Genomic DNA, 140117 nt, shown 5'->3' with positions numbered 1-140117 from the left:
TAATGGAGGTGGTCGACATGCTATTAAGCAGCTATAAAAATAAAGTTCCACTTTCACACGAATGCATCAATATCAATAATAAAATCTATTTTTTTAACAAAGTAAGGCATTCTTTTGTTTAGTCGTTTACTTCAGTAAAGGATCTAAATAATTCTTACACCACATATTTTGTGTAAATAAATATTGTTCCGCATGCCCTGCAGCTCGTCTTGATGGTCCAGAGGCATGTTATCTGTTTTTATTATTTTTTATTATGTTCTTTCTCCTCTGATATGAACACACATGTCAATCTCTAAAACGCCATCACATGATCAGAGTTCTATAAAGGATTGGAATACATTGTGCATTATTCTCATTAGGTTTCAAATGTATGACAAATGGGAAATTGATCTCAACTTTATGTTGTGTAAAAGCAACGGGTCAGCTATTTTTTTGTTTTGTTGGTGTGCCTTTGGATTGTAAAATGGTTTCTGTGAAAACACGCCCTGAGTCTGAGAGCAAAGTAGAAAAAGAGAGTAGGACGAAATCCATTAATGCCTTTTGTCCTCCTCCCGAGTTCTGAGTGAGAGTTGTTGTGGCAACAGGAATATGAGCCTTCTCCACCCCCCCCCCCCCCCCCCTCTCTCTGTCGCCCCTTCATGCATACCTGGGGAACTCCCTCTCCTCACGCCTCCCATCCCGGTCAGGGATCTGAGGTGTCATCTTCACTGTGCATTAGATATGAGCGCATGCACGCTGTAGACGATGCGCATCAGGTGAACCCTTCAGATGAGCATTCTATTGCTGTAATGCATGATTATTTGTATTGTGAAGGAATCGGTTTTACGGTTTAAACCATCTGAAAATCGGCAACAATAAATGCATCACTAGGACGGTTGCTGCTGTCTTCCTCACCCGCAGCCTGCATGGAGATCAAATCTGCTTTCCTGTCTACAAACCAGAGATAGTCTCTCTGAAACTTTACCACCACCTTCAACCACGCCAGCTCAGGAAAACCCTCGCGCTGTGACGTAGGTCTCATTGAACATGTTCCAGTTATGACGGAGGGATTTCCTGTGGGTGAAATCTGAACATTTGCCCATTGAGACTGAGAGGTATGTGTAGAATGCGCGCGGAAAAAGGGATGACGGTGGCGCATGGAGAAGAGGGCGTGCTGGGAACCGCACGGTTGAAGTGTCCCTGACCAAAACACCCAAACCCTAATTGCCCCCCGGGCAAAGTTGTGAAAACCATGGGATACAGATGCAAAGTTAGTAGTTCAGGATTAAAGCGCCAGCTAAATGACATGTAATGTAGCCAAGTGACACAAGGGGATACTCTTAACCTTACCCCATCCTTTCATGTTACAGTGATTTTCTTTATTCCAAACTTAATCAATAGTTAATAATTAGTCAATTACAAAGACGTTTGGACTCTCAAGTCTTAAAAAAATATTATTTTATATCAATTGCATGGGGTAAAATGCTCACTTTTATTTACTGTTATTGACCCTGATACATATAACTGATATAAATAGCTGCCAGCCTGGAGACCAAACTACGCATGCTGGCATCACGCATTTGCCCCGTAACTAAGCCACTGGGACGTGACAAACCTGAACACATCACCGTCACTGTGCAGCGTGGAACAACAGGTTGAGCCGTGGCACGCCGGCCACGGGGAAGGGGAGCATGGAAGGCAGCCAGTTGGACTGGTAGAGTCGGCTCACCGGTGACCTGTCAAAGGAAGTGAGCCTGCTACTGTATCTAATGAAAGCAGCACGCACTGAGCTGGCTCCCTGACAGCAGTTTCGGCGCATTTCATTGTGCGCTCCGTCTGAGGGTTGCATCGCTCGGCCGGTTTTCCGCAGGGCCTTTTTTTTTTGATGTGATCAAACAGCGAGTGGACCGTGGGATACTCACCCGAGCTTCACCCCTGACACTGGAAATGAAACCCGTCAGGGATAAAGGAAGGAATCCGGACTCATAAGTACAGTTGTTAACATGCAGCTATCCACACACTATTATTTGGGTGAATAAAGTGGACACTGATTACAAAACCAATGAGCTACGTTTTCTGTTGCTTCCGCTCAACGTGTGACTGTGACTGTGGGTTGTGAGTGCGGGTTGTGAGTGTAGTTGCATTAGTCACTTATGTTCAAAGAATTACAGACTCACAACATTTCCCCCGTACACAAAGCTGCTCCTCACAAAACAATCTCTGGTATTTGACCACCAGCAGGCGCCAAACTAGAACATTGAGCATCTGGGTACATGGCGTATTTTTTCTCCACGGAATGTATATACTGTACATATTAATGCTTTAATCTAAAATAAACCCTTAAAGTTTACTTTGACCAAGAGCTGACAGTTGAGTGAGCTTACCAAATCCATAAATGCATTTGACAGCCGCATTTCATTTTAAGATGAAGCCAAATAAACAACCAAATATAGTATTTTATTTGTAAATAAAAGCGAACAACAAATTAGTGCATAGATAAATGTATCATATCCAAATCCAAGGAGCAGTCTCCTAGTTTCGCCAAGTTTCAAGACTCCATTTTTGTGTGAGTTTGTGTGTGTGTGTGTGCCTGTGTGTGCATGTTGCAGCCCGCCAGAGGAGGGCGCTACCTCGATACATTGAATGCAAATTGCTCCACTTCGTAGAAGAAGACGTTAGCCGCAGTACAGATCTAAGAGGAAAAAACACCCGTCGAGTTATGTCACGTCAAACGTGATGACCGAGTTTACTCCGAAGACCCTGGGCAGAAATATGAACATCAGCTGACAAAAACACACGTTCATTTTTATCTCGGTAAGAAAAGGAGCTCGCTGTAAGTGTTAAATGACCAACCGGCGTTGATTAGCCGTTAGCTTTAGCTAACGTTAGCTAACGCTCGTTACCTAACGCGAGCATTACTAAAACGGACGTCTTGAGTCACGTTGATGACGTAAATGTTGAATTACTGACGTCACTGTACGGTTGCATGTAATCTATAACCGATATGGACGACGCTCCCACGTCTCTGGGACTTTTAAGTCACTCTAGAACATTCGATTCGCTGTATAGGGTGTCATCTTCTTCGGAAAGGTCACGGTTCAGCCCAACACACATTGTTGTTGAGGGGCCCCGCTGTTGATTCGTCAGCTCTGGCGCGTGTCCCCGTGACACGTGACTGTTGTCCCTCTTAACGTCTCTGCTCTCCTGTCTGTTGTCGGCCCAGGTCGCGATGAGCGTCCGCTGTCTCTTCTCCCCCGCTGCCCGGAGCTTCATCCAGCTGAGCCCCGCCGCGGGTCTCCTCTGCGGGCGGCTTCCAGGTCGCAGCTCGGCGACGAGGTGGGTTTCTGATCTGTAAAGAACCGGCTCTGATCGTTTGTGTTTTCCGCTGTCCGAGCTGCTCCCTCCCGAAGCTCCGTGGAGCCGGACAGCGTGACTGTGGTTTGACATTGTCCCGGGGTAATGCTGGTCAGGCACCCTCAGCACTGTAATAGCCACGCTATAGTCTAGATTGTATGTGTACTCGTGGTGTTCTCCATGGCTGGACCAACTTGGTTCTGATTTACGTGAACGGGCCCTTTAAGGTTGTGTCGATGCTTGCTGATAATGAGAGCAAAGTCCACTTGTAGTTTTAAAAAAAAAACATTTTCACCACTTTACAGAATGTTGAACACGCAAAGCACGTTACAGAAACCACCTTCTTGTATTTCAGAAGAAGCATGTCCTCCCAAAGGCAAATGGACCATTTAGAGAGAACATTGAGCAACTTCAGACAAAATGTAAGTGGGCGATCTCTAGTTCAACGCGTTCACCTCGTCTGAATATCCACGGCCTGTGCCACTTGGAAACATCGTTAACCTGGCCGTGTCCTTGTGTGTGTTGCCGCACACAGGCTCTGTATCCAGCTCAAGTTTGTGGCATTGTGGACGAGTCGGAGACGGTGAAACGCTTGAGGATTGCCGTCCACCCGGATTTCAGCTTTAAAGCGGGACAGTGGTGAGTAGACACTCGGGTTCATTTTTCACCCACTCATGAAACATATTTTTGTGTATCAGTTTATTAAGGGACACCGTCTTGTTATTTTGACACAAGAGGGGTTACATTTTCGATTAACCCTATTGTCGAGGGGCTCAGCAGTTTACAGATTTATTAATCGCAACAAAACCTAAAACCAAAAGGCAAATGCATTTAGTGATATTCTCATATGTGACGTGTGATGTGACTGTGATATGCGCCCAGATCATAATGGCTAATGATCCTTAATCTCTCACCAGTTGGGCTCAAAGCAGAAGTTACTATTGTAGCACTGTAATAATCACGAAACAGAAATAAGCCCGACCTGACAAACAAGCTCTGGGCTACTGTCTGATTCAGCTTCATGTAACAGCCCTCTGGTGCCCTTGGGAGTGTCGTAATACTAATAGTAACCACACGGTGGTGGTATTGCGTCATCTCTGTGCGCCCAATGGCCTTTTTTCATCAGAAAAATAAGTAAAAAAATGTACAAACGGCGCAAGATTCATGTTGATGAAAAGGAAACACAGATTGCTCAGGAAAGTATCACATCAGTTGAAAGACAATCATGAGCCCTTTTCTTAAGTAAGGAAGAGCCAAAAGTCGGAGCATTGATACGCTCAAGTTGTCTTATATTTGTGGAGGTGCTTCCGCTCTGGAATGCCTGCCCTCTTCCAGCGTTTTCTTGAGCGGCGCTTGAGACTGTTGCTTGTTTTTGAAAGGTTGCATTGGGAAATATTTGACCTCGCATGTTGACCTTCAGTTACTTCCTTCTAGTCCTAATAGCAAGTTAATTACTCCAACCATGCACGCTGAGCTTTTTCCCCCCTTCGTTAATTAGCAGCCTGCACATGCAGTTTATGTACATGAGCCCATACTGTGAGTGGGCGGTAGCGGTGAGACATGAAACCCAGCAGCCACTTGCCCCACAGCAACCGATAATGAATGTAAATAGATAGAAATCCTTGACTTTTAGTATTTTAGAGAAACAGCTGTTTAGTTGTTCTTCTCCAGGTGGGAGGAGAGGAAGAGGAGGAGGTGGGTGGAACATATGTGTGCATCCTCACAGCAGATCTATATTTATGATGCCTCCGAGGGTGGGGAAGTGTGTTTGTCTCTGGTGGGTCATTGTGTGCATGAAACATCAGCCCAACTGTTGAGTATTGCTGTTTTTTTTTCTTCTGCTTGTCGATCCCACAATGGGACAATTAACATTTTGTTAAAAAAACTAGCTAGCAAGCAGCTTTGCATCTGGTTTTAGTTTGTTCTACTCTGATTCTGGAACAAGCTGCCACCTCATATGAGGTCAAAGGTCGTGCCCTCTGTTAAGCATGGGTTTTGCTCTTGAATTAACTGTTGTTTAGGAATCTGATGAGTAAGCTACATTTTCATTATGTCTTTTGTATGAAGACACAAACATTAATGTTATGGTGTTTTAAATAATATGTATGTCAAGCAATACAAATAGGAATATAATAATGTAAAAGTAACCGTTCGTTTTTCATCTTAGAGTGACGTAGGGGAACCAATTTCAACCACTGGAATACCTGTTTTTATAACTAGGACAAGAATAATTTGAGTCCTTAAGGTGTCAACGTTTTGGAACAGTGAGAACCTACCTGTACTAAAAGGCCAAAGGATATATTTGATATTAGGATGTATAATAAATGAGTGGAGCGCTTCATTAAACGATGGACTGTGTGTGCAGGGTGGATTTCTTCATCCCTGGTGTGGAGACGGTGGGAGGTTTCTCCATGTGCTCCAGCCCGGGTTTGCTGCAGAAGGAGGGCGTTGTTGAATTGGCCGTCAAATACACCAAACACCCTCCGGCCCACTGGATCCACTCAGCGGTGAGTCGACCTCAGAGGAACGCTCGGGGGCGTGGGGGAGGGGGTCCTCTCCCTGGGAACAGTATTGAACCTTCGTTTTTAAAGACGTCTGCTATTAAACTGGAATTCGAGGAAAGTGTATCAGGTCATCCGCGAGGCCGCGTAATGCGTCAGATGATTGCGTTGCAGCTGAGGGCAAAAGAAGGGATCGTGGGTTTTTAGGACCTGCAGAAGCGGTGAGCACTTACCTCGCCATACTCCATTTGGTTTACTACCATGTGACCCCCTCCCTAATGTTTTTCAATAATGTGTAGTCGCTGTCAAGGGACAGTTAGTGTGACTCAGCAAATTTGAAGTTTGCCAGCTCAGTAGTTGTGAAGTACTATTGGGATAATGAAGCTAAAAAACTAAAAGTTAGTGTTTTTTAACTGTGTAGAGCAAGCCGATGTTTGTTAAGGTTGTGTAATTGCCTAAATAAAGGTAATATAAACTGTAATAATAGCATAAAGTTGTTTTTTGTCTGCGAGGATTTGCTCCAGAACATCCTTTTGAATCCAGCAGTAGCGGTGCGCAGTGACGTTTTAAATGTGTGTGTGTGTGTGTACTCACTGCCTTCCCCGTGTCTCTCCTCGGCGTGTTTGTTTGAAGCTCATGCGCTTGATGATGGGCCCTAATAAACAGCTTTGAGCTACCGTGCCGTGTGTAAATACGAATCAGAAAGCGCTGTGATGTGTTTGAGCATCCTGAGACTTACAGCTCTCTGCGCTGCCATCGTTTGATGATCCGTTTGTTTGATATTGCGCTCTGACTCCTCTCTGTGAGCAGAGGAACAGTGTAGGGACCACGACGGCAGATTAACGCCAGCATCACTACGCGTGTGTGTGTGTGTGTTTGTGTACTCGCGAGTGTACAAAAGCAGACAAGGGTGTATTTATCTGCATTTTTTTTCTTCTTTTTAACTTCAAAAGACTCTCTTTGCAACTTGAAATTGCTTTCACCCGTTCCACAGCTGAGATCTCTTGTGTTTTTGCATCGTTATCTCAAAGTCTTTGTTGCCTGAGACCCGTCTTCGACGCACACGAAGCTTTACTGGAATCGCTTCTTGGTGTGTAATAGTCGAAGTGTGTTGCCGTCTCTCAGTGCACGGTTGGCTCCCGAGTGGCCCTGCGTGTGGGCGGGGACTTCTTCTTCAACCCGTCGCCCTCCGACCCCTCCGTGGACCTGCTGCTGGTGGCCGGCGGCGTGGGGATCAACCCCTTGTACTCCATCCTGTTGCACACGAGCGGCCTGCTGCATCTCAACCACGCCTCCGGTGGGCGGGACTACAAGATAGGCTCCGCCCACCTCTTCTACAGCGCCAAGAATACCAACGAACTGCTCTTTAAGGTGTTTTTTTTTACTCCTTTTCACAGATATCGTGCAACAGTGTCTGGAATGTATGTCTGAAATATTTTGGAGGGGGGTGGGGGTTGCAGTTTGTAAGGAACCTAACCTAGCCGCCGCCTTCTTTCCCAGAGCTCCATCATCGAGGCGTGTCGCGAGTTCCCCGACAAGCTCTCCTGCGACCTCCACGTCACGCAGCAGGGCGCAGATGTCGAATCGCACCTCCAGCCATTCGTCAGCCGTAAGTGACCCTCTGAGCAGGCCTCTGATTTGGTAACCGTCACATTCGGTCTTTGTTGATTTATCTGCATCGTGGTCGGAGCGGGTTCTACCAAACGCTGCGCGTGGGACTCGAAGCAGGGAGTCTCTCGGTGGATCCACTGACTTCTGTTGTGTCTCCGCAGGCGGGAGGATCACAGAAGAGGAGTTGCGGCGTCACGTGGACCCACAGAGGACTTTGTGTTACCTGTGCGGGCCCCGGCCCATGATCGAAGCGATTTCGGACTCCCTCCTGGACTTTGGCCTCCCGAAAAACCGAATCCTCTTCGAGAAGTGGTGGTAGAACGTTTTGCTGCGAGATGGGAGACGGGGGGGGGGTGAAATATTCCAGCGATGAGGAAGTTCTCCGTCCCACCTCTGCAGCCCGCGGTTGACCTGCGATGCAAGCAGCTGACTCGCAGCAGACAGGAGATGACTTTAATCCCTTATCGTCGGACTGTAAAATCTCAATTTAAGCAACACAGCCGCCAGCTCTCTGCTGAGTATTACAATACTGCAACTATGTGTGTGTGACATCATTTCACATCTGTTGCACATCTTCATGTCTAATCTCATTTGCAGCCTTTATTTGCGCGACTGAGGTTTTGCTGAAACGAATGTTGATGATGTTAAGTCTTAGCTGAGAAGCTATGGCACTAATACACCCAAGCAAGTCCTGAAGGAACAACGTGTACTTCCTTGCCAAGAGTAAGACGCTTGGTGTAGTGTCGGGCTGACGGGTCGTGGATTAATGGGGTGGTTTATGTGCTAAACTATATTCAGGAAGTCTGTGCACCCATATGGGAAATAGTCTGTCAGAGAACTCCCTGGAAAACTGCAGCACGGTATTGTTTTTTTTCTAATAATGAGCTGTTGGTGGGTTTTGTGATCTCCGAGCAGTCAGCTCGAACTTCCCATTTAGCGACAGATGTGAGAGTGGTATTGATCCGCTCATCCGACTCTCGGCAGGAGAATTAGGGCAATTCCAAACTAAAATTTGAAGTCACCAGTAAACCAGATCAGTGCTATTATTTTTACACAACTGGTTCATTTTCTTTCATCAAATGTAATACTGTGTATATTTATTTGCAGAACTGACTGTTTTAGACTTGGTTACATTGGAGCGATTTATTTCTCATGCAAACTTCACACCAAGTGTATTTTCAGAGTCCAAAACCGAACAATCTCCCACATAATGGCATGCGTCCCGGCGTCTTTCTCCCACTTCCACACACAGTGCTTATCTCCCGTACGCGCTTACTCAATCGCACGCGGCTCATACCGGGGGCGGGACGAGTGTCCCATGGTGCGCTGTAATGGAACCTCCAGGTGGTCTCTGATTGGCTTAGATCACCTTACATCCCTCTGAGATGGCTACGAACTCCTCGTTGTCTTCTCCCAGTGGGGGCTACACGCTGGAGTTTCATTTGAGTTGTTTTCACATTTCCTCCTTGAACGAGGAGAACAGTTTGTACTGATGTGAGATAAAGGAAATGAAATAAATTGAATCGGTTTTGAAACATTTTATTGACCTGTGCTTTTATATGAAGACTCACATGTTACACGAAGACACGACACAGGCGGTCCAGGAAATAAGTAATGAACAGTAGATTCCTATTATGCAGGTTTTTTCCCCCCAAAAGAAACCTTTTAAAAGGTCAATTCTCCCAAATTACAAAAATTGTTTCTCTGCAGACATTTTGGGTTTACAGTATACTTCCGCTACCATTACTCATTAGGTAAAAGCCTCTTACACATCCCAACTAGAGCGAATGATTCAACGGTTATTTAGTCATTTACATGAATGTAGCCTTTAATGCTTAATGACAATACATTGTAACGTGGTTTAGAACCCAGCTAATAAAAGATCGAACTTCCAAATATGAGGAATCTTCTTTGAAAATGATTTTCGTGATAAAGATGCATTCAAATAGATGTTAAAATGGGGAAAATGAACAGTACAAAAAAACGCATTTATGAGTTCATGACTCAAGCTGAAGTGTGAGCTATAGTAGCCGGATGCACGTGTCCGTCAGGCTCTAATACAAACATTTATCACCTCGCCCCTTGTCAAAAAAATAAAATACAGTGAGCCCCTTGAAATCAGTGCTCCCTTTTTAACCGTCCTATTCCTAGAGAAGTCAAATACAACCATCGCATGCTCAGACCTGGAGACGTTCTCCATCGGCCTTGAGCCGTTTCATTTTGTAGAAGAGACATCAGAGAGCAACAACCAAGACACCGAAGCCATGGTAACGGTACGGGAATACTAGTGACGCCGTGTCCGACCACATCTGGGTTGGAACTTTAAAACTAAAAGTTATTTCAAAAGGCTTTTTTTTGTAAACTCCTCAGCTTTGTGCCCAATGTGTCAACAGACGCCGGAAAACAGCTGCTGCTTGATGCGCTCCTCCGTCTTCAGCTCCTCCTTGACCCCTCCGTCGACTCTCTGACACACATCTGTCCACCTCTGCGGCTTCCCTAGCCGAGGCGGAGGGATGTTATCAATGTCCGTCTCCTCTTCCTCCTCTTCAAGAGAGGCCCCGCTCCCCGAGAGGGGCGAGAAGCCCCTTTGAAGGCCCGCTCCTTCGCTCCTTTCGCTGTCCCTGCTCTTCCTCCCCTCAGCCTCTTTTTCTTGCTCTTGCTCTTCCTCCTCCTCCTCCTCATCTTTTGAGTTTCTTCTCAGCCTGTCCATCAGCGGGTACATGTTCTCTCTGTCTTCCGGAGTGTCTCTCTTTGCCTTGCTGCGACCCCTGAGGTTCCGCATCTGAAAGACAAACAGATGTGCAGTGAGAGGCAGGTTTGGCGCTTGGCGCCGTGTCTCTTTCCTTCCATCTCTCCAGACACCTGCCAAACCACAACAAAGCGCCTCTCGATTGACGCCTCTTTCCCTGTACAGTGCACGCTCGAGTCTTCGCCTATTCTTAGACTTCTTCCTGAGCGGTTTGAATTTTTTTTTTTGTTGCTGTACGTCCCATTTTTAGTAGCACAACTTTTTTTTCTTTTTTTTCTTAATCAATGACACCTTCTGTGACATAAAGCACGGATCCTAAAGGCACAACAGACACAAGTGACAGGTTTGGAAGACGGAGGGGGGGGGGGCAAACCTTGAAGTCTTTTCTCTTGCGCTGCAGGACGGGCCTCTGGAGGAAGAGGATCTGCTTGGTCGACAAACTCCCGTCGCTGCAGGAGGGAAGAGAGCGGCACTTTAACCACCGGCGCCTCTAATGTCACAATCTGAAGGCGGATTCTTTTTTTGTTCAAAAGCGGTTTCATGTAGAGATGAGCATGTGACGGTGATTTGTCAGATCTCCCAAACCAGCTGTCCTGTTTTTTTTATTTTTATTTATTTATTTTCTTCTTTTTTCGCTCTGCCGTCAGCCTTAATCCCGAAAAGAACAAAAACAGTTTAAGACAAGAGAACAATGTCTCTGTAATCAATAAAGCAGCACGTAGGAGGACGCTGTCCAAAGTGATGGCATGTGAAGCGAAAGCAGAGGACAGGTGAGTCCAAGCTGCGACGGCGGCGTCTCTGTACCCGTTCGTCTTGACGATGGGTGTGGGCAACACGCACATCAGCCTCCACCCATACGGAGCCAGGGACTGGAGCAAGGGGATGTAGTCCGTCTTCACCACCACGCCCTGGACATGAGACGGAGAAGCGCTCAGACAGAGACACACAGGGAGGGGACCATGTTTGGCAGAATTAAAAAAAAAGCTCAGGACTTCAGTCACAAAAGATTAGTACTCAAAAACATAAAAAGACCCACGTCCACAACGGTCCACTGCTCAACCACGATGGCGTCGTAGGAGGCGCTCGTGGTCTCCTCCGCGGCGCTCTGGAAGATGAACACACTGTCCACGGATGAAACGCCATTGTCTGGAGGAGAGGGACAAGTTAGGGACAGAGGAGGTTGTGTGTGTGTGTGTGTGTGTGTGTGTGAGAGAGTGAGTGAGAGACAAACAGGAGTTACGAGCTCTTTTCCACCCTCCAATCTCTCACTATTGATCCCCCTTCTTGAGCCAAGTTACTGCGCGGAACGGACGTGCCGTAAATCGGCGGCTTATTCTATACGCCAGCGCTCGGTCGATGCATATCACACGTCACCCTGCAGCAGAGCTCCGCAGCCCGGGAAACCGTTTCCTCTTGTTAACAAACTGGTGGAACCAGTAAAAGGGGAGGAGGACTCTTCGGTTTATGGAACATTTTCATTTCCCCGATTTACCCATTTCCTCCCTGAGGTGGAAGAACCCGTCGACGAGGTGCGCGCCGCTCGTGAAATGCTGAGTCATGTGGTCGAGCCAGTGCGTGTCGACGTCCGTGATGAGCCCGGCTTCCCTCTGCACCAGCAGCGGCACCCGCAGGGAGTAGAACCTCAGAGAGGCGTTCATCTCCCCCGTGTGGTTGTACAAGGCGAAGAGCTGCATCCCTACACGCAAATCCACAAATGAAGACACCGGGTAGAACTTTGCGTGGCGGCGATTTGTCCCCGAATCGGGTCGCTTACCTCCCTGCGCTGGTGGTGAGGCGGCGTTCTCGTCCTTCTCGGAACTCTTGACCCGGACGTGGTTGTTGTTGTCGTGCGCCGTCGGTCGGCTCTTCCCGTTTGTGTTGCAGAACCCCTTTTCGCGGTTTCCATCCAGCTCGGGGGAGCTGGGCCAGCTGCCCGAGCTTGAACTTTGTCCGTCTCTCTGGTTGGAAAGGTTCAAGCGGTTCTCCGTGGACTGCTTGAGGTCCGGCAGGTGGCTCCTCTTCTGTGCCGACTCTTCTCGTTTGGGCTTCAGGGGGCCGGCGTTAGTTTCTGCGCCTGCAAGGCCCATCTCCTGAGGTTCAGGTTCTGAAGGGTCCGTTGGGCTGTTGCTGGCGCTGAGGGGGTGTCGGTGTATGGGCGAAGGGCTTGAATGCAAGGAGGACAGCTCCTCAGGATCCCAGTGACCCACGAAGCAGGGTCCTCCCCCCGGCTGCTGCAGAAACCCCACGAACATCACGCCTTGCTCCGCTACATCCTGGATCTGTGGGCGAACCCCCCCCCCCCCCACACACACACACACACACACACACACAACACACACTCACATTACACGCTGTTCAAAATACTATTGACACATAAATATAAAAGGACGTCATTCACATCGCCACAAACACATTTACACACAAACAAAGGCTGCAAACGCAGAGTAGAGATTCTGCAAAATAACAACCTACCTAATCATCTGCAAAGATCAAATATTCAAATGACAAAAAGGACCTCATTATCTCGACGCAGGCGTGTGTGCGCGCCTCTGCCGCTCCTTCCCCGCGGAGCGGTGGCGGTTAATTGTCAGTTGATATTTGGGATGACAGTTTTAGACAGGCTCAACGGGAGAGAAATCAGATTGTACAATACCACCAAACAATAATGAGACGCATCTTCCCCCATTACCCCGCGACTTTTGACACTTCACTCATCCACCAACACACACACAGACACACACACACACACACCACATATATTAACAGTCTCTCTATTACCACCCGACACACTCACAATTACACAAAGTCACGGCGTTTTATCTGATGAGTGTGTCCGGAGACAGATTGAGAGTGGGTGAGATAGCAGGAGCTGGAGCTGAAATTGAAGTGGAGAATTTAAAAACTGAGCGTGCACGTGCACACACACACACACACACACACACACACACACACACACACGGCCAGGCTGTCACTCCGTCTTCCCGGTACTGCTCCTGGGTTCTTATCTTGAACCCTCTCTGGCAGCTTGTGATCCGATTGGTTATTCATCTCACGGTGCAGAGGCCTATCACATTATATTCTGTGATGTGCATTTCCATCCAATCAGGTTTCCCTTTGTGCTCCATGTGTGTTCAGATGCAAATCTATTCAATAGAGCACATTTTCATTTCCCATTGTGGGGCTGTTGCAGAATTCATGAGCGCAGAGACTAAAAGTGAGTTTTACAGCTGATAAATGCCAGTAATGACGCGGTGGTTGGCAGGGCATCTTGGGGTCAAGTCTCATTACGGTTTACCATGACTTCTGTGACCGTCCATTTGTTATAGGGCTCCTCCTTTTGTTTCGTTGTTACAGGAGAGCGTGCAGAGGCACAGGAGCCGCAACTGGTGGGAATCCAGTTACTTTCCTCCTGCATTCATTTTTAAGAGGCAGGGTTACCATATGGCAAAGACAGGCAATTAAAGGCTGCTGCCTGTAGCCATTTAGGCCCCATTATGTTCCCTTATTAAGGGAACGTTGTTTAATTTTTCCAAAGAGTCCACTGACTTGGCATCACACAATTTTAACAGACAACCTTTTTGAATATATATATATATATTTAAATCACACAGCTAACCTCGCTCTGCAAATCTTCAGCAAAGCCGTTTCAGGGGGAAGATCCGGTTTGTTCTATTACTTCAGTAGCGGGCTACAAAAGGTCTGCAGAGGTCACATCTTTTTAATGCCACAACTGCATATTCCAAAAACACTAAATCACACCAACGTTGTTGTCAGTATACACAGCAATCCCATGCTTTATACCTTATTATAACGCGTGCATTCTTCAGCGATAAGGTAGCATTCCGTGTCAATGCTGTTTACATGCACGTACAGGGACTATTTCTCCTCTACACTGATGCAATGTGATACTGATCGAGGGTTGCATACGCGTCGGGCCTAACTAGCGTTACACCCTCGAACTGTTACATTATTGTAATTTGTTGCTTTAGAAAACTGAGGTCATTATTTAACACCCTGTGTAGTTTGAATGGTTGCAAAATACTGAACTCACCCTCTTGACATAGCTCTGGATCAACTCCGGGTCAGCCACCTGATGACCTGCGACGCACACGTCCGTCTCCAGACGATGTCTCCCCCACCTCAGCTGGTTTTTCTCAGAACTGTAGGGTGAGGAAATAAAAGTATTTCCTTAGATTACTCGGCGTTAAGCATCCGTCATTCAGTTCAGTTCAATTCTGCTCTCGTGAACCATGACACGTCAAATGTGGTCGTACAGTTCCAACGTTACATTTCCTTTAGGCGTTTTTTTTTTCCCCATCATCACCTGTGCAGTTCCATTACCCAGAAACATTACAGTCTCAATGAGGCTCATGTTCACGAGCGCTCATTGACTCACGGCAGAAACATAATGTCGATTCTGGGGCAGGCTGAATTTCCCATTTAAAAAAAGGAAGCACATGTTCACCACCACCACAATAGACTTATTAGAAAGAGAGAGGGACTGAATTTCCTTTGGCTCCCACTGAGAGACACCATCATGAAAGGAGTATTCAGATACGCCTCTTCAGATTTGGATTGAGGTCAGAGGGAAGGCCGTGGTAATATCTTGTGCACTGAGGCGCGAGTGACATTCTCAGCTGGATTTGAAACAGTACATCTGTCACATTTGGTTTCTTTCATTTTTAGGGTTTTTGATGAAAGGGGATGGCGGTGATGGGGAGATAAAAGGCGGAGTTAAAGGGGGGCGGAGAGGGTGTGTGTGTGTGTGTGTGTGTGTGTGTGTGTGGGGGGGGAGGACAAAAGAAGAAAAAAAGGGGGGGACGGCCATCACTGAGGAAAGCAGATGAAAGGATGGAGAGATGGATTTTCTCTTTCAGCGTGCCGTTCCACTCTGGCGAGTGCTGATGATGCAATCAGTCGTCTCCACGGTGACAGGTGCCAGGAAGCAGCAGGACCACTTGGCAGCAGGGGCATCAAAGGAGCAGCCCGGGACCCGCCTGTGCACTAGAGGGAGTGTGTCGGCGCTGGTGTGTAAGTTACAGGGAGTATGATAAGCTAATTCTTGAATTCACATTAGAGACTGAACACAGGAGAATGCCCCAAAAACTGCAGACTCAAAGTAATACCTTTAATTGAAAGGATAAAGTGGATGTGACCATGGTTGTCCTAGTAAAAATAGACTGATCCCCGGGGTTCCCATCTCCATACAATACAAACATTTCATTAAGATGATTTTGGAGAGAGCGCGGATAATTTCATGTACGTTACCTCACTCGTGTAGTGATTGGTTTCTTTGAGCCAAATGCTATGCTAACATGCTCACAATGATAACATGTTCTCAATGTTACTATGCTAAGGTTTACTAGCGATAGCATTTACACTAGCGATGCAAACAAAATACAGCTGAGGCTGATGAAAACATGAAGTAAACAGTATTAAGTCATGAAGCAAATTATTGAAATAATATCATGTTCACCAAAATATGGAGTAAAATGAAAAGCTCATGGATCAATAAAGTAATATCAATAACTAATATCTGTACTAAATGTTGTGTTAATGAGGATTTATTTAATTAGTCAAAACTGACCTGCTGGTAGTTTGAGATGTAAAGTCAGGGGATTGCTAAAGTGCTAATGATTCCTCTGGTGAACATGAATGAGGAAATCCATCCCATAGTTAGAGATATTTAGCATTGGTTCACACTATGAGAAATTGTGGGAAAATAAGTATGCATGACTTTCGATAAAGGCCGATATCTGTACTGGGCTATGGGAAGAATCAGTTAAGACCCAATGGAACAACAAATTAAATCAACCAACCAGGAGACACAAGAGGTCTCTGCATGTAGGGTGGGGATCCTGTTTTGAGCAAATATGTCAGTAACTGCCGCGGTGAGATGCTGAGATGAAGCTCTGCTTGCTTGCTTCCCCAGACTTAGTAGTGGGGGGGGAAAAAAAAGAAGCAAAACGTGCTTTTCACCAGAGAATAACTGGGTTAAAGAAGAGATGCACCGTGTGCCTTGTAGTCAGACGCTATGGTATAATGTCAAGTACAGTCAAAAGGGAAAGAATTGGGACGGTGAGCTAAAATTAGATGTTTTTTGTCGTTGACTCATCTGCAATTAAATTGACATCAAGAGGAGGAGGTGAGGTGCAGGATTGTGCTCGTGGTAATGGGTCTCAGTTGGCTTCCACGTCAAAACAACCACGTTGCAAAAGGCGGCTTTACCTTCTAAATCCGGATGCAAATGAACCATCTCAGTCATTTGAAATCAATCCGCTACACAAACCCCCCCGTCTCGCTCTACGAAAAGGGGGCGCCACTCGCGCTTCCCGAGTGTGCTCACCTCGGCGTCTCTCGGACCAGCACGGCCCGGTGCAGCTGGCGCTGGATGCGCGCGTGGCTCGGGCCGCAGGGATGGACGAACGGGTGGACGGCGACCAGCACGAAGCCCTGCGCGTAGAGCTCCCGGACCTGAACCGGGAGCTCCCGGACCGAGGAGAGGCAGAGCACCGACGACACGGGCACCTCTGCAGGAAGGAGAACAGGTGAGAGCAGAGGGGGAGGAGGGGGGGGGGGGGGGGGGGGGGAAACCCACTGGAGATGTTCAAGACATGGACATGACGGGTTGCAAAAGAGGCCCGAGGGAAAATAGTAGAGAGGAGTTAAGAAGGGGAGGAAAAAACTGGAACAGGGAGGGGGAAAGAAGAAAGGGACAAAGGGTGTGAGGAAACAAAGACGGATCATGTTCCATTATGATAATTCCCCCCTTGAACAACAACACATGGCATCTTCACGCTAAATCTGAAACTAATTACACCACAACTATTAACCACAATGTCACCAGCGGTCTGGCTGCTTGGGAAACACATGCAAGGAGATGGATGCACACGCATGCTGCACAGGGCGCTTTCAAAAACACACACACACACTCATCCATATCACAGACACAGACAAACACATTTTCTCTTGCGCTTTTAAATGCAGTCAAAAATGCACGCACACACATCAAAGGGATGCAAAGACAATGCTATCACATTGCCTGCTTGGCTGTGTGGTATTACCAGGAATCACTAACACCGAGCCGCTTCTCCTTATTACCAAACACAATGGGCACATAAAAAAAAAGGAAAATGGTTTGAGGAGCTTATCGTCCGTGAGCACCGCCACGGGTAAACCCTGGAAGGGACAGCGCAGTGTTTGAGTGAAGCGCCCTCTCGGGGGGGGGGGGGGGTGGGTGCATTGTGGTAAAGCTCACCGCTCGTTTCCCGAGCTTTAAGGGGAACACGTGCATGTATGGCCGTGTGTTTCTCAATCTCTGAGTGGAGCCAGGTGTGTGTTAGCGAGAGAGAGAGAGAGAGAGAGAGAGCGCGTGGAAAATGAGATGAGAAAAGTGAAGAAAGGAGAGAAAGAGAGAGGCAGTAAGCAGAGAGACAGAGAGAGAGAGAGAGATGAGGCAGTCGGTTTGTGCCTGAGTGCTTGTCATCCTCTCCCATTCAATCTCATTTGCATCGGTCTGGAGAAGAGGAAATAACCTGAATAAATTAACTAGACCGACACAAACAAGGGAGGGGGCATCTCATTTTCAATTTGTTCTCCATCACCCGGCGTATTGACACACACACACACACATATACGAGATGCTGGCCATCATGTGAGGGGTACAAGCACATGAACAGTCAATCCATCCCAACAAAAAGCCTCCTTGACACAAGCCGACCATCTCATCATTTTTTGGCGTAACCAGGAGAGCCTTAAACTGGTGTCTGTAGTGGCTTATCAAAAGCAGTACACTGAGGATGATGACAAATCGATCCCGTCACCCTAAACAGCCATTGGCCGTCATCAGCTGGCACTCACGCAGCACCGAGAAGCTTCAGCCGGGTCAGGCCAGGCGTACAGAAGTTATTCGGGAAGCCCACTTTGTTCACCCCGTCGGGACAAAGCACGGAGGCCGCGATTACAAAAGCGTCTCAGGGGAAACGGCTCAGGGGGGGGCAGAGAAGCCCGGGTGGAGTTTTACGGTGTGGTGAGGGCATACAAGTCCAAAAGGGAGATGTGTGATGGAAGTTTTGTTGACGCTGGCCTGCAAGTGGCCGGACTAAAAGGTCGCGCGAGTCCTCTCCCTTCTGCTCCAACGGCTTTGTTGGTTCCTTGTACTTTAATCCCAGAATTTCTCACTTTAAAAGCGCATTCCGCGGCGTATGCGTGTCACAGCGTCTCGGCGAGCGCGTGTGGGCCGTCTTTCTCTTTGCCTGTGAGCGAGAGAGAGCGAGAAGGAGAGAAGGAGAGGGAGAAAGAGTTGTTGCACTAAGCCTGCTAGGTGATGCATGGGGATTACTCACAGCCGCCCCGCAGGCTTATCCCTATGCTTGCTGGAGGTTCACGTTTATTTAAATAGCCTTCTAATGACTACCAGAGTTTTCTAGGCGAGGCCATGTGCCAAAACAGTGACTATAAAATAATCAGCTTCCTGGCGCTCCAGGAGCTCCTCGCTGCTTTTGGGAATGCACCCAGGGGCCTGTGAGGGTTGTTGGTCAGCATCGGAGTTTTGTCCAAAAAAGGGGGGGTGGGGGGGTGGGGGCTTCTGATCAGAAGGCTCGTACAGCTGGAGACAGCGAGGCACTTCAGGCACCTGCGAATCTCTCTGCCACCTTTGCTTCTTCCAGAGAGAGACAATAAGATGGAAACTGCGTTGAGGAATCGTTAGGAGAGACGGTTTGAAGTGGCATCGACAGTCTCAACAATCTATGAGCACCGCCTGGAAAAAGGGTGTCAGGCAGGAAAGATCTCTCAAACTGATGGATCTGCGCCTCGCCCGCCCTCCAAGCCAAATACTTCAGACGGAATCCGACAGCAAAGATTAACCACGTGAAGCGGTGGTGGGGGGGGGGGGGGGTAATGTATATCGGTCTGTGTCAGCAGAGGAGCCATTTATCAAAGCATTCAGGTGTTGATGCACACGAGCGCAGACCTTCTGCACACCTCCAGTCGCAATAACCTCACCCGCCGGTATATACAGAAGCAAAGAGTCACACACACACACACACACACACACACACGCTGCTGAGCATCAGGCACATGTTGTAAGTTTTAATGAGCCGAGCGGGCCTCCGTCTCTGCGGGGCGGCAGAAAGTCATCAGCGGCGTTTCGGAGGCCCGGCGTTAGTCACGCAGTATCACACCCGAGTTGCTTCCTCACACATCCTCGAGGCTCCCGACTCCCGCTCCTTCTCACACCCCTCCGCCCGCCTTCCGGAGACGCTCCGCTCTCCCGCCTCGTTCCAGACCCGACTGACTGACTGACTGACTGACTGCTCGCCTCTGGTTCTTCGGCTCGGCTCGTTCCTTCTGTTCTGCGTTTCAACTCCTCGACTTTCTTCTCCCCCCCCCCCCCCCCCACGTTGCGCTACCCCTTTTCGGTTCACGCTATGCTAGCTCGTTATCCGAGCACAGCTCCGGCACAAAGGGGGAGGAGGGGTGGGGGGGGGGGGGTTCAAATGTCACACCTGGCTGTTTCTTTGCGTTCACGTCGAGGTAACCAATTAGTTTTGAAACGGGAGTGATGACGATTGTGGCATTTACTGTAAAGGTGTCACGGCGCAGGAGATTAGAGAATAATTAGACAAATCCGTGGAATAAGATGTTGGTTTGGAGGCGAATATCAAAAAGAGACGCAAAGGCCAAATGGGAATGACTGACTACCTCTGAGTAAGTTGGGCCTACTCCCATGGAAATATTTCTGAGCTAAAAGCTCTCCTGGAGTCAGAGAAAAAGCCTATAAAAAAACACAGCTTTGTTATCAGCAACACTGTTTCTGGGAAATGTCATGACTGGAAAGTTCACATGGTGACACACCAACCTGTTCTCCTCTGCACTCTCAACCAAGTTGTGCTCACAATTGAGTTTATTAAACAGCCACCCAGTCGCACACATCTCTCCGAGGGGCACCATATTTGTTTTTCACGCTGGCGGGGAACCACTAATGGAAGCCAAATTGAATTAAAGCGTGAATTTGACCGTGGGTTTCTTCAATGTCATGGACTGACGTACGGATCCCTCTATCTGCCTCCTACATACACACGTGCACGGACACGGGGACGTACACACAAACACAAATAAATCCCTTTGCTTTGGAATGAGGTCTCCCAATCGCTACGAACAATCAGATAATCCTCCAGGAATCCTTCACTTCTCTTGGTCTCTCAATCACACATGGAGAGAGAGGGGAGAGAGACATGCATATACGCCCACACACACACACACACACACACACACACACACACACACACACACACACACACACACACACACAATCCATTCACAGTAGCTGTGTTTAGAGCAAACCCGTCTTTAGCAGCTCAGGTGGCGTCAGTGAGTTTTACCATATAAATGACCTGCCTGTCGGTTGAAAGATAACACTAACTCTGTTGACTACGAGCTATAAAGTGTTTCATGTGATTGTGAATGAACCGTGCGTGTGTGTGTGTGTGCTGCCCACGCGATCAGACCATTGATCGGCTCCCGCTCTGTGCACACGAGCAATCCTCGTGTCTATTGTGGGTTTTGGTCGCCAGCCCCGTTCTGACAGCCAGCACCACGGCCGAACCAATTTGCCAAACATAATACGGCTGGCGGAAAATGAAGCCGACTGGCAAGCAGGCCGCTGCCACTTGGCTGTGGCACCGTGCCGGCTGTCTGCGGTAACAGTGTTGCATGCGGAAACGCCTCCATGGAAAAAAAAAAAAAAAAAAAGGCCTTCATTGAGCTGCTCGCACCTGCTTCAGCTGGTTGGGTGATGGAGAGCAGGGAGCCGGCTCGTGGAGACGTTAAGCCACGAGGGGAAAAAGAGGGGATTTTTTTTATCTGCGCTTTTGACACCATCGGTTTCTCTTCCTCGTCTCCCTTTCTATCTCCTCGCAGTGCACACCAACACAATGGCAGAATTAGTATTTATAGGCACCAGATGCCTCTGGAGGATTCTCATCAAACATTCTCAAGACGTTGCGCACACACACACACGCACACACACACACAGAGACAAACACAAACAGACTCACATGGTATAAGAAAAACTACTTTTCATAATCATAAAAACATGAGTCAAAGTAACAGAAATCAGCTTTAGTGTATTGTCATTGGGCGAGCGAGAGGCAGGGGGAAGTTGGAGGGCACAATATAGCTGAATCTGAGATTTTGTGAACTCTTTCAACTGTGCAACAGGAGCCACACAACTTCAGCTTATGAGACACTTACGGTAGGAAAAACACACAGTTGCTGACCAAAACATTTCATTCTAACTGGTTATTGTTGGAACAGCAAGTGAGGCTGTTTCATGAGTGCAAGAGGAAAAACACTCAGAGTTCACTATGACAACACAGAGCGGGACCGAAGTGGACAACCGCTCTTAAAAAAAAAAAAAAAAGAACAAGGTGCTCAGTAAAAACAATTCCTTTGAATTACGGCCAAACGTGAAGTTCCTTGGAGCCTGTTTCCCTCCAAATGGAAGTGGGGAAAAAATGTGAATCAGATCTGCTGCATCTAATGAGATGTTTTTCTTCTTTTCATTTCAGCCATCTCTGGAAATCGCTTCCTCCGTCTGTCCCCCATTCACTCGCTGTGCACTCCTGCACATAGTAAAACCTCAGAAAGGTACAGTGAGGACCTTCAGAGCCTAACTTATCATGGGCATTTTGTTGTCTGCTTCGTGGGATTCTTTTACATAAAATGGCATTTCAGATGCGGATGCTACAATGTTGGTTAAAATACGTAAGTTTGGGAGAAGTCCACGTCTCAGTGGGTTTCAAGAGCCCGGCCCAGAAAGGACAAAGGATTAAACGTATCCGTACCTTCTTTCCCCAAAAGGAAATCCAGGAAGTGGTAGGTGTATGCCACGCCCACTTTAGTCTCCACCTGTGGCCGTCGGAGGGTGGAGTAGATGTTACCCGGGCTTCGCCTCTCTTCTGCCTTCCGCAACTTAGGAAGCCTACACCCCATGTCTCTGTGAGGAAGGAGGAGAGGAAAAGTGTTAAAATAAAAAATGGAAATGAAAAGACAGAAACATGGGATGGTGCTAACAAAGACTGGAGTGGGAGACGTGGAATGGGTCGTTTCTAAATACAAAATGCACATTAGCACTCGAGTGTGCCTGATAAATCACACGCGAGTCTGAATTCTATTGCTTATGTCTGAGAAATAATATGTGAATCTGACGCACACATTGCAATTAAAGGGAAATACGGAAGTGTCGGCCATTACCTGCTTGGTGGGCCATGATTTGGGCATCTCCTAATCAAATGTGGCTGATTGGGAGCGACATGTTTGATCAGAATGAATTAAAGCAGAAATGAGACTGATTTTCTGCCCTCTCAAGCGAAGCGGCGCAGGACCAGATAGACGGGGAGAGGAGGGGAGAGACACTAAACATGTTTTACCGCTAACCCATTTATATGTTGATCCGAGCGTGGCCTCGAAGCCCAAATAAATCAATGTTAAGAGTTTCCCCCGCTGCGTAAGGACCAGTAGATACCCTCAAGGGTAGCTGATTGGAAACACAATTTGGGAGGGAGCTTTCACATTTCCTTTTAAGCAGGGGTGGTGATTTTGGGGACAAACGAGTTGGGTTGGATCGACACACAAAGGGGCTGCAGGGTAGAACGAGAGAGAGAGAGAGAGAGGAGAGAGCCACAAAAGGACCAGAGAGAAAGAGGGCGGGCCCAGATATTGTCACTTCTGATCAGACGTGACAGCGTCGGTACCCTCAAACCATCACAGCGCCCGACATCCCCGTCTGACACGGCGTGTCTCTGAGTGTGTGTGTGTGTGCGTGTCCCCTCCCCGAGGCGGGTCTTCATCTGCATCTCTGTAGATCTGTGTAGGGAGCACGCAGACAGTCCTGTAACTCCCAAGTGCACAGACATTAACTCGGCTAACGATCCTATCAGACAGACATTGAGCCGGATGGGTGTGTGCAAGTTGACCCCCCCCCCCCCCCCCCCTGAACTCTCACACCATTAGCTCTTCAATGTGTCATCACTCGATTCTCTGCTCTTGCATGACTCGTGCCTTAATACAGCTCTTTGTCTTTGGCCTCTGCCGCCGTCCTTGATTAGGACAGCGTCCTTCTCTCTACCGTCACAATGGCCTTGATTAGACGAGACTCCCGTGATCCTGACTTTATTGTATTTCATCTGGCCCCTTCAATCCCCCCCCCCCCCCACCAATCAAACTGTGCTCTCCTGATTCAATCATTTAATTGATCACATCAATGTCGCTTAAAACTACTACAGCGTCTCCCAGGCAGACAGCCGGCCAGTCCTGTGGGACTTTGGGTTACGAGACCCGGTAGATCCAAACGTTCCCCCTCCAGGCCGGTGCTTTAGTACGCTCCGTCTGCAGGAGGACAAGGCGCCGGTTGATGTGGCGATGTTTAGCGGGCTGAATCATGGGTGGGGCATAGGATGGAGGAGAAACCTTTGGATAGGATAATGATGGCTATTTGACAACCGGGGGTGCGAAGAGTAGCATGTAGGGAAGGAGTCATGTGCATCCTCTTTCCTTTCATCCTCTACCGTTTCTCAGCCTTTGCTTTAGCTCTCGTACTTTAAACACACTTTCTGCCAGACTCCAATGCAAATTATCGCAATTTTCAAAAATGTCTTCATGCATATTGCAGTGCTTAAAATCATGACAATTTGGAGTAACTCGCTTGCTATTTTGCTCGTGGCAGTTGGTTTTATTGCTCTCAAATAAGAGCGGATTGGTTCTGGTCAGGGTCTTGACTCGCCTACAGCTTAACTGTGTTATACGGCATCTCATCATCCTTTTCAGTGTGCGTCTGACGGTTCCGTTTCCAAACAAAAGGCCTCGTTTAACCGCTGAACTCTGAAGTCTGTTCGGTTTGGAAGCAGATCTCTGTAATTGGACACAACATAGAATATTTTTTGAAAAAAAAAGGTGGTTGTAGGTGAATTCGAGACTCGAGGCCTTTTTCTCAACACACGAGGCCCTTTTCTCTACATGTCGACTTCAAGCGGCGTCTCTCACTTGCTCCGACACAAACACACAGACAGAAAAAGGGCCTTGACAGCAGAAACATCACATTTAACGGGGAGCGACTGCAGGGAGGGAGACGGATAAAGAGAAGTGACGGAGAGAGTGGAGTGAAGAGGAAGATAGACGGGGAGACGCAGAGGGCTTCTCATTAGAGAATCTCTTGTAACCGAGCGGTTTTGAAATGACAGCGGATTTACGCAAGAGCATAATCCGTCTGCTACGTGCCACTGCTCTGCTACCTCCCGTGCCACTCGGGGGGGGGGGGGGGGGAGGAGGAGGGGAGGGGGGGGGGGGAGGGGGTGTTCTAAGGGGCAGCGTTCATCCGCTGCACAAGGAGACCTACAGACAAGCTTGGGGAAATTAAAAGTAATTACGGGATTCCCCTTTTAAGTCTCTTCTGTCTGAAAGCGCTCTACTAGACATTGTTTTCAGTGCACTGTATAAATATATATTTGAAAACCACTTATTATAATCCACTATGCTGACTAGCTACAGAAAGCAACAGCTGTTATGAGGATTAAGTAAGCGCATGGTTTCTAAATGACCCAAAACATCTCAATGTTTTTGTACTGCCACTATATGAGAACATATTGAAAATCTGCATTAAGCCTATAATAGGCTAATATTCCAGCCGATTTAAGAGCGTCGCTAGTCCCAACATAATATCTTTAGCTGCCAGCCAATCAGTATTTTCTGTGGGCACGGTATAAATGTGGTAATGCACTTTGAAGCATCCCAATAACGAGGGGGCTTAGCAGAGAAAATTCTACCCTGCTTTTACTGAAAAAGACTCCGAACCACTGCCTCCAAATGATGTTCTTAACAAATGTGCATTAGCATTACCAAAAGGGGGCAGCGGTCAGGAATGTGTGGTGAGAATAAGAAAGGTTGAAGCACTAGCCTTTCTGATTTCCTCACACAGACACCAGGGATAATGTATATATTTTACTATTTCAGAGGTTGCGATTAACTAAAAACCCCCGCGTGCCCCCAGAGGAAGCGTAATGTTTGTCACGCTGCAAATAACAGTCGTTGCCGATTGTGTTTCCATTTCTCACCTGATGCACCCAACGGATTTCTAGCCAGCAAAATAAAACTTCACTGGCTTCCAGTCTCCTTTCTTACGGGACTTTACGGGTCTGCTTGGAAGCCGGAATGCCTGCTGCTTACGTCGTCTATGCAAAAAAGACATTTTTTTTAGGGCCTTTCAGCCATTTGACTGAATGAAATCACTTTTTAGAGCTGAATGATTGCTTGACAGCAAAGAGGGGAGTGGGCTCCCCTCCCGCTGGGTCGGAGCTCCACTCGGTTTCTACCCAAGGATGCGATTGAAGGGGGAAAGGGAAGGACACTGAGAAACAGAACGAGCAGAGGGAGTGAAGGGGGCGTCAGAGACATAAAGAGGCGACTGGGAGCACGTCAAAAATGCCTGCAGGGAGGTGTGATTCTCGCAAGCAACAAAGTAGTCACCTCAAACAGTGTTTTAATGAGGCGGCATGGGGAGGATAAAAACAAATTATGACATTGATGTATTGGTCTGCGGCGCTGCTCCTCGCACACCCTGTTTTACTCCAAACAGAACAGCTTATCAACAAAGGAAGACTATAGGGCATCAATTTACTCATCCCCCCCGCGGTGGGCTCTTGAGGTACTCGAACCCATAATTTATCATCTTGCACACTTAGTCGGAGGGGCAACAACTTACAGAATATGCCCTGCATAATAAACTGGATGTCGCTCATCGCTAATGAGCGCCTTCTTTTTTTTCTTTAAGTGCTTTCCAAATACATAACCATGTAACTAACTGATGCCCATTGCATTTGGTGGGTGCAGCGTAGCTTGAAATTACATGTTTCACCCCCCCCCCCCCCCCCCCCCAAAGTCTCGTGACAACACGCCCGTTAACGGCGGTAGTTTAGTGAACTGGATACGATACACGGCGCGTCGCTCGCGCACCAAAACCGTCCTCGTTCTGACGCACGCGCGGATCCACGCACGCTCCACTTCCTCCTCCTTCTTCTTCTTCCATCTGCGCTCGACACATGTACTCCGTCACACACATGTACTCCGTCACGCACATATCTTGAGCTCCCTGCAGGTTGTGACAGCGCGCGGAGGGCTTATTCATTTCGTTCCGCCGGGGATAACAAACGGCACACAAAGTCAAACAAATCGAACGAGGGGATCGCTCTCCGTCACAGGTGTTTTATTGTGAAAGGTTCTGCTGAGGCGATAGTACTCTTTCATTTTGCGGGGGGGGGGGGGGGGGGGTGTACATATAGGCGGCTATAGGACACGCAGTTAAATTCTTTTTTTAAGTTGTTTGTCAAAGCGGTGCTTTGCGGACCGGGAGATTTGAAAGAATTTCAGATTTAAACAAAATGTATATGGGAATAGTAAATCTAGGTCTGGTCACTCATGTTGCCAAATCATCACAATCAATTTCTGTAAGTACATTTTTAGGTTATTTTTTTTTTAATCAAAAAGTGTACTCACCAATCAAGTCGTTCCCAGTTGGTGCGAAGTGTGTTGCGGAACGAAAGCTCACACTCCGGGAGATGTGCGCGTGCCTCCTCTCGCTTTTAAAGTCTTGCCAGTGTTTTTCCCCCTTTATCACCGTCGCTGCTGCTCACGAGACGCACATCAGGCCAGGTACCGCGATCCGAGGGGAACAAGACACGGATCCTCCATTTAGAAACTACCGCCGATCCTCGCGGTGCAGCTCGTGATAAACACTCCGTCCTGCCTCTCTGTCACCGGAGGTGTGAGGAGGAGGAGGGAGAGGGCGCTTTGCACTCATTCGCTCTCCTCCCAGTGGTGTCTCACCCGCTGCTCTCCGGTTTGGAATCTAGTATCCAACCCACTTTGGGGAAAAAAAATGTTATTGTGGAGTTTAAAATGAATAATAAGAAAAAAAAAACACTGAAAAGTAAGGAAGAAAATGGACAAAGTACCTTTTAAAGATAAGCTCCCTGTTAGTCCCACGAGGACATCGGTCTCCCATCAGGGTTGGCTGTGTTTTTCCAAAAGGTCTCCTTCGGATTTCATAGCGATCCAGACATATTCATAATTCAGAAACGTCTGACTGGGGGAGGGGGGGGGGGGTGTTCAGGTGGGTGGAGCTGATGGGTGGTCACAGGCTGGACAGGACACTCCGGGGAGCTCAGTCACACCACCAGACCGTGACAAAAACAAAACGCTCCGTGACCAAAAGATGATGGGCTTGTTGCCAGGGAAGATCCGCACACCAGCAGCCGCTGACAGGCTTATTGAGGCTGGGTGGGGGCACACTGAAAGCTCCACGCTTCAGCATCACCTCCAAACAAGTCTTCAAATTAATAGACCTTTTAAAAAAAAGATATGTACACATATGTACAAAAACCAAACTTCAACTTTTATTGTTTTGTCAAACAACACACATCCAAAACATGCAAACATAAAACCCAAACCAAAACAGTGCAGCGCCCAGGTTCTCTGAACAGAAACAAGTCTACGGACCCGACGTCGGATTAGGAGACCCGTTGGGTCAATGCCACTACGAAAACAAGGCAGAACTGGGTCAAGTAAAATAAAGCGTGTGACATGCACCAAATACCAAATGTTCACCTTCAACCATACAAAGATACTCTTTCAGTGTATAAATTTCACAGAAAACAAATGCAGTGCACTTACAGAATACACATATATACATTTATAAAAGCCTCATTGTTCGCTCTTACAATGACAGCAAAGTACTTTGTGCAAATTCCCCCGCGAGTGGATTAAAACCCACCTGGAGAAACCAAAAGTATAAAGTGAACCATGTACAGTAAATGATTTCCCCCAAAGAAGCAAGCAGAGAGCACTTTTCAATCCCGCCCTTCATTTTCAAAGTGGATTAAAACAGCCTTACTCTGTATTTCCTTCCGAATGAGAGTTGATTGACTAGTAAAGGGGGAAAATAAAGGAACGATGGCGGATTGTACTTGTGGTGCGACCCGTTTGGGAGAACCACCCGGTCACAGGACGAGCCGGCTTAGAGACGCAACACACGGACCATGGGTCCTACGCTGCTACGTGCAAAGTCTGCACGCCGCCGAAATGAGACAAAACTGCTGTTCATTTACAGCCTCAATTGACAACCAATTAAATAGAATAGGGAACAAAATGAATGAGTGCTTGAAATTTATGGAATGACCATGTGCCCTTATACTGTACCAGACAAGTTAATTAAATCTCGTAATCAAAAGGGAGCACTGAATTGGAATTAGTCACATTTTGCGCCAACTTCTCAAACTACAAGATTGTTGCAATACACATATATATATTTATAAATGTACCTTTGACATACACAGAGCCTTTGCAGAGGCTAAAAAAGCCCCAACTAACCAAACGTATAATATAATTCCAAAAAATAAATATAACATAAATAGGCACAAAAGGGTGAGCTTAAAAGTCTTTTTTTTCTTTTGTATATAAAAAACAAACAAAATCCAGCTGGTATGGCGAGGGTTTTTTTTTTCTCTTCCTGTGTGACTGTCACTGTGATCCGTGTGGGTTAAAAGCGGTCTGACCACACGACAGCGGTCCACACCAGTCGCGGTCAAAGTGTTAAAGTGGAGAGCTCCTGCAGCCTGGTGTTAAAATTGGTATCAAAAATTGAGGGAGGGGAAAAAGAGGGAAGCGCATCATTCAGGAAACAGTGAGAGAAGCTAGTTTGCCTCCAGCCACCCGGAACATCAAGATGTCATCGCGTCTGCATTGTGACTCACTGTAGCGTGCATCTGAAGAAGGGATGGGGGGACAGAACACACTCACTTAAGAACAATTCTCTCTTTAATTACATACTCAAGCAATATTAGTCGATTTTAAAAGGCGCGTTGGCCAGGTGAAAACTACCTGCGGGAGTAAAAGCAGGGAACGGGCAACCGTGAGCGAAGGAGCCGCAACAGTGGACATAAAGTATCTGCACTGATGGCGAGGCACATTGCTGCCTGGACCCTTCCCGACTGAAGAACAAAATCACTAATACCCACTAACATCAGTTTTGTCTTCAGAAGGAACGGTTCTATTGGCTCCAGCAAAGAGGAGAACAAGACAAGCTGATTTTCTAACCTTTTTGGGGCGCTTTTTGATTTGCTCTAATCATTGTTCAGAATTCTTTTTTTTCTTTTTTTTTTAAATCACCCTGTTTTGCCATGACGAACCAGAAAATAAATCAGGCATAAATTGTATAATATGAGTGCAATGAGATATGGGTCCAATGTCCCATTTTGAGCAGGATTCAAACACATGGTGGAAAGACGATACTTCTGTCTCCCTGTATGAGGGCACTTTGTGTGAAGTAATGCTTACCTGGCAGGGGGCTCAGTGGCTACAATACAGTCATCATAGTCTGGACTCCACAGTCAACAAAGCTCTGGAAGAACACATTAACGTAACAAAAAGATGATTGAAAACATTTTTTTAAGACGTCAAAAAGCTGTCATAAAACAGGCTCTCAAAAAAGTTGTTCATTTTAAGAACTCTTCGTTGGTGCACAATCCATTTTTCAGGATATAAATGGTGGCTATCCGACACCCTCCAGTGGCCTGCATGAACATTGCAGTTTAAGCACATTTCGCAGCGCCCCAACAGTAATCAAAAGCAAGTAAAATATACAGTTGTAAAATTCCTTGGATTTGTTAAGTCTACATGAGCATTTCACCCCACTGGCCTCACAAAAATTTCAAATGAGAAGTGATTTGCTGCATGACTTTATAACATTTACATCTACTCCCATTCCTATTAAATGTAGTCACTTGATTGACAGGCTGTGTACTCTGGTCCGCTATCTAGTGAGGGGGAGTGTTCTCTTGGTGTGTGTGTGTGTGTGTAGGAGTGGGGGGGGGAGGTCAACGGTAAAACAGATGGCGACAGACAAAGCGAGATACACCTATATGGGAGCTCGGGGGGGGGGGGGGGTGAAGTGTGGGGCAAGCAAGGACAGGTCTCAGCATGGCTGAACCCTTCATCTCACATTCAGCAGAATATATGCCAAGCCTCTGAGACCTCGCACGGGATGCTGTTAACTAATTAGCATACTGTGTGAGTGTACCTGGTAGGCGTAAGCATTCTGTGCGTAGTTTAACGGCATCTGTGGGATCATGACCCCTCCGAAGTTTGAGTAAGAGTACGGCTGGAAAACAGAGACAGAAGGAACACATTAAACCTCAGTACAAAGAAGTACATTTATGAAGAAAGCAGTGCTAAGAGAGGTTGAAACATATACATATGTATATGATATTTCATATCATGCAATCGATTGAGAGCCGGCTGCAATAAGCGTTTCTCATGCAAGTGTCCTCGCAAGGATTACAATTCCTCTGCTAATAGTTCTGACAGATGCTATTTTCTGAATAATTCACCAAGTAGGATATTATTAGCAGTTACATTGATCATGGTGGAGCCAACTTTATGTTGCGATATCTTTTCTATTAATTGAAACTAAATTGACAGATCGTTCTCCACCTTGCACTTCTATTCTTGGCTGTGATAATGACCTAAGTTACCGTAAGAAAATTTCAATTTTACAGTAGCAAAGTGTGTGTGTGTGTGTGTGTCTGTGTGTAGTGGGGCAGCATTACAATATGCCACACACACAGAGCATAAACTTGGCTCAACAACTGTAGATTTTTTTCTTCCTGCATGCTAAAATGCCTGATTGTAATACCTGATTGTAAGGGCTTCCCCCATTGAGGACAGCCGAAGGTTGTGGCATACCCCCTCCCATGGGTGAACAGCAGCCGCAGTAGAAGTACTGAGTGGGGCTTATCCAGGGAGCAGGGCCAACCAGACGGGACGGCATGGAACCTGGATGAAAAACATGAACCACACTTGACATTACGATTGGAAAATAGATTTAGTGGCGAGATCTTATATTCTCGCTGGCAGCCAATCAAGTTAGTGCATTAGAATACATACGGGAGGTCCTTTCTTTCATGATGGCAGGACCCAGCTTGAGCTTCCGACCCTTAAAACTGATCTGTTGCTATGGTAAAAATGAGAACAGAAAATATTACTCCCAGTTGGAGAAAACAAAAAAACAATAGATCGGCAGTCGCACATCCACTTACCTCAATGATTGACTGAATGTTGACGTCTTCGTTGAAGTACACAAACCCGTACCTTCAAAAGACAAAGAAAAATACTGAATACCAATAGCCAAAAGGAATATATGTATGAAAAAAGTTCATGAATATTCATAAACCTGAAATGCAAATCAACAGCCACCCCAGTTCACACCCCCACACTGTCACACAAGCTAAAACGAGTTTTACACAAGTTAACAGAAATATTCATGTTTCGTTGCATTGTTTTTCCATTTTCTCACCCTTTGCAGATCCCTCCACGATATGTGATAATTTTTACTTCCTTAACGGCTCCATATCTTGCAAAGAAGTCCCGCATTTCATTTTCATCCACCTGAAATTGGATGAAATGAATGGCAAAAGTGAAAATCTGGATTTTAGTTGCTATACTGGACCACTTCCCTTAGTATACGCTGAAAAGGAAACGCACAGCAGTGCACTCAACAACGAGCAGTTCAACTAAGAACCAAGAATACGTTGAAACATTCAATGGCGCAACGGAATTGCAATTCTAATTTATAGTGAAATAAAGAGTTTCAAATGGATTATACTTTTTAGGATTCGGATATATTTTACACGAATCAAATTGCACCCGATCTTACCTTCATGTCGATCCCACCAACAAAGAGGGCGTTGGGGGTCAGTTTGCCTTCGGGAAGAATGAAGCCATTCGACAACTTCACGGACGGGGACGTCTGGTTGCTGCTCCGGGGCTTTTGGGCATCCTAACGACATTATTTTTTGATTAACGAGTCGCGTGGCAGGAAAACGTCACAACAAACTTTCAAAATGTTCCAAGGACTGCCATTCAAATAATACACGGAGGGGGGGGGGGGAGGGGGATTAATCCCTATCGAATGTAGCATTGCGCCATGAGGAGCCCCCTATTGGCCGGGGAGCAATAGCATGAATGCTAGGTGATCATGCTAAGTTACATTTTAGGCGGACTTCAACGAGCTAACCTCTTATGTTTGACGATGGAGCAGAAAAACTGTTCAGGAAACAGCAAGTTGTCGACAGACAGTCAATATTAGTTAGTGATAGGTAATATTAAATGTAGCTTCCCCAACCGATTTTAGCTACTAGCAGCTAGTGCGCCATTTTCTGATCTCAAGGCGAAGGTTGCTAGTTAGCTGACGTTAGCTAGCGAACACTAATGTTAGCATCGTAATTTAGCTACTCAGCAAATGGCTTCAATTAAACAAAGCAATATATGGCTTTTCGTATAACGGTGTATTACAGTCGGTATTTAAAGTTTCGCTGAAACTTACCATTTCTAAAATAGTTTAAAAATAACGAGTTAGCCGGATACACTTCAGTGCAAGCTACTGCGCTTCTTCTGCACAACAACAACCGCCGCCGCCTCTCAATGGCCGGAACCACGCCTAGTGCACATGACTAAGCTAACTTCCTATCAAACAATAGAAGTCGGATTTAAGTTAAAATGAGCCGTTATTTCTGTCGTTACATTTTTTTTTCTCAGCTACATTAATATTTATTCCAAAAGATGTAATAGAAAGTATTTCAAGGCAAGTCATTGTCCTGAACAATGCATGCATAATTCCCATCACAATTGCCCCGTCGCAAATGAAACATTACACCGGACTATACATATATACCTCCAATCAAACTATATCCTTGCTCCTCAACTATGATATATTGATAAATTGTGATCCAAAACACCGGAGAGTACATTTATGATTGAAATGTTAGCTGAAGGTGAACCCACAAAAACCAAGACGACTTCAATCACTGTTTTAATCGAGTACCTCGTGATTATTTGTGTAAATTCTACAATACGTGGCATTCTTGCGGCCAAAGGAATAGGCTAAACACCAACTAGAGGCAGTATTGTACATATTTTGAATTTTCTTTATTTTCGTATTGTATTGTATTTTCTGGTTGGGCGAGGCCCCGCCCACTCCACGGTTCGACTTCTCAGAAGACGACACGGCGGTAGTGTTACCATGGAGATCCCGCTGGGCGAGATCAACCGTCTTTAGGTTTTTCAAAACGTTGAGCCGGTCGGACTCACCTGCCCACAAGGACAACGTTTGCTTCTAGCGGACACCGCAAACCTTTGAGCTACGGTTTAACGCTAAGCAGGTAACGGCAACTTAACGTTAGCTCATACAAAGCTTGTATAAAATGTAAATTAAATGTAATTTGGAAATCAAAGTCAGTGGTTACACAGGTGGCAACGTTAGAAGGGTTGTTTATTGTCATTATACAACACAGTGTTTGTTTGTTGTAACCCTCACTATACCTTTGGCTGAACTACAGAAGGAGGATGACCCGATCTTCAATATGAGTCAGAGCAGAGCACATCCTTTCCCCCCACCCCTGCCCTTGGATTGTAGTGCAGAAGCATTAAAAGTGTATCATGTAAGAATATCTTTCGCTGTATTATTAGGCTTTACAGAAACCAGCTAAACACATTGACCTGCATGGTACGGTACGTCACCTTAACATTCAAGTTGTTGTTTTTCCCCCAGACCCTCCAGAAGCACAGGCATCACCCACCCATTCTCCAGGACAATTCTCAGACACTAGCAGCTCCCTTTAAGGAGCTAAGTCACCACCGTACTCCCAGTGAATCTATTGGAAATAACTACAGTCCCCGGGCTCAGGGGCTAAAGATTAACAAACTCCAGCACATCCCTATTAGTAAATCCTTGGCAAAACCAGTAGGGCCTTCATGTTCCTCTAATATCAAGCCCAGGTCTGTTTGACATTGTCTACATTTGCAATGTTCTTTCCTTAAAAAAAAATATTGCTTTTTAATCAAAAATCTGCCCTGCAAATGTATTTTGGATCTTAATCAGGCTTTTAGCATCAATCCCATCTGGAAGGAGCCAATCAATAACACCAAGTACAAGGTCATTATGCCCTCAAAGCAACACACTTCAGCAATAGCTTCTCTCTCGTGTTCTTTTTCCTGAAGCACTTTATCTGATTTGTTTACGCTTTCACACGGATACATCTTCTCTTGCTTCACTCTCACAAAGGCGAAAGTCTAAATCAAGGAACATTTTTACTTCCAGGTGCCGACCCATGAGTCCTCAGGAGCAGTTGGACATCTTACACAGGGAAGAGGAGACGATGAGGGCCATGCAGACAGAACCCACGGAGAGAGACCTCGAAGCAAGTAGCAATTCATTCTGTAATGAACTGGTTAGGTGCTGATTAGAGTCTTTCGATTCACCTTTTTTGACACATAATTAATTTTAACTTTTCTCCCACAGAGGTACACATACTATATCGCTAATGGTGTCCCCAGCTCTTTGCTGGCAACCCAGCCACTTCAGCAGATGATGAACATCATGCGCCAGCTGCCTCCTGAAACTGAGGATAGTAATATACAAGTCAAGATTATGAGGGAAAACATGAAAGAAGAGGTCACAAGAGACTATTGCTTCACTCTCAGGAAGAGCATAGGTAGAAAACAATATGTATAACTATGAATATTTAATGACATGATAACTTCATTTGGACAACAAACTTAGAACTCGGCTTCAGCTGTTATAACACAACACGAACAATAAGGATTCCTTAAATTTCTTTAATCATGATGATCATGTGGGTTTGAAAAATCCATCTCTCTAGTTGGTGCTCGTGTTGATTGCACTTGCCTTGAAAATGACACGCGACCATTCTGTTCATTCTATCTGTCTTTGACGTGGTTCCATCATAGTGGACTACATTCTAATGGACCCATCCGAGTGCCAGAGGCTGTCCATATGCAGCATCCCCAAGCCTTTTCCCAGGAGGGTGATCCGCGGGCCAGTGCCTTGGCACACTAGTTACAGGAAGGTCTACACGTGGCAAAACCAACATCTGTTTACTGTCAGTCAAATAATGATCCTATTACAGGATATCTGGCTGAGCAGGTAATAGAAGTGTGCCTTAGACATTCTGTGAAAGCTAGATTATATCTACCATATTCATTCAAATCCTACTGAATAATCTGATCATCAGCTTCCTTAATGTTCTGGTGATGTGGCAATATTATATATAACGAAATGAGGATTAAAAATATGTGATTTATAATATCACAAAAAACAATAATTCTGCCTTTTTAGCAGAACTCTTTGTATGTATTTATGTGTCTTTTTGTATGCATCAAATATTCTTTATTACATTTTTGTTTATGTAGAAGCAAATCGAATAGACACAAGCTAAAATCGACATGCACAATTTTTTTTCAGCTTCTCCTCTTTGAGATTTGTTGGACTGGAAGACCTTTTCTCCACCGGCCTCCCCCTCCTGCCATCTGAGTTTGAAGAGTTTGTCCAGAGACAGTGCCAAACCACAAGAGATGAACTGGTCCAAAAGTGAGTACTGCCAACATGCCAGATTGTCTCAAATCAGTGAGACCACGTCGTGGTGTCCAGACTTAATTATGTGGCATGTCCTTTCTGCAGTATACACAACCGAGAGAGCTAATCCTGTTGTAGGTGCAGTCTCACGTTACCGCTGTGTCCACTTTGTCTGACCCGGACAGGCTTTAAGGGGATTGCTTTACACACGGCCTCACTTAAGGATTCTATTGCATCCTCTTGTTGAATAGCTGGTGTAACCACACAGCATCCCTGTAGGACGACTGGCTGCATGACAAAAATATGAGCCACTGTAACGCATAGGAGCTCGCTTCTGTTTGTTAATTTCCGTTTTAGCAATTCTCACCTACTTGCATACTATTGCTCTGGTATGTCAGTCTCCAATGCCATGCCTCTGTGTCTCTACGGGGTTGGGTTAACGGTAATGAGAACTAGGGCATGAATAAAGCAAAAAATAACTGCAGAAACTTGTGCAGTCAGTGAAGCTTTTATTGAGTGGCCACCAGGGATTTGAAAAAGAAAACTGTGCAGAAAGCACTTTAGGTATTTTATTGTCACCCATGCTCTTGAAAGCAGATCATGATTACAGCCGAAAGACCATTTATGTGTTAAATGAAATGAGATAAAAACAAATAAACAGCTCAAACTGAACTCCCAATCCTCTTCTTTCAGTTGGCTGCCTCACTGTGCTTCAATCATTGACACTTCCCAGGCCCTGTGGTTGCCCCTCACACACGAGGGGGAGCAGGAGGCTCTGGTTATTGTCAAGGAGTTCTTCAGCTGTGTGGCTGCTCTCATGTCAATGCAGCTCCGAAGCTTGGTTGTAGAATCACTACAGGACCTGTTGTATATCTTCACTAAACATGAGGTTTGGTCCACATTTGTGGTGGATACATTCTCTTCTTAACTCGCCACGATGGTCTTAGAAATGGTTAGAGAGCCAAAATCTGCTCTTACCTTCGGTCTGTGTTCTTCAGGACGGCAATGACTTTGGCGAGGTGTTTGATGAGATGAAGTACATTCAGTCTGAGGTGCTGCAGGTTGAGCTGCAGGTGAAGGAGCCTCACATTGACTTCAGTCCAAGCCTTCAGGAATGTTGGGAGTTCATCCACAGAGGATTCATGCAAATCATCAAAAGTGCCGAGAAGATCCCAAGGGTACAGTATTCCCTAAGCATTTGATTAACTATATTTTATCACACATTACACAGTGCTGTTTCAGTTTTTGAGCAACAACCAATATGAAACCAACTGAAATACTTTGGCCAGGTGGAATTCAACCTCTTTCTTGATATAACAAACCTTTACATACGGACTGTCAGCGTTGATGAGCCGCTGGTTACAAACATTATCAACAAAGCCAAAGACATTTTCCACAAGAACGTCGTGGGACCTAAGAAGTAATGACACACGTTGTATTCATGCCTTTCATCCATTCAGGTGTTGAGGCGCTGCTAACACCTCATCTCTTCCTTCAGGTATTTGAGCGTGTATCAGAAATACAGCAATCTACTGGACCATACAGCAATACAGGAAATCTCATCTTTTCTCAATGACAGACAGTCGTTAGAAGGATTTAGAGATGTAATTGAACCTTTCCATCTCAAATCTTTTGTTTTCGATTGGTCTTTGCTGTCTAAGTCCTCTCTCCCTTTTCAATCCTCAGAAAATTGAGAGCTTTAATCACTTACGGCAGGAGATTGCCTCACTGCATGTCACGGTGCCCTTGTCCATGTTCTGTCTGCATGCTGGCAAGCTGAATGATGACCTGTGTGGCCGTGCTGAGAGACTGAAAGACAAGATCATCATGTTTGAAATGAAGGAACACCGAGAGCTTAATGAGGGGTGAGGTGAAACTCTCCGCATCCTTAAACTTTTCAATGAATTCAACATTTTTTTCGTTTAAACAGCCAATTGCTAAAATTTTAAGAGAGAATGTCAACCATTATTTTCCAGGATATGTCGGAAGTATGAGGAAATTACCGAGACCATCAGAAGCACTCCAGAAACCACAGAGGAGTTGGTGTCTCTAAACCAGTATATCAACATAACCAGTAATGTGACCACTCGCAAGCTGATGGATGAGATTGATGAGGCAAGATTCCACCTGAGCTTCCTCCTGGACTACGCCACTCTACCCCGTATGAGAAACCTCTCATGTCATTAACAATTACAGTTCAAATAAAACCACCAAATGCAATTTTCACCAATTCAGGAGATACAATACACTATCTCAATGGGGCTATTTATTTAATCTTATTCTAGCTGATGACTTGAAGCTGAATGCCTGTGTTTACCATTGGCCCAATAACATCCTGACTGAGCTGGAAGACAGCAGGATTCATCTGGCCACCATGAAAGAACAGGCTCAGGACTTTCTGCAAAACAGGTTTATGAACACTTTTCACGCTCTGTCTCACACGACTGTTGACACCCACAGCTGAAAGTGATGTCTCCCAAAGGTTGGTCCCTCCTCTTTACATGAGATTCAAAGAGCACCCACCATTGCAGCACATTCAAACTATTATTTTGAATTGGAAACTGTTTGATTATCTCAGGGTATTAGAATTTAACCGGAGGCTGAAGTATTTGGACAAGGAGATACGGGCCTTTGAGAAGAAGGATGTGATGAACATGGAGGAGATAAAGACCAACGTGAGAAATCTCACTCAAATCACTGCCAACCTGGAGGCTGCTGTCACCGAACAAGAGGTAAAAGATACGCATATGGTTATGCTTTCGGTTTCAAAGCTAAGATATCTGAGCCATATGGAATATTGTCATACCCCTGGTATTCTACAGAGTATCAACAATGAGCAGAATTTGTTGGAGATGGAACAGAGACAGTACCCTTTGCTCCAAACTCTGATAGATGGCAAACTGCCATATGAACGGCTCTGGACCACAGCACTAAACTTTCAGACCATGTCAGAAGAGTGGATGAATGGTAAGAGAAGCACGCTGCCAAAATAACACCCATTTTTTTTCAGTTCCTCATAACGACCGTGTGACTATTTTTCAACAAAGTGCAAGGCTAGGAGGCCCAGCTGGTTTCATATTGTGGTCCTCTGTATCATTAACTCCTTAAAGGTCCTTTCCTTTACCTGGATGCTGAGAAGATCTCCGATGACCTTGACATGATGTGGAGAACCATGCTTGAACTGACTGAGTCTTTCCTGGATCGTCTTGGGCCATATCGGGTGGCCAAAATCTTCAAAGGAAAAATGGAGGAGTTCAAGCAGCACCTCCCCATCCTGAGGACCATCTGTAACCCCGCCATCAGAGACCGCCACTGGGAGGCGGTCAGCTGAATTTTTTCACGTTTTTGTCTCATTAGATTGTCTGATTGAAATGCTGTGTCAGATTCACTTCGGGGGGGGGGGACCGGGTAATGTCAATAATGCACGACACCTTTCGTCCGTGTACAGATTAGCGACGTCGTGGGCTTTGCGGTCAAATCGGATGCGAGCCGCTCGCTGCTGGACATGTTGGACCTGGGGCTTTCCAAATTCTCTGATAAGTAGGACACTGACGTTACACTGTGTAGGGATACATGCAGGGAGTAAAAGTGACCTTGGAAATGTTTACCGATATCAGAAGGTGATGTTGCCATGCCTCCAGAGGCCTCAAGGTTGTTTGGAATCGATTACAATTAGATTTTTCAATGGTCAAAATCACAAGATCACAAAATAATTAATTTATCAATTATGAAAATATCCCACAAATGTCTAACAGGATTAAATTGTTGACATCTTGTCCAGTTGTGGATTTAGCCCGCAACATGACTGGAAGGGCGGAGGCAAACGACCTCCAGGCGGTCATTCTAGTTTGACCTCTGTCCTAGGTTGGAAGAGATCGGAGCGTCTGCTAGTAATGAGGACTCTCTGGAAAAATCCATGGAGAAGATGATGAGTGAATGGGCCGAGCTCCGGCTCTCCTTCATCCCTCACGGAGATACAGTACGAGAACCACATATGTGATCACAGACTCTCACAGTGGACAGACCTACAAGTGGGCTGTCTTTGTAACTGTTGTAAATGTTACAAGAAAATTGACATCCACTTGTGTTAAATGCATTTTATACTTCATCACAGGGTACACATATTCTGTCGGAGGTGGATGACATCCAAGTGCTTCTTGATGACCACGTTATTAAGACACAGACTATGAGAAGTTCGCCTTTCATCAAGCCAATAGAGACCGATTGTAAGGTAGGACACGACAACGCAAGTCACTGATGTTGGCTTCTATTGGATTGTTGACGCATTTTGCAAACTACACTTACAATACTCTACTTTTATCCATGAGACACAACACAGAGCTTGTTGTTGCAATATTTCCGATACTCTCCCCATTACGTCTCTACCCAGCATTGGGAAGAGAAGTTGCTGAGTATGCAGGCCATTCTAGACTCCATGTTGAAGTGTCAAGCTGCTTGGCTCCGCCTTGAGCCCATCTTCAGCTCCGAGGACATTGTGGCCCAGATGCCTGAGGAGGGACGCAAGTTTTCCGTTGTGGACAGCTACTGGAAGCACGTCATCGCCACGGCGGTAAGATTCACTTGAAGCAGAACTTGACTTGTTGAGTCTCACACACAATGCTTCACCATGGTGCCTTTGTGATGCCCACTGGTCCAGGTTAAGGATACACATGTGCTGGTGGCTACAGGTCAACCTAACATGCTGCAACGGCTACAGGAGTCCAACGTGTTTCTAGATGACATCCAAAAAGGCCTCCATACCTACCAGGAGAAGGAGAGGCTCTAATGCCACTGGTGCTATCCCTAATACTCATATTTATATTTGTTTTGACGTGCAGTAAGTCCGGACACTAAATTACTCCCTATGGAGGTTAAAAAATTGACTCGTGTTGTGGATTCTTTACGCTGATTTAACTTCTGGTTGACTGACAAGTGTCATGATGGTTGGATTCTATACATCTGTATATGTTGTCTTTGCTATGAAAAAACATGTTTTCTATTTGGCTCTTTTATTTCAAAATGGGTGATTTTTCATTTGATAATACGGTCAAAATGAGATCATAACAACTGTGTCATTATTTGCTCTCTCAACCAGCAGTGGGTTCTGGTGGCAAACACTAGGTGGCAGTCAAGGCAAACCAGTATTCTACTGGTCTCGGCCAAAATGGTTGTGATAAGTGTAGCTCTGCATCCCTGATTGCTGGGTGTGTGATTTAATGCCCTTCTCCCCATACGGGCCAGGCTGCAAATCCCCAAGGAGCCTTTTCACGACAGACCTAATTACACAACACTTAAGTAAAGGGAATGTGTTTACTTTAAAAACCCCAGCGGTAGTTTCACATACTCAACCCCACCACTTTGGATCAGAGGGTTTGGGAGTCTTAATGTCAGCGCTGCTCGAAGCACTCTGCAGTCGGCCCTTGTGGGTTCAAACTTAATTCGTCAGTCGTCGGAATCCAGCTGCTGCATGAACGGCCTAACTAGACCAGGCCAGACAATAGTGCAACATTAAAACTATATTGTTGGATGCAGCTGATGGAAGCTCATGTCCCAGATGGTTCTATACGTTCAATGGTGTGTTGAAGTTGCACAAAGTCAACATCCCGAGGATCAACAGTAAGTAAGGGACCCTCCAAAGTCTCCTCTAGTTATAGTGTTCTCAAAACAGTGTGTCCTTCTCTGTCCTCAAGCCAAATCTTAAACTCCCCCAGAGAGAGCTTGTGATCATTTCCATATAAAGACAATGAGAAAACGGAAGTAGCAGGGGAAGCAGAACCCTGACATGTTCTCGTTCACGGCTCTGTTTACTCTCTATCACAAATAATTACTTTAGTTCTCTGAGCGAGGACGCCCGGGCTGCAGCTTTTATTGGACTCACTGGATTTATGTTAGTGTTGAGCTGATAATGAAACGGAAGAACCTTCTGTGTTTTCGGATAAGGTTTCTCTAAATCAGTGTCTCTCAAACTGGGGGGCGCGACCCACTAGTGGGTTGCAGTGGTACTACAGGTGAGATGTTTATAATTCTTTGATTTCAAGAACTATATTGAGAACTTTCCATATTACCAAAGTGAATAAAAAGTACACGGGATTCTGTTGCCTCTCTCAAAACTAAATACCATCCAAGAATGAATGAGATTTGCCCTGTCAAGTGTCCAATGATGTTTTTAAAAGCTTTATAGTGGAAAGTAAGCTCATCACGGAAAACAATACACATAAAACTTGTTTTATCAGTATGAGATGACTCATTTTGTTCTGGGTTTCACAGCTTGCACACAGCAACCTGATGTTTTCAAGATAAAACATAAATCAAACAACCCATTTATTTTACATTTAAAAGTAAATGTTTCTCTAATCTGAATAAGTATTGGTATAACTGTGTGTCGTCGAGCAAAATCATTGCAGCTATTTAGAGCGTGATGTTTTTCTTGCAGAGTGTCCCTGCAGTTTGGGGAATATGGACACCAGTCTACATGCAGGACCAGGATGCACTGCAGAAATTGTGTTCTGGTAATCACATCTCAGGCCACAAAAAAATGAGCTGATTTATTTTATTCAGCACTTATCCTTGAGAGAGGCATGTTGACATATATCTTTAAACCAGGCATCATTATGGCCCCTTGAATCCTTGAGGAAAATCCATGACCTTGATTTCCATTGAATTTTAGAGGTGCAGTTGACCGTGCATTCTCGTTCTTCATGTATGCATTTTTAAAGAATATCAATTCGAAAGCAAGTCTAAACTGCAACCTCGATCATCACGTATACTTTCTCAACACGTACAGAACGATGACAGTCTGCAGTTGTGCATCTCAATGTCAATACAATCCATTGGGTTAACCATATCTACGCGGTTATAAATATTTAAATAGTTAGTGTGATTAAATGGATACGGGTCGAAACAATCTTGAACCATTTTCTTCAAATATCAAACCAGTAACAGTGATCTCAGAACCTGCCAACTCAAAGGTTGTTCCTTTTAATGTATTACAACCGACCTATGAAGCGCACAACAAGTTCTCCAGGCGATGAAACCACCACCGTCCCGTCCCCCCCCCCGGAGGGACTGGAGCGCGAACCCCCCCTCCTCCCCCCTCCTCCTCCACCGACACCCGGCCGGCTGCCCTCACACTCCCAGTGGCAGCTGACGGACAGCAGGGGCCGACTCAAACGCGCAAGCTCGAGGAAAATGATCGCGATGTGCGCCGTCCTCTGGCACGGAGCGAGGAGGGTTTAAGTCGTAGCCGGAGGCGGAGGAGGAGCAGCAGCAGCAGCAGCAGCAGCAGCAGCACAGAGCCTCCGCGGTGGGAGCATTTCCTGAACGCAAAGCGCACGTCCAGAGCCGAGCCGAGCCGAGCCGAGCCGCCCGAGATGTGTGGAGCGCTGGCGGTGGACGTCTAGCAGGGTGTCGGTCACCGCTGTCTCCCCTACGCCTCCCCCCCCACCCCCCACCGCCCCCTCCTGGGTGAGTGTGTGTGTGTGTGTGTGTGTGTTGGAGGAAGACACTACGAGAGAGAGAGAGAGAGAGAGAAGTTTTCCTCTCCGCATGGTCGCCTGTCCTTCACTTCACGCGATGGCGCGCGTGAATCCGCGTGCAGCGTTGTCGGTGCGTTCGGAACCGCGTCGGTTTCAAGAGATCTGAGGATCCTCCCGACACCCACCCGACCTCCCCTTTTTGTTGTTGTTTTTGTTTTTATAATAAAGTGTCACCATGGCTGAATTTGGAGGTAACAAGGGTGGCGTCGGCCCACCGGTTGCCGGCCGGAAAGCTGCGTCAGGAGGGGCCGGAGTGAGCCCCGAGGCGCGCCGAGGGGAGCCGGTGTCCAACGGAAACTGCGGCGTGTCGGACACCGTGAAGAGGGTCCAGAACGAATCCGGCTGCGAGTCCCCGACGTGGGAGAGCGCGGGCTCGGGTCCGCCGTCCAGAGCGATCCCTCGACGCAGCAGTTTGATCAAGGTAGGCCACCCTTTCTACCGAGGTGGGAAAACGGCTCGTAATGCTTTGAAATACGAGTGGAAACACTGTGGAAGAGCAGTGTGCGCACACAAATGTGCGTGCACACTGCTTCCACACTTAGACCAGACCAGAATGAATGAGCGCTGACTATAAAAGTCACTACCAAAACCCTGCTGAATGATGTGAATGAACACACTCGTATGAGTAAGTACTACACCTACAACTGGAAAACAAACAGTTAATACTGTGACTGCTTGCTGTCAGCTTCCACTGCATCTGTTAAGAAGCTGTCACTCTCGGTCACAGTCCAGTGCTGTTGACGAAAATGTGCATAAAAGATGGACATCATGACACATTTCAGATGGTAGTGAGTGTTCAGGTGCCGCCTCGGGTACGACCTCACGGGGAAAAAGCTTTTCACTCATGTGTCGTAAAAGGTTGATTTAAGAAGGGCCGGCTTTGTTTCAGCCACAGACTGCAGCAGGAAATGTCACTTATTAGCCCCCCCATGTGAGCCGGAGAGGAGGAGGAACTGAAATCACCTCCTGTAGTCTTTGATTAAATGAGAAATGCCCCCCCCCCCCTCCCCCTCTCTCTGTGTGGCTCACAGTTGAATACCCCCGTCCAATTAACCCCGCTGCCATGGCAAGTTTGTTTACATTAAGCCCTTGACACACACAGCTGTTTAGGATGTTGTTATTATTCATTACATAACTTCTGCATTGTGCTTTTATGGCTTCGGCCTGCGAGGCATTCGGGGGGGTAATGTATTGATCTGTTGATTACTGGCCTGTAGACACATGGATATTCAAAGATGGCATCGTCTGTATCTGATTGGCTCCCACGGAAGTCGGCCGGTTGCCTAATTTCCTCACACGGTTTATGTTGCAATGTTGCTATTAAGTCATGAGCAGTTGGTGGTGACACATAACTTTCTACCGCTCCTTCACTGTAACACGCGCGCGCACACACACACACACACACACACACACACACAATCAAATGTTCCTTCACCCCCTTGCACACAAACAGGCCTGCTTTTGTCGTTCCTCTGTGTGTGTTACGACACTCCCGAACACACAGAGGAAATTAAAAACACTCTGCTTGGGCGAAGTCCTGGCATCTCATTCTGGGTGAGAAATGGTGTTGGTTGAGGTCATGTCTCTGCATCCAGAACATTGGCCGCACATGGTATAGTTGCACACATACAACCCGTGTGTTTTTGAAGCATGCATGTGTGGTGTGGTGATGTTATCTAGTTGTCGATATACTCGTTGGGCACGCTTAATGCTGAGAATTAACAGACATTCTGTTCTTTCACCATAAACGTGTTGGCATTTCGAGTCCCGGACACCTGCCGCTTGTGGAGGCACTTGTCGTCGCAACAGTCCGTACTAGTGTTTCCCCAAACTACCCTCATGCCTCCACTCAGGATTCCACGCAATAAGTGGAGTGCGGGGTGGTATGTAGGCAGATAAACAGGAAACTTTACATTCCAGAACTGCTTTTCATGTGATTTATGTCCAGCGTGTGTGTGTGTGTGTGTGTGTGTCTGTCTGTTTTCAAGTTAATCTTGATGTGTAGATAACCATCAGACACTCTCTTTGTTTGCCTTTTGAAGCACACGCCCTTTGCACAGACTTGACATCTCGTAAAACACATCCAGGCAAAATAAATATCTGCTTTCCAACTCCCATATTACTCATGCCAAAGGTGAAAGAAAAACACTAACACAACCCATCCACAAACTTAAGGAATAGTCCAAACATGTTTAGATACATGCATGACTTAGATTTCTTGCTCGAGTTTAGAAGGCCAAACCCTCTTGGGAAAGGTTAGCTTAGCTTATCATGAATACTAAAAGGAAAGAGAAACAAATCTGCACAACAGCACTCGTAATACACCCTTTGTTAACATGTTATATCTTCTTTGTTCGATTTGCACAAAACAAACGTGTACAAAGGGCTGGGTTATTTCCCTGCCGGGACCTTATGCTAAACTAAGCTAATCCTCTCTTGACTGCAGCATTCTTTCGGCCGACATACTTTTCTTCGACAGATGATTAACTTTCATCGCATTTTGAGAGATGTGTTTTACTGGACAGCCTATTTTGGTGTTGGTGCCGTCTTCTGTATTCATGTTTAATGGCGTGGCGTGTTCATGTCTTGGCAGCAAAAGGAGCCGCAGGACATGCCACTGCTTTCCATGATGGATTCATAGTATACACATGCAGCCATGATTGTGTGTGTCTGAGTTTGTGCCTGTTTTTGAGCCACGCCTCAGTCATCACTGAGGCGTGTGAAAACCCCGCTCGGTGATCTTTGATGCCTGACTCGAGGCCCTAACCGCCTTTCCATGGTCTTATTGCCCCCTCCCCCCCCCCCCCCCTTATCTCCAGGAAATGCACCTGTGATGTTTCTCGGCTGAAGTGGTGGTTAAGCGCTCTGACGGGACGGCCTTTTTCAAGTCAACCTTCACCTTCGTTTCGTTTTTGCTTTCGACTTCAAAGGTTTGAGGCGCGAAAGAGCATCTGCAGCTCTGCTCACCACAAGGGCCGCGGGTTTATAATCAGGCCGAGCAGTCGAGTTACTGGGAACGCTCACCACGTTTCTATTTACTACCAGTAGTCCCACACGTCAGGCCACTTCCTGGCTCAAATGTCTTGTCCTTTACTGCGTTCACACGCGTCTGCAGCTGTGTGTAAGTTCTCACCCGTTTCAACCTGCGTTTTGTTGGAGATAACTGGTGCACGGGGGTGAAGCCTCGTTATTGTTGCCATGGTTACCGGCACCATAATGGCCTCGTACAGTGGTTGAAAGCGGTGTAGTTGATTGGAACTATGCACTTCTAATGGACACCTGCCAGCCAATCAGGGGAAATGATTCCTCAGCCCTGGTGAAAGGGTGATGAACAGAACAACACGCACACACACGCACTGCTGTCTGCTGGCTCTCTGAAGCGAGAAATGCTTCTGCAGCGTACACAAACCCTGAAACAAAACTTTGCAAGTTCCATACATAATCACCCCTAAACTGCCCCAATCCCCCGCCACCAGGGTAAGAGACACTGGAATACACCACGTCATTAATCATCCTTCATCTGCCGTCAAACACACCAGGCCACCAATTCTTACTGCCCCACTCTTTACGTTCTGTCATAACAAACGTTTCTCCGATTTTCTTGATTAATGGATTAAAAACAGGACCTTCATCTTCCTTGTGTTGACTGATATACTTTAATTAGAGATTCAGGCGTGTTGCATCCATTTAAACAAACAATGTAAAAAAGAAAAAAGGGCTCTGTAAGCATAGAGACATAGACCGCAATCTACCAAAGAGCTCCTATAGCTCCTCCTCTTTTGTTTTTTTTTGTTTTTGTTCAATCTGTGTTCTTTCCGATTGTCATCTTGTGGGTCCCTCCCTGTGATCTGCATGGAATATGCTCTGCCACACAGTCTTACTCATTGCTCTCACACTTTACCCATCCATCTGCCTCGACAGTTCAATCAGTCAACATGTTCTCGGGGACAGCAGCAATTTTCCAAACGTATTCACAGTACTCTTAGCCTTTGTGGTTAGAGTCTAAGGTAATGAATACATCCCTCACCTCAAAATAATAATGGAAAATTAGAATTAGGAGTAATGAGGCTTTTAGTGACTTCTGCCGTTACTGAATAAAGAATTCTTCAGTCACTGTTTCTTTGGTCTTTTGTGTTCTCGCTTCACTCGGCCCTCGGCGACGCCACAGGACGCTTTGTGACAAGCTGACGGGCGGCTTCCTGTTTTGAAGCACAGTTGTGGTTTTGGAAACTCATCATTCTCTCAGTCGAAAAAAAAAAGAACTAGGCGGAGGCACACATTCGTACAACATTCTGACATTATCAGAGCGCACACACAGGCTGCGCTTATTTGGTTTGGTTACGCACGTGTCCCTGCGTCCAATCTGTTTAGACCGCGTGTGCCTCTTTTGCAATGAAAAATCAATACATTTACCTTTTGTGGTTAGTCATGCGTTTGGCCTCTTGCAGGTTAATCCGCGCCCTGCAGTTAAATCCTGTCAGGGTAATGCATCCAGAGCCCACAGTGACGTCAGCACTGTTCGGTTATGTCTCTCTTTAGCGGTAAATTTAGGTCGTGGGCTTAACAGGAAGAGAGGGGGGGGGGGGGGGGCACTTGCAGGACAGCCTCCACACATGATAATTGAATCTCAGCTATTGAACCGGCCCCCTGGGAGAGATTCTGGTGTTCACCCGGGCTGCAAACACGGCAGGCGCACACATACACACACACACACACACACACACACACTGTGAGGTTCATTACATTTTTTAGAGGAAGGCACATTAGTCCCTCACCTGTTACTTAGTGACACGTTAACAACGTTGGACATGAATGTTGGTGGAGACCATGTTAAGATTTGGGTCTCTAAATATGTACCGTGTGCATCGCGGGAAGAGAGGCAGACTGAGACCACCAGCACACAGTATGAAGGGACGAGACAGTGTGACTGGTTGGAATGGTGTATCCTGTGGAAGGTGCACACGTCTGTATTTGTGTGTTGGGTTAATATGTGTTTGCGCCTCATTCCACTTTCCCATGAGCTTTAAAATGTAAATTTGGTGCTCTGGCGTCTGGGTCTTCCTTTTTTAGAGGTGCTGCTGATGCTCTCTAAAGAGCGGAGTGTTTTAATGAGAACACGGAATCATTTTATTTTGTTCCCTTTTATGGGAAAAAGAACATCACAGGTTTTCCTTTTGGAAAGGAAAGACTTACTGTCTCTCTGTCCAGAGCCCTATCACACCCCAAGGCACCATGTGTATTTTAAGAGAACCACCCCCCATTAACACGCGGGGCTCAGAAAAAGAAAAAAAAACTGTCGCCATTGGTAACACTTCCCATTCTAATGAGCTAATTCTATGAGGATTTGTGATGCTTAGCCGCCTTCTGAGGGGGAACCTTTTCATCCTCTGTGAGTTATGCTTCCCCTCTCTCACATGTTCATTCATATTCTTTAGATGCGACAAAAGATCTTTTCTTTCTTTTATCTCTTTTTGACTTTCATATGAAGAGGTTTCCTCCTCTCATCTCTCAGAAGAGATCTAAGTGCTCTCATGTGAACGCTTATTTCAATGAAATCAGAGCAATAGTGATTGGTAGATATTAATCTGCTGCTGATCACAGACACTCTCTATAAAATGGAAAAGTGTGGATAGGCCTACGGGGATCTATTTGGACTTCGTAAAACCTACAAACCATTTTAGCTTTATCTATTTCAATCAGGAGAGACTGACGGCTGTTGATCCTGTTGATCCTACTTGATGAGGCCTGAAGAACCGAGGAAACGATGAAGCTGAGGACTTTGTGAAAGGAAGTGATCCACATGTGTGGCAGAAATGGATTTTGATTTGGAATTTTTTATAGAATTATTTTATTTTGATTACACACGGTGACTTTTGGCCTACAGTATACAAGTAAGACACCAGTGAACTGAGTGTGTAGGTGTCCTCAGTCACTCTTAGGATTGAATCAACGACAGTTATGTCATCCTTCTTAGACCTTAAAATTAGCTCCAATTAAGTCTTTGATTGGATTTGATCAGGGCTCTAATATATCCATAATTAAATAATTACGCCCACATATATGCTCTAATTTGTTCTCTGTGGGGGTGAAATCTGATCGGTCAATAAATCATGCGGATGAGATGCGATGGTGAGCTCACATACACTGATTGGGTCTGCCGGCGTCGTTGCGGAGGGTTACATTTGGAATGCTGTTGTCTGCTGTCTCTGTCTGGTCAGGTATGATTAATGGATTTACGGTGAAAGCCAAGGGCAAAAGCTTTTTAGCATCAGTAAAAGATTGGGAGGAGGAGGAGGAGGCGCTATGTCGTAAGACCAATGATGATGCCTTTTAATCCTCTGAAATCCATTTTGGATTAAAACAAAAAAAGATTTTCATGGCCAAGCAAATAAAAAGGTTTGAAGAGATAACCGTCTGTCTCTTTCTACTCAATTGCCTCCTTGTCATTGACCCCCCGCCGCCTCCCCCCCCCCCCCACCCCCTTCCTCGCTCCTCCTCTTTTTCTCTGCGGTGTCCTTTCATGTCATTTCCTTCCCTCCTCACCAGGACGGGTCACGTGCCGGTCGGGTGAGGAAGAAGACGGTGTCCTTCAGCAGCAGCTTGTCAGAAAAGAAGATCAGCAGCGCTGCAGACTGCATCCACTCCATGGTGGGTCCGTCACATTGAATAAGGGATCAAATGAGAGAATCCTTTAACAGTCCCACAGCGGGGAAATGTGCAGGACCACAGAGGTCACGAGTAGAAAAACAAGATCAAAAAGTATACAGCAACGGTATAATTAGAAAACATCAACCCATTATATTTATCATATGAATATCATATAAAGATATAGATATGGGGACTGAATGGTTGTGAATATTGCAGAGTGTCTTGCACAGATTATTTAAATAGCATTGCATACACATTTATCTGTACATGGAATATTTAATGTTCATCAAGGGTTTCTGTTGACTTTTGCGCCTTAGTCAGGACACTAAAGAAAATGGAACGAGCTCTACACTGAAAGTCAGCGGGTGAAAACCTTCTTCATCCTTTCCTTTCAGGTTGAGGGCATCGAGCTGAAGAAAATCCGAACCAACTCCCGCGTTTACCAGCGTTACTACTTGCTGGACGCAGGCCTGCAGGCTCTATGCTGGGAGCCTTCCAAGAAGGAGTCGGACAAAGCGCGCATCTCTCTGGCCTCCATAAGAGAGGTCAGTGTCAGTGGAGTCTGAGAGACTCCCAGACAAAGCACAGCTCTTCTGATTATGTTATTTGAGCCCGGAGACACTTCACACCTCACTTGACCATTCACATAATTAAGAGTCAGAATACCTCAATCAAATAAAAAGTTATTTTCTAGTTTATAAATCTCTGTAGAATTCCCTCCAAACTCTCCCATCTTCCAATTATTTGTTTAACCAACTCTTGTGTTTGTTGTTGCATCGCTCGTGGTCTCACACTGTAGGTAAGGACGGGCCGTAACACAGAAACCTTCCGCACCAGTGGAGTCTATGAGCAGATTTCGGGGGACTGTGCGTTCTCCATCGTCTATGGAGAGATGTATGAAAGCTTGGACCTGGTGGCCAACTCTGCTGAAGTGGCTAACATTTGGGTAACGGGCCTGAGGTATGACGCAGCAACATCTGGGAGCAGACCCTGTGTAGTTTTTGCTGAACTAATCAAATGCGATGTATGAAAAGGCTGTTTTTGTCACATGAGCATCGTCAGTTTTATTTTCAAATTGTAGGCTCAGTGTTTTTTTGTTTTCGTTTCGAAAGCCTCGGTTTCATTGGTTGTTGTGTGTTTTGTGGACACACGTTCTGCACTGCTGTTCTGACTGACATGAAAATGAGCACATGATTTAATCAAAAGATTTAATTTGTGGTTTAGCTAAAGTTGATTCATGTAGAGTAGGAGCTAATCTAGCTAATTTAATTAGGACCTTGATGTCATTCCAACATGATAAGCTCCTTCTTGGTTTTCCTCCTTCATTGATTACATTGTGGGGAATAGAGATATCTGAGTGAGCTGATATTCTTCTCGTGGTCCTTTTACATTTGCAATAGTGGAGGGCTATTCTACTACTGCAGAAATTGTGTCTTGTGTCTGTAGAAATACCTGAGATGTCTATCTGTGATGCATTACATAGTAAGGAAGACCTTGTGACCAACTGCATCTGCCTTGTCCGTTGTTCCTCCAGGTACCTGATGCAGTATGGGAAACATGCCCTGGACATGCTCTCCAGCAGTCAGGACAGCCTTCGCCTCGGCTGGCTGGAGCAGATGTTCCTGTCCGCCGCTGACTCGGACGGACAGGACGACGCGGAGGAAGGGATCCGCTTGCAGCTGGCTGTTAAGCTGATACAGAGCGTGAACCCCGGGGTCGGTGCCCGCAAAGTGGAGCACAGGTTCAAAGAGCTCCAGAGGGTCCGGGAGAAGATGTGTGGGCTCACGCTAGATAATGAGCCTGGAGTTAAAGACCACGTGGAGAGCAAAAGGCTAGTAGGAAGAAACGAGCGAGTCACCAGGCAGCAGTTCATCGAGGTCTTCCATGACTTCTGCACACGTCCCGAGATCTACTTTCTGTTGGTGCAGTTCTCTAGCAACAAGGAGTTCCTGGACACCCAAGACCTGATGAGGTTCCTCGAGGCTGAGCAAGGCATGACTCAAGTGGGTAACGTGAATTTATCGAATAGCGGAACAGAAGTCATACATCTCTTTCCGATTTTTTTTCCATTTATCTGTCAATTCCCTTCTCTCGCTGTGACCTCAAGGTGAGCGAGGAGGCCAGCTTGAAGCTCATCCGGTCCCAGGAGCCATCGGAGGAGGGCCAGCAGGAGGGCTACCTGTCGCTGGACGGATTCACCAGCTACCTCACCTCGGCAGAGTGCCACCTCTTCGACACGGAGCACCACGCCGTGTGCCAGGACATGTCCCAGCCTTTGTCCCACTACTACATCAGCTCCTCCCACAACACCTACCTCATCGAGGACCAGGTCCGCGGCCCCTCCGACATCTCCGGCTACATCCGCGCGCTGAAGATGGGCTGCCGGTGTGTGGAGGTGGACGTGTGGGACGGCCCCGACGAGGAGCCCGTGGTGTGCACCGGACACTCGCTCTCGCCACCGCTGGCCCTGCGCTGCGTGCTCGAAGCTATCGGAAGATTCGCGTTCGTGGCCTCGCCGTACCCGTTGATCATTTGCCTGGAGAACCACTGCTCCCTCCGTCAGCAGAAGGTGACGTGTCAGCACCTCGTGAGGATACTCGGGGAGAAGCTGTACAGCGATCCGCCGTGCGAAGGCGAGTCGTACTTGCCGTCGCCGCACGCTCTACGGCACCGAATCCTGCTCAAGGGTCAAATGTTGCCGCCGCCGGGTCCGGGCGGGGACGAAGGGGAGGTGAGCGAGGAGGATGAAGGGGCGGAGGTGGGTCAAAGGGTGAAAGCTGGCCACAGTGGAGTGGCTGCGCCTGAAGCCAATGAGAAGGACGCGGCGCCGAAAGGCGCCTCTGTGGCTCCGTCCGATCCTCCTCACGTCCTCCCCAAACGTTTCCAGCTCCTGAAGGAGCTCTCCGACCTCGTGGCTCTTTGCAGCTCGGTCCACTTCGTCGATTTCCCCACGTCGTCCAAAAGCCAAAACCCCTGGGAGATGTGCTCCTTTCACGAGTCCCTGGCTGTGCGTCTCGCCGGCGAGAGCCCCGGAGACTTTGTCAACCACAACAAGCACTTCCTGTCACGGGTGTACCCCAGCCCGGCGCGCATCGACTCCAGCAACATGAACCCTCAGGACCTGTGGAAGTGCGGCTGCCAGATCGTGTCCATGAACTTTCAGACGGCCGGGCTGATGATGGACCTGAACACTGCCTGGTTCCGGCAGAACGGGAACTGTGGTTACGTTCTGCGGCCGGCCATCATGCGGCAGGAGGTGTCCTATTTCAGCGCGGACACCCGGGACACGGTGCCCGGCGTGTCTCCGCAGCTGCTCCACGTGAAGGTGCGCCAGAGCGGGGCTTTCGACCACCACCAGATGTTTTCCGAGTCGTACCAAACTGGAATAATCCTCTAAAACTCTCCCGATAATGTTTCCGGCCTCCCAGGTGATCAGCGGGCAGAACCTGCCCAAGCCGCGGGGCTCGGGGACCAAAGGAGACGTCGTGGACCCCTACGTGTACGTCGAGATCCACGGTATCCCCGCCGACTGCACGGAGCGCCGCACCAGGACGGTGACGCACAACGGCGACAACCCCGTCTTCGATGAGAGCTTCGAGTTCCAGATCAACCTGCCGGAGCTCGTCATGGTCCGCTTCGTGGTCCTGGACGACGATTTCATCGGGGACGAGTTCATAGGTTGGTCTCAGGGTCCGAAGGGGGAGCCGTCAAAACGCAACAATGCCATAGTTTACGTTTGCAAGATGCTTTTACCGTTCATTTTTCCGTGTTTGAATTGGGACATCCCCTCTACCACAGGCCAGTACACCATCCCCCTGGAGTGTCTTCAACCGGGCTACCGACATGTGCCCCTCCAGTCTCTGACGGGGGAGGAGCTCCCCCACGCCAAGCTGTTTGTGCACGTGGCCCTCACCAATCGGAGGGGAGGCGGGAAGCCTCACAAAAGGGGGCTGTCCGTGCGGAAGGCCCGCAAGGGGAGGGACTACACCGCTCTGAGGGACTCGGGGGTCCGGGCTGTGGATGAGGTTTTCAAGATGGCCGCCCCTCCGCTGAGAGAAGCCACCGACCTGAGGGGAAATATGCAGGCGAGTACGAGAAGATCAACAACAATTCAAAAGGAAAAAATGAGGAGGAAAAATGCCAAACTAATACCAGTTCCAGCTTTAAATGTGATCATTTGCTGCATTGCTTGTGGGCTAAATCTCAGACAACAACAACCATCACAATGTTTTACACCTTATAGACTAGCCCGAGGAAAACGCCACTCATCAATATAACAAAAAAACACAAAAAGAGGAAGGAGGATCTCCACTGGTGTCAAATATGGGTCCATAGTAAATATTGATCATTATGATTGATATAGTCTATTTTTTATCTTGTTTATCTTTTGTCATTGTTGTCGTGTCACTGCTGCTGGTTGGCTGTGGGCTTCAGTCAGTGTGGTAAGACCGTTGGCATCGGCCTCTTTATTGATTTATTCTGTCTCGGCCCGTGCTAATACAACGGCACAGCCGCAGGAGAGAACAACAGGGGAGCAAATTTATTTCTCAAGGGAAAAGACACATAGGTCTCTGCTGGCAAGGGACTTTTGACAATAAACAAATCAGGTGGGAGACTTGATGTGTTTTTTTTTTTCATCAAGGTCGGAAAACAAGGAGGAAGATTTCGAAACTTTGCGTGCGTTTCAATCTGCAGGTTGTTTCATCTGTCGGTCCTCTCCCTTCCCCCCCCCCCACCAGAACGCGGTAGCGGTGTTCAAGGAGCTGTGCGGCGTGTCGGCGGTGGCCAACCTCATGCAGTGCGTCCTAGCTCTGGGCTCCAGGGTGTCAGGACCGGACGAGGCGCCTTTACTGCTGTTCAACCTCCTCGACCTCTACCCCGCGCTGGAGCCCCAGGGAGCCCTGCCGGACGTCCTGCGCCGGGTGGTCTCCAACTACGAAATGGTGAGGAAGGAAGAGACGGTTCGGTCTCTGCGAGTTTGTCATTTCTAAAATACATTTAAAAAAATAAAAAAAAGGAACGCACAAACAAAAGCAACAAAGATCACAGACCCGTGAACCGCCTCCTGTATCCTGTGTGATTGACCTTACAATGACCCCCCCTCCCCCACCCCTCCCCTTACAGACAAAAGCTTCTTTTTTAACTAATATATTCTCATGCACAAAGTGGGCTCTCATTGTTTTGCAGCACACAACAGCGCCATTTGTTCTGAGGAACAAGGCCCGGGAAACTCGTTGGCGACATCCTCCCGTTGAGTCATTCCACCCAGATGGACTTTCATTCAACCAGTAGAAAGTTATTCAACAGCCTCAATTTATTTAATGATGTCTTTTAAATAATACTTACAAAAAGAGATGGAGGTCAGTTGGTCTGTTTGTCAACTCATCACGTGGTGAATTTTCGCTCGGCTGCAACGATAGAATCACTTTCTTTCTTTTGTCTCTTTCATAACTCACATATGAACATATTTCCCTTGGGTCGCTACCGCCGTCTTTTCAGCCTCCCACTTCATCTCTTCTTTCACTCATTGATCCGTCTTAGTCACGGCCCTCTCTTGTTCCCCCTGGGTCACGTTAGACTCTGACACGCCACCTTTATGTGGTCCGGTACTGCAGCTCGTTGTGTCATTTCAAAGTGTTGCTTTTAAAATGCACGGTGGATTGAAAGCGCAATTCCCCGAGTGACACTTGGGTGGTGTGAATTGGCAATATGGAAATACCGTCAAGAAAGGCCCAATGTGAAGCGTCTGCACTGTGTGTGTGTGTGTGTGTGTGTGTGTGTGTTTGTGAGTGTGCATTGTGAGAGAGGGAGGCTTTGCAGCCAGGAACAGGGTGAAGTACAGACAAATAGATCTGTCTCTAGTCTTATTAGGTTATGATTAAGGCGCTGGTGAATAAAGCGCGATTGAACTGGGGTGATTTCTCACCGCTATGCAGCGAGCAACTGCACAGACCCCCGTGACTGTCCATTTGCGTTATGGTGTTAAAACGTGCGCCTGTGCGGGCCTCTTTGTGTGTGCTCCGATTTACTTCCAGCCAAGAGGATCAGAGTTGCAAAAGCTTCCTGAATGCCTTCAGCGTGGATTTGAATGTCGCTCAGCTGAACGAATTGCACACCTCGACCCTAAAGTAGAGAGAGAGAGAAAGAGAGAGAGAGAGAGAGGGGCAAACAACAAAGACAGGAAATAAGGATGACCATGTGTGTGTGTGTGTGTGAGAGTGTCTTTGTGTGTCCCTTGGATCTGGTCAAATTGATGTACTGTAGTTAATCCCTTATTTGTCGAACAGTGTTCTTTTTTCCCCCCACAAGGGATCACGTCCCAGCAGGGTGAGAGGAAGTGCAGAATTAATCAGGCAGAAACTACTCATGCCATTCTAGTGTGTGTGTGTGCGCGCGTGAGAGTGAGTGTGTGAGGGGGGTCGGCCGCGCTCATTCATTTGAGAGAGATGTCACTTCTTTAGGTGCCTTCACATTCTCACGTGTGGAGTTTATGTCTATTGTGCAATTTGTGGTAAAAACACAGCGTGAACCCCTTTTTGCTCATTCAGTCATTTTACACACACTGTGCTTCAGTGTGAGATTTACACACAGAAAACCAGGCGGATAATTGGCAGTTGGTACTAGTTCATGCTGCATTACAGCAGTGCAGGTTTCATGCTAACAGATGTTTTGTCTGTCTGCAGATGGTCCAGGCGAGCAGAGCAGTGATGGAGCTCTCCGATGGAATCCACGACAGGATCCTACAGATACAGTCGAGGGGTGTGTAGCTCTGTGTGTGTGTGTGTGTGTGTGTGTGTTTCTAGGAACACTGCGTGCTGTGATGTGTGTGTGTGTGTGTAGAAAGCGCCGCAGGTACCCACCCTGCAACCACTACTTCTGAAACTAATTAAGTCTTCGGTGTGCAATAGACAAATTAACATAATTTATATGATTCTGTAGATGCTGGATTCCTTTATTATTATTATTATTACATTATTATTGTTTCATCATCATTATATTTAAACATCTAGGGGGTCTTAAGAGTTTGTTTTACATTTGGTAGGGACACATAGAACATGCACAGATAATAATGATGTATCACAGCGTTTTATTCATTTCCATAGATCCCTAAGAGGACCTTTTAAAAAAAAACAGAAAAATGTTCCCAGACTACAAAGTAAAACGAGGTTGTACATTTTGCTGGCCCTTTGACACAGCAGCGCGTTCTGATCCCCTCTCGTTGTGTTCTCCCCCCCGTGCCCCCCCCCCACCCGGCTCTGCCTCCACGTTCTCCGTCTCTGCCCCCCCCCTCCCCCCCTCCGTTCCAACCCTCTCTGCTCTGACGTAACGGCGCAGGCATCCGTCTCTGCCACCAGCCGTCCCGTGGCTCCCTCCGTGTGACCTGTTTATAGCGCTCTAGTTGTGAGATGACTCCCTTCTGTACACACACTGGAAGAGCTTTGTTCACCAAATCAAACCTCCGGCTATGCAGCAGCTCTTTTTCAGATAAACCTACTGCTACTGTATATATCTATGTAAATATAGATACACACACAACATACACACACACACATGAGATGCTGAGGTCCCAGAAAACCTAAAATGAGCCTCTGTTGTGGATGTTCTCTGGCAGCAAAGTGCAGGGAGAATTGTAAACAACATTAATCTCTGTCTCTATTTCTCCACCATTGCCAAAATGAAACCATGATCTTCTTCTCAAAATATGAATCCCCCCCCCCCCGCCCCCCAGGTTTACCTCAATTTCCTCTCGTCTTTTCTATCTGCGGCAGGATTGAAAGCTTACGAGCTTCAAGTGGGGATTGAGGTTTTGAGACGTCTGTCTCTTTATCACTTAAACACTTTATAAAAATTAACTTCAAGCTGAAACATTTAGAGTTGTTGCTACAGCTCACTGTTCCACATCCACGTTGGAGGCATCACTGCATAGACGCATTTTCATTCAAAACAAAACTGAACAAATTACACTATTTTTCGTCTACTTAATTCTCAAATTTAATCTAATATGTTTTTCTCTACTCGATACATTTACTCACTAGTTACTGGTTCCCATGAAACTGATCAGGAAGCAAAGAAACCAAGCTAAGACATTGTTAGAGCTACCTGTGCAAAACTGTGCAAGGGTTATGTCATTTTGACAACCCTTTAACATGCATTAGCTTTAGGACTCAGGGAATAGTCTGATGAGTAAGAACAACTATTGAACCACCAGATCCTCACATCCAAATCGCCGATCAAGGGGATGTCTTTTGGAGGAACATTCTTTGTGTTATTTGGGGAACTGACCCTTTAAGAAACCTCAGTTGAGAAGCTGCTTCCCCCTTTTCCTCCAGGGAGCCGTGTCCTGCTCAGTGTCACAGGTGGATTTATACTTCATGAGATCCATACATACGAGTGTGTGTGTTTATACGAACATGCCTGGTTGTTTCCTTATGAAATTAAGATGGAATTTAGATTGGAGTCATCACAAAATTCTCACATTTGGGATGGAGGACAGGAAGTGCAGGTGGTCCGTTTGGCTCTGGATTTGGGGCCATTTCTCGGTGTGTTTGTCTGTCTACGCTCCCTGTCCACGTATTGGCTTGGAAATAATGTTCCCTCCATCGGCTTCACTCTGTTTCACGGGGAAATAGACGCACACGTACACACGCATCACATTGGCACGTAGGCGCTGAGTTGCCTAGCAACCGCACAATAAAGGTTATTTTTCAAGTAACTTCTGTAAGTGTGTGTGTGAACACAGAGCAGTAACAAACGTGTGTGTGTGTGTGTGTGTGTCAGTGTTTGCAGACATTTAGTGACAGGGGGATTTAGTGTGAGGAATGTTGAATTCCACATGAAAATCTATTTACTCTTTTCTCAGTGTGTGTGTGCGTGCGTGTGTGTGTGTGTGTGTGCGTGGTCCCCAGCTTGGCATGTTTAACATCTGGGCTCTCGCTGATGGCTCGCAGTGATGTGTGCCCTGTGTTAACCCACTTCCGGGTTTCCATGGCAACAGTGGGACAGTGGCCCGGGGCGGTCAGAGCAAGCCAGACGCGCGCGCACGCACGCACGCACGCACGCACGCACGCACAGGCACACACACCAAAACTCATTGCACAAACTCTTTACTAGATCTGTCTCCGTATTTTTGATTTTCCATCTGCTTTGCATCATCCGTCAAGGCTCTTCCTGCTTCTCCTTCTCTCACCCCGGAGTAGAGACTGATATTGAATATTGACTCGTCTGTTTCTTGTGGACACGGACTAAGAGCAACAAAAAAAAAAATCTCAAAGTATGCGAAACATCCTGAGCATGTTTTCACCACCTCGGCGCAGTGTTACAGATACGTCCACAGCTTCTCACGTGCACCCGGTTAAAGATGCTACTTAGTTCAGCAATAGATGGCTGGAAGGGAAATTCATTTGTAGTATAAATATATGTAGTATTCTTGACTTTCACCTGGAAGGGAGGTTTAATTTATTTTTACACTAATAAACACGAGTTTTTAGTGTTTTATACAGTTACCTGTTATCCAAGGTACATGTATTCACTGGTTGATCTGTGAATTTCTCTCAAACAAAGTTGCCTAAAACGCCATCTTCCTGTAACCTGCTTTGGTTGTTTTCGGCTCTAGCCATGGAGTTTCACGAAAAGCTGCCAAGTCTGGCAGCGAAAGAGGGGCTGAGGGGTCGCAAGGTCAGTCGTGCCCTGGAGAGCTTCAGCTGGAACATCACCATCCTTAAGGTGAGCAACGCAGCAACAAACCAGCGGGCCCCTCGGGTCACAACACCACCGCGCCGTGCTTTTTGAGCAGGTTACTCATCGGCCTGCTCTCCCTCTCTCTCAGGGTCAGGCTGACCTGCTGAAGCACGCCAAAGCCGAAGTGCAGGAGAACATGAAGCAGGTCCACGATGCTGCTCTAACTGGAAATCTGACCAAGGCGAGCGTGGGGGTGAAAAGAGTCCGCTCCCAAACCCGGCGAATCCTCGAGGACTAACCAGCAGCAAGAGGCCCCTCGACGCGGCAAGCAAGTGAAAGAGGAAATAAGCAAATCGCTATCCAAGCTGCTCTCACAAACACTTTTCATGTTCTGTGCTCCTACTTTGCCTTAGTGTCAGACTTTTAAAATGCTATGGCGGAGCTGTAGCTAACGCTGTGTTTTGTTTTTGTTTTTGTTTGTTTTTTAAAGGGAAGAACCTAAAAGTCCTTTAAACCTCTTTAAAATGCAGCCGCGGGCCTCAGAGGACACTGGACAGCAGCAAAGTCAGACAGGACTCAGGGGATAAGTGACGCCGGGAATATGAATGTAGTCAAGACATGAGGCCAAGGTTCATTTCTGTTCGCTGCAGTCGGCTGTAAATACAGCACCGTTACACCGACCTCTTGTTGTGGCGTCTCAAAGGACACACACACACACACACACACACACACACACACACACACACACACACACACACACACACACACACACACACACACACACACACACACACACACACACACACACACACACACACACACACACACACACACACACACACACACACACACACACACACACACACACACAAGGCTCCGTGTAATAAGCAAAAACTGCCGCATTCACACGCAAGCAGCAACCATTATAAGCAATGACAAGCAAGGGTCCCAATCAGAACTGTGTTTAAACTGGACATTCTGTTGATTATAGAAGTGGAGGTTTGTTACTTTGACTTATTCCTGTCATGCATTTGTAAGTCCTGGATTCCTGCTCGTCATCCAGTCACTTTATCTTATCCACAAAAGCCCTTTAACCTCTAAATATCACAGACAATTCTATATTTTTATATTTTCCTTCATCCCTTGTGCTAATTAAACCAGTTACCATGACGATCAACTCCAGATCTGTAGATGTCTGCCTCCAAGGAACAAATACTGTTATGTTGAAAGTCCTGTGTGTGTGCGCACAAAACACTGTACAGTATTTTACTATGTAGTATCAATCCTTTTGCTGTGAAGATTATTTAAGATAAGTTATTGATCCTGGAGGAAATCATTGCAGGCGGCAGACGAGACTCGACCTGTTCGGCTCCGTGAAAAAAAAAAAGAGAAAAGGTTGCGGTTCACCGCTAGCGTCCTTCAACGTCGGAATGGAAATAAAGTAAGTTTAAAAAAAAAAAAAAAAAACGAGCCACGCTGTGATTGTTTTCACTGTGACCCGTGTTCAGGGCGAAGTGCACACTTCCTGTCGCCGTTTGTCATTCCACACTTTCCCGTTGACAAACGTACTGTAAACGGTGCAAACGGATATGTTCACACAAACGAGTTCACGTTGACAAGTTCAGAGCAGCATTCCCAAAACAGGTTTGTATTAAGAGATATTGAGTTTTATTGGTCTCGAGTAAATTATGCATGGTGAGCAGCTGCAGGGGACATTCTTTGCGGTTTTCCACAGGACACAAAAACAACTCAGTTATAACATTAAAATGTCCACATGGGAGTCAATTTAAAAAACCCAAAAAGGGAACAAAGACACGGCATCATTTAATCATTTTCATCAAGGATATTAAACTAAAGGGTTAAAAGGCTGTCCTAGAAATAATATAAAAAAGGAACCTAACAAAAAGAATAAGATCACAGACTTAGGTTTTGTTTGGTTGGTTGAGAGACAAATAACGGTCAGAGGCACTGGTTTGGGGAGAGGAGGAGCTTTGAGTAGCAGAGGAGACAGCGTCCTCTGTCAGGATAGAGACGTACACAGAGACAGGCAGAGGTATGGCCAGACCTCCACATTCAGAAGAATCGGAAGCATCACCCTCCCAATGATTACAGTAATGTCAGGGAGGAGAGAGAGAGAGAGAGAAATTGCAGGTTTGAGGTCCAACAGAGCGTTCATTTGACATTCGATGCAGCTCGTTGCCCCCCCCGGTAGTGCAGGGCGCTACAGTTACACACCACGAGGGACTGGACGCGACACAAATCAAAGTGAGGGGAATTCGCTGGATGGGACAGCGTACGGCACCAGCTGGGACAGGGCTGGAGTGGCACAGAAGACGGGTTAAAAGGGACAGAGCGCGGAAGGTGTTCACGGGAGTGGAAGCGCCACGGGTTCAAATGTGCAATTTTTACTTTAAGCCTAAAAACGGCAGATCCCACCCTCTAAGCCCCCCCCTCCCTCCCCCCATGTCAGTTCATTTGAAGTCACGTCCTGGGGACGGGATTCACAGGTCATTCGGGTTCACGATGGTGAAGTCGGAGTCCTTGCTGTGGGTGGAGCCCTCGTCCGGGCTGGAAGAGCCCGAGGCGGCGCCGGCCATCAGGGGGTCGCGGAAGGTCGCGGCCGCGCCCTCGGGCGCCGTCCGCACCAGGCCGAGCCCTCGTCCGATTGGAGCGGTGCGCTCGGCCTTCCCTCCCGCGTCTCCGTCCTGACACACGAGGATGTAGTCGTTCCAGCTCTTTCCCTCGGAGCCGAGGCAAGACGCCACCTGCACATGAGACATGGTAAGGGTCCTCGGCGTCTTTTTCTGGTCTTTTGCAGAAACTCTTGCCCCCCCCCCCCCCCCCTCTTGAAACTCTCACTTGAAATTATTGCCGATGCTTTTAGCCCCCCGGGGTTCTCCTGCCTAAACATAGACTTGACTGACTTGTTTGGTTAAAATCGATGTCTCACATGAAACAAACACCGCTCTGCAGTTTCACCTTTCCATCAATCACAATGGCTGCCGTGTGACTATTGTCACCTGGCTGCACAAAGACACCGTTTAAATATTTACAGAACTTGATCTCGAGCAGTAAGTAGGTGAAGTCGAACCGTGGCTGTATGACCAGTCTGCTGCGTCTTCGGCCCTGAAGCTCAATGTGTTCAAATGCATCGATGTGGTTGATGTGAGAATAATTGATGAAGTGATTCATTCTGGGCATGTTTTTTTTTTTTGGCACAAAAATGGCTGGAAATAAAAGATGCTGAACACGGGATCAAAAGGTCAAATAATTAGGGGAAACAAGGGAGAGCGCATCCTGTCTGAACTGAGTGATAGATGGCGCCAGTGCAGAGCTCCATCACCAGCAGCCGATAAGATGAATTATCGTAAAGCAACCTGTTGCTCAGGTGGAGCCATCTCCTCCTGCTGCTGCTGCTCCTCCTCATCCTCCTCCTCCTGCTCCTGCTCCTCCTCCTGCTGCTGCTGCTCCTCCCCCTGCTGATGCTCATCTTGCTTCTCATCTGTGCTCCCAATCCTCCCGTCCAGATCGGAGTCCCGGCTCCGCCTGCTGTTTGCTTGCTGCAGGCGGAGCCGGTGGTCACGGCGGAGGTTGCTGGCGCTCAGAGCGGACTCAGCGGCTGCTGTGGAGGTGTAGTGATCTTCAGCGATGGCGATCGCCTCGTTCTCCTCGGCCTCCAGCTGGCTTTGGTTGAAGCGAAGCGCTCCCTTGAGGATGTCTTTGATCTGACACGAATAAAAGGAGATAAGAGACAGGAGACGCGTTAAGATGGTACAAAAAAAACATGTCAAACAACGTACGCTTCCTGAGACCCACCTGTTTGAGTCCAGCCAGGGACACCAGGACCTCGTCCTCTTTCTGCAGGTGTTCTTGGAGAATCACTTCTTGGATATTACCTGTGGACGTGTAATATGCAGTCACACACTGAGCTTGAAATGTTTTGTACAAGTACATACATGTCCCATATTTGAGAAAAACATTTCTAGTCCCTGAACTCACAGATGTGAGCGTTCATCATCCTGGCACAGTATTTGCTCATTGCCTCCAGGTCGTTGATCTGGCCCTGCAGGAATGACACCTGGCCTTCCAGGTCCTCCTCCTGTCGCAAAAGCAGAGGGTGAAGAAACCAAGGGAGGAGTTAGGATCGTAACTGGAAGAAAAGACAAAGAGAAGAGACACACACAACACGTTGGACGGCTCACCGGCTCCTTCTTGCCCATGCTCTTGCTGTGGGAGCGAGAGCGAGTGATGTTGAAGAAGGACTCTTTCTTGGTGGCGGAGAGGGGTGGAGATGAAGTGCTCGCATCACTCCCTCTCAAGGGGGGGAGAGGCGGAGAAGCGGCGGATGGAGGCCGCCCACCAGAGAGGCTTTCTATGCTGGGAGAGGAGCTAACCGCCCTGGAGCTTTGACCTGAGAAAGATGGACAGAACATTAATACGGTACAATGTGTGTATGCTTTGTAATAAAGAAAATATAAATATATAATCAGAACGAAGGGTACAGTACCGCTTAAGCATGAATGTTTATTTGTGAATTTAAGATTAATGGGTCATAAAGAGGATTTGAAATTAATTAGAAGGTTATAACAATATGAAGCCTCAATTTTGAAATAATGAAAGGAATTCTAACAGAGCAAGAATAATTTGATTTAATAATTTACACTCAAATGAGGCATGAACGACAAAAGCTTTTTTTTGTAACGTTGGTCCTCACTGTGAACAATCAGTGCTTCTGCATTCGTTCTGTGAGTTTGTTAATTAATTATATTTATTTGAAGATATATAAATCATTTGTTTACATTTGGTAATTGTAAAAAAACAAAACATGATTTGAAGCCTCTATAGCAGACAGATAATAGGAAACCATCTAAAAAAGGTAAAATGTTCTCAGTTTAATGTCCATGTGGGGCGCGTTGTTCGCCCTCTGCTGGTCAACATGCATCATTACATGCTGTGGACACCTACACGGGCAGAACCAGCCGCCTGTAAAGCCGCAGGATCCGTGAACGACAGACTGTGTGTCGGAGACACGCAATAACGGAGGAGCGCGTTTGTCACACAAGCCGTTGCCTTGTGTGTCAGTGCCAGTCTGGGTTGGGAGAGAGTAGAGAGGGAGACTCCACCTGAAACTACATCTAATAGGTCGGGAGTCAAAACTGAAGGAAAAAAAATGGATGCAGGTGTGTAGATAATCTGCAGGTGTGTAGATAATCTGCACGCGCAGGTGACCCACGGACACAAGGACAAAAGTGAAAGGGCGCTTGTCCCGCCACTGACCTTTACTCAGGTGGACGGGCATGCTCTCTGACTTGAGCAGGCGGTAGTGCTGAGTCTGGGCGTGGCTCTGGCTCTGGGTCTGGGTCTGCGGGGGGGCCTGCCCCGACGGGGCCTCAGCCAGCGGGTGGGACGGGGCGGGCGCCGGCGCCGATGCGGGGGAGGTCGACGAGGAGGAGGAAGAGGAGGAGTGCACCTCGCTGTTGATCGGCGAAACGCCGCCGGAGCCGCCCGATATGGCCGGAGCGATGAGCTTCCTGCCGAAGTTCAGCAGGCTGCTGGAGACCTTGTTGATGTTGAGCGGGGCCACTTTGGTACTGGGACCAGAGCTGGAAAGACAAGTATGTAAGTCAGCTCCTCTGCTCTCCAGCTTTGTGCTGCACACACACCCACACACACACACACAGACACACACACACGTTGACCAAAGGCCTGCGTGGTGCTCACTGCCATGCACTGAAAATCTCATGCAAATGTTAAGCTTCAGGCAGCAGGATTTTCAAACTGGAATTCAACAATTTCTTTCCTTTAAAAAAAAAAAAAACACTTGAATGACATGATTGGAAAAGTATGAGCAGTTTGTTAAGAAATTGAGTGCTTATTCAAATGTAAAAAGTGATGATCTATTATGAACCCTTTGTTCTCCGCAAAGGATAAAATTAAACTTTTTTTTTTAAAAGTCAACAAGATGATTAGTCCTTTATTACTACTAGTATGATATATTTTTTATCCATTGGCTGTGTGTGTCTTACCGTGTCTTGTTCATCAAGTCCGCTCCCCTTGTTTTGTAGTAATCCAGGTTCTGCTGGAACTGGTAGTTGACGGGTCGCGGATAGTTCTACAAGAAAGGGAACAGAATAAACACGTCGGACTTGTTCTGCGTGCGGCGATAAACAGTAAACACGTCAACACGGACCGGTTCACACGCATGAAAACATCAAAACAAGCAAACACGAGTCGCCTTGACGTTTCTGAGTCAGCGCGTATGAGCAACCAGCGTCTCTCCTGCGCCCCCTCTGTCATCAGCCATGAGGCCCACTAACCCCAGGTGCAACGTGACGTGGACCTGCTGTGACATGGTCTTTAACCTCGGGGGGGGGGTGTCTGTCGCGTTGGATCAGCACCTTGCTTGATTCCTGCTCCCAGGAAGGTAGTGAGTGGGGTTTGTATGCGGTGCGGGTCAGCGGGTTCACGTATATACACACACACACACACACACACACACACACACGCACACGCACACACGCACACACGCACACACGCACACACGCACACACGCACGCACGGAAAAAGGGTAACGGGGAGACTGTGATGCTCGTGTGTGATTTAGATGTGACAGAAATGCCCTTTTTAATCCGCTGCATCCTGATTAAAAATGTTTGCAGTTCTTGTTTTCACCATCAATCTCTTGCGTCCCCTCCGTGTTACATCACACATAACAATTAGTGTAATGATTGTAATAGGAGGCGGTCACAGTGAAGAGGATCATTTCATGTTTTTGGGAGAGATTTCAGGTTGTTTATTCCATTTTCAAAGTTCAAGATTGGGGACTAAACAAGTACCTGAGAGCAAAAAGGCTCAAATAAAAAAAGTTTTTTTTTATGAAGCTAGAAAATGGCACATACAATTTGTGGCAATAAGTGATTCTTTAAGCCAACGCCATTAAGCAAACCTTGAGTAAGAAGAAATATTATTCAGTCAAATGTATCTGTTGAAACCACCTTCAGTCTTTTATTGGTCCAAGTCATGGTTGGCATTAAATAAACTCCAGCATTTATTGTATATTCCAGGAGTCTAGACATTGTTGATTGTCTCCACGAGGCGCTGCGACAGAAGCGACCTTTTCAGCACTCGCAGCATCGCATACCAATAAGGGCTGAACTGAGTGTCCTGTTTTTAACATGCAATGATTGAGGGCCTTGGGATCCAGCTTTAAAAAGGTTTGTTGACATATTTAATCATGCCACCACCCCAAAAAAAAAAATTAAATATGATTTGGTTTTACTATGGTTATAAAAATGTAATTTACGGCGCTGCAAGAATGCTGCTGGACCGGCTTGTTATCGCAAGTTGGCGCCTCCCTTGGTGTTGGTCAAGACAGAGCGCATGTTTGCACTCTATGTTGCTGCAAGATACGAACAACCCTTCAAAATGTAAACATATTGAGTGAAGGATGGAGGTTTATGTGCAGCCCTAATGTCAATGTTTACAGGCAATCCTTTCAACAAGAGTGTGAGGGAATTTATATGTATATAAATACGTGCGGATAAAAGTAGTGAAGTATGTCTCTACCTGGATTTATGAGATTTAAATATTGCAGGTTTCGAATGGGATTAAGCTTTATTGTGTTACACAAAGTATATAGTCAACATGTACATATGTGTGCAACTTCCCTTTCTTAACCAAATGAGCCGGTACATTGACTGCACCTGTGCTTTACGTGATCGCAGTAGCTGCCTTGAAATCCCTGATATCTAACCACTGAAGTGTGTGTGTGGCATTCATTCATGCGTGCGTGCATTTTTTTCACAGTGCAATGACACTGGCGGGTGTACACTATACATGCGTTCAAGGACTTCAGCCCTGTGCTTTGTGGGTGAGTCAAGTGTTCACTTTTGTAAATACTTTCCCAACTAGAACCATAGAAAGCCTTTTGAAACAACATCACCTCTTGTGAAAGAACTGAATAATCCTCGCTTTCTCTTCTCCATTTAAACTTGTGACCACCCGGGCATATTGAAAGCGGTTATTGTCCCACAATGTGACTTTCGGAGAAAATTGAAGAGGAACAGACACTGAACCTGACAGCTGCTGTTCTTGGGAAACAAAAATCAGTGTGTACATAGAAAACCGTACAAACCATTTTGTACTACTACTACTTATTCTGCTGCTGTGGTTTTCTTACTTTGGGATCTCGAAGGAAAAGAGCCTTTTGAAGCAGAGAGTTGATGTCTCCTAATGGAGGGTAGTGCATTAGCAGGCCCAGGCAGGTCTGGAAGTTACTAGCAATGACTGAAACAGACAATAAACGCAGTATTAGTGATGCTGTAAACGGACCATGAATCTAACATCAGGACTCATTTAAATATTGCATATTGTTGCCATTTGCACTGTGGCAAAAGTGTGAATTAGTTATAAAAAACTAATCAGAGCACAGTCTCAAAACACACAAAATGGGCTCAGGCTTCCTTAATACGGAGTGCGCTCGATTTGATGGTAAAACTATACTTGAGCCTAACGTTTGCCGTACATTGAAACTTGGCAAGCACTGAAGGACTGGTCAAAAATCATTTTCTCCAAGCGATTCCATCAATTCCAGCATTTCTTCTACCTTCTGTGTACAGAAAGCACAGACTGATGGGAAGGTCTGCTGTAGGCATGTAGTTTGTTGGCACGTGATCTATAGCCTCAGGGGTTCAATGGCTTACTGGAAGACACTCACAGTATGTAGCGACAATATCAGGGCCCAAAACCTCATCCTGCAAGGTGGCAAATATCTACTGTGTTCTATCTAAAGCAATACGACTCCATCTACATTAACTGAGACAAAGTGAATCACATCCTTCCAGTTAAGTGTTCCTCATGAAATGACATGCTACAAAGACAACACGCTGAGCTACTGGATTATTTTTGGAAATAAATGTAGCGTACGAGCGTCTCGGATGTAGAGCAGCATAGCCACAAAGCAGTAGTCGACCAGGTCCAGGGTGATGCTGTCGGCGAAGAGGGCGTCCCACACCACCAGCAGGTCCTGGAGCGGGAACTCGCGGCCGAACAACAGTCGCACCCACCGGCTGCAGGACGGAAATGGGGGGGGGTTTACAGGTGTTTGTGTACAGCCTAAGGGTCAAAGGGTCACACGCCCTGCGGTACAGGAGTGAATACTGACATGCCATAAATCTGCGGGGCTATCTCCAGTCGGTTGAGGTGCATGTGCAGTTCGATGTCGTTCTTCTTCACCAGCTGGTCCTGGATGCGGTTCACCTTGGTCACTATGGCAACAGATGGCCCCGAGTCCTGGGGCCGTGCGAACGGGATGCTGGTCAGCATCTCGTCCTTACCCTGGAGCAGCAGATCGTTGTTTAAATAGCTTATAGTTATATAATGATACGTGTCCACATAATCACCACTGAATATGTTTAGAAAGAAAGCCCATTTCTTTCAGCAACGGCCCCTAACTTTATTTCCAGTCTGTAATTGCCTCGCTGAATAGAGGTTTAGATTGTTAGTGTCAGCTCTTTCCCATTCTGGATTTAAATTGCCTTCCTGGGTTTGAATGATTGACAGTAAATCAGCGTTTACTATTCACTCTCCTGCTGGCATATCTGAGCGGTTACAGCCAATATAAAACCCAACATCTCCTTCCGCTGCAAGTTAAAATAAAAGCGTGCGACTGGAAAACAGGGCACGGCAAATCACGTGAAACATTTAAAATTGAAATCGGTGTCTTTTGCCTTTTTTGGTCGGTGAATCAGTTTAAAATATCGCAGGGAATAATGGCTCAAAGGGCTCGGGTCCAGATGAGCGATTAAAAACCAGTCACTGTGAGCTGCTGTTGCGTGGAGAGCTACTTGCATTGTGTGCGTGCAGAAAAAAATTCAAGTCACTCTGGAAATTACTATTGACCGCCTTCTTCATATAGAAATCACGAGTCAGTTTGGCCGCACTAAGCACACACGTGGCCGTGGCGTTACGTCACACCTGTTGTTTCTATGGTTACCACGGGTGTCTTCAGATCAACAAGGACTGAAATCCTCTGAATTTTAACTTAAAAAAAAAAAAGGTTTGATCGTCTGCATTCCAAGTCTAACGTCATGTCTTCTGCGCGGTCATCGGATCACACTGACCTTCCTCACTTCCCTCTCGTAGCTGGAGAACCACGGCTCTGCTGTCTCCATCAGGTGAGAGAACAAGGCGCTACAGGCGTGCGTGTGGCGAGGGGAGACGGAGAGAAAGAAAACACGAGCAACTTAAAGGAGGATGTATTGGAAACAAGACATGCAAGTCAACTCCAAGTATTTGGATTAATAAAGTGATACGACTTGTGAACACGGTTGGTCCGATATGAGGAGAGGACTCACTAGGCGTCGTGCTCAAGATACTCCGGGTTCAACAGACACTTCATCTCCTCACTGCGGAAGAAACAAACCGATCACAACCCAAACTAGACGGTGGGACCACTGCCGACCACAGTTCATGTGCAGGCAGGTCTTAAAAAAAAGTGTTTAGGTCAACTGAAAGGTTGACCGGTGTCGTGGTCACGAGGAAGTGACCTGGGGCTCGCCGTCTCGCTGGCGTGCTGGAAGGCTTGATGGTCACAGTGCAGCACAAACACTATGGGAGCTAGCAACTCGTGCATCCCCTACAGACAGAAGAAGAAGAGCGTGTAAGACGTGACAAAAGGGCGGGGGGGGGGAGAGAAACGACGGTTCATTCGTGGTCAGTCTCTCTTTAATAGTGATGCACGAGGTTTCTAATCTGTGGTGACAGGTTTAATTTGGATATTGTTAGCCACTGCCCGGCCGTGTGTCACTTCCAGTTTGCAGAAAAGATGCTTTACTGAGCATCTATTTATGCGCTGGCACCCGTTACAGACACTGATAATGATTAGGTTAACACACGCACACACACACACACACGATTTTTCAAGGACCTTTTATTGAAAACGAAGGTGTCTGACTGCTACATTTCCTTCAATTACTCACAACGTGTTGCCTCCGATCTCGTACCTGCTTATACAGCAACTGTTCATTTTCTCTGGCATAACAGAAGAGAATGTCCGTCAGCTTTGTCCTCACATCGTCGTCCTGGAAGTAACGGATCTCTGGGAACCTTAAATAAGATGGAAGTAGATTCAGAATATAAAAGGACAGAAACGAGGGGTTCACTTCATCTGGCGGTCACAAAGCTGTCCGGTGTTACTTACGTTCTCAACACGTCCTGCTTGATCATCCCCTTCAGCTCTTTGTCTTGAAAAAACCTGTTCCACAGGCTCTGGACAGGAGAGGAAAAGGACATTTTTTTCAAGATTCCTCAAAAATAACTATTCTTCATATAATGAGCAGCTTGTACTACTACTGGTTGTTATTTGCATTTAGACACTTGTGCTTAGACTTTAATTATTGGATGAATGTTATTCTTGTCTGTATTGCTAACCTGCTGTGTCCGTTTGAATGAAACAGGAAGTCTAAAAATTGAACACTCTCCATAATTAGTACTAAAATCACATATTCCTTTTCAGGAAACTTCTGAAGAAGTTCGCTAGAAGGCCAATGACAGCTCATTTAGTCTGTTTTATCAGTGGGGCAAGTGTGTGTCAACAGTTTAGATTAATTGTGAGATGAAATTAAAAGAAAACTAATTCGGTTTCAATATTTTAAACACCATTAATTGCACATTCCAATATATATATATATATATATATATATATATATATATATATATATATATATATTACATATATATAAATACATGTAAATGAATCAACAATAATTAATTACTGAAATGGTTTATAATTATTGCAACTAAAGTCTGGAGGGAATGCATTAGTGTCACATTTTGCATGCAAATTCAAAGCAACCGACTGGCAACGAGAAGGAAACAGACTCACTGTCACACAGACACACACTCACCCCCTCATCCTGTGACAGCGGGTTGTTGACAACTAGGTCCTGCTGGCCTGCTTTGCGAGGGTTAGTGATGTGCTGTGACAAAAAAAAATAATTAAAAAATTAACTTCACTGTGATAAAGGCAGAAACATTTTGTAAAGCAGCCTAAACTGTAAGGAATTACAAGCTCCGTTTGGTTTTAAATGGTGGTGTCAGTTGAAACCGAAGAGTAATTCCTCACAGTAATACAGAATTATTTCAGACCACTATATCTAGAAAAAAAGAAAAAAAAACTTCTCAGATTATTTACGAGGCCATAATGCAGAAACCGAGAGAAACGGCCACATGGAGGCGCTCTCACCGTCTCTTTGATCTTCTCATAATGGGCCCGGTGCTCTTTGGTCTTGTTGATCCACTGGCTCCTTTCTTCTGGAAGAGCCTCGAGGTACAACTGCAGGAAGCCAGCACACAGGTCAGTGTGTTAGCTCTTTTTTTAAAAAGTGTCACACGCACGCAGGCGAGTGACAAAAATTAAAAGCCCGCTGTTTTCAACCAAAGGAGGTCTGCAATCAGCCATAAGGGCCGCTTCTCATGAGCCGGGGACGTTTGCCAAAGCCGCCGTGATCAAACCCGGATCCGGAGGGGACCGCTTGCCGGCGGCGGGGGGGGGGGGGGGGGGGGGGGGGGGGGGGTTTTACCTTCCAGCACACGCTCCGAAAGCGGCTGCTCCGCAGTCGACCGTTGATGCCCGCCTGCCGGACCCTGGCCAGGTAATTACTGTTGAGGAACAGGTCGTCCCATTCTTTCCTGCGCAGAGGAAGGGAGGCAGAGGACGGGAGATTTATGAGCTCATCAACCCACATTGGGCACAGTGTTCCATCTGATGTGTCATCCAGCCAGTAAACCAGGTGAGCCGGGCCAACAGTTTATGATGGTTCACCCACAAGGGGGACGCACGGGAAACACTCACCTGTACGAGAGGAAGGTCGACTGAGACTGTGAGTAAGTGCTGCTGTCAAGAGAGCCTCCTGTTAAAAGACAGACAGACACAACCACAAGGGGGCGATGTAAACAACCAGTGAAAGCAAAACTAGAATCATTTTCTAAAGCTAATTGAATAAACAAAAATATAACATTTGACTACTGCCATAACATGGTGCTGGCCTCTTGGCGGCTATGAAAGGACCAAATAGTTATTTGAAATGGGCCAGAAGCCGGTAAAGCGGCGACAGAGAGAGAAGCGCCGTGCTCCCCTTCCGCTTTATTGGCAGTAATAAGTCTAATTTGGCCTGCAGGTGAACATGCATTCAAGTCGGAGAGCTGTCTATCAACATTAGTTACAGGAGCAGATCGTTCCACGGGGACACTCAGCATGAATATTCATCAGTTCCGCAACACGCCAGCCCCCGACATCTTTTACTCGCACGTAAACATAAAAACACAAAAACAGTCTCAGCACCGGGGGCGTCCATGTCCGTGACTCACACTCCACAATGAGCTCCTTTTCTTTCTTCATATCTCATATCATAAAAAGTCATTTTGTGTCTGTCGTCTACTCTTTGACTCGTCAAAGCCTCAGCAGCCATCAGTAGTCCGTGTGTAAGGTGTTAGAGAACATGAGAAACCGAAGCACGTTTTAAGGCTCCGAAGGGTTGTGATCTGTGGTCTGCTGTGTGGAGTTGACCTACTGCTGCGGTTCCTGTTGAAGTTATTGAGCGGGTCAAAGCCCGTCTCCTGGTGCTCGTCCGTCTGGAGCGGGTGGCGGGTCTCAAAATTGGGATGCTGCATGGCCGCGAGCCAGCTGGATCTGTAGAACGTAACGGGCGACCGGAGAGGAACTAGAATCAAATCACAGGTTAACGGACGGCGGATCAGCTAGTGGAAAGGCTCTGAGCCCCCACACCCCCCCCCCCCCCCCTCCTCCTCACCCCTGTACTTTACTTGCTTAGTCTCATTTTATAGGCTACATGTACCATTCACAGAGATTGAATGTCCCCATAAAAATATGCAGAATTTACCATTTAGTCTTTGTGAGCAGAAATGTTATTCTGACCTCTGATCTCTTCACAAAGGTTTGCTTACAAAATCCATCTAGTGCAATCAATACAGTTCTGCCCCACTGCTAATACTGTTAAATGTCTTAACTTACTGTCACAACCTCTTCTTCTCTGCCAAGACTCAGAAAAAAATAATGACTCTGCAGGAAGAGGAATAAACATTAAGGAAATTAAACAGTCAGTCCCACAGGGTAATGAAGAAAATGGTTCTTTAAAAGAAGGACAAATTCTTTGGGGATATAAAAAAGGAAAATGTTTGTTGGTTAAGAGCAACGTGAATATTTTGGGGGGGTAGATGAAAACAAAACATTTGAAGACATCGCCACAGATATAATAATTTCAGAACCTTTCACTAATTTTACAGAGAAATAAATGAAAATAAAAAAAGATTAACTCATTACTATCAATGAAATTGTTATTTCATCCCAATATCTATATTAAAGCAAGGGTTGTTAATCATCTTGCATTTGTTTAAATTTTCATTAAACACCAACTGCAGTCCATGAATCAAATGCTGGGAGAAGAGAATACCAATAAAATTCTGGTATCTGTTGCTAGATTGCAACAATCCAATTGTTCAATTCGGACCAGAAAGTAAAACCTGGACAAGCTACGGTTGCATCATTTCTAAATCTTGCTCCTTGGGCTATTTTGGGCTACCAGGGATGGAACAATGAGTCCAATCACTATTTCGTCATCTTCAACTCTTCTAATCATAATTGTTTGAATCATTCATCAAGCAATTAAAAAAAAAAATCAAATGTGTGGATGGTTTGTCTGAAAGTATCTTTGGAGTGTGGGTGTGCCACCAACGTCTCTGGGAAGTCATCATGGGAATTTATTTACATTTTTTCCCGACACTTCAGATTGATAAAACTATTAATCTTTAAATCAAGACAATTGGCAGTATGTTCATCGTCAGAGGTAAATGTTTAAATGGGTTTATAATGATTTTAGCTCAAATCGTCCAGCAGACAAAAATAAATCCACATTGTACGAGTTTCTAGCAGGTTAACCCTGATTCAATTCACTCTGTCACAAACACAGCTTTTTGAACTTCCTCCGTGCGACATCTCTATCTGGGTTAAACAATTCTTCCTCCACTCTTTATCCGGCTGGGGATTATTCCACGTTCATGAATGCGGTTAGCCTAGTACACAGGCCGGCAGAACAGCACGCTTCCACCGAGCATTACGTTTGCTTTCGCTTTATTAATTGTGGAAATAACACAACAAAGGCATCTCATAAACCTATTAACCGTGTGAATGGGACTCCGCTCGATAAATCAGCTACACACGGCATGGAAATAGCAATAATTGTATATGCATAATGTATGCGTCTGTTTTCTTAGGAAACATCTGTTCTCCTCCAAGACTAATGCTCACTTTAAGTCAGAGGGGCTTTTTCTCCCTTCCCTCATAAAAAGGATATTATCAAATTAAATAATGGTAACTGATCCACATATGGTGGGAGAGAAAGAGGAATGAAGGTGGAAAGTGTTTCCAATAATAGCCCGTTTTCTTTGTTTTACTTTAAAAGAGGGCCATGAAAGATTTGTCAAACTCTCCTGAGGAACTACAGATATAACCGCACTCCCCTCACACAGAATATCAATTCATATCTTCACGGCTTGACTAAAAAATGGCATTGCACAAAGTGTCAAGATATTTCGAGGAACATTTTTCCCTAAAGGCCCTAAAAGACCACATCTACAATTTGTCCCTTCATTCCAAAAATAAAAAAGTAATTCCAAACTTTCTAAAGAGGCCTCCTCAGATCTCTCCCTGTGCTTCTGAGGAGGGGTGTGTGTGTGTGTGTGTGTGTGTGTGTGTGTGTAAGACTTTGTGAGTGAATCAAAGACGGCCAACGCAGACGAGGCCTCGCCGTGTTTGCACCGTCTCGCCTACAGCGAGTCGTCTCTTCTGCTGCCTTCATTACTTCTTCTCGGAGTCAAACGAAATCCTAACTTTACTACATAATAATCTAGCCAAATTAGCCTCTGCATAATTTAATGCGCAGCACCTGCAGACACCTCAATAATTCAAAACACGTATCAGTCATGAAATAATGAAATCAATACATAATGAAATGCATAAATAAATCAAGAGACAAATAACACTGCGTCCATCTGTTCTGAGGTTGAAGATGTGTTTCGGGATTTGCAACAGCATCATGTGAGGCGCAATACAAACTGCAGCATTGAGTTATGTTGTTACCAACATTAGGATTTCTCAAACATTTTCTTGTTCCAAAGTTGTCGCCTCAAACAGGATTTGAAAGCAGCGAAAAGTTTTTGGCCTGTCAAGTCAAAAAAGCCTCGAACCGAACCCTCGCCTTCGATAAACCTCATTGTGGGATCTAGAAAATGTTTCACTTCCCTTTACTTTAACGCGCACTCAATCGGAAAGCAACCACACACACCCTCCTCCTCCTCCTCCTCCTCCCCCCACCCGGTGTTCACGCTTCATCAAAGCCAGGCAAGCATCACATTCTTTTGGGCCCTGAGAATATATCAGTGTCTCGGATCAGCTGATCGGGTTCGCCTCCACCCAGCAGCCAAGACAAAGTTATTATATGAAGCTTTCTGTACGATGCAGAGGAGGGGATTTGTCCGCACAGGCACATTCTGCAGAGGCCACATCCAAGCTGAGCTGACTCAAAAGAAAAAAAAAAAAAAAAGCTTCAGCCCACTAGAAGGGTCAATGTTTTACTGAAGTGCCTGAAGAATATCCATACTGGGACATCTGAATAAATTACTGTAGCTTCACCAAAAATCAACAGGACAGAGCAGTTTTCAACTCTGCAAAGTACTTTTTTGGGGTATTTATTTAATTAAATGAACCAGAACTCTCGTCTCAGTTTCCACACGCCATTGTCAGAGCAGTCTTATGTAAAATAGATTCAGAGAAATAAACCAGTGCACGGTGGCTCTTAAAAAGGATGAATATTCAAACAGGATTCTGCAGTTCATTCAAAGTGAAACGACTCGACTGAACCAACTCACATGCCTCGACTTGAGCACGCAGCCAGAGCCCGGCGGCGGCCTCCACGGTCACATGCACTGCACAACAGGCTGGGAACCTTGCTGGGTCTCGGCTGATTACATTACCAAATACACGACCAAAGATTAAACCTGACAAATACACGTCTGTGTACAAAAAGCAGAGGAATGTTTGCTAACCTGAGGGGCTTCATGTCTTGATTGAAATGTATTTTAAAAGCTGTTTTTAACTGAACAATGTTGCTACTTTTATTTGTGTTACTTGTGTTTGGGTATGTCGTAATGTGTCCCTGTTTGCACTTTCGTATGATTGCAGGTCATACGAGAAGCATATTAAAAACAAAAAAAAGAGAAATTGTCTCTCAGTGGGACCCAGCTGGCTAAAAAAAGTAAAATGGACCAACACAAGAAGTAAGAAGATAAAAACTAAGTGGAAGTAATATATTCAAATATAAATGTAAACACATAACTTTTTGTTGTGATTTGGATGCGGTCACCACTCCTGACCCAGGGGGTTAAAAACCAAACCAATATAGAAGCATCACTGCTCTCAGACTTGTGCTTCCGTTGCAGTGTGTGTGTGTGAATCGCACCAACCGACTTCTTTCCTACACCCTAGTTCCTCACGCTGTACGTGCACACACACACACACACACACACACACACACACACACACACACTCACACACACACACACACACGCAGTAAAAAGTCTCCCACTCACTCCTTGCTTCACTGACCGGGGCATCCGGTGCAGGACGTTATCAAACCTCAGCACGGCGAGGTCATTAGACACGGCGGGCCAGTCAGAGAACACTGTTATTTTTGTTTTACCGTACAGCCAATATAAATTGATCACCAGCACGAACACTATCGATAATCGGACGTAGGACACGCACGCGGTGTCAGTCTCACGTGCACGCCGGATGGGGGGGGGGGGGGGGGGGGGCAAGCAGGAGGATTATCGATGCAGGCGGAACGGCTAGGCTAGCCCGTGCTAACCATGCTAACGGGAGGCTAAGCTAGCTCGGCACGCGTGACGCTGCGTCGGTAACCGTCGTCGGCGTGAGTGAGACCCGTTGCGGTGACACGGGGTCGGAAGGCGGGTAAACTACCGTGGGCGGACAGCCTGGCTGTCAGCGAGCTGCGAGCGACCCGACGAACGGGGCCCGCGGCTTCACTTCCGTCACACGGAGGCTGCTGGAAGCCGCGAGAAAACCCCCGAGTGGAGAGAGGCGGATACAAGTCCAAGTAATGCGACACGGTCATCATAACCCGGGGGGGTGGGGGGGTAGTGTGGTTCAGATACCTGTTCAGGTCACGCAGGACTCCTCATTCTGCTGTTGCGGGGGACTGCCCGCTGATTTGTAAACAGCAGCTGGGTCAGGCGGATGTGCTGAAGACCAGCTGACTGATCACGTGACCTCTCTGGCTCGTCGCTCGTGAGGCTTCAGGCGGAATCTTGCGAAAAGCTCAACATCAACAACAAAGCGTTTTATAGAATAATCCAAGTATGCAGTGGGCGCGAGATTCGTTGGTATTTAAATGTATTGAGTTGTCCATTAGGTCAAAGGTCAAACACCTATTGGAGGAGTTTACCTGATAAATCAATAAAAGTCCTGATCCAAGGGGTTAAAAGCCAAATCAATATTACTTCTAAAACCTTTCAACCTAATTGTTAATATTAATGTGTATGATGAATGACTTAAATAATAGATGGATCTTTAAACTGTCAGAGAGATGATCTGAAACATACAGGTTATGAAGCTGTGCATACTGCATTTACAATATCCGCAACCTAAGGGAGAATTAAAAGAGATTGAAGTTGAGGGTAAAATAATGGTTAATTAAGTCAGTTATATGGGGAAAAACTCTGTGGTCAGGCAAGTCAAATGTATCTGAAGACATCTGTATCACAAAGTGCTTTCCACAGACAAAATAGGGATAAACAAAAGCAGCAGGACGGGCCTTGTACAAGCGGCAGTATCCATGTGAAAATATAAAAGTGACATTAAATAGCATTAATGCTCTTTGTGCATTGTTGTGTGTGTGTTTATGTTGTGGAGGGGGTTAACACAAAGCAATCATAATGACCATCATTGCCACCATCATCATCACAACAGGCATGGATGGCATTTCGAGAACACCATTATCATCATTACTATAGCTAATATTGCTGACAATGAGGTTTTCATGGCCTCTTGCTGGCCCTGACTTAGGTATCGTCATGGAAACAGCTGACAGAAAAAGAGCATAGCTTTATTGAATTACTCTATGAAGCTATTCTGACCAAATGGGGCTTGAATGTTGCACTGTGTGATTCTAGTGTGGGAGACTCAGATGAGAGGCTTGGGAAGAGAGGGAGAAGAACCTACGGTCGAAATAAATACAATAAAATAAGAATAAAAAGAGACTGAAGATATGGGGGGGGCATGCGCTGGAGGAGACACAGCTGGGCTGGTACAGAGAGCCCTGGTGAACGGCACAGAATAATACTGTCCCAACAATGACATCAGCTCACTAACAGAGACACAGTTATAAGAGGAAATGATCTAATCCTCTAACATGAGTGCAGGCAGTGGACAGAACCACTGGTTTAATCTTTAATGGGTCCTTAACGTGAGTCCTCTGCTTCTCTTAAAATAGCGATCTGATAAATGAGCTTCATCTCTTATTTACTTGTTTCAAGAAGTCTTTATAGCATGATATATTTCATGCACTGTCCCAAATCCTATTCAATTTGTTGCTGACCCATCCCAATTCAATATTTCTAAAGTTTAAATCTTTTAAAAGACCATTTCTTGGTGAAATGTTTTTTTTTTTTGATAAACGTGATCGTCCAAGCGTCTGGACTCTCCAAACATTTTAATATATTTCACACAGATTGTTGGTGAACATATTTAAGTCATGAACACACAGTATAATTATGAAATTGCATTTTGTTTGTACAAATGAAAGTCCTGTCGTTTAATTTGCACATTTCACGCTGCACGACTTGCGTCATATTCCTCTAGTCCACAATCCGTCTTCAACAAGGAACAATAAACATTGTGCACTCCTGACAGCACGCTTTGTGCTTCTGCAACAGTATATAAATCAGTAGCATATAAATCAGTAGCATGTAAATCAGTAGCATTTAAATAAGTACAATATGAAAACCACGAGATGTTTCAACATAACACTCCCTAAAATAGCAAAGCTATAGATTCATGCATCAATAAAAACACTGTATGTAAACTATAATGTGTTTAGGAGCAAATAAGATCTCTGCGATTAAAGTTGAGAAATAGGAATAAAAATGGACTCATTTGTAGAAGAAACCGTATGGATGTCCATGTGTTGATCAGTTTGGTAACTCAATGCTTCACCGATTCATCACACGCTGCAGTAAAAGATGCAGAGGAGGCCCTTTCTACGGTTAATTCCAAACACTGTATACGTATCATCTTAAAATCCAACGATCGTTCTATTTAAAACAGAATCAGGGATATTTATTACAATGTTACAAATTAAAAAAAAACAACTTACGGTACAGTAACAGTGAGATTCCTGAAGGTAACAGTTTAAAATGACTGATCCAAAACACAACGAAAAAACCCGAACAATGGAAGATGACACACAAACAAACAGATTGGCAGTGCGCCTTTCCACAAGGCATTTCTGGCGTGAACATTTCTCAAACTCTAGATCAGTCAACCAACCAAAGAGTAATTACTCTTCTTTTAAACAGTTATATCTAATCTGAGACTGTTTCTTTTGGGTACCATTCACACATATATCTACAAGGAAACAATGTGTCACAACATCATCATGGACATACCATCACAGTTGTGTGGTGTCTCAAGTCTGAGCTTCCTCACGCAGGTGACCAGTACACCAGCGTCCTGCGAAGCTGTTGCATAAACATGCGCAAGTACAGCTTTTAGTCTTTTCTACAGCGTTTGAGGACCGCCGCCTATTAATCACAGAGACACCGTGAGTCAGTACTCGCGTGCCGCTGCATGGATTGGGGTCAGATGTAGCTCTCCTGCTCCTCCTTCATCGGGCACATGGTTTGCGTCCCAATGTCAGATTCTTTCAAAACGGTAATGTTGCTCGGTTCATCTCTCGCTGATTGTTTCACCTCCTCTGGTTCTGCTTCAGTCCTTCTATCGCCTCCCTCCTTCGGCGAGGGGTTTGGGTCCGTGCAGGCGGGCCGGGTGTCTCCACTCAGTTTTGGGCTCCGGCTGTTGTGCGGATGCCGGTCGTGATCCTGGCTGTTGAAGAATCTCCGGATGGTGTGTTTGGGCAGGCCGAGCTGAGCCGACAAGGTGTGCACGGCTTCCTCGTCCGGGTCGAGGCCCACGTCCTGAACGAAGCTCTGCAAGATCCCCAGTGCCTCGCGGGAGACTTTTAACCCCTCATCTTGGACCTCATCGGCACCTTTGACTTCATTATCTGCATCTGGAAAATCGCTAACCCTGCCTCGGTCCTCGTCCTTCACACCGCACCACTTCATGGGGGGCTTCTCCTTCTCCTCTTCTCCCATCATCTCGGCCATCTCTTCTTTGCCCACCTGTCCGTCCCTTACGCGCTCCTTGTTGTCCCTCACAGCGCCAGAAGAACCCCATTCCCCTCCCAAACTGCTCCTCTCTCCCTGCCCCCCCTCAACCCAGTCCTTGCTGTCCGCTCTCCCCCCATTACCACAGCCCCTGCCCTGCAGACGCACTCTCACTTGGCCCCAGTTGCTCCCCGCTTCAGACTCGGCTGGTGATGCAGCACACGGTTGCCGTGGAGACAGGTGAGGTCCTGCCTCTGGGTGCAGGGGTTGATGCGGTTGAAAATGGTGTTGCTGTGGCAGCGGAGAGCTGCGTTGGTACTGGCGAGGGATAAAATAGATGTTAGATGTAATCAGAGTAAAAGCTGTATTTGGTCTTTGGGATTTTATTTTTTCAACGCTGACTATTTTCTATTGCGTCAATGTTGTAATGTTATTGTGTTTAACTTTAATGGTAGAGAACGGAAGTTGAAGTCAGCTCAGACAGAAATATTTTTCTGATTTGAAGATAAATACGCTATTTAATAACATGTGAGGAGATCTGTAATGCAACCACAGAGGATCCCTATCTGTTCAGGCTGTGAACAAGCAAATATGAAGCCTTTCTGTCTCGCTATCAATATACTGGAATTTCACATAACATACTGTACATTCCCGAACATTTTTTGATATTAACTGTGAGTCTGGGCTTTAATCAATGCACAAGCTATAGAAGGTAAAGTAAACAAATCAGCCTCACGGATCATCGCTTAACGTGGTAATCATCAATTTTGCCTGACATTTTTGGCATTTAGCGTGCAGCTTTTCCATCAGACACCCTAGAGATCTTTTGATTGGTTCCCTTAAACTGATTTCTTAGAGGGCTGCACAAGGACAGCCTCCCTTCTGAAATACGATGGTAGGAAAATTAGTTGTAGTTTACTGCTGTTTCTATTGGTGATGAGCAATACCTACCAGCCCACAACAGTCTATGTTATGCCTATGTAATCTGTTAGTTTTTTTCAGTCTCACCAGTGTATTGTCATTGCTCAGCAGTGTAAGCCTGTCAGCGCATTGCTGCTGTGCTGTCGTGTTGCTGCTCTCCTGTTCGTAAATGGCGTCTCGTTCCATCTGGGACAAGCTGAGGAACCGGCGGATCATGCACAGATTCTCCCACAGGGTCCGGTTCTCTGGGTTGGGATCCTCCCTCCAACGCAGCAGCTCACACAGCCAGCCCTGCAGGAGGAAGGGAACCACTCTATCTCAATGAGTGGTTTATGACACACTATGCAGATGAAAAGACATATCAGGTATTATTGGTAGACAAGCTACTCCCCTCTGGATAGGTTTATGAGTGCAGACGACAAATAGGGGAAGTTAGTTGATTGTAAATAGTCCACTTATTATGCTGAGGTAAACTTACTATGCAGCATGCCTGACCTTAACCCTTACACCCTGACATGGCAAATTCAGGTACATTTATGAGCTTTGATTCACTACCATTTAGTGACTAATTTGAATTAAAGGATATATACGTGCTGATAACTCTAATGGTGCTGTTTGATTTCAGCGTTCTCTATAGAGGCAACAGTATTGATACAAAATGAGTTAATGTTGTAAAGCACAGCAAGATTTTTTTATTGGCTGGAATATTTTCATATTTTCTGCCTCACAAGGGAAGAAACTTGTGGAGGATTCAGGAGCGTAAAGCCAAGCTAGTTTCAGATTCATCATCTGGATTATAACTCGGTTTGCAAGCAGGCTAATATGCACACGAAAAGATGCACACAGACACACTAACACGTAAGCAAGCGCACGCGCACACACACGCACATACACACACACAAACACACACACACACACACACCTGGCTGGAGACCAAGTCTAGCACACAATGCTATCCAGATGCACAGAGGAGATAGAACAGAGAGATCCAGCATGGCTCTGCCTGCCAAGCAGCCGGCTAATACAGCGAGAACGAGAGAGAGAGAGAGAGAGAGAGAGAGTGAGAGAGAGAGAGAGGCAGAGAGGCAGAGAGGCAGAGAGAGGTAAAGAGATCACAGGCAAAGTAAAGTAAAGAAGGGTGGCCAACGTAGAGATAGAGAAAAAACCTCAAGGGTTTTGGACCACCTGTCTTTGCTGGCATGACCCCTGCGTGACCTCCAAACATCTTATGATGAGTGGATATGAAGGAGGGAAAAAGGGAAGGAACAACGAATGAACAATAGATACAAAGACCAAAAAGAAACAAATTAAAAAAGGAAACGGAAAATTGGAGACATACGCAAGTAGAAGAAAATATGACAGCTGAAATCCCCCCATTCCATGAAGGGAAATTATCCTCAAAACAAAAGGCAATAACACGATTATGAGGCCGCCATAAAAATGAGAACAATAAACACTCAAACCATGCATGTGTGTATGTGTGTTAGTGTATTTGTTTGCCTGTGTGCGTGTGTGTGTGTGCGTACATGTGCCCGTGCAGTACGCCTGTGTGCATAAGTGGTGTGTTTTTGTGTGTCATTCAGGACTCAATAGCGGTCTGATCCACCGATGATAGTCCTCTGCAGAGTACAGCAGCTGGGCTGATTATTTGGGTTTCCTCCCCGCGCCCCATTCATCCCTCGGTGAGAGATGGATTCATCAATGCTAAATTCAAACAATGAACAGCAAATTGGGTGCAATACGTGTGTTTAAGATTAAACGTGTTCATCGGGTGCACAGCGAGCAAGCAGGCAGGTACCTGACTCTTGGAGGCGGCCACCTTTGCAAACAGCGCCTGAGACACCTTGGCTCTCTTCATCTCGTGCTGGATGTCCTCGTAGATGGACGCGCTGACATTGAGAACACAGCTGTCCGCCCTCACCCCCGTGTCTCCGGTCACTGGGGACAGTCTCGACTGAAAGGGAGCATACGAGGGGACAGAAAGGCAAGTGAGCCCCAGGTGAGGGTGTTGGCTCTGGGCATTTGCAGCAAAGGGAAATGAATCCAACACGCAGACAATGCCGCCAGGGCCGGGGCACTTTGTCCAACGAGTACCGCGAACAGGGGAGCCCTTGAGCAAGGGTGGCTTTAATGTAGCTCTAGGGGTGCCTATGCAAAGGGGTGTTTGATCTGAGGAGGCAGCATGAACCGATGCGCATGATACTTTCGCAATATAATGCTCCTCCTTGCAGGAGCCTTCAGCAGTGAAGGGCACAGGGAGGCAGATTGAAGGTAGTGCATGGCAAAAGAACAAGCCTGGGTCGGTCTACTGCGCTGATATCATCTTTCCTGCACTGCATAATTGGGAAAATAAAGGGGTAGAATAGCCCAAAAAATGCAACGCTTTTCTGTGTAAAGAGATGGAAGCTGCTCCGTGAAGCTGTACTTTAAAAAGCTAAGATAAGTTAACATGCACACAGTGGAAATCTTCCCGTGCTGATATTCATCTGAGGCTGATCAAAAATGCATTCGTTTTGGACAACTTGGATTAAAAAGCAAAGTAAGCTCTGACCTCTGACCAAGTTTCCTTTCAAAATAAAATTTGTTGCACATCTTTGCTTTCTACCTCACGCTGCTGCTGTCAATTTCTTCTCAATCACTCAATAATATGATGCTGTATAAGTTCCCTTTACTTGTCTGTTACACTAAGTGAGTTCCATCCCTTTTGTTTGCTTTATTAGTACAATATTAATTCTTTCTTTTACAGCAGTCTACGCTTTTTATTCACAAAACAGTTCTCCCTTCTCCACATTTCAGCGAGAGTTAAAACTTTTGCCGGGGGGCATTGGGACTCTTTGATTGGACCTCTCTGCTGCTGGCCGACCTGTGTGGATCTCGGTGGGGTGTTATTGCAGCTTGTTGTGAATCCAGTCAGGCTTCTGTCCTTCTCCTCCAGGTAAATGCGCTCCCTCTCCACCTCGGGCAGCTGCAGGAAGCTGTACATGGCCCGCAGGTTGACCAGCAGCGACTGCGACGCGTGTTTAGGGTCCTCCTCCTTCCGCAGAATCTCTGACAGCAGGCCCTGGCAAAGCCACACACAGATATGTCTTTATTAGTATATTAGGGAAAAGCATTGGGGAAATTCTGATAAAAACAGCTATTGCTTATTCCTTTGCTGTTCTTCCAACTAAAAACAAGTCTTGCTGTGAGATTTGGATCTTTCCCGTCATTTACAAGCAAAGACGGCAATTATAAAATATCTCATATGCCTGAAGGAATTTTCGCTAAAGCTCCTCATTTCCAACTCTGGATCTCATTCAAAGAACAACGCTATCAAGTTCCTGCGGTTTAGTGTTTCACAGACGATGCCGAGCCAGTCGCTCAGTCAGAGCTGAGAGCGCCACTCGCCTGTAGAGCTGGCGTTATTCTTCTATATCTGTGGATAGACAAAAGCCCCTCAAACATCACATGCAGATTGTGGGACTTCCTTTCTGGAAATAAATCAGATTTCACGCTCGCAGCCAAATGAAAAAGGGGAGAAACTGCCTTCTTATTCAAATCATGGATCATCTTTGGATCCACCCAGCAAACCCGCCCTTTTCCAAATGGATGGTGGCTTTACTTGGAATGACAAATGATGAATGCTCCCCTCACTTCTATATGGCGTCTTGGCATCGCGCCCAACTTGTACGGCTGGCACCAAAGCACCTTGGACTTGGCAATGGGGAAATATGGGGGTGGATAATAACTAGCTGCGCCCCATTGTGATGAAAATGATAATGACGGTAATAATAATAATAACAATGGGCCTGTCCTCTGAGCGCGGGTGTGGCGGTGAATGTAAGATGATGGACACAGATAATGTGGTATTTTAGTGTTGGGGGCGATTGGCAGAGCGAGATGTGGATGCAAAATGAAGGGCGACCGATGGAGGGAAAGCAGGGACGAGTAAAAAAAAAGAAAGAGAGATGGATTTACAACCAGAGGTAGATATTAAATAGATAGAGTGAAAGGTGTCAAGATGGAGGAACAGTGAGACAGAAGAAAAGGGAGAGAGCGAGACAGCTTCTCTCCAAGGGCTTGTGATTAGTTGGCCCAGCAGCTGCTTCAGTGCTGGCACCAGCTTTGTGCTGCAGAGGGCTGGCACACACACACACACACACACACACACACACACACACACACACACGTACACACATGCACGGGGGGAGGAGGAACTGCGGCAAAGGCCATGCCAATGTGCCAACCATCAAACACACATACTCACACACACGCACACAGCTACAAACGCATCACCAGAAAACCCTTCCAAAAGATAATCACCAGCAAACAGTTGCAACCTTTTCTGACTTTCAACACATCTCACACAGATTACAGACCCCCCCCCCCCCCCCCCCCTCCCCTCCCCCCTGCGCCTTCTTTCCTCGCGTACCTGGGTCCTGTTAAAGGCCACCCGGGCAAAGATGGCTTGGGAGATGCCAGCCCTCTTCAGTTCCTCCCTCACACAGTGGTAGATGTCACTTGGCACGTCTGTCGGCCCCACAGAAGACCCAGCCAACGTCTGGGTTGGCGGCCCGGCCGCCGTGCCCCCCCCCGTGCCGCACTGCGCCTGCTGCGGGGCTTGGGAATCGGGGGCTTTGGAGAAGACCACGGCGGGGGGAGCCCTTCCCACGGGCGGGTGGTTGAGATACTGCTGCGTGGACGGCGAGAGACCCTGGCCAGCTAGCATCCGGCTGACAGCGTACTGCTGGTTGAGGAACTGGGCCATCACCAGCTGCTGGTTGACCATCTGGGGGCTGAGGGGCTGGGTCACCAGCCCAGGAGGGCGCAGGCCGAGGGGGGGGCGGCCGCATATGTTGGATACTTCTCCGTGAGAAAAAAAGAGGGTTGAGCTTTGATCGGCTGGGCTGCTTGGGATGAACTGCTGGGTGAGGGTGATGTGTGTGGACTGGTCAGAGGCGCCGTCAATCTCTGGTGCGGGAAAAAGGGAAAGCAAAGGCAGATGTTGAATTATTAACACACCAGATACAGTGAGTCCCAAGTACGCACTAGATGCTAGATGCTTCAGTAGCGTTTGAGTGTGTGGTGAGTTCACACTGGAAAAAAACATGACATCCTCAAATTAAACTCTGTCCACAGCTGGCATTCCTTTAAATACATTGTAGGTGGTGGTGAGACAACCCTGGAAACATCTTGTCTGCTAACAGCTAAAACAGGTCACCGTCAGGATTACACTGCATAATTAGCGGCTTTGGGACGTGCTGTAAGACTTATTAGACACACTTCATGTTTGCAGACTGGATTGGAAGCCCTCACCCTTGAAGCATTTGGTCTTCTTGAAGTGCTTGTACCACCGACCAAACTCGTGACACTTGGCAGCTGAGACATTTGCATAGTAAGTGCTATTTACAATAGATGATATCATACTCTGAAACAGAGGGGAAAAAACAATGGAAATTCATTACATTTTCCAAGCTCCTGCTTACGGGCGGCCGGGGTGTCTCAGCTGTTCACACATCTGATATTAATGAACTCAGATCAGTGTTATTAAAAAGACCCCCAGGTAAATAGGATAATAAAGACAGATGAGAGCGTCGGTGTGTGGGCTCATGTGTGTGAGCATGCATGCATTCCTGTGTGTGTGTGTGTGTGTGTGTGTGCAAATAAACAAAACACTAGAGGTTATCAGACGCTGTTCTGTGTCTGTCTGTGTCACACACACACACACACGCAGACACACACACAGTTTCTCCTCCAAGACTGTCCCGTACTATCTCATCTCTACATCCGATAAGTGCTTTCATCTTCTCGCAAACAAGAGAGGGGGTTAAACGGAGTGATAGGACAGAGGGGAAAGAGGGAGAGATAGAGATGGGGAGGGAGGATTGGTTAGTATCAGATCTGCAGAGAAGGAAGGAGTCTAAAGACAAGAGCGTTAGTCGGAAATTTGTAGATGTCCCTCTGGCAAAATAACGGAAAGATGAAGTTGATAATGGCCATCTCCAAATACTGCATGATTAATGTGAAATTATTTCTGCGGGTGTGTCTGTATTTGCTTGATTAAACAATTGAGATGTCGAAAAGATATAGATGTTGTAGCCGAATCAGTCAAGAATGCATAAAAAGCTAAAGACCAAAGAGGGGTGGATAAATAAAGTAAGTGAGATTAAGACAGGCAGGTGAGGCTGGCTGACCGATAGAGGGAAAGGTTGGCGGGTGAAAATAATCTAGATTGTCAGTTGCCCAGGGAGGAAGGCTTTTTAATAGATAGCCATCTCTTTTTATCTGTTTCTTTGGCTTGCTCTGCCCCCACATCTTCCTCTGCATCTGGACATCCCATCGAACTATCGGACCACACGCTGGCTCTGCATCATGCGTCAAAAGAGGCAAAAACACACACACACACACACATTTACAGCGCATGAAAGGGCAAAGGCTACATGCACACTTTTAACTTCATTCAAATGTGTCTTCATGTTGCTCCTTGTGTACATGCTCTAATGTGTGTGTCGGTGTGTGTGCGTATGTGCATGTGTGTGTGAGTGCCCTTCTGTGTCTTGTACCTGAGAAAGGGGGCACTCCTTGGCCAGGGAGCTCTGGTTCATGTCCTTGAGGAGCTCTTTCAGAGCATTTCTCACTGTGGAGTGACTCCACTGCTCAGGAGGCAAGTCCTCCAATTTGGGACAGCTGGACAAAGAGCAAATTAAAAACATTTCAATTGCATGAGTTTACTATATTAAAGGGGGTAGTCCCGTAACTCCATATATAACCTCCATAAAGTTGGAGGAAGTCACAATAGACAATACCATATAATTACCATCAATGGTCTGAGCCAGAAAAACACTAGATGACATTTTCAATCAGACCAATGAGTAATGTTCTAGCTGGTAGGACGGAAATGTTCCTCTTTGTGGAAGTCTGATTTAAAACAGTGATTATGTCTATAATTAGCACCTCTGACGTACTGAGAACTTTAAATAAATTCATCACAAAATAATATAATAATAAAACTGCAGAACAACTTTTTTCAAAGGCTGACTTTAATACTAACAGAACTACCCACGCACGTCTTTCCTTGCTGATAAGTAAATACCGTGCTGCAGGGTGTGGAAGAAAGTCGGGGCTGTGGAGCGAACCCCGAAGCACTTAACTAATTTAATAAATAAACATACATACATAAATAAGGAAAACATACATGATGCCACATTCCGTTTTAAAAAAAAGCCTTTTTACAATGGAGGACACGTAGACATGTCACAGTAGGAAAAGCACAGTCTCAGGTGTGAATAATAAAATTAATGATGTCCGAATTCAATTTAGCAGCTTCCATCATAAATGTTATTAGTGACACCTGTGGGCTTTTATCACATTATCTTTTGTATATTTTGATAATAAATATGCTGCACTGCCCTTTTTCTTAAAGATATATGACCCAAGCCACAATAATATTACAACTACATATTGTGTCACTCTGTGTTCTGGTTACACTGATTATTTTGAAAAGTACAGGAAGTCATTTTTGATGTCACACACCATTAAAATGCTCATGAATATTCATTGCAATAAGCAAATGAAATCACTCATTAAACGTAATGGCATTAAGATAGAATATACGTTTAATCATTCCCTGCTGGGTCTGATTTGGTCCATACCCTTTAGTTGTTTTCTTTCATTGACACAAATCAGAGAAGGTGGGTACCTGGAGTCTTCCCAGCATGCACTGAGCAAAATGAGAAATACTTCACCGGTCTTGAGTCCTTTGCTCACATTCGAACATTTAGAGTACATTTAGAGACATATTTAGAGACGTGACGCCGGTCTCCTACCTGCGCAGCTGTATTTTAAGGGTGATGACGTGGTGAACATCCTGCAGCATATCAGCCACTGTGGCATCTGGAGCATCTGTTACGCAGGACAGAGGCACCGGGTTCCACTTGCCCACCTGGATGAGACCTGAACACAAATGTGAAAACTGTAAAAAAACAAAACAAAAATCAGGTGACTTGTCATCGACGCCTCCGTGCGAATGCGTGTTGCGTACCTTTGGCCTGTGCAGCGGAGCTGTGCGAATAGCCCAGTGTCAGCAGGGCCATCTCTATCAGCTGGTTAAACAGCAGATCTCTCTTGACCAGCACAAACTCAGCGTGTTCTTCTCTCCTCTCTCCCTCCGGGGGACTTTCCTTGTGCTCCACCACACAGAACACGGGCAGCAGGCTCGCTGAGGTGACGGTAAGGACATGCCATCAGACATATGGGAGTCACAACGGCAACAGTGTAACGTGACGTTTCAGCCCGTGTACCTTTGCCGTGCAAGCTCTTGCTCTGAGGCCTCGCTGCGGTGGGTTTCTGGGTCAGACAGGGGGGTTTGGCCACAGGACTCCCCTGACTGCTCCTCTCCTGGGTCGAGGGTCCCGCTCCGTTTTGTTCCAGTCGAGCCAGCTTGGCAGGAGGCGGCCGGGGGTCTACAAGGGGATCACAGCCCTCGGGTTTCTTGGCTCCATTACACAAGGCGTCCATCTGGGGTATTACACTAACACAGAGACCAAAATGCTTAAAATATAATTGTGAAATTAGATAGAAATTAAGGAAAATCTTTCATATCCTCCTGATAGTATCTCCATGGAAGTCCTTTATAAATATATCTTTTCTAAAGTATATTTTGCAATTTTTTCTCCAGGAAATGAATGCATACAGGAAAAAGGATATCAGAAAACCTGGTGAGCGTCTAGAGTGCGAAACGGAGCTGCTCCAGTTATTCACAGTTCGTTTGGCGAACAAGAAAACTAGAAAGCACATTTTTTACACACACACACACACACACACACACACACACACACACACACACACACACACACACACACACACACACACACACACACACACACACACATACACACACACACAGATCTGAAGGATATCCGGATCAGTATCAGGGGACGACCTTCAACCAGATGCAGGGATAAGGACGACCCTCGCAATCAAGGAAAAGTCCGGTGAATGGTGGAGCGCGGTTTCCCATAATAAACCAGCTGGCGTCTCCAGGCGCGCCGCTGGGAGCGACGGTGACTCAGTTGATCTTCAGCCCCTAAAACGCGCGCTAATCGTCCCACGTCTGATCCCGCTGAAGTTTCAACGAGAGCCAAAAAACCAACCTGTTTTAGCGCCCGCGTCCGACCTGCCATCATGCATCGACCGCCCGGCCGGGTAGGCATCGGCCGTGTCCATATGTTGCCCCCGCTTCCATTGATCTGCTGGTTGAGGAACAGATTTCCCGTTTCTCTCGGCTGTCGGTATGTGGATCACAGCCCCGTCTCCCCTCCTACCCCTACCCTCCCCTCCTTACACTAATCGCCTCGTTCCCATCGACACTGTGCCGTGTTTGCTGTCTTAAGTAGTTTGCTTCTGAAACCCTGGTTTCTCTCCGGAACCGCGCGTCGCTCCCCGGTGCACCGACAAATGGCCTCGGCGACGAAGTTCAGAGCGACCTCCCACCTCCCACCCAGAGCAGCGGGCTGCTTTCCGGGGATCAAGCTCCGGGCGAGAACAATACACGGCTCGGACCTGCCGGACTACGTCCCCCCCGTATCACATATTCTGCTACGGCGCTGACTCCGAGACAGCAGTTGTTGGTTACACTTCAAAGCCCAATGCGCACGCGAGGAGGGGAGGGGGGAGGGAGAGAGAGAGAGAGAGAGAGAGAGAGGGAGAGGGAGAGAGGGAGACTCACACACCCACACACAGACTCATAAATACAGGACCCAGCTGCATTAGCATATGGTGTAATAATGAATTCACTAGCGCGCTCCGTAAATGTATTAAATGTGACAATTGCGCATAAATCTATTTATTATTTTCTGCCGCATGCTGTGCACGCACTTACTATTGTCTTTAGGGTATTGGAGCTCTCCATGGTAACAAAGTGGAGCAGGGCAACGAGGAACTGGCTGATATTAACTTTTGAACGTTGAGGGTTTACTGCCACACGATTATCTATGGCTTATGATTGATAAGATAGATAGAAAATAATTACTGTTTTATTTCATGCAAAGCTCCATATCCCATTGCAATTACAGCTTGCATTGTATTTAGCAAATAGTAGTCTTCTATAGGCATATACTATACTATACTAAACCGTAGTCTAGAATATGGCAACATATATAACAATAAATATAGTGTAGTACATTAAAATAAATGCAGTATATGGTGAAGATACATATGGTATAGCCCACTACTCTATTTCTGCAACTATGTTACATTATATCATAATGGCTGCATACACATTATCTAAGTATAGTTTTCGATACAATAAATAGAAGAACATTGTAGTAATACATACTACATATATTCATATATATACATATATTATACCAGTCGAAGGTTTGATTCAATGAGAAAGTGTGACACTTTCTCATTGAATTGAATGAGAAAATTGGTCAAAACTTTTATGTATATATACACACAAGTACAGCATAGTATATGCATAAGTACAAGATATAGTAGCAGCTTGCATTATTCAACAATATAGTTGTCCTTACTCTATCTATCACACAGCATGATAGTTCTTTACATACAACTCACTAGCAGTACGATTTCTAAAAATGAGCTTTTGACATTCAACCAATTTAAACCACACTGTAAATCATCTCAAAACAGGTCCATCAGGAAGAAGAAAATTGTTCATCACTGTACCTCAAAGTTTTGTTACTCAGCCAACAGCCTGTCTCCTGATCGCACAAACTTTCAGCCAAATACCAGCCGGTCTCCCCCCCGCGCGCGAGATGCACCTCTGGAGCTGGGATCCCTAAAATGCTGCCTGAAATCTCTGTTACGGTACAAGAAAGCAAAGGGCAGCAGGAAGCGTCTCAGATCCCTCACTGTGGCAGATAGGATTCAAAGCCTTGCCCCATGAAATGTTACACCGGTGTGATCACTGTCTCTGCTACCGTATGGACGTTGCACAGCCAGAGTGTAGGTTTGGGGGGGAGAGCATGCTCTACTACTTTTGACTAATCAAACAAAGTGAATTAGCTATCTCCCCAGCCAGAACGAGTCATGGCTGGTTACACATCATTCATCGTGACTAATTCAGAAAGAGAGATGTCACTCAGCCCAATGGAAACATATGTGTGTGTGTGTGTGTGTGTTTATCACTCAAATTGCACCTCTGGGTATGATGCTGTTTAACTTTGCTGTTTTGTCTGTGTTTGTGTGTGTGCGTTTAAGGATGTGTACTACTGTTTAGTGTGTGCCTGTGCCTTTAAGTGTTGATATGTTCATATCTCTCTCTCTCTCTCTCTCTCTCTTTGCGCTCTACTATTTTATCACTGGCTTGATACATCATCAATGAGGCTGGCATGCTAAATGATAATTAAGACCATTACACGCTCACAGAGCATGCTACCAGTGCAGCATACGGCTCCTTCAATCGGAGCCTCATCTCAGGGGACACCCTACTACTCACACAGTCGTGTATCTCTCCAAATTGGGTTAGATTTTCATTCCACCTCATTCGCCATGGATGTGATGTGGTTATTATAAACTCATGATGTGGTTAGTGAGCCTACTGCCATTAGATGGGTGGAGGCATCATATCGGCGCGTTAAAGGGGAAATAGATTGGCAACACTCAGTATTGCACATCTCTGTTTCTCATGCTCTTGCTCTGGAGTACGTTTGAAGACGCACACAGAGGCCGGCGGTGGACCAGAAGACCCTCACTAAGGCCTGAATGTGTTTGTGCTGACTGACAAACTGAAACACTGTCTGTCTTCTTTTGCAGTGGTGGAAAGTTACTGAAGTACTTCATTTTGGAGGTGCTTGGGTATACTTTATTTTTCCACTACGTTACATTTTTGAAAAAATAATGAACTTTATTTAAGATTTAAATAAAATATTAAGATTTAGATTAAAAGATAGAAAAGTTATTTGTTGACTGTTTCAGAAATATTTTGTGACATTTCCATGTTGGGAACCACTGGAATAACCATAAAGCAACACAACTGAAATGTATTCTACTGCGTTAGAGTTACTTTCACCTTAATACATGGGTAACTTTACCGATATGTCATATGCAATATTACACAGTGAGAGGGCCTATTTCCTTTTAGGTTTCATACTTTAAGTACATTTTGATTTTAATGGAAGTAAAGGATCTGAGGACTTTATCTTCCACCGTCCTGTCCTTCTTCTAGACAGACACAAGCCAATCTGGAAAACTCAAATATGTCCACAAACATATTACATATCCATACAATAATCCTTTTTGACATTTAAGCAGCTACAGAACAAAGGTCAAAAGATTTAAGGGTGAAGCATTGAGTTAGAAAACAGCATTTTAAGTCATGTGCCATTTTCATATTTTATTACTTGTAATATGTTGTCCTGTGCAGTGTGTTTTGTGAGCGATGACTACAGTGTGTGTGTGTGTGTGTGTGTGAGTGGATGTGTACATGCTGCACATACAAAATGGGCTATTAGCTCTGTCAAATAGCTTAAAGCGAACTTATAGCTGTATCTTTAAACAGCCATGCCCACTTCCTGTACGGCACCCGAGAGCATCGTAAAAACACGGTAAGATAAAACGCCCAAACGCTGTTGCCTCTGCAACGCGGCAAGGGAGTCTTTTAAGCACAAATGCCCGACTGCATTCAGACACAAGGCCAGATCTGATTAGAGTTCAGATTAACCAAGACTGCTAATACTGAAAGCAATAAGCACAGAGGAATGCAGTTCAGATCAGAGCAGAGCAGCACATCACTCACTAAACCAGCGTGAGTCAAAATAAAACATAATAGTTCTTGTGATTATGCACTGCTGTTTTGTCTTTGTTAAAATGTAATCTATCAGGTGTGAATGATGCTAATAAACGTGGTTTACGTGTATTTCTTTTTTAGTTGAATGATTTTAGTGTATGTTAAAGCTCCTTGTGTTTATCCATTGTTTTTGCTTTGCATGGACCACAACTGCATTTCCGTGTGCAACCCTCTGCTGTACAATAACAATGAATTTAACTTGAACATATGCGCACAATAAAGAAACATCGTGATGTTGTTCAATAAAGCTTCTGGTGAGGTAACGGTGTGAAAAACATCACTTTGACTCAAATGTCACTTCACTTACAAACATAACTTTGGCGCACACACACGCGCACACACACACACACGCGCACACACACACACACACACACACACACACACACACACACACACACACACACACTCTCTTTTGAGTGGTGATCAGGATTAAATGATGCATTAAGCACTTAATTACTCAGGTGAAGCATCACTGTGCGTTGGCTGTCTGTTCTAATTCTAATCAGTAGGCACGTTTATGGAAGTATATCTCTGGGTACGGCTCACCTCGGGGACGTGACTGACACGTTTCCTTACCCGTGTCATGTATGTGCTTTGAATGAGCACATGTAGGCCCATAGAGCGTGTGTGCTTGTTTAAAGCCACCGAGGTGACTCACAGCAGTCAACCTTAAAGCACCTGATGACCTCACTTTGTCTATAATGACATAACAGCTGTAACAGTTGCTTCACAGTTGTGGAGGATTTGAGTAGGAGGCACAACTCTTGACTTTTGGTGTTTAACTGGGTGTAATGCGATTGGCCTAGATTTGAGTTTGGTTCTGTCTGATATGTTTTGCCTCGATGTGTGTGTGTGTGTGTGTGGATGTTCTCCAGGTTTGTTCCTTGCTGGAGGTGTTTTTCACTTGCAACCTGATGCGTGTAATTGAAAAACTTTGGGTGCAATCCCATTTTTGGATTTACAGAGTAGAGTTTGCAAACTGATATTTTAAAAGTACTTGAGTTCATTTAATTATGTTTGTTATTATTTAATCAAAAGTGCCCGCACATCATTCAGTGAGATTTGCACAAGAAACCAATTTGGCCTCTTGGCCTCTGTCAACATATCAGCTGGTGGTCCTTCTGATCAAAGTGAGCTCTAAGGCGATGGGGCGTCAGCTTGTTTTGGGGATCCAACTAAGCTGTGCACGTAAACATGTTGGGGGAAGGAGTTTTTTTTTTGTTATGAGGTGTTTTTTTACATGAGTTTCACCCAAAAGCTCCCGGATTTCACTACCAATAATTGCATTTCTGCTCTATCGTTAGCTGAGTCCGGTTCTCTTTACCTTCCTAATCAAATCGGTTTACTTTTTGATTTGACATGTAACATGGCATTTATATTCAAAAGACAGAATACTTTGTTCTAGCGTTCGGATTATCAGGTTCACTTCTGTTTGAACATTTTTCCTACCAACTTACATCCAATTTTAACACATTTCTTATAGATCTTATTAAGGGCATTGATGTATAAATAATGTGCATTTTCAGGTTGAAATGGGATGAATGAAGTTAAATTCACACGTGACATTCATTAATTTGGTGTGGAGGAAACATGGCCCCTGACTGTCCACATGAGGGCGCCATGGGGCCACAGATAGAGCTGCTGAACATTTGTATGTTGATCATGATCTTGAGACTTCAACTCCATGACAAAAGTGTCTAGGTGTAGGTCGTTCGTTCATTTTACCTGTAGACGGCGTTAAAACCTCGCGCGGCTGTTGCCCTGCTGACGTGTAGCACGGTTACACTTGGTCAGAGCGGAGTGGACAGGTTGACTCGGCAGATGCTCAACTAGTGAGCTTGGTTTCACTTTGAATTATCTGCACAACTCCAGGTCCTGTGGAGTGATGGAAGGAAGAAGTTCTGCTGAACTTTCTCTGCCTCTCCTCTCCCTCCCATTCGGTTGGATTGCCCCTTTTGCATAATGCCTGGACAGTACAGTACTTGTATTTTTATTTACACGTTTCCCCCAGCAAAAACAGCATTTTATACAATACAAACTGCAAAAAGCAGTTTATATTGTATAAACTAAGGTATTAGCTGTCTATTGAGTGAGGTCATAAATCCATGATTTGCCTTCATTGAAAACTAACATCTGCAAGAAGCTATAAGATAACAAATAAATGTCAATAAAAGTTGTGCTTTTGACTCGTGATGTCACCGTGTCCCCATTGACTCTCTGACATTTGAACACATTGTCGTCGTCGTTGTTGTTGTTGTTGTTGAGCAGAGATTGATGTCTCCCACCATTGCTCGCTGTGGAAAACACCATCATCGAATCCAGCCGCATAATAATGGCATCGCTGACAGAGAGCCGCGCTCTCTCACGGTCGGCCCCGCTTCTACCTGAACTGCACCTGTGGGCTTCAGCTCCTAGTGCCACACGCAAAGAGAAGCCCCGGACACACGCGGGGGCGCGCATCACGTGCACTCTCCGCCGACTGGGGATCGCGTTGCACCGGCTTTACCGGAGGGCTCCTTGTTCAAATAGGTTCCGCGGCTTAGATGGGAACGACACACACATTAGGACGACTTGCGCCATCTCTTCACTAACTTTGATGAGGACTTCGATATCAAGCAGGGAACATGCCTGTGATGAAAGGATTATTAGCGCCGCAGAACACGTTTCTGGATACTATAGCCACTCGGTTTGATGGAACTCGTAAGTTTGCTTTCATTTTTTTATTTTAAACACTTGCATCCTTTGTTTTTTGCAGGTCAAGCTTTTGTTAGAAAAGATCTTCTATCCTCTGGCGTGTAAGCGCCCTACTGGATTAAAAGCCTAACACTTGCAATCATCTTTATGATCTCTATTTGTTGTACCTGTTGTTAATGGTCCAGACAGCGGGGCACCAGACATATTTTTTGCTGAGGCAGACTTTAACTTCACGGTTTCCTCGGAATCGTTTTTACGTCCGAGGACGCGACAGAGACGTGATGCAGAGACGCTCCCGCGACAAAGAGCAGGTCGAGTCCGTCGCTGTCCGCGGTGCTGAAGGCTGAAAGCTCAGCACCGCGGACAGCGACGCCCGGTTCACTGCCGCCTCACTTGGTCACGAGTTGCAGCCCGGTCATTTATTTGATGCAAATGGTTGTGGACACAACTGAAATGAATTCAACTTTTTGACCACACGTGATTTTTCTTTGCTTTTTGGCTTTTTCACCGGGAGGTTGACCTTTATTATCTGCTTTTTGGCCCAACGTGCCCTGCAGCGAGAGCAGCCTTTCTCCCGTCGGTCTGAAATCACATTTATCAAAATTAATTGGTCGGCGGCGTCATTGCAGCAAGTATTTCCCCAGGCTGAGGCGGAGAAACTATAGCGAGGCATATCTAAACAATAACCTGTCTGAACTTTAACCTTTAAAAAAAAATTCTACACTTTTTACTTCTTCATTCTTCATAATGATCTTTTTCCTCTTGAAGGATCCAGGTTTAGTTAAGATGAGGCGCCCTGCTGACATTCTCCAGGCCTAACCCTCTCTTCCCCCTTAGTGTGAATTCATGTTCAGGCTTTTTAAGGGTTACATCTAACTTACACCTCCTTGGTCATGCATTTATTTCATAGGTTTGCTTGGTTTTAGCTTTTCATTTTTAATGTGATGTGCTAGTGCATTAATATAAAGCCAACAGTCTTCCACTGTTCCACTTATTTTTAAAATCCTAATCATAGACATCAGGGATAATAATACATCTTGCAACTTAAACTCACCCCATGATCCCACTCATTCCCTTCTATTTGGGACTTTCTCCATTTTGTCTGTTGATACCACACCGTGAGCCACTATATTAACCACAGACATCCACCCTTATTTCAGTACCCATATTTGGCTTGTTGAGCACCACTGCATGAGTAAGAGCAGGCCATATGTCGAGTGGCAACAAACATTCACCTGAGCAGCAGCTCTGTTCTGGGAAATAGGAGAGGTACTGTACAGCACAAATGAATGTTGGGTTTCAGCTGCAAGACAGTGCAGACTGGAGGCAGTGGAGCCCAACAGGACAAATTGGCTCTGATGGCCTGGCCAGGAGCAAATATAAGGGGTCCGCTGGGTTCATTCAAAAGAACCGGGCAGGCAGGTCAAACCTGGAAACACTCTGTGATAAATGGATGAAAGGGAAAGTCAGCAAGTCTTTGTCTTGATTTGCACTCTTAAATGTGGCCTTTGAAATTGATTGCACTTTTACTGGTAACAAAAAGAGAGGTTTATTTAAATAAATCAATAGTAGCAATAATAGATCTCATTTGTATGGTGCTTTAAACAGTAATCAAAGGCACTCTATATGATAAAAACAGAAACTTTAAAAGCAATTACAATATAAAGAAAAGTTATGGTATAACAGAAAGTAACAAAAACAAAGAATAACCCTGTGTTTACAGAGATAATTAGTTGAAAACTTTCAATTTAATTAGATCACATGTTTGACATATGGAGTCTCTCAGTTATTTACTTAATGTTCTAACAACATCCTGCTGCTGACTTTGACCCTTTTCAAAAGACAGTGCAACAGTGTTTGGTGTTTTGTTGACTCGTCGGTTGACGGATGCAAACACCTCTGATCAATGTGACGATCGGTGTGACAGAAGTAGCAGAATCTGTGTGTGGCTCTGCACCGGGATGCCTGCGAGGGTGCTGGGACACCTTCTGTCATAAGTACCCCAGTGTGCCATCCAGGTGATGAACCCTCGCACCTGTCCCTAAATGGAGTGGTGTGCTGCTGGTTACAGTCACACACGTTGTCACTTAGCCTATGACAAAGTCATTTGAAGCTTTTGTACATGTAGGGCAACTAACAATTGTTTCCATTGGAGATTATTTCTATCGAGGACCTTTCTTCTTGGCCTTCTGTATAGGTGGTTGCATCCTCACAGGTGGAAGTACTGAGATACCTTACTTAAAAATAGAAATAACCTACATTTATAAGTATAGTGATGTTTTGGTGCATCAATGTGAGAAACTTTGTAAAGAAATAGAACGGCACTACTCAACTAGAAGTGTGTCATAACAAACATGTGTACTTATCTATATTTCCACCACTGCTTGTCACTCAACCGCAGTTAAAATCAATCATTACATCCGTACGGACCGCCAACTGTCATTTAATACCTCTAAACTGCAGTCATACTGTCTGGTCACCAGTTGAGAAAACTTGCTGACTTGCCTTTCTGTCAACCGATGGCGGCCTGCGTTGGAGCGATGGAGATCGCCTCGGGGCCGTCCTTCTGCCAAATTAAGCAGACGGCTTGGAGGTGGAGCTGCAGCAGAGGGCTGTGTAAAGTCTCCCGCCGAGTGCTGGGTGCTCCCCATCCCCCACTACTCCTCTAAATTGCTATTTTCTAGCTCTCAGCACACACTAGTTCCACCTCCACTGGGCAGGTAATTAGTGTCACAATCACTGCGTGTTGAGTCAGTACTTTAAAGTGTGTGTGTGCGAGAGAGAGAGAGAGAGAGAGAGAGAGATGCATATGTATGTGTAAAGAAGGAGTGAGAGAAGAAAAAGCAGGAACAGAAATGGAAAGTGTGCTACTTTCATCACTTTGTCGGTTTGTTGCAGAACTTTATGAGTGTTCATCTCTTTGTGTGGATGTGTGCGTGCCACTGAATAAATATCTTTGAACGCAGCACATCTAATTGAGCTGTTAAAATGTATCGGCGGGATCCCACATCGTGATCACCACTTTGCTGCCAGACGGGTGTGTAAACCCCCCCCCGTCACGGCCTTTTTGCACACATTATAAAAAACAGGGACTTTCACATCCTGCTGAGTCAGATCGGAAATCAGAGGATATATTGTTGTTGTCCCTATGGATCAGTCCCACCATAACACTTTCTGACCTGTAGGAACCCAGGGAGCTAATCGCTGACGCACAAACACTTCACTGAGGTTTGTTAAAGAAAAGATTGTTCTCTGATCGGAATGGGATTCCATCAAAAGCTTCTCAATTCCTCTAATATACGCTTAGCACTTTGTTATCTAACGCACTGATCGCGCCAACTTACGAAAAGGCAAGTCTAACGTTGTCCTCGGCTAGAAAATTACTGTAAAAGAAGTAATGAATGCAGTCATGAGACTGTGAGGGGGGTAATCAATCACCATCACTGTAGTGCTGCAGGGTGCAGAGGGGGTCTCGCTTGCCGGCAGTGGATTGGCGCTGCTGTTTCCCACTTTCTCCAAAGCCCACTTAATATCGAGGCCGTCTCATTTCAGGTGGAAATAAGCAGAAAGTGTAAAACTGTGCTGTATCCTGGTGAATGTATTATACAGAGGAACCCATTTTCTATCACACTATAACAAAGTACTGACCTGGTGCCCAGTTATATGCCCAAAAGTAGCAGAGGGAAATGTATTCATGCGCCCTCTTGAAATGAGTGGTGCTGGACATGCTTTTATTGTAATAACTACTTGCATTGTGACAATATATTGTAAATTGTATTAATGAGCACCAGGTTTCCTACTACATTATAATTTACCCACGTGGTTAACAGCATTGGTTTAGTTTGGAAAGTGTACACTTATTTTGAGCTGGCTTTGTCCTGACAAAGTATTTTGTTAAGAGAATACAGCCATTATGATCAAAACTTGATTATTGTATATTGTGCACTTGAAAGGTACGTACTTGGATGAGTTTCTCCTCGTTACCGTTTGGCCTTGTTAAATCGCCTAATTAAAGGGATTCCGCTCCTCATCGGCGTCTCTAATGGACTGTACGTCTGTGACTCTACACGATTGACAGACAGTTTCACCAATGCAAGTCTTGCCCAAATCTGAAATCTTTAGAATTATAAAAAAAATGTAATGACCGGATTTGTTGTTAGCAAGAGTTTATGAACCTATGATAGAAATTGTAATAATCCCAATAAAAAGGTGAAAAAGATACCTATGCAGATTTTTTTTTAAATGGAAGCTGGAAGGCACACCTGCAAAATAGAAAATGAAAAAGAATGTTTCAATTGGTGAGAGCCTGGGGATAAAATACCACAGAAGTGATTAATTTGTGTGTTTTGTCTATTGATTCTGTCCTTTCTATTGTATGGTTTGAGAGAATTGAGCTGTGCTTGTCGTGTTTATTCTCCAACATCAATCCAAATAAATTGATACCTGCAATTTGCTGATAAAGTGCAACATTAATCAAATAACAGTGTTCACTAGATTCAGTATACTAGACACTGTTCAATTGTAACCTTGGTTGCTATGGTGTGTGTCAGTTGTTACCATGGCAACTCCAGAGTGACTTCTTTTGTGGTTATGTGACTGCTTTGTAGTGGTTTCTGAGAGGCCGCCACAAATTCTGGCAAAGAGGTGAGGAGGTCGCTCCATCCATCGCTCCACTTCCCTGCCAATTTTTACCACACTCCATCTCCATCTTTCATCATTACGCTGCCGGTGGCGCTAACACACTCGCTTTCAACTTTTCACGTCACCCTGTGTCCCCTTCCCACTGTCCCCTTACCTGCCCCCCCCCCCCCGTCATTGTTCATTTTTTTTCCCACGCAAAACCGAACCCCACACCCACCCGATCTTTTTTTTCTTTTTCAATGACTCGGTTTGTTATGCTTGCTCACCTGTCATATACATGCTGTAAATAGCTCAGTGGCTACTTTGGGGCGTTGTCACCGGGCTGTCTGGTGGAGCTGCTGGATGTGCATGTGGAGCATTTGTGAATGTGTTTAAAACCACAAATCTGGGACAAAGCAATGTTACCTGATGGTGCAATTTATTCCTTAGATTTTCCTCTGACCCACCTAGAAAGAGCTGAGGAAGTAAACTCCAACAACTCCTCCGATCCACACCACATTGTCATTGTTTTTTTGTTTTTTTGTGTTTTCTCGTCGGGCGCTGCGTTGTTTGGATGGAGTCCAACTCAGGCCCAGTGTTGGTTTGAGTAAAATGGTTATGGAGCCAATGTTAAAACATTTAGCTTTTCACACACAAGTTCAATTTCTCAGAGCGTTTGCGCCACAAAGAGAATTACACAGTGAAATGGAAATATGCAAAATGTTCACTGTAGTGTGCAAAAGCCGGGAGGACCCGAGATGACAAACTTCATCACTCTGGTTGACCTTCAACTCTTTTTTGGTTTCCCCGGGTGACCCCAACACGAGGTATTGCCCCCAACAACACAGCTCGAAGGAGCAGGAGGGAACGCCAAAAACCTGCCCAACACACGAGTGTTAATTTAGAATTTGAATGTTTGTGTTCATGTTATGAATAAAGCTTGGAACTATTTGGTACAGCTAAAGAAATGTCACCATCATCATCATCATCATCATCAGTTTTTAGGGTATTTCAGTTGAAATGAACTGTTTCAACCTCTATAGAAGACATGGTTCACCATAACAAAAGAGATTCATCTTTTGGGAGCCATGAATGTCTGTACCAAACTTCCTGTCAACACACACAACAATTTTCATAAACACAAATAGCTCCTGGCTGTTGTAGTTCCTTACTGGTGTTTTGATGATATATATTACACTTGAAATGATTTCTACTAATTCAACCACCAAACACTTTGGTTGAATTTTATTGCATAAAGTCGCTCAGAATTGCTTTTTCTCCCTCATTGCTCTCTTTCTTCTCTCCCTGCCCTCTTTTCTCCTCTGCCCTCCTTCTCTCTTTCTTTGTCTCACTCTCTCCCGCTCCGCTCGCCCTCTTGTATCCCTGTGGGGTTTCTCCAGCAGCTGTCATGCCATAGTGTGAGCATGAGAGGAGGTGATCTATGGGCTTCTACAGCAGAGCAATTGGCCAAAAGAAATTGCGAATGCAGGCACAGATACAGAAAAGAAATGGGAGGTGATAAGAGGTTGAGTAAGAAGAGCAAAGATCCAGAGGATGGAACAAAAGAGAGACGCAAAAAAGAGGGACAAAGGGGAGGTCGTGGAGCGGCAGACGGCCAGATGAAATCTGAAAAGGACTCAGAAGGAGAGATGATTCAGACTTCAGGACAAATAGTAGAAGTACACCGGTGATGCTCTTGTCGTAGCTGCAGGGGGAAAAGGTGAACAAGTGCAAAGAGAGAGAAGAAAATTAATGGATCGGGGGAAAAAGGGATCGGCTGGTGGATTTTCAAGGGTAGAGAGGAGATGAAGAGTAATTAGGTGAAGAGATCCAAAATGCTAGGAGGGGCATAAAGAACAGCTGGGAGGGAACCCTGTGAGTGATTGAGAGAAAGGGGGAACATGAAGGGAAGGAAAGTAGAGAGCAAAGGTAGAAATGATGGAGGTAACAATGGGGGCTTAATGCTGGTGTGTTAGCAAAGGAAGGAAGGAAAGGAGCCAAAGTGAAAACCATATCAAGAAAAGGAGGGATGAGGTAATTTGGTGCAAAGCAAAGAAAATGACAGCACAGAGGTTAAAGTGTGAATCCTGTTCCTTGTCAAAATAAGACGTCAACCTAGTGAGAGATGAGATTACACAGAATGACATCAATTAAGCCTTTTTTCAAAGAATGAATCACAAGATTAACTTCGGTTGAGTTGAAGCTGCACAATTTGAACAACAAAAAACACCCAGAAAAAAGGCTTTGTAAGGACCTTGTAGGAGTAGATCTATTTGAAAACCAAAAGAGACGCCAATGCCAAAATACCTAGTGAAATAACCATAATGGTTCCAACTTTGATCAAAGTTTTATGTACATACGTCCTCAACTCTTTTTTTTTTCAATTTGTTGTTTTTGTTGATAATTTCCCAAACAAACGTCATGCTCCATTAAAGACCATGTGAGCATAATGAGTCGGTTCATATTCTCACAGACTTCTATATAGAGGAGTCACCTCCTGCGTTTCAAAGAATAACCCAATTTCAAGCACTTCTCCATTAGCTTCACTTTCCAGAACATAGAACTGTGTCAAATAGCTATTAAACAATATCCTGCCAAATATATATAATCAGTATACAGTATTATACAGTTGAATGATATGGGTCTTTTTTCAAAAAAAGTGTTTTTTGCTTGTGTGTGCATTGATGTGGTCAGAGTACATTTGATGAGCTCCCTCACAAAACAGATACACTTTGCCTCTCCTCCAACACACACACTAATTAAATGTCAATATCAATAGAACGGTTTTGATCACTGAATGGGACATAAAACGGGAGATCTCGCTCTTTCTTCTTGAGGGTTTTTGTTCTGCGCTGTTCAAATCTGTGGTGGTTTTTTCTTCAACTAAGGCTGGAAAAAACAATTAAACATTGGGGTTGGTGGAAAGAGGATTTATTGATGCAGAAAAATAGATTTTTGTAATGAAATGTTATTAAGAACAAGTCGCTTTTGCAAAACGTCTCAACCAATAGTTCTAAACAAGCTCATGTTGCTTTTGTTTTTTTCGCTATGCGAGTGTGCGGCTTAATGGGTGCGTTGCAATTATTTACTGTGATTATATTAATGTCTCCAAATGCATAGGGTATAATTTGTCTGCAAGTAGCTTTTAAATATATTTGCGAGTGTTGGAGGGGCCGCTTTTAGCAGGTACACGAATTCACGCGCATTATAGAATCTGACAAACCACAACCATCCACCGTCTTGTTTAATAGGCGTTTGTACTGTAAACATCAGCCGTCTATCAGCACAGCATCGCTCGGCGCTTCGTTGGCACCGCGGGTGTCTTGTTTTTGTTTTTTGGGTGCCGATGAAGATGAATCCAGGTACAAACAGCTGGTCCACTTCAACCGCGTGTTTGGAGCTGGACACCAATAGTCTAATTAACTGTGATATAGACTTCAGCGCTAATGTGATTTGGTTTTCGCTGTCAGCGCTGATTCTCCACTCGTGCTTTATTATCTCACTCTTTTCTACACACACACACATACGTCTCCATAGCACCTAACCTCTCAACTCTCAATAAGCGTTACGGATTCAAGGTCAGTTTCCTTACTGGAAGGAATACGTTTCAAGAGCGCGATTCTAACTGCTCTTCAACTTGCAGATGAATCCATCCTTTATTGGAGGTAAAATACCTTTGTGTTGCAGCCCGCGCAGACCTTCATCTATGAGCGGAGGATCCAAAAAGCTTGTGTATCGTAGGGTTGAAAAGGCACATTTTAGCCAGAATGGACTATTAAGAGCAACTCAGCTGAGCTACCTCTTTAAAATGACCAGTGGAAATTTGCTTCCACTATGATTACCTGAAGTTTAATAAAACGTAGGTGGTGGGAGCGGAGAAGGCAACGATGACTGTGGTTAAGCTTTTTCAATCAAATCACTGTTCATAAGTGTCTTAATTGCTGACCATCCCGCAGTAAAGTAGCAGCCATCTCTACTTTCCCCCCTCTCTCCGCTCACGGTTTTTAGGTTTGCTGCTTGCAGATGTATTGTTTGGTTCCCTCTCACCACTCTCTTCATTACCTTCATTGATCGTCATATTGTGGCAGGCAGCTGTTTTCAGCTCTGATAAACCCAGCGTTCCCCGCTTGCTGAGCACTGACACAGCCAGAAAAACAAAGTGAGCATTTAGCATTCAGCGAAAGAAACATAACTAATGAAAAACCTGTTTCTGCTATAGTTGATGGTTCAGGGATCACATTTTTCCACCACTATCAGAGGGTTTTTAAATTAAGAAAAAGGCTTTAATGTCCGGTTTCCTCTCTCACTGCGGTAACTTGTGTCCAGATAAATACAGATCCAACAAAAACTACAAACAACTTAAAGCGTACTGGAGGAGAAACCGATTTCTTATAACTTCACCAGGCTGAGTCCTGGCCACCGGATCCTCATCGTTGTTGTCCGTCCTGTCGGTTTCCTCCTCGTACCTTTTCCCCTTCCTTCTGCCTGCCCGGGCCTTAAGTCCAGCCTTAATCAGGTGGCCCAAAAACCTACACCTGTGTGAGGCCTGAGGCCTTATGGGAGCTGTAGTTCCCTACCCAGCAACCAGACACACACAAATATAGTTTAAAAACACAACCTTACCTGGAAATGTCAATTACTGTTAATTATTCCTATATATAAGTTGCGTTGAGATATATACGTGTAGCACTATGGGTCTGTAGTAGGGATTATTTTTGGGACTTCCGGAATCAAATTTTATACAATTATATTGTTTGATTGTCTGTTTCTAATTGTCCTATTTTTCCTTATTACCAAAAGTCTGAAAAACATTTCGGATGTTACCGTTACCATGCATTCAATGGGAAGTTATGTTAAACGCTGTTTAACAATGTATTTCCTTTACTTCATTATTCTTTTAAAAATCAGTGACGTCCATGATGTACTCCAGCACTTTGTCGTCCTCTCACCTCGCCCGTTCTTCCGTTTCTCACCTGCAGACAGCAACTTCATCCTGGCTAATGCGCAGGTGCTGAAGGGCTTTCCCATCGTCTACTGCTCCGATGGCTTCTGCGAGCTCACGGGCTGCTCGCGGGCCGAGGTCATGCAGAAGAGCTGCGCCTGTAAGTTCCTGTACGGGCCGGAGACCAGCGAAAGCATCATCCTGAGCATCGGCAACGCCCTGGAAGAGCGGAAGGAGTTTAAAGACGAGATCATGTTCTACAAAAAAACAGGTGAGCAGCGGGTTGCTGGTTTAATTGCATTTCCACTTACCAATCAAGTGTTGGAACCAAAGTAGAGAAACCATCAGAGTGCACACAGAGAGCGGCGGGGGCCACCACGTTGGACTGGTTTATTTCCATAGATGGAAGGCAGTCATCCGCGTCTATTTCTGGAGACGCCGCGTTTAAATAGGCCGAGGTCATGGATCACGGACGGACGAAGGCAGGGGCTGGATTAATGGCCGAATAACTTTTCCATTGGCTCGTTGTCATTAAAAGCCGAGCAATCAGTCCCAGAAGTCCTATCATTTAACGTTGACACGCATTAAACTTTCATAGTCACCAGCTCGTGACTCTTCCACCCCGCCGTCCGTCCTGCTGATTACACCGAGCCCGGGCAAGGCGAGCCCGGCTGCCCCCCCCCCCTGATTAGCCAGCTGGAAATAATGAGCACGTGTAGGCATTGGTGGATCCATGCTCGCCGTGACGGGGCCTTTTCTTGTAACTTCATCATGTCAGAGTCACTGTTTATGAGTTTATGTTTGGAAGAGTGTTTATTTCTAAAATAAAGACACCGATTAGTGTTTCAATGAAATGTATGATTTTTTTTTGTATTTGGCAGATGACTTCTAATACTAGAGTAGTTTGCAGAGACAAACCTCTCATGCCATGTGACTGTCTACGATACTCTGTCTCATGCTTTGGTGTCAAAAAATCCGTTTCCCTTCTGTTCTTTTTTTTTACCTTCGTACAGTAGTACCGTCTGTCTGTATCTGTCTGTAGGCTTGTCTCTCGAGCTCACTTTCCTATTTCCTTTGCCAGCCTCTTCCCAGCGGCCTCATGCCGCTCTCCGCTTCCATCACAGCGGAGTCCTGAAAGTAAAACGTATAGCTGACGCCGCTCGTCCTCCATTTGTCTGCCTGAGCAATCAGGAGCGCTCTTTCTCTCTCGCTGCGTGCTCGGTAGCTCTGACCTCGTCCCGCAGTGCAGACACGCACACGTAGATACAAAAACGCTGTGATGAGTCATCACCAGGCAGGAGCGACTCAGCGAGTGGGAGTGATGGGGGGGGGGGGTGGGGGGGTGGGAAACTTTGTGGGGAATCCCTACTTGTAAAAATGTACTTCCACTGAATAGAAAAGAATGAAAGATTGACCATGATCCGCTTGTGACAAAATCGACGCGTGAACTCGAGAAGGTTCAATGAAGGTGATCATGTGATCTATGTTGTTTTTATTCTTCATAGAAACATGCAAATCAAATCATAAGGACATACGATATTTTATTGTTATTGATAAATGATACTCAGTAGTTTTAATGATGGTCTTGTCTTAATTCACCTCTATTCATCATTTTATGTTGCTGTGAAAACATCTGCAAAGAACTGTATTTCCACAAGCCCTCTCACGCTGACCCGCCGGTCCTCTGAACAGCACCCGTTTAGCAGGAGACGGGGCCCTCAGAGACCGGTTGATCTTTCGCTCTGCCCGGGGGAAACCGCCACATGGTCTATTCAAAGATCTGCTCCTCCACGGGGGGTCGGGGGGGGGGGACCTCCAGCCGCAGATAGGCGCACTGATCCGTCTGCTCCGCGGCGCGCACAGGCGCCACACCAGAGGTGGCGTGTAAAAAACGTTAACAAGTGTGCCCCTCCCTCTCAGCTGTGCTGTTCTGGTGCCTGCTGGACATCGTGCCAATTAAGAACGAGAAGGGAGACGTGGTGCTCTTTCTGGCTTCGTTTAAGGACATCACAGACACCAAAGCCAAAGCCATCCAAGAGGACAAGAAGGAAGGTCAGTGTGTGTGTGTGTGTGTGTGTCCGCGTCGCACGGAAGACGGGTCGCTCTCGCTGTCGACTGGATTCTAATGTTTCACAGACGAGAGAGAGAGAGACAGAGAGGGGAATGTCTGTGTGTTTTGAAATGTAATCCCTTTTGTGAGCAGGTAGCGTGGAATGACCACACGTGGTTGCTATGCAAACACGGCTCGGTCAGAGAGGCCCCTCGGGGCAACACAACTCTTCAACATATAGAACCACAGATCCATTGTGCCGGGGTAGGAAGAATAAATAATAGAACTGCAGAAACTAATACGTGGCGGAGCAGTTTACAGTCGGGCGGATGACACAAAGGGAGGCAGCGGGTCCACAAAAGTTCACTCTTAAAAACAAAAATACCTCAGTAAGAATTCATTGACATTTTCTTTATTTAAGTAAGACCTCAAATTTCCCCCATTCAAGCTTCTATTTAGAGGTGGGAGCTGTGTTGGAAGAGCAGATATTGTATACACTGTTAAATGTTTCCGTTAATTTACACCCAAATTTCAACATGATTTACCTGTTATTTGTAATAACTGCAGCTTACTGTAAATTTTTAGGGAATACATGTTAAATAACGCCTCATGTATGTTATTTAACACCTCATTGCTAAATAACATTCATTTTTGTTATTTAACAGCACAACCGAACATTCAAAGATGGCGGCCAGAGTTAGATGGTCTGGTATGGTCATGTTTTGGGGATAAGTGCCGATAAACGCAATTTTATGCTTAGATTATAAAAAATATATTATTTATCATTGGAGAAGTTAGCAATTTTTCGTTTTTGTAAGTTGCAAAACAATGACTAATTCAATATTGTCGATGTTGCATACTAAGAAATTAAATATTGTATGCATTCACTGAATGAAGGTTAGACAGAACACCACGTGATTTCTGTACTGCAAATGTTATAAAGAATCATCTTGCTTTTATTACCATAATCATACCTCCCGATTTTAAACGAGACACCTAACATTTAATTGACTAACTGCGCTCCAAATCTGTGTGTGTATATGTGTGTGTAGATGTGTGTGTGCGTGTGTGTGTGTGTGTGTGTCTTTCTGATCACGTTCGCGCCACTTTCTGAAATAACAGGTTCATACAGTATTTTTTGCATTCTGGCAAAGAGCGAGTAAGAAGGCATTTGAACCTGCAACGCAACGGACACACGGCCATTCCATGTCGGAGGATCGCTCTGGTTACATCGAGGAAAACCACAACAATCCGGTGAGATTAACTAGAATTTCTTTAAAGTCATGCATAGTTAACATTTATCAGTGATGTTGAGGTATACTAAACGCCACGGACTTGCACTATGAAGTTTAATTTAGCTAGCTGCTAATGAGCCGAGGTGATTCAAGCTAGCAAAGTTTCGATAGTTTGTCCATTAATCTTACAAAACAATGCGCTTATTTTAATGTCCGTTCATGTATACGATCTAAATCTATAAATAATGCTAGTGCTAGCGGTCTCAACGGGGGCGGGGGGGCTAGCGTCGGCGGCCGGGCTTGCACATCCTTACATGCTCCGCTCTGGTCACCCGGCACCCGCGCGCACACTGCTCTGATGCGACACAACTTCACAACAACCGGGAGTTATTCGCGCGTCATTGACTTAGCAGGCTGTGATTGGAAATCGGGACTGGAGCTGTCCCGGTCGGGACAAATCTAAATTGCCCATAATTCGGGATGTTCCGGGTAATACGGGAGGGTTGGTGTGGGATGGTTCTGATTCCGCTGTGTTTTTTTTTAAACCGCCCGCTGGCGCTCCTGCGAGATTTGCGTTGGGTCTCGCGGGACCCGGCGGCACACAATCCCAATGTAGCCCTCTAGTCTGTACTTCAGATAAGCTATATGTGTCACAGACTAGAGCGCTGAAAACCACTCCACCCGCCACTGTGGCTTGTATGCGAGGCAAAGTCACCCGCCATTGGCTTGTGGCAGGTGCTAATTTCCCACCCTGGGTGTGTCTATTTTACATTACATTTGTTTTTGTTTTTAATTACAGATGCAGATGCAGGGCACTATCCCTGATCACACTGCTGATCAAGAAGATCTCACTGCATGTATCCCTCAGAACCAGGTGGAAATTTGAATGGTGTCTTATAATCTATCAATAAGTCTTGTGTTGTTCAAGACTAAACCGACAAATGAAAGGATGAAGGAAGTTCTTCGTCAGCTTGATGATGATGTCGAGCTGTCCTATCAAGTCATCCATCTTCTTCTGTCTCACTTTTCCGAAGATGTCTCAGGACTTGATATGCCAGTGCAGCTGACCTTGAGAGTTCACTAGCTTTACCTGCAACGCCTCGTCTGATACTTCTTGGTAAGTTGGTTTTAGTGTTGTATGTAGTGAATTAAATGGTATCAAACTAAACTAAAACTAAACAGAAATTTGACAGTTAAAACATTTCTGTTTCAGGAGAAACAGGAAACCACTTCCAAAGCTGGATGCTCAGCATTGAGGGCCAGATTGTGGGCGAAGGGATCCAGTCCACCTTTGTGACAGGGCTGGCGTCTTTTTTCTCCGGTTTTTATATCTTCAACCTACAGTACCAAGAGGAGGCAGCGTGCACACTTGAATTCATCCAGAGGTAAGACATTGTCTGTTAACACCTGCATTTGTTCTGGCCTAGCTGTGGCTCAAGCATGGTTTCAGCAGGTCTGGTGATGGGATTTAGCAATTAACTTTGCTTTAGAAAGTTTTAGTGCAACTTACAATATTCATAGATGCATAGGATAGTATGTTGAGGATAGTTCATGGACATTTGTTGTCTTGTTGTAGTGTTAGTCTGTGTGAATTACTAGATTTCCAACCCGTGTATAATTTTTCAGACGCTTTGTGGGTATAAACCCAGAAAAGGGGACAAAGGCTGCAAAGGGGAAAAAAAGAACGGTAAATTCACACATCGCCAGCCTCTTGCGCAGACTGATGGACTTCCAGTGGGATTTCATTTCAAAAAGGTGAGATAGATACATACATTCATTGCCATTGTTTCAATAAATTTTACTTTTCAGACTTTCTATTATTTATGTCTCTCTCTCTCTCTCTCTCTCTCTCTCTTTCAGTGGAGGTGTGTTCAGGTGCGTTCTGGGCAATGTAGTGTATTTTTCTGTGATTGATCCGATCTATATGTGCCTACATTTGTAAGTATTTAACTTTCAGTGTTTCTATTACAATAAAAAAGTTAATTTGAACATGGAACTATTCGTTTTCTTTCACTTAAGTGTTATGTGATGTATTATGCCTATTCTTATAATAACTCAAGCTAGAAATATGTATATTACAATCAATGGTACACATTACTATGCTAAAATAATAATCAATACATTTTAAAAGCAATATTTAAAGGAAACTAAATAAATGGTGATTTAACATGAAAATAATGGTAACCCTGCTGCCAGTAAAGTCCTGTTAAAAAACATTACGGGTGTGCACTGTAAAAAAACATTAACAGGAATAAACCGTTAAAATAACATGAAAATAATGGTAACCCTGCTGCCAGTAAATTCCTGTTAAAAAACATTACGGGTGTGCACTGTAAAAAAACATTAACAGGAATAAACTGTTAAAATAACATGAAAATAATGGTAACCCTGCTGCCAGTAAATTCCTGTTATTTAACAGGGAAATAATTTACAGTGTAGAATAATGATGTTCTGTTGTAATATTGTGTGGATGTTAAATTTGATATTCAGTCGTTTTAGGTTTTGAGGGCAACACCGAAGCTAAAGCCAAACGTCTCCTAAAGAGCCAAGGAGAAGGTCCATGGGTTTGCATTTACGGGGGTGCAAACAAATGATCGAGCCAGCAAACCTGACTTTTCCCTTGGGCCTGCCCTCGATTTGCCTAATTGCTCTCATTTCTGTAAGCGTGGGAGAACAGGAAGCAGAAAGCAAAGTTATTATTGCTCCCATAACGAGGTGCTTTTCCTAGAAAAGGAAAAGAGCAGAATGTACAGAATGTCTTCAGACAGAGAACAACCCTCACAATAACAAGTTTGAGTCTGACAAGCTGATAAAAATGTGCCAACAAATCTCCCAAAACATTTACACGTCCATGTGCATTTGTAAAGAGAAGAGCGCTTCAGGCAAGTGCTGAGGAGACAGGAAGTGAAGAACTGTTGAGAAGAATTATGGAAATGATTACGGACTGACACAAAACCACTGAAGGTGTTTGAAAAGAGAGACATAAAGAACCTGGAGATGTGCAGGCACTTTGGCATCGACAGGTCATCCTCTCTCTCTCTCTCTCTCTCTCTCTCTCTCTCTCTCTCTCTCTCTCTCTCTCTCTCAGTGGACAGTGTGTGATGGGGGGGAAACCCCGTCCCCTCCACCACCTCCCTTTCTGCACTACAGTTGTTTTACAGTCCATTACCACCTCTCCTGTTTGCCCTACATGCCCCCCCCCCCTCCTCCCCCCTCCCCCCTCCCCTTTTAGATTCAACACCCCACCTTTCCCACCTGTACTCCCCATCGCTACCCCTACACGAAGGGCCATAAAAGTGGAGGGAAATTCATTATATCTAAAAATAAGCGCGTTTCTGTCTCCGTGTGCTGCCGCCGTGTCGCGTCCCCCCCCCCGGGGACGGCGCCGCGTTATGGATGGGCCCTGTCTGTTCGCCTAGTCCGGGGTCCACGCACGCACGCACGCACGCACTTTCCACAGTACACACAAAACGCAGTTATCGTATTCTTTTCTCCAGCTTTCTTATTGCCGTTATCCCCTCAAGCAACTCGGGCCTCGCTGCTTTCTTGGGGGGGGGGCCTTCAGAACAAGGCCCGGTACCCTGCAGACGTAAAGTGCCTTCTCCCATTACCCATCTGCTCCTTCTCAACACTTCACTCTTGCACCATCCGCTTTAACCACTGCAATACGCTTATACACAAGGAAACACACACAAAAACGCCCCGGGAGCAATCAACCACGGAGAATGTAACGTACTACACTTAAGTGCCTCCCCAGTAGCGGCTTATCAAAGCTGTAAATTGTACTGTTTATCTGGAAATACTGCTTTCACACAACAACCAATGTTTGTGGTGGAATAATGTCAAATCACAAAAGGTAACGCATGTTCTTTGACATTTCTAAAGGTAAATTCACTGAGAAATTGTGCAATTTGCTCAGAAATGACACATTCTGCCTGCTCCATATTCATGTTTGCTCATTCAGGGCGGATATTATGTATTTCATCAACTGCGATGACTGATTCAGTCATCAGAAGCTAACGTTGGGGGGTAAAGTATTTGTCGTCGCGGGGCGGGGGGGGGACGTGCGCTGAGCTTTGTGCATTTGTGTGTGTTTACAGAGCGACGGCGCGGCAGGGTGAAAACAGGCTCGCAATTCAGCTCGGCTCGTCTGCGGAGGAGCACGGTGCTCTACCACATCTCCGGTCACCTGCACAGCCGGGAGAAGAGCAAGATCAAACTCAACAAGGTGGGGGGGAGGGAGGCGTCACAAGACCCAGGGATCATTCAGAAGTGGTCCTGAGTGGAGGCCATGCTGCCTTTTGAAGCACGATGGACACTAAGGACTAAAGGGCAAAAAAAACCCTTGGGGGAAATATTGTGCCTATCGATGGAGTTGGTGTCTTGAGTGAACAAAACATTTCACTGACTGATGCTTTTTATCACAGGTTAGGTTAAACGTGACAGAACAGCACTTTTAACCAAACCAAAAAGCAGCCTATTAGGATACAGTCCAAATGCTTTAACAAAAAGCCCTGATTTCCCCGGCATGATGGTTTTAAAACCATCACTAACATACCTTGAGTATTCATTTAGTTGTCAAGTGGAGGTAACCCTCTGGGTCTTCTTGTCCTGTCCTGTCCTGTCCAGAATGTGTTCGGGGATCCGCCCGCTCTGCCGGAGTACAAGGTGGCGGACGCCAAGAAGTCGAAATTCATCCTGCTTCACTACAGCACGTTCAAAGCCGGCTGGGATTGGCTGATACTCCTCGCCACCTTCTACGTCGCCGTGACGGTGCCCTACAACGTCTGCTTCATCGGCGACGACGACGACCTGACGCGCAGCACGACGGTCAGCGACATCGCCGTGGAGATACTCTTCATCATAGGTTAGTCGTGGTCACCATGTGAAGTGGATTGTTGAATCTAATTGCAAAGTCACAAGGTGCAATAACCGAAACCCGCGCTTCCATTCGTCTCTCTTGCCAGACATTGTTTTTAATTTCCGCACAAGTTACGTCAGCAAATCGGGACAGGTGATCTTCGACGCTCGGCAGATCTGCATCCACTACCTGACCACGTGGTTTGTCATCGACCTGGTTGCCGCTTTGCCCTTTGACCTTCTCTATGCCTTCAAAGTCAGCGTGGTGAGTAACGATTGGCTTGGTGCTTAACCCCCAACGCTGAATATTAAAGTTACTGTACATTCACAGTCTTGTTTGGATAGTTCTTTGGATATTTTTGTCGTTGAAACAGCATTTTGTTTTGAGAGAGTCTCTTGTCCAGTCTCTCCGGGCCTCTGTTCGACAGTGAACCGTTAGCTTTGGACATTTCCTGAGAACACGCTGCGCTGCCCGAGCGCCTCTTGGGTTCGGCTCATTGATTCGACAAACCTGTCCTGAGCGCTGAGTGAACGATCAAACCTGTGTCATTAAAACCTTTGTCTTTTCTGGGTGAAGCCGTGAGGCCCTTAAGAGCGCTCGAACGGAGGAGGAAACAGCCATCTGTTGCAATTAGGTAGACCTGCTTGTCTGCTCCGTGGTTGAGTGATTGCAGCCGGCACAATCACAGCTTTTCATGCCTCTAAGGTGAGGAAATGGGCGGTTTGTCCACTTACTCTAAATCCGATTTACAGTTTTGAGAAAAGCCAGTTAGCTGGTAGTTAACTCGTAGCAACAACATTAGAGACAACAATATAACCAGAACCAAGGGTTTTTACAAAGTTGCTTTTTGAATTCGTTTTTTAAAACGCTTATTCCCATTAATAATAAATCAAGGGATTGAGTTCCATTCACACATTTTCTAATTCTTGGCAATATAAACCGGCCTCCTGCATCGTTTCTAGGGGAAAAAAGTCCTCCCCATCACTACGTATATCAATCCTCATCCGGATACAACAAAAGAAACCCGTCTGCTAATAAAGAGCATAAAAAGCAGGACTCACTGTGAAGGGAGGTGTGGGCGGAGGGCGGTCTCAGTGACAGGCTGCTCCGGAGGGGCTCCGCTGATAGAAATACGGCGCTCTGGGGGGGGGGGGGGGGGGGGAGATGTGGGGTGGCTCTCAGTCGCTGGGCGTTCAGCGGGATGTCCTCTCTGAGGACGGGGCCTTCAGACGGATGTCCCCTGTGAGGACAGAAGCCATCTCGACCCCCCCCCCCCTAAATAAGCCGAGGGCCCTCAGCGCTGTCCCTCCCCAGGGTTCGTCTTTCTGTTATTTTGGTCGTATCTTTCATCTTTTTTTCCACACTTTTCTATTCTTGTCCTTCATATTTCCTCATTCCTAAATAATCCCCTCACCTGAATGTCAGGTTTCCGTTTCTGTGTGAGCTGTTGGCGTTTTTCAAGTGTCCCACATAGAAATATGGGAAAGAACAACCAAAGAACCAATCAAATATCCATAAATGTAAATATGTTTTTAATCAAATTGATATGTAATTAGTATCTGCATGCTTGTTTTTTAGTTGAGATATAGTTTAACGATGCTAATACAAAACAAAGGAGGAAAATGTGGGATTATCTACTAACCCAATACAACTGCATCAATAAATAAATAAATAAATGAATTCAAAAGACACATGATCAGTAACATCGCTCTGATTGGATTGTACTAACACTGCAGGGAAAGAAATAATGAGAATTTCTATTAGGTCACGTTCAAGATACTTAAAAAAAAGAAAAGACTACAAAACAGAACGGTAGCTTAGTGAGAAACTTTAAACTTCTGGACCTAATGAGAGGAGGAAATGCTAATGTGAGTGGTATGGAGGGGGGGGGGGTGTGTTGAAGGAGAAAGTAGCAGGAGGTGTGTGTGTGTGTATTGCTGGGAGGGTTGCTTTGCTCGGTGCTCTTGCTGTTGGAGGAAAATGGGATGTTGCGCAGCCTGCTCCCTCCATAGGTGTTGATAGATGGCGAGGAGGAGGTGGAGCTCCTCCCCCCCCCCCCAGGGCTCAGCGGGAGGCTTCATTACCCCTTGTGCTGCACCACAGCTCTATTTCTCACAGCCGGAGTGTGAAGAACCCACCATAAAGCATCCAGGGGACACCGACGCGACCTCTGATAAGGACCGCCCTCACATCTCTGTTCACATCGTTGCTTTGGTAAAGTGCGAAACTTGTGTCATTCTCTCCCTCACACACACACACACACACACACACATAATCCTTCTTTTGTTGGCCGTGTCTACCTTCTAAATCTATTTACCTTAGTTACTACATTATATATTCCTATCCATCCAACTTTTTCAGCCCCTGTCACCACCCCTACAGACCCACATATACAACTGCAGCATCGGTGTGAGTGTGTGAGTGGACGTGTGCGTGATCGATTGTCAGCGGCGATTGCCTGAGGAGCAGGTGCAAAGCATCGGACATTCACATCACATCTCCAGGTACGAAAGGGGACTTTGAGTGAACGGTGTTCACATACGTCAGTTGAGGGGAGTGTGAGAGGACGATTGAGCAAAGACGGAAAAGGAAGGAAGGAGGAGTAGAGATGCGCATTCACACCTGCGATCAAACGCCTGTTTCTGATGAAGAACTCCTTGGTTTTGGGTCATCTTCACATCGATCATGAGGTTGATGTATTTGGAAGCATTTGTCGAAAAGGCCTGATTATGGAATACGAGAGAATATGAGCAGCCACTAATGTTGGAGAGAACGTGGAGCAATGGTTACGAGCTCCTCACCACTTCAGGCGGCGTGATTAGCGCGCGGCCGGTTTAAAAGACTCCCCCCCCCCCCCCCGGAGATTTACTGCTGGGAGTTAGTTTCACTTTCAATGCAGGCCTCACATAGGACAACTGTGTCCGTGGCGAGAATAACCCCAACAACTGTTCATCCCCAGGTGTCAGTGGTCCACCTGTTGAAAACAGTCCGTCTGCTCCGTTTGCTGCGGCTCCTCCAGAAGATGGACCGCTACTCGCAGCACAGCACGGTGGTCCTGACGCTGCTGATGTCCATGTTCGCCCTGCTAGCCCACTGGATGGCCTGCATTTGGTATATCATCGGCAAGATGGAGATAGAGGCCAACGCCTTCAACTGGGATATCGGTGAGTGGAGCAAAAATAGCGCCATAACGACACCTGCAGGTACAAGCACCATGCCAGAACCGGGAGGTGCATCTCCAGGGGGGCTTAGGTCAGTGACCCGGACACAAGGGGACAAGTTTGAGGGGCCGCTTGTAATCAGTTCTCACTTCCCCGCTGCAAAGATTCACCACTAAACATGCCACATGAGGAATTAAATACATAATGACCTGGGAGATACTTAGTACATTAGTTGCAGTGATTATTCCAGTCTGAGTCTTAATGGCGGTACCTGCTGCTGCTGCAGCGGGCGTTTTACAGCATGTATGGTGTTTTATTAGATGACAGATTTGTGCTCTTCATAGGTTTGTTTTACTTACCATTTGTTCTGTCTGAGGGAATCTAATATTCAGCACTGTTGCACTGTGTATCAATTCATGTAGTGATATTTTATGAGCAAAAATCTCCAGAATAAAGGACGCATTGTTGCTCAGAATAAAAGCTGTAAAGAGGAAATGCTTTTTTTTTACTGATCTTCCAGCGTTAATAAAAGAATTCCAGATTTTTCTAAATCCTACATGTATTCCATAAAGGAGACACTGTTCTTTTTCTAGTCTTTGCCTTTTTGTGTGTCCCAATTTCATTTCTGCTTTTTGTGTTTGTGTCAAATTGTATTATTGAGGTAGCGACTGCTCTTTGGAATCATCATGGCCAGCTGCTTAATGAAGCTCATGATTTCCTCATCGATTTGATCGATTCCTTAAGTTGGTTGTCAAATCCGTATTGAATGAGCAACATGACTGCAACAACAACATCAGCTGTGTGTGTGTGTGTGTGTGTGTGTGTGTGTGTGTGTGTGTGTGCGCTTCCATGCAGCTGCCTGTGTGTGTTGTGAAATCCACTTAGCGGACGGCATGATTCCTCTCATAATTTCCTCGTGTAATGAGGCACCCCGGGAAGCTCTCTGGTCGGTATCGATAAACTGCACTGCTTTGCAATAACCTCTCCCCGGTGAAGACATGACTGGTCTCGGGGTCAGCATTTACTGCATCATAACAACAATGCAGAATCTTCCCCACCATTCACTGCATTTCTGTGTCATGAGGCAGGATTAATGTGTTGTATTCTAATTATGCACGTCTGATGCTGATCTGAGTGTTAAAGTCAGGTAGTTATAAAGGGCTTTCTATCCAATTACCATTCATCAGTGTCTGCACGAGACTCTCCTGGGATCAGCTGCACGTTTGCACAGTGCGCTGACCAGGGATCGGTTTTGGTTCTCAAACACCTGATCTGCTTCCACTGCGAAACCGGTCGTTCTAGTTTTTTAACCCTCCTATTAAAAAAAAATAGAACCACATGATGCACCTTCAGCGATAGCATTGAGACTTTCAGGAGTGCCAGGAGATTGGGAGCTTGTGAAGATGCACTTTTTTGAAAGAAAAGCTCCCTTCGATCAAACGTGGAGTGCATTATACACCACCATCCCTATTTAAATATCCATCCATCATGTTCCCAATTAACGTTCACAGGATGGCTCCACGAGCTGGGGAAGCGCCTGGAGTCGCCGTACTTTGCCGAAGGAGAGGTGAACGGGACCAGCAACGGCCCCCCCATCCGCAGCGTCTACATCGCCTCCCTCTACTTCACCCTGAGCAGTCTGACCAGCGTGGGCTTTGGAAACGTTTCGGCCAACACTGACATTGAGAAGATCTTCTCTATTTGCGTCATGCTTATCGGAGGTACACTGCATGCACGCATCGGCGTTCACGCGTCTGGTTTTCTAGAAATCGCATTTGTTTTTGGGGCGACTGATGGCCCAAAGCCATCTGGAAATTACTTTTTTTGTTTTGTCTCTTACTGCATACAGTAAATAATCATTGTGTAATTATATTAAATTCCAATGCTGATCCGTGAGTTCTTGTTTTAAGATCCAATAGTAACAGTGACTCTAAAACGGCATGTCAAGTTTTATTTTCTTCCAGTGGCCAGTACATTAAACGGACCTTTGCAAGATGGTCGGAGCCGGTTGAAACCGGATCGTTACTCTAAGTTTGGATGCTGGGAGAGAATAGAGGTTACCCTAGTGGGGTTTTCCCTGTGGACGCTCCCCACACTGGTTCGGATAAAAAGTAAAATGTCCCTGGCTGCCTGGGGGGCAACTCATAGATGCAGACACACACACACACACACACACACAATCATGTCCTCCAATGTGCATTAGGGCAAAAATAAACACCAACACAAAACACCTGTATATTAATGTGATATTTACAGAAGAGCATAGGTCAAATTCAGCGGGATTATGGAATGAATTTAGTAACCGAATGCCTGAAGAGGATCACATGTGTGTAGCGTACCTGTGGCACAGCTGGAAACTGAATGGGATTAGGAGAATACATTATCTATTGTACCTGTCATACCAATCAAACCACCTCCGCTCGGTCCTGACACGGACGTTCCCTTCTGGGAGGCCGAATGCAAATACAACGTTTAGCTGGCTGACTGCGCTTCTATTTATTTGATTTTGTAAATTCAATCACCGCATATAATTGGAATTATTTGTAGGAATATTTACATGGCAGAAGTATTTATTTTGATTATCCAAAGAGGGTTTTAGAAGCTTCCCTTTGTCAAAATGGAATTCAGTCATTCAACCTGCAAGATGTATACATTTAGAGTGCAAAGTTGTCTTATTTATGTTTAACGAGTATACTCGATATGGCTGGAAACGTATATAGCAAGGGTCATGTTTTTGGAGAGGTCTGTTTCAGTTTGAAGACATAATAACGAGATAAGACACGATAGATCTGACTGTAATTACATGCTTGTGTTCCGCTAAGTTAAAATGTTTCTCAGAAGCATTAAAGTAACCGGAGTGAAGAAAAACTGCATCCAGTTTGTGACACTTAGACACAACGCCGACACACTGCAACGCTCAAGAAGGACAGAGGGAACATAAAATATGAATATATGAGGAGAGAATATCTGTGGATTTGCTTTTCTATTTACTCTCAAGTCCATTTTACATTGCCAGGTTTACGGATGAAAGAGTAAAGCAGATAAATAGTCACACAGGGCATTAAACACATAAACGTAACATAAGACTTTGTTCTAGATGACACAGTGATGATACAAATCTTTTTTTTTACACATTGACTTCACGATGCATCACCTGCTGTCTTTTAGCAAGCGTCTGTTTAAACTGCGTTGCTTTTAGTCTACTTACGACCTTCACTTCTGCGTATTTGAAATATAGGGCGGGGTCTTTATCCACACACACCGAGCTTTGACTGACAGCAAGCAGTGTGTTTTTATGAATTAAATACCAGACTTAGACCTGATTTAGATCTGATTAGACCTGTTCGGTGAAACAGGCCTCTGGTTCAAGCCCAGTCATCCCATAAATGTTGCACTGCTCCCTTAACTGTTACCAGAAACAACCCCCTGCTGATCCACTTCCTCGGCTTTGGCACCGTCGAGTTTACTGAAAGGCCGCACAAAAAAAAAATGTTTTCCCTGCTGGATCCAAGCTTCCGGCAATACAACAGCAAAAAATAGAAAAAAGTTTTCCCTCTTGTGGGTTCTGTGTCTATTTTACCATGTGTCCGTGTCTATTTTCTCCCTCATCAACTTTCCTTTCCTCCATTTCTACACCTGCAGCCCTGATGCACGCGTTGGTCTTCGGAAACGTGACAGCCATCATCCAGAGGATGTACTCCCGCTGGTCACAGTACCACACCAGAACCAAAGACCTCAAGGACTTCATACGCGTCCATCATCTGCCGCAGAGCGTCAAGCAGCGGATGTTGGAGTATTTTCAGACGACCTGGTCGGTCAACAACGGCATCGACTGCAACGAGGTAACACATAAATAAATAAATAAAGGTTGCTTGTGGTTGAAGTCACACTCCTATCTTAAATACAGCGTACTGAAATGTGAGATGTGATGGAACTGGGACAACCCGGACATCACACTGAGCAACCCCCAACGGCACGATGGCACGAGGACAGATTACAGAAAGCATGAAGTGAAAAGGGGGGGGGGGGAACCAGTTAGTCGCCTAACGGGGGCTCGTCCCTCCAGGCTGTGAATCCCTGCGAGACAGCTGTCAGAGCCCAGACCAGTGCTGAGATGGAGTGATGATCATGAATCCCAGACAGATAAATTATTGATGGGCCTGTTGATTAAAGTCAGCACCGGGTCTGATGACTCATTGATCGACTCCATGTGGCGGTGAGATTCAGGTCTTAGTCCCCAAAAAAGCAGACGGACGGATGGACAGTATTCCATGTTCAGTGACACATCACATTTACGTGTTATGTGTGAAGCATCATTTTGTGCTGAAATATAAACACAAACAATCTGCATATTTACTAGTGCAATTAAGAAAAACAATCACGTTGATTTTGTTTACAACCATGCAGCGGGAAGAGGAAGGCTTGAGACTTTTGGAGGAAGTATAGGGTCCAAGAAAATATACGTTCTTGTGTGTTGTGTAGATTGTAAAAAAAAACGCTGTGAGGCAAACAATTGGCTTTGGGCTGTGTGAATAAACTTGACTTGACACTAATGTTTCCTGCGGTGCAGGAATCAAATCAACGGCAACCAGGGCTGGAAACGCAATCACCGCGTTGCAGCACGGCTGTGCATTTCACAGCTGTCGCGCTCTCCTCATTTCCGACTCTCTCTCTCTCTCTCTCTCTCTCTCTCTCTCCTCCCCATCGCCTTTACAGCTGCTCAAGGACTTCCCGGACGAGCTGCGATCCGACATCACCATGCACCTCAACAAGGAGATCCTGGAGCTGTCGCTGTTTGCCTCGGCCAGTCGCGGCTGCCTGCGCTCCCTCTCGCTGCACATCAAGACCTCCTTCTGCGCTCCCGGAGAGTACCTCCTCCGACAGGGCGACGCGCTGCAGGCCATCTTCTTTGTCTGCTCCGGGTCCATGGAAGTGCTGAAAGACGGCATGGTGCTGGCCATCCTGGGTACGATAAGGGGGTGGGAGGCAAAGAAGGATTGTGGTTTTACAGAGGAACCTCTCGGCTGCGTGCGGCCTTCTGGGCATCACTACGGCCTAAAGGCTAAAGCTCAAGCTCAGGGTGTGTTGTTATTAAACTACAGGAAAAGCAACCAGTGATGAATGTCTTTTTATCACTGGTGGCTCAGGTCATTTTCAGGTCATTTCAGTCTCATCTAGACGAGGGTGGTTCAGTGCTGGTCCATGGCAGGTGAAACCAGTCCTTAGAGGCTCACCCAAAGGCACATTTTTATGCATTTTAAGTTGCAGTGTTAAATGAACGTCTGAATTCAATAAGGCTGAAGCTAAACACTATATCGCCTTGCCGCAACGACTTGTTTGCAGTCTACAGAAACAGAATAAATAAAACGTAATAAGTGTATTTCAGTTGTGGCATTACCCAGGAATCAGCAATTCCAAAATGCTGCAATCCTAATATAGAAATGTGCTTCTCATTAATGGAGAAACAAGGTTATGAAACATTTGCAAAAGCTGCAATTCAGCTGAAACTAAAAAAATATTTTTGGGTGTGGTTATTCATTAAGCAATAACAATCGTTGTGCTATTAATACAGTAGGGTTTGTTATGGAAAATTCTAATGCAAATTCAATTAATTATAAGAAAGGAAATACTTTTGGGAGAAACAACTGAATAAAGCAGACACTTGGAGCACAGCAGACAGACAGCAGATGGAAGCAAAGCAATCAATATTTGTCATATAAAATGCTCTGAGTTTACCATACAGACCATAACCCTGCCTCTCTCTATCCTTCAGTGCCACCAAAGATTACCTGTCAACATCACACCTGTCCTTCAATTCATCAGAACAAATTTATACCTACTGGATAATGTCCCAAACAAGTTATGCACACAAATTGTGTGATAGTCTGAGAATGTAATAAAAGGCTTTACGGACTTCCTGCAGGCTTCTTTGGAGCTGAACGAATCTCAAACAAGACGTGAGCACCTCTCGGGTCTGGTTGTCTCTCCATCCACCCTCATCGCCCGCGTGACACCACCGCTTGTGCAGACTGACCTCAATGGCTTTTGCAATGTGACCTTTGTGACACGGCGTTATGGAGCAATCTGGCACGAGCACGTGTGACTGGAAAGCGAAGAGTGTCTGTCAGTGGGAGAAAAAGCAAGAACTGCCCGAAAATAATGCCATTCATCACTTTGTCTCAATTGGTGAAGTGCTTAAATCTTTGCAGCGGTCGTGTCTGTGTGTGTGTCTTTGTGTGCGTGCGTGTGTGTGTGTGTGTGTGTGTGAGTGCACTTGACAGACGGAGAGCATCGTCTCTGTGCTTCCGCGTTGAGGTCAGGCTGCCGCTGAGTGTGCGACTCAAAGAGGGAGGGAAAAAAAAGCTCTTTTGGCTCACCGTCTTCGTCCTCCTCTTCTCTTTTTGACACCACAAGAGTTGGAGAGAGAACGTGTGCATGCTTGATGGCGAGATAAAAGAAAATAACCTAAAATGTCTGAAACAACTAAAAAAAACTGCCGAGAGGTTGAGGAGGAGACAGATCGAGGGAAAGAAATAGGATGAGAGGAACCGATAAGAGAATAAAGTAAATCCAGAAGAGACTTCAGCTGATCTAAAGCAACAAAAGGAGGCAAGGAATTATGAGAATGAAGGGCAGCAAACAAGAAACGGAGGGAGGAAAGAAGACATGAGGAATGTAGAAACAAAGAGGAGGCGGAAGTAATGTTTGAGTCGAGGAGCGGACTGAGACAGACACTCAAGAGACGGAGGGAGAAGCCACGACTGCTCCATCAGCCTCGGTGTAATAGAGCAGCGTTCACAGATGACCGTAATGAATATTTCATCACTGCTTAAGGGGCATTAACGCTAACGTAGCCCTTCGTACCACTTTGTCCTGTGAGGAAAAGAAACGTCATTCATTTACTGAGTAAATGTGTTTTATAACTAGACAGTAAATGCTTAAACTCTCTACATTTACAGTAGTCTTACTGTGGTACTGTAAAAAAATCAGATGACCAATTGTGCTTGTACCAACATCTGACAAGTCGGAAGGCAAAAGTTGATCAGCAACACACAATGGTACTCATATGGGTAGTGTAACAAAAAAAGGTTGTTATCAGCAGTGTTTATTTACTGCCTTGATTCAATCAGGAGCTGCAACGAGTTAGCGTTACCTCAACCACAGCCGAACCAGTCCCCGCATAAAGAAAACGTGACCTCAGATGATTAGATTACCTCAGTTATGACTCCATGGTCTTAGTTGAAAGAAATAGGACTTTTTTTTACCGCCGGGGGAGCAGGGGAAACCCACACAGCCGACAAACGCATGGTGACAGGTGCAGGTAAATGATTTGATAAACTAAAGGCTTCCAGAGTCTAAAATGCAGGCAGGTATCGGCACACAGGTAACAGACAGACTCCATGTAGCACCTACATTTGACAAACCAACAAAGGAACTGGGCTAAATAGTGACCGACTAATGGAGAGGTGGACATTGGCCAGCCGCAGGTCAGGTGACTTTATCGTATCATTTATTGCTTGATGAATCCTTTCAATAACGCTTTCTTGGTCTGTGTTATGCGATTCATAACAACTTGTTCTGGGTGACCAGGCTGGTATTTATACTCTTCTCACATGATACAAGATTTTTCTTTAGTCCATCAATGTATCATTTGACCACTTAGTTGAACCAAAATGAATGTATTCTTTTCATATTCAAATTTACATCAGCAAACTTGGTGGATATAAAAAAATAAAATAATCCTATAATAAAGTAATTCATGATAGCAAAGGACTTAATTACTCTTTGGAAAGTGACAAACCTGTCAAATGAATATACGTAGATATAGCTGTTAGTTATGCATGCAGACATGAGGGCAGAGGGACAGGTGTTCATCCTGCTGGTCCAGACCTCCTCAGACCCTCCATGCGGCCCTCTGACAGAGAAGCTCTTTAATAAATGGGAGCTCGGACAAGCGTTGCAGAGTCGACATTACAGGAACCACATCCTCGTCCCCTTTTACCAGAGAAAAACAGCATGATGTGACCCCTGAGTCTGACCCTCTCTCTCTCTCTCTCTCTCTCTCTCTCTCGGCAGGTAAAGGCGACCTGATCGGGGCGAACCTGTCCTTAGATGACCGAGTGATAAAAACCAACGCGGACGTGAAAGCCCTGACGTACTGTGACCTGCAGTGCGTGAACCTCCGGGGGCTCTACGAGGTGTTGGATCTCTACCCCGAATACTCGCAGAACTTTGTCCACGACATCCAGCAGGACCTCACGTACAACCTGAGGGAGGGACACGAGACCCACGTAAGTCCCTCCAATGAGTATTGTATCTCCAAGTCGCTGCGGCAATTATCGCAAAGGATGCCGTGTAAATAGAAACTCCGTAATGATTATGCACCAGACTCTCTTTTGTGTATTTGCATTGAAATGAATGAGACACTTGCAAAAATGTATTATGAAGGTACTGAAATAATGTGTGAGAGTCACAGACGGGTCAGAGGAAAGATGAAGGCAAGTAAGGCTGGAGTTGGGAGGGACTTTCACTGAAGAAGGGAAGAGTATATTTGTGGGGTTTTTGTGTGTGTGTGTGTGTGTGTGTGTGTGTGTGTGTGTGTGTGTGTGTGTGTGTGTGTGTGAAAGAGAGATGGAGAAACAGAGAGAGAGAGAGAGAGAGAGAGAGAAAATAGCCGGGGCGCTTGGAGGAGCTCTGCTGCTGTAATTATAGTCAGGTATTTCAGTCTCCACAGTCCAAACACAACTGGACCGCTTACACCAATGCACACACACACACACACACACAATCTGCAGAGGGACTTTCAGGGGAAATTAATGTGCAGACGGGCAAACCAGATCTCAGCACTGAGGAAGGTCGAAAGTGAAGAAGGGAGGAAGGAGGCAGAGGATGTGTTTGTGGGTGAGATGGGTGCAACATTATTGTACGATGTATGACCACAACCCGGTAGCATCTGTGTGAGGGGAATTATTTTCCATCATTGGATCACCTCGAGCAAAATAATTTTAGTTTATATAGTGCATTGTCAAATTTACTGCTGAGTGTTTCGAAACAACTCCTCTGCAATTTAAAACCGAGAGTAAAATAAAAAAAAGGCCACATCTTGATTGCTTTTTCTTGCAGTTCACCGACTGTACATTTCCTCTCTGGCTCTCTTGCAGATTAAGGCCCGACTATCCAGCGCCGCACTAGATGCCCAGGTAAAGCCCCTCAGGCCCCGTACGACACTTGATGATCGATGATTAAGATGATTAAGAAACTAAATGTAACACCTTACCTTCCCCTGTTTTTTGAAACTCAAATCTACATTCAACCGCAGATCTGCAGGGCAACCTGACAGTTTACCCGCTGGTAATAGACTCAATCCCTCCTTTCAAAGCTCTGATGAGTAGTTTTGTTTTCAGGTTTAGGGAGGAGAAAAATAAACTTTAAGCGCGTTGGCAGCGGTTTAATTATTCTTCCTCAGAATATCGGTCGAACGCAGGTGTTGCTTCCTCTGGGAGAGTTGTGTCATCGGCTGTCGATCCGTTGTCTGCTACTTCGATTTTTCCCCTCGTTACAAAATTGGATCCTCCTCTCATGGTCAATCAGCCCCCTTTGCATTTTTGCCTCGAACATGCTGACCGATGACAAAGCAGGGCACAAGACTGATGTCTGAAGTTCACTTTTGACGCCTTCTTACAGTTTCATGTAACGCATGGGTTATAATGCAATGTATGTCGCATTGGATAAAAGCGTCAGTTAAATGACATGTAATGTAAATGGTGGTCTGGGGGACCTTTGTCGAACCGCGTCATGAATCCAGCTGAGTGCTGTGAGGTATTAAGTGGATACCTACAGTATGTATTCAAAAGCACCTCAGAGAATTTCAGGTTCTTGGTATTACCTGCGCAATTACAGCTTAGGCTATGCTGTATGCAGAAATCAGCCCTTCTTTCATAAAGACGCATTTTACATAATCAAGGCTCATCCTCCAGTTAACACGGCATGAAGAGATTTTCATTTCATTCTATCTGCAGCCCGGGGTGAGGAGGAATGGGGGAGTGGTTCAGGGCTACCCGCGCCTCATAGAGGCGCTGGAGGAACTCGAGGAAGACGAAGAGGAGGAGGAAGAGGAGGCCACGCCCGCGCCTCTGTCGTCCGAGAGGAGTCGGGCGGTGACCCTCGGGAAGCCTCAGCCGAGCCGGTCCGGCGGGAAGACCTCGGCACAGAGTTCCACCGGGTCTCGGAGGAAGAACCAGGAAATTACTCTCACCACTTTGGACTCGTCCAACCTCAGCCCCAGGTCAGATTGATCGCCGCTGATTGGTCCGTTCGCCTGTGAAGGCCTTTCTCCCCCGTGACACGGTGTTGGTTCCGGGGGGGGGGTTTTGTCGTTCTTTTTCACAGTATTTGGTACAAACTGTGACAATTTTAACAATAGGACAAAAAATATGACCATATTAACGTGAATGTTGTGTCTCAATTATCCAACAATGGTTACGTCATCAGTAACGACCTTCCTCCCATCACACACACACACACACATTTCTTCCTCTCTGCAGGATAGTGGACGGCACCAAGAACAACGGGGGGACAGAGGGGTCCTTGGCTCTCTCCTTCTCAGCCAGGGGAGGACACCCTGTCCACGAACCAACCAGTGCCTCAGCGTCCTCCACAGGTCCCCCCCCATGCTACTCGTTACAAAATGGACTAATACCATTCAGAATCCCTTTTAATTCTCACATTCTCGAAAGTGACCCAATAACTGCCGGGTACCTGTTATCCGAGAAGTGATGTGCATCTTGATGTGATTTGTGTTACAGATGTGCTGCAGATCAGCACGGCAGAGTTAGCAGTTAAAGCAGAAGAGACCAGAGGACAACTGCAACACCTCGACCAGCAGGTAGGTGTGTGTGTGTGTGTGTGTGTGTGTGTGTGTGTGAGAGAGAGAGAGAGAGAGGGCTCAATAAGGATGGACCATGTATGTCTGAATCAGCATGTCAGGCATAAGTCAGGTAAATTGATAGAAGTGATGGTGACACTGCAGGACAGTCTGCTCGAGGAGGTGCTGTTATAATGAGGCTTCACAGAATCATTTACATTTACATTTTTCAATACTTTTCAATAATAAAACCCTACATTTAATCAGTCTGGTGACTCTGAGGAACCCCGGGGTCTCATTTGTGGCTTTGTATTTTTACACCAGACCTACTGGGACTAGTCAGTTACATTTTAGAATATAATATTTGATGGGGTTGGAAAGAAGTTTCAATGTCCTGCTTGAAATAATCCGTTCACACAGACACACCCGGCTCTCATGCTGAATCCTATGGTTTTGATTGGCGGGTGGCTAAATTGACATTAGACTTTTGGCAGGTGAGAAGGAGTGTTTCCTTCCCCCCCCTGCTAAGCCTCTGTCTGTGTCTGGGATGAGCAGATTCAGTCAGAGAGAGAAAGAGACATGTGAAGAAAAGGAAATGGATGGAGAAAGGGGGAGAGGGGAGATAGTTTTATGAAAAGAAACAAAAAGCCAATCAGTGTGGGAGGGGGGAAAAAAAAGACACAGACAGTGGCACACCATCTGTACAGTTAAGCACATTGGCTCTGTTGTCCTGTCTGTGTCGCTGCGGGTTACCTGGTGTCTGACAGGAAGTGTCTCAGCGTGGTCTTAGAGGTTGTTAATCCTCTCTTGGATCCATCCACACAAATCACGTCTGAGATGATGAAAAGGGGTTTGTTGGTTTGAACCTCGTCGGCTTTTCTGCACAAAACTCAAACATGAACGACAAAACGCAGCCGTTGGTATTTGCCGCACGCCGGAGGGTTTCATCGTCCACAGTATTTGAAGAGAAAAAAAAAAGACTTTTAATTATACTGAGGTGAACTCAAGCGCTGATTGTTCCACTCCAGTTTTTGTTTATACATCTTAGCTGTGGATGCGAATCCATTAGACCTACTTGACTTCTCAAAAGAACACATGCAATTTGGTGGTTTTCAGTGTCAAGCCTTGAGACCTGAATCCATACTCGTTAATAGAATAAACTGCAATTTTAAACCGGAGATATTTCCATCTTAGAAAACAACTGCAAAGGTCAAAGTCTTCTGATTGCCAGCCGAAACAAACAAAAGTTGCAGCGTTTTAATGAGCTACAAGAATTATGAACATAGCAATAAATGCTTCAATGCTCTGCGACCTCTCATCTTTAACCTTTAACCCTTATGTCACAATCTATGCCACTGGGAGGGTTTATTCTGGTGGAAGATGATTGAGGCTTTAATACAGTCACGGTGTGACCTTTGCACCGTGTCATGTAAATCCTAATGTGCAGCTACGCAGGAGAGAGCTGGAGGAACGAGAGCCATTCTCTGCACAAACTAAGTGATTGCACTTATGATTGCAAGAAGAGGCTCGACAGTGAGACATAGGTGCAGACACGTATGCACAGCAGCAGTGACCTACTTTGCTAAATGAACAGTGGGAACAAAAATCTAACACTTATAAGCAACGTTACAAGCATACACATGATGTATGTGGTATCTATGCACATTTGGGAAACATTTGCAGTTATTTTGAGGGGTTTTCCGGGTAACCTGGTAAATGTACTCGACCAAATGTTGGTCTTTTCTCTCCTCCCAAGGTGGAAATTCGGTCATCAATTGTTTCACGTTTGGAGCAGAAAGGGGAAGGAAGTCGAGGTGACTTCATCAGGAGCCCTCGCCAAGCCACTAACTCCTCTTGTGGGGGTGACTTGACGTTGTCTGAGGCGGGTTTCTTATTCTTGAAATTCCTCCATTGCTGTGCAATACGCCTGACATAAAGGTTGCTAATGTGGCGGATCACTGTATCCATGTACCGAAGTGTACTTCAATTACTGTCATTTGATCTGAGTCAGATCTTGTTGTTCCGTAATTCTCGTAGTTACATGAGCCTCGTGAAGTCTGTTCCGGGTGGAACACGTACCTGTGGGTGGGTTCCTGTCATCCATATCTGGCGTTTTGTCTGACTTTCTCCCGCAGACGGTTGTCCCTGAGGTGGGAGGACTGGAATCATGTTGACAGCGTGTCAGATTGGACTTTCCTGCCGCTCTCTCAGCTTTTCTATTTATATCAGAGCCAGAGTTTAGGTCCCGAGCTTTTTATCAGCTACCCCCGAGAGGAAGGGGAGAGGGCGATTGATGAGGGAGAATATATATGTCTGCGTCTGTTTACAGTATTTGTGTATCCAGCATACGTAAGTCAAACATTGTGTGTCCATGTTACCCCGCGAAGGACAGAGAAGAGTTCTTTTCGCCGCCGTGATCACAACGCACTGGATCGCACCTCCTCGACCATATTCACACAGCGACTGGAGCGGTTCCCACCCCCCCCCCCCCCGGAGTTGTGTGTCCTGCTGGGGGCCGACAGTGCATCCAGTAGCACCCGATGTGCACCACGGTTCTGATGAATGGTCATGAGTGATTCCGACTGGTAGAAGCAGATGGCGCGTCGGCGAGGCTTCCCGGGCCGCGCCCTCTGTGGACGCGCCAGCACGCAGAGAGCAGCTAATCACGCCGACCCCCATCATCAGCGTAATGACCAATTATAGCAGCACGATGATAACGGTGCTGAACTGCAGGCAGGAGAGCAACATGTTTTTTGGCCCAAAAGATCTGACCTGGAAATACAAAAACTTTATGATGATGTCCTGTACACCCTGCAGCTTTTTGTTCCGGCTAATTGGCATGTTTTCCCTAGAAAGTTCCTCTCGATAGCATCACTAAAAAAGATCAGCTAATGTATGTCGCGCTGAATCCACTCAGACTACTTATGGGCAAGTCTGCCTGGACTCATTTGGATATTATTCATATCCAAAGTTGTAACTATGGTTATTACAAATTAAAGGCAATAGCAGGGAGAAGAAATTTGACTCGCAGAGCAGACACTTTTACATAGTTATAAGGAATGAGTAAAAAACAATTGTAAACTCAAATTAAAACCAATAACATTTCATTTACTTTTCTTTACGCATCACACATCACATGATAAATATAAAGCGGTTTTAGTAGGAAGCAATCCGTTTGTATTGGCAGGTATTTCAACAAGCAGCTACTTGGTGGAAAGTGAGCAGCCACAGTGAGGTAGTTTTTCAATGACTAAAACTAAATCAATGGTGGCCCTGATTTCACCTTAAATCTAAAGAATTTACGTTGAAATGTCTTTTTTTTGGTTTTAATACCAACCATCCACAGCCAAGAATCATGGGCAACGGGTTTTTTGTTGTTGTTCTTCTTTAAAGATGAGAATTGTTTGTGTCTGCAGGTGAGTAACCTCGGGAGGGAAGTCGCTGACCTCGGACAGGTCATGAGGAGAATGGCTCAACTGATGGAGACCGTGGTGTCCTCGGCGCCGCAGCCGCCTCACCGCTCCCCAGCACACCCACACCCACGCCTGCCCCACCCTACCCCTCCTACGTCGTACCCCTCGCCCGCCTCCTCTCAGACTGCCTCCGTTTGGACAGACGCGCCGTCTCCCTTCACCGTCCCCCAGCAACACGGCGGAACGTGCCGCACGGACCTCCTCGCTCACCTGTCCCAGGACCTGCAGCCGGGTTACTCCGCTTTCCCCGTCCCGACCCCCGACCCGTCCGCGCTCCAACCACAGCCCGTCGTCTCAGACCCTCGCCTGCCTCCCTCCCCGCGCTGCTCGCCGGAGACGCCCCGCTTCGACGTCGGGGTCCCCGCCGCCATCGGGTCGCGGGAACGCGATGCGCCGCCGGAGGACGGGGGAGACGGGGGCCGCCATCAGAGCTCTGGGTGCTTACTGCAAACGGGACTTGGGGCCTCCTACCACAACCCACCTAAGGCTTTGTAGCAGTCCTCCGGCTGAACTTTGCGGGGGCCGCGCAGGACTTAATCCGGGACATTTTTCGGGGGACATCTTCCCGGGCTGAACGCATCATATCATTGGAGGAAGGTTTCCAGGGACTCAACGTATATTCCTTTTTTGTTTTTGAAGGCACGTGTTTAAAAATATTGCGGCATGAAAACAGGCACAGAAGGTGTAGGTGCGTTAGCTTTACCTTGTAGAATGTAGCGCTGTTAGACACGCTGTAGAGGTTTGGGTCTCTCTCCCTCCTGGCTGTTAACGTCTTCCGGTCAGCTGGTCTGGTCGGAGGTGCAAAAAGCATCGTGAGCCGGAAGTGCGGTTTGTAGACAAGAAGGGGAGGGCTGGGGGGCTGGGGAGGAGAGGGGGGGGGGGGTCTCTCCACGTCCTCCCCCCAACCTCCTGTCTTGTTTGAAACCTCCTTTCCTTGCCCACTCACCCCACGCGGGGTGTCCCGGATCGCGTGTACCAGTGCCTGGCCTGACACAATACTGTGAGATGGGACAATCGTGCTCTTTACCGCCGGCCCTCGGGGGGCAGGTGGGGGGGGGGGGGAAGAGGGTGGATGAAGCTGGTCATGAAGGTGTGTGTGTGTGAGTGGGGGGGGGGGGGCGTTTTGCCTCGGGCAGCCCGGGCCCCTGCTGTCGTCTGTCACACTGAGCAGAGGGACTCCTGCTTCTCTTTCCCAGTGTTTTTCACCCACGCTCTCTCTCTCTCTCTCTCTCTCTCTCCTCTCTCTCTCCCTCCTTGTTTATCTTGCTCTCTGCATGCCTTTCCAGGCCTTTTGAGTGGGGCCTGTGGACACACATTAACATGCTGCATGTCACCCTGTGGAAATCCAGCTTGCCATTTATCTAACTATTTAAAGGAAAACACGGTTCAATCTTTTATTAGCTGAACCTGGCATTTACCGATGCATATTTATTGTATGTTGGCTCAGTCTAATAACTGGGTAGGTTTAGGCCAACGTAGTCGTCCCTGTTGTTAATCGGCCTGGAGCAGAGTGCCGATAATAGATTGGTCCGTTATCCACGATGGGGCCTTATACCCGATCGTCAGCCTGGGTTTTACATCTTTGAGATCCATTTCCTCAGCTGTTCAGAGCAAAGGCAATACTCCCATATAAAAGCATTAAAAAAAATAAATTTAAAGAAGCTTTTATATTTCTATGAATGTATCAATACTAAAGATGTATTTTTTTACCTCAAGTAATGCAGGAGCGTGGGTGGGCAGTTAATGACGCCACTGTATATGAAGTTAGTGCTGTTTGCTGGTACCAGCCGATGCAATCTTAAACCAGGAAAAAGGTCCAAACTCTCGTCCTGACAAATCTATTGTACTCTTTTGACTTCATGTTTGTTTGCGACTGCTTCTCTGCAAATGGAATGTACTGTAATAAAGCATACTTTTTTCCCATAACATTTTGATATTATTAGATATAAAACAAGTGTTATGCTAATAAATGACAAATAAGACTGTTAGGCCCCGTATCTCATTGTTTTCGTTTAGTTTTCAAAGAAACATTAATTGACGCATGAAAGACGTTATGAGATATTCTCATCCAGGTATCATCCTTTTACAGTTTTACAAAATAAATAAAAGTATATTCCTTAAAACATGCATGCAATAAGATACACTTATTTTGTTTTGATCATGCTCATGCAGGATGAAATGTAATTCCTGATCAGTTCCATCGACACGTTTCAAATAATAAGTATTTTTTGATTAGAGGCCATTTCCTTCCGCAGATATCCAGATACATGTACGTCATTGGATTACAGCTAAACCAGGTAGAAACTATGCTATCTACATACATGTCAGTAACCCTACGAGAATGTGCTTTGGGCCAAAACTCTAACATATGCACGTTAATGACCTCACAAGGACAATTGTGTTTGGCAGGTAGAATGTTAACCATGTTCACTACATTTAGCGTATTCGCATGCTGATATTTGCTCATCAACATAAGTGAGTTACACGTGAGGCCGATGGGAATGTCGTTCATGGAAGTTTCTGGTCGTGCATTAGTTTAATTACAACTTTGAACCAACAATGGTGGCACTGGAGACATCGGGAGCCCAAAAGACTCCCCATGAGTGGGACTCCGATATGTCTGCAGAGTCTTATGGAAATCCCACGGCTGTTGCTGAATTGTTTTTGTCCCCAAATAAAAAGTTATTGTTGCTAGATCTCTGTCCTACAAGACTTTTGCTTGTCCGCATTGTTTATGATAGTGGTGTGTGGTATTTGTCTAGTGCATGCGCGCGCGAGTGTGTGTGTGTCCGTCTTTTGTTGGCTGCTGCCGCGGTTCATCCCAGGTGAGACCGCCGCAATCGCCATGTCCCTTTGGTGACATGGGCGGCCCGGGATCACATTTACAGGTCTGTCATAGGTCCAGCTGCTCTCACCTGGCATGGTGCTGCTCCACTGCGTGTGTGTGTGTGTGTGTGTTTGCTGGAAGTGCAGTGAGGGCAATGCTTGATCTGTCTGAATAAGAAACATAGATCACTGGGGATCCAGTTGATATATATATGTGACACTATTATGGAAAATGAAGATATGTGCGGCCGAATCATCCCCAGCTGATCATTTTTCACCTGTTTCATGTGTCTTTTTTTCATGAGAAGAAACTTGCAGGTGGCTGGAGGTGTGTTTGCACTGAGGATGATTATTTGTGGGTTTAGCAGCGCCTCCAGCACCTCCCTGAGAATGCTCTTATTTAGCCTGAGGTCTTGAGGACCCATCCATATTTAATGGTGTACAGACAATCCCATCCTGGATGTTTATGCATCATTTTATCCACCTGCTAACAAACTCATCTTTTATTCACCGCTTCCCACAAGCTGTCATTAGCTAACTGAAGCCCAGCTGCCTTTCTCTTTCCCACCACTTGTGGTTTCAGATTAAAGTTGGGTCTCACTTAAAGGGTTCAAGAGGAGAGGGGAACAGAGAGGGGAAACAATACGGTTGAAACACGTAAAACAAATGCTGAAAGGAGAGAACAAATACAGTAAAAGAGGTGGAATGTGGACACACGATGTATGAGAATTCGTCTTTATACCTAAAAACATCTAATTGCGTTTCTATTGCTGTCGGTTTAATCTGCTCTTTTCACATTGTTTAACGATGGCCCTGACCCAAATACAGCAACTATTCATCCCCGTCCAGTCTTTTCATCTGTGCACACACAGAGAAGCGCTGTGTGAGTGCACACACACACACACACACACACGCATTCAATCTTCCATTCAAATGAGCACTTTATCCCATTGAAAAGAGCCTCTTCACTCGTCCCCCGTCCCAGAACTAAAAAACACCCTCGCTGTGCTCCTCTCTCTCTCTCAGGTAAAATAAAATAAACGTTTCCCTTTCTCCTCTTTCCTCTCCTTGGACATAATGGAGATATGTTGAAATCTGCCAGCTGTGGTGAGGTGTCTCCGTTAAACTGGGACCTGATAGGCTGCCTGACAACAAAAAGAAAAGCGTGCTGAACCAAGGACACAACGTGTTTGTGTTCGAGCTTGTGTGCGCTTCGTACATAAATCAAGGGCCTGTTTGCACATAAAAGAGCGCACAAAGACGCGTGAGGCAAGGAGAAAGTTCCCCCACACGAGGGCTTTACTTTCACCTGTGCCACCGAGGGGTGAAACAGCTGCTACTGCTGCACATCCAAATAGATCCATTTGCATTGGTGTGAACCCGGGAAAAGAGGTGTGGAAGCTTGCTAGGACATGTTGTGTGTGTGTGTGTGTGTGTGTGTTTGATAAATGGGTTGGTAGGGGCTCCCCTCTGGGTGCTACGGTGCAAGCGGTGTTGGGAGGGGATGAAGAACAGCGCGCACGTCAGAGATTAATGGCGGTGCCTTCCCTCGGGAAGCGCGTCGGACTTGCGCGGCCCGATCGAGCGAGCATGCTGGGTAATGCGGCTACATCGTCTCCATTGTTGCCAGGCAGGGGGACAGAGGGATCATCAGTATCCGGAGCTTTGTGAAACAGCCAGCGGGGATGTCAAAAAGTCTAGACCAAAACACCCAATCGTGTGTAGAAGAAGATTAAAAAAAGAGGGGTTTTATATATTTGAACACCTGGCAGGATTTTACTCTTTAAACACCGACAGCTGCAGATGAAGTACGTTTCCACTCTGTCGCACAGCTGTGTGTGGCGATGGCGGCGCGTGGAGTGGTGTGGTGTGCTGGGAGCCGCAGGGTTGGCGGTTTGAATCCCGGCTGCTCCATGTACCATGTCAAAGTGACCCCGAGCAAGACACCTAACCCCTAATTGCTCCCTAGGCAAAAATGTAAGCCATGGTTTACAGTGTAAGTTGCTTTAGATAAAAGAGTCAGCCAAATAACATGTAATGTGTGTCTTTGGAGGAGGACCAAACAAAAATTGACATTTGCAAAATGAGCCGAAGTCCTGCAGCTTTTCTGTATAGCCTTAAAATGATGATAGCATTAAATGATGATAGCAGAAGAGGGCTAGGTGTCTCTGCTTGGTCTTACGTTTTACTTCAGGTACTAGACTGAGAGAGAGGGTGAGGGTGAGAGAGCTTAGTGTTGTTCATGATCGGGCGTGAGTGACTGTGTGGCAAACAATGGCACCTTTTTTGATGGTGCCACTCTCAGAATCTGCTGATTGGAATTTTAAAAGACATGGAAGTTTCGGCCTTTAATGAAATGTGTCCCCGTCAAAGCATCATAAATCTGTATCTAACTTAGTTAGAAATTAAGAGCAATCTTATTTATTCCTAATTGCATTCCCATTATTTTTACATGATCAAATTAAAATAATTAAATAACATTCTCACCACCTGTTAAGCACCCTCTAAATTTGAACCACGCCACCTAAGGAAATAAGACAAATTGCTGATTTTATTTTCTCCTTACAGCAATTTCAAAGTTTCTGAGGCATTGCACAGATACAGCTACCCTTAAAACACTGATTCAAAATTTAAAGGGCGACTTTACAAAGAGTTTGTGTCACCAGACGCTGTTTAAACGAGACACTCGGAAGCCGTTGTGGTCTCTGTGGTCTCTGACCTTAATTGCTGCTGCAAGCCAAGCTATTGTCACATTTTAATGCACTTAATCTTTACTCAGTGTCAGCCGCGGCTCCTGAGGCCCATCCACGTACACCTAATTGCACAACAAGCACATAACAAATGGCTGAAAACAACCGTGTCTGTGTAAAGAACACCCAGGACTCTAGGAACCTTACACGCAAAGTACAGCCAGGCCCGTCCTGAGTGAAATTATGGAGAAAGTATAAATAAAAATATGTAATAATGTAATAATATATATATATATATTATTACATTATTACATATTTTTATAAAAATATCATTATTACATATTTTTGTAAAAATATCCACCAACTGTGGAGTCTTCATGAACATGAGGCACAGCAGGACCCAGTGCAGGTGTAAATTAATTCAGTCATTTTATTTTTGCTATGACCTTACTTTCCTACATGGGACAATGCCAAAATGAACCTCACCGTACCTGACACCAAGTTTTTAAGGTTAATTTCAAAGTGCACTCATCAGAAGCATAATGTAACTGACAGAGAGGCCTGTGCATCTTTTTTAGTCTGCACATCACGGGCACTTGTTAAAATGTTGTGATCAAACGAGGAGCAGTGTTCTAGAGAGATCATTGTACATCCTCCCCCCCTGAAATCAGTGTTGAATTGCATTCTTATTTCCCAAACTCCTTTCTGTTTCACATGAATAAAACGGTCAACAAAAAAGTACAAATAATCCTAATGACAGCACTGTGTGTGTGTCATTAGCACCAGGTGTGACGTCATGTGGCCGCGGAGGTGAAATTGGTTGGTTTGCGGTTCTCGGTGTTGCAAAAAAATAAATCAGCGAACGCTACGTGGCTATCTAACAGTTCAATGCAACGTTAGTATGTTGGCACCTTGAACGACAGCATTTAGGAAACGTGAGCTACTGAACAACTGCTGTTGTCACGCTGCCTTCACGTTAAACAGGAATTCACAGTTCCCAAGCTGCTCAGACACATCTCGCCCGGTAGAAGCCATGAGCTGCTGGCAGCTTCTAGACGCGCTACAGGAGCGAAGTGCTGGGATCGATTGCTTCTGTCTCGCTCCTCGATTTGACCAATCCTGCGCAAGAATGAGGGTCGGCCCGCCTGAGCTCATTTACATACGGACACAGAAATAAATGTAGAAATACAGAAATGTAGAAATCAATTAATTAATTTATGTTCTGTTCAGGTGTACAGTTAGATGAATACATTCATGTATGTATTCTTTCATTTAAGCATTTATTTATTTATACGTGTATTTACGCATTTATTTATACATTTATTTATTTATACTTAAGTCATTTTTTGTCCTCCATATGAAATAGCCCCCTGGATCATTGTGTCAGGGTGGCATTGGGCGCTTACTCAAGACACTGATGCATGAAACCTGAGCTAGTTTACATTCAAAAAATACTTGTCTGTCTTTGTGTGATTACTGTATTAAAAAACCCATAATGCAGAAAGGCTTTTGTCAGCAAGGGAGCTTGCATATCTGACAAAATACATAATGCACAGGTATCAAATCAAATTAAGGAACTGCTATTTTTCTTACAATGCAAAGAGCATGAACAAGTATTATTTAATAAAATGTCATTCACAAGTAAAAGAAAAGTATAAACTTAACTTCATTGGGAAGTTACTTATGGTCAGTTTGCATAACACACACTGAAAGTAAAGCGGCGTCACGAAGATAGAGCATTATTAAAAATCCATTGTATTTCCCCATTATTTAAAGCTTTTCCCGTCCCATCAGTACAGGTGTCGGCTACTATGTCCTGCAGTCCCCTGGGATAACATTCATTTCTCTTCACAGTGAAATGAACCCACAATGACTCGGCGACCTCTTGACTGACCTCTGAAGGTCTAAAGCAGAGAGACGTAGCGTCCATCAGCTCAGTAGCCTATGGTTATGTAACCGAGGGGACAAGACG

General features: G+C 45.7%; 9 protein-coding genes and 1 long non-coding RNA gene across 16 annotated transcripts; 6 read left to right on the top strand and 4 right to left on the bottom strand.

Moving 5' to 3' along the window:
* The first annotated feature begins 2593 nt into the window (after positions 1-2593).
* Positions 2594-8554, top strand: oxnad1 (oxidoreductase NAD-binding domain containing 1). The gene is made up of 8 exons (XM_037474502.2): positions 2594-2793; positions 3203-3315; positions 3689-3755; positions 3869-3972; positions 5699-5840; positions 6960-7205; positions 7335-7443; positions 7607-8554. Exons 2-8 carry the CDS (start codon positions 3209-3211, stop codon positions 7762-7764), a joined length of 933 nt encoding a protein of 310 aa, XP_037330399.2. The 5' UTR covers positions 2594-2793; positions 3203-3208; the 3' UTR covers positions 7765-8554.
* Positions 8555-8968: 414 nt separating this feature from the next.
* rftn1a (raftlin, lipid raft linker 1a) lies at positions 8969-27000 on the bottom strand. Its single transcript, XM_037474448.2, has 10 exons — positions 26746-27000; positions 22044-22195; positions 16541-16724; positions 14246-14354; positions 11969-12473; positions 11687-11890; positions 11231-11340; positions 10999-11102; positions 10568-10643; positions 8969-10227 (listed from the first exon to the last, which is right to left on the bottom strand). The coding sequence occupies exons 2-10, from the start codon at positions 22189-22191 to the stop codon at positions 9832-9834; spliced, it is 1836 nt and encodes a 611-aa protein (XP_037330345.2). The 5' UTR covers positions 22192-22195; positions 26746-27000; the 3' UTR covers positions 8969-9831.
* Positions 27001-27643: 643 nt separating this feature from the next.
* Positions 27644-32768, bottom strand: dazl (deleted in azoospermia-like). Its single transcript, XM_037474529.2, has 9 exons — positions 32630-32768; positions 31961-32083; positions 31601-31692; positions 31344-31395; positions 31192-31258; positions 30941-31080; positions 30326-30406; positions 29584-29647; positions 27644-29012 (listed from the first exon to the last, which is right to left on the bottom strand). The coding sequence occupies exons 1-8, from the start codon at positions 32630-32632 to the stop codon at positions 29603-29605; spliced, it is 603 nt and encodes a 200-aa protein (XP_037330426.1). The 5' UTR covers positions 32633-32768; the 3' UTR covers positions 27644-29012; positions 29584-29602.
* Positions 32769-33805: 1037 nt separating this feature from the next.
* On the top strand, positions 33806-38141 carry LOC134107159 (dynein axonemal heavy chain 3-like). The gene is made up of 10 exons (XM_062558645.1): positions 33806-34080; positions 34403-34502; positions 34604-34796; positions 35053-35248; positions 36371-36566; positions 36676-36860; positions 37176-37281; positions 37364-37542; positions 37654-37838; positions 37963-38141. The coding sequence occupies exons 1-10, from the start codon at positions 33806-33808 to the stop codon at positions 38139-38141; spliced, it is 1794 nt and encodes a 597-aa protein (XP_062414629.1).
* Positions 38142-39272: 1131 nt separating this feature from the next.
* Positions 39273-40520, top strand: LOC119219362 (dynein axonemal heavy chain 3-like). Its single transcript, XM_037474539.2, has 4 exons — positions 39273-39656; positions 39792-39908; positions 40068-40247; positions 40335-40520. The coding sequence occupies exons 1-4, from the start codon at positions 39594-39596 to the stop codon at positions 40461-40463; spliced, it is 489 nt and encodes a 162-aa protein (XP_037330436.2). The 5' UTR covers positions 39273-39593; the 3' UTR covers positions 40464-40520.
* A 2636-nt stretch (positions 40521-43156) lies between these two features.
* LOC119219287 (inactive phospholipase C-like protein 2) lies at positions 43157-60980 on the top strand. The gene is made up of 12 exons (XM_037474388.2): positions 43157-43633; positions 49759-49860; positions 50256-50405; positions 50660-50820; positions 51395-51863; positions 51968-53185; positions 53289-53538; positions 53659-53945; positions 54600-54803; positions 56544-56619; positions 59474-59583; positions 59687-60980. Exons 1-12 carry the CDS (start codon positions 43388-43390, stop codon positions 59834-59836), a joined length of 3423 nt encoding a protein of 1140 aa, XP_037330285.2. The 5' UTR covers positions 43157-43387; the 3' UTR covers positions 59837-60980.
* A 103-nt stretch (positions 60981-61083) lies between these two features.
* Positions 61084-77940, bottom strand: tbc1d5 (TBC1 domain family, member 5). 3 transcript variants are annotated; one of them, XM_037474409.2, is made up of 22 exons: positions 77788-77940; positions 73571-73618; positions 73110-73259; positions 72392-72449; positions 72120-72228; positions 71783-71872; positions 71445-71516; positions 70739-70806; positions 70542-70644; positions 70086-70174; positions 69894-69944; positions 69660-69729; positions 68702-68874; positions 68464-68606; positions 67718-67824; positions 65565-65650; positions 64816-65141; positions 63741-63949; positions 63538-63637; positions 63355-63434; positions 62916-63263; positions 61084-62303 (listed from the first exon to the last, which is right to left on the bottom strand). In XM_037474409.2, the coding sequence occupies exons 3-22, from the start codon at positions 73207-73209 to the stop codon at positions 62040-62042; spliced, it is 2646 nt and encodes an 881-aa protein (XP_037330306.2). In that variant the 5' UTR covers positions 73210-73259; positions 73571-73618; positions 77788-77940; the 3' UTR covers positions 61084-62039. The 3 variants fall into 3 exon arrangements, with proteins under 3 accessions (XP_037330306.2, XP_037330305.2, XP_062414572.1); XM_037474408.2 differs by having other exon boundaries at positions 73110-73228; XM_062558588.1 differs by lacking the exon at positions 61084-62303 and having other exon boundaries at positions 62357-63263; positions 73110-73228.
* A 1386-nt stretch (positions 77941-79326) lies between these two features.
* Positions 79327-91207, bottom strand: satb1a (SATB homeobox 1a). Of its 3 annotated transcripts, XM_037474399.2 has the most exons (11): positions 91071-91207; positions 90219-90448; positions 89960-90136; positions 89745-89871; positions 88482-88605; positions 87235-87346; positions 86351-86889; positions 84803-85000; positions 83738-83893; positions 82027-82230; positions 79327-81336 (listed from the first exon to the last, which is right to left on the bottom strand). In XM_037474399.2, exons 2-11 carry the CDS (start codon positions 90433-90435, stop codon positions 80491-80493), a joined length of 2700 nt encoding a protein of 899 aa, XP_037330296.2. In that variant the 5' UTR covers positions 90436-90448; positions 91071-91207; the 3' UTR covers positions 79327-80490. The 3 variants fall into 3 exon arrangements, with proteins under 3 accessions (XP_037330296.2, XP_062414571.1, XP_037330297.2); XM_062558587.1 differs by lacking the exon at positions 91071-91207 and having other exon boundaries at positions 90219-91047; XM_037474400.2 differs by lacking the exons at positions 90219-90448; positions 91071-91207 and having other exon boundaries at positions 89745-89890; positions 89960-90099.
* A 6018-nt stretch (positions 91208-97225) lies between these two features.
* kcnh8 (potassium voltage-gated channel, subfamily H (eag-related), member 8) lies at positions 97226-133445 on the top strand. Its single transcript, XM_037474392.2, has 16 exons — positions 97226-97429; positions 107023-107256; positions 108906-109037; positions 114371-114498; positions 114900-115137; positions 115238-115395; positions 118091-118295; positions 119804-120013; positions 121935-122134; positions 123009-123258; positions 126369-126583; positions 127454-127492; positions 128312-128577; positions 128837-128952; positions 129098-129177; positions 132573-133445. The coding sequence occupies exons 1-16, from the start codon at positions 97354-97356 to the stop codon at positions 133122-133124; spliced, it is 3099 nt and encodes a 1032-aa protein (XP_037330289.2). The 5' UTR covers positions 97226-97353; the 3' UTR covers positions 133125-133445.
* Positions 110082-112681, top strand: LOC134107035 (uncharacterized). Of its 3 annotated transcripts, none has more exons than XR_009942586.1 (5): positions 110082-110289; positions 111070-111144; positions 111305-111387; positions 111484-112025; positions 112131-112681. It is a non-coding gene; the product is annotated as an uncharacterized LOC134107035 (long non-coding RNA). The 3 variants fall into 3 exon arrangements; XR_009942585.1 differs by having other exon boundaries at positions 110084-110289; positions 111070-111387; positions 111484-111655; positions 111897-112025; XR_009942584.1 differs by having other exon boundaries at positions 110083-110289; positions 111070-111387.
* Positions 133446-140117: the final 6672 nt, after the last annotated feature.

Source organism: Pungitius pungitius, chromosome 17 (genome assembly GCF_949316345.1).
Source record: "Pungitius pungitius chromosome 17, fPunPun2.1, whole genome shotgun sequence".
In the NCBI taxonomy this organism is placed as follows: domain Eukaryota; kingdom Metazoa; phylum Chordata; class Actinopteri; order Perciformes; family Gasterosteidae; genus Pungitius; species Pungitius pungitius.
The sequence above is the reverse complement of the archived record's forward strand: the minus strand, read 5'-3'. Positions and strand labels throughout refer to the sequence as shown.

Excerpts from the sequence above, each read along its gene's own strand:
- kcnh8 (XM_037474392.2), top strand. The coding sequence starts at position 97,354 with ATGCCTGTGATGAAAGGATTATTAGCGCCGCAGAACACGTTTCTGGAT. Across the intron at positions 97,430-107,022 it reads CACTCGGTTTGATGGAACTC|ACAGCAACTTCATCCTGGCT; the intron begins GTAAGTTTGCTT and ends TCTCACCTGCAG. Across the intron at positions 128,953-129,097 it reads TGCCTCAGCGTCCTCCACAG|ATGTGCTGCAGATCAGCACG; the intron begins GTCCCCCCCCAT and ends TTTGTGTTACAG.
- tbc1d5 (XM_037474409.2), bottom strand. The coding sequence starts at position 73,209 with ATGCAGCATCCCAATTTTGAGACCCGCCACCCGCTCCAGACGGACGAG. Across the intron at positions 72,450-73,109 it reads CTTCAACAGGAACCGCAGCA|GAGGCTCTCTTGACAGCAGC; the intron begins GTAGGTCAACTC and ends GTCTTTTAACAG. Across the intron at positions 63,264-63,354 it reads CCCTGGCTGGACTCAAACAG|ATCAAAGACATCCTCAAGGG; the intron begins GTGGGTCTCAGG and ends TATTCGTGTCAG.
- LOC134107159 (XM_062558645.1), top strand. The coding sequence starts at position 33,806 with ATGGTACGGTACGTCACCTTAACATTCAAGTTGTTGTTTTTCCCCCAG. Across the intron at positions 35,249-36,370 it reads CAGGATATCTGGCTGAGCAG|TTGGCTGCCTCACTGTGCTT; the intron begins GTAATAGAAGTG and ends CTCTTCTTTCAG. Across the intron at positions 36,861-37,175 it reads GAGAAGATCCCAAGGGTACA|GTATTTGAGCGTGTATCAGA; the intron begins GTATTCCCTAAG and ends CTCTTCCTTCAG.
- LOC119219287 (XM_037474388.2), top strand. The coding sequence starts at position 43,388 with ATGGCTGAATTTGGAGGTAACAAGGGTGGCGTCGGCCCACCGGTTGCC. Across the intron at positions 43,634-49,758 it reads GACGCAGCAGTTTGATCAAG|GACGGGTCACGTGCCGGTCG; the intron begins GTAGGCCACCCT and ends CCTCCTCACCAG. Across the intron at positions 56,620-59,473 it reads CCTACAGATACAGTCGAGGG|CCATGGAGTTTCACGAAAAG; the intron begins GTGTGTAGCTCT and ends TTTCGGCTCTAG.
- satb1a (XM_037474399.2), bottom strand. The coding sequence starts at position 90,435 with ATGGACGCCTTGTGTAATGGAGCCAAGAAACCCGAGGGCTGTGATCCC. Across the intron at positions 83,894-84,802 it reads CCCCACCGAGATCCACACAG|TCGAGACTGTCCCCAGTGAC; the intron begins GTCGGCCAGCAG and ends GCTCCCTTTCAG. Across the intron at positions 81,337-82,026 it reads TGAGCAATGACAATACACTG|TACCAACGCAGCTCTCCGCT; the intron begins GTGAGACTGAAA and ends ATCCCTCGCCAG.
- LOC119219362 (XM_037474539.2), top strand. The coding sequence starts at position 39,594 with ATGGAGAAGATGATGAGTGAATGGGCCGAGCTCCGGCTCTCCTTCATC. Across the intron at positions 39,657-39,791 it reads TCATCCCTCACGGAGATACA|GGTACACATATTCTGTCGGA; the intron begins GTACGAGAACCA and ends ACTTCATCACAG. Across the intron at positions 40,248-40,334 it reads AGCACGTCATCGCCACGGCG|GTTAAGGATACACATGTGCT; the intron begins GTAAGATTCACT and ends CCACTGGTCCAG.
- dazl (XM_037474529.2), bottom strand. Across the intron at positions 31,259-31,343 it reads ACATTCAGTCAATCATTGAG|CAACAGATCAGTTTTAAGGG; the intron begins GTAAGTGGATGT and ends TTTTTACCATAG. Across the intron at positions 31,081-31,191 it reads CATGAAAGAAAGGACCTCCC|GTTCCATGCCGTCCCGTCTG; the intron begins GTATGTATTCTA and ends TTTTTCATCCAG.
- oxnad1 (XM_037474502.2), top strand. The coding sequence starts at position 3,209 with ATGAGCGTCCGCTGTCTCTTCTCCCCCGCTGCCCGGAGCTTCATCCAG. Across the intron at positions 3,756-3,868 it reads TGAGCAACTTCAGACAAAAT|GCTCTGTATCCAGCTCAAGT; the intron begins GTAAGTGGGCGA and ends TGCCGCACACAG. Across the intron at positions 7,444-7,606 it reads CCTCCAGCCATTCGTCAGCC|GCGGGAGGATCACAGAAGAG; the intron begins GTAAGTGACCCT and ends GTGTCTCCGCAG.
- rftn1a (XM_037474448.2), bottom strand. The coding sequence starts at position 22,191 with ATGGGGTGTAGGCTTCCTAAGTTGCGGAAGGCAGAAGAGAGGCGAAGC. Across the intron at positions 11,341-11,686 it reads CCACCTCAGGGAGGAAATGG|ACAATGGCGTTTCATCCGTG; the intron begins GTAAATCGGGGA and ends CCTCTCCTCCAG. Across the intron at positions 11,103-11,230 it reads AGCAGTGGACCGTTGTGGAC|GGCGTGGTGGTGAAGACGGA; the intron begins GTGGGTCTTTTT and ends TCTCATGTCCAG.